General features: G+C 38.3%; 1 protein-coding gene across 1 annotated transcript; it reads left to right on the top strand.

Moving 5' to 3' along the window:
• The first annotated feature begins 28,619 nt into the window (after positions 1-28,619).
• insyn1 (inhibitory synaptic factor 1) lies at positions 28,620-104,817 on the top strand. Its single transcript, XM_017465249.3, has 4 exons — positions 28,620-29,172; positions 29,663-30,061; positions 30,760-31,240; positions 103,668-104,817. The coding sequence occupies exons 3-4, from the start codon at positions 31,097-31,099 to the stop codon at positions 104,466-104,468; spliced, it is 945 nt and encodes a 314-aa protein (XP_017320738.1). The 5' UTR covers positions 28,620-29,172; positions 29,663-30,061; positions 30,760-31,096; the 3' UTR covers positions 104,469-104,817.
• Positions 104,818-144,179: the final 39,362 nt, after the last annotated feature.

Raw genomic sequence — 144,179 nt, 5'->3', positions numbered from 1 at the left:
CATAAATAATCTTATTCAAAGAATCAGTCAACTTTACAGCTAAAGGGGAAAGTCACACTTACCACACAATTGTTTTTCTACTGATCACATGACATTTTTTATCCAATCATAATAAAGCAGGTAGAAACAAGCCCTGTGTCTAAAATGGTGCCCTTCTCACATTTCATAGTTATATACAAATCATGTAACATTATATATATATATATATATATATATATATATATATATATATATATATATATATATATATATATATATATATATATATATATATATATATATATATATTGTATGCTGCATTATTATATTTTGAGCTTTGTATTACATCTCCAGTTTTGTTAAGAGATGCCAAGTTTACAGAACCTGTGCCACTGATTGATTGGTAGACGTGCTGGCCATAAAATCCTGGCTCTGTTTATGAGACCTGTAGGTGAGAGGTGAAAACACACATACACTAGGGCAGAGTTTCATTGAGAGGGAAAGCGACGGCACTGCCAGCTTGATGCCATGAGGACTCAGTGACAACAGGAGGTGACAGGTTCAATCAACTGGATGATCGGCAACTCCTGGCCTAATGCTCTTTCACGTCGGACTGTGTTAGGTGCCACTGTATTGAGAGAGAGAGAGAGAGAGAGAGAGAGAGAGAGAGAAAGAGTGAGAGAGAGAGAGAGAGAGCGTGAGAGTCAGGAAAGGAGGGGGAGTAACCCTTTAATAGAGATCCAGAATGCTGTAAAATAGATATGTTCTCCTGTTCCCTCCAAAATAGCTCAACGATCCCATCTCATTGTCTTCCTCTCTACAAGCCACAGCCTGGCACAGTAGAACGGCAGAGAAATTGAAAGTAATTTTGCTTTTTGTGACAAAATAGCTGCAGCATTGACTTCACAGTCTTGCTCCATACTTCACCCAATAGAGCTTGGCGCATTTCACACTCGATAGTGGTGTACAGTAAAGGGAGAAACGCTTCTGCAAATTCCCTGTTTAAAACGGCCGAGCATGCCAGTTGGGCATGTAATGCAAAATAAATTACTTTTGCAGAAACGCTTATGGAAGTGAAAAAGAGGGATGAGGGAATGCTAAAGCCTCTGTTAACATGGTTACAAATGTTGAAAAAAAGAAATCCCTTGGGATACTAAAAATCTGTCACAGTCAAAATATAATTAACAGGGGGTAAATCCAATAAATATATTTAATTTCATCTTCAGTAACTGCTTTATCCTGCTCAGGGTCACGGTGGATCCGAAGCCTACCCTGGGAACTCTGGGCATGAGGGCATCGTAGGGCATTCAGATGCTAATTCACACCTACAGGCAAATTAGAATAGTCAGTCCACCTACCAGCGTGTTTTTGGGATGTGAGAGAAAATTGGAAAACCTAGAGGAAGCCCACATGAACAAAGGGAGAACATGAAAAACCCCACCAAAACATAAACCTTAGAGCAGCACTAGACCAGGGACTCTGTGAAGTGGCAATGCTACCCACCTACTATCACACTAAAAACACCAGGGTGGTAACAGACTAATTAACCAGAAGCCTGCCTTTACAGCACCAGCTGTAAATATTTAGGGTAACTGCTGACATGTGGAAAGACATACCTGAGGAAAGGTGCCCTAAAGGACTAGTGGTAACATCGGTGTTATTTGCAGATGATGTTGTTCTCTTAGTGCAACCCAAAGTGAACATCCGACATGCACTTGTACATTTGACCATGAACATGCAACTGGAAATCCTTGGACACGTCCAAGTCAAAGGCCATGTTTCTGTTATGGAAAAGACAGCGATGCTCCCCATAATGAAGGGAGAGACCTTGCCCCTACTGGAGGAGTTTAAGTATCTTGGGACCTTATTCACAAGCAGTGGAAAGAGACAGTGAAACCAAAACTGGACCAGGTCAGTGGAAGCCGTGTTACAGTGGTGACGTAGCAGCTCAGTTTGTGGAAAAAGCTCTTCCGGTCAATCTATGTTCCCGGTCAATCTACGGTCTCACCTATGGTCACAAGCTATGGGTAGTGACTTAAAGAATAAGGTTACGAGTACAGGTAGTGGGATTCCTCTGCAGTTCTGCTGGGCTTTCCTGTAAAAGGGTAAAAAGATTGGCAATTCAGGAGAGCCTTGGAGTAGAGCAAAGTTGAGGTGGTTTGGGCAACTTACAAGTATGCCCCATGGTCAGCTCATCCCTGGGAGATCCCAGGGCAGACCCAGGACCTGTAGGAGAGATTATACAGTATGTCACAGCTAGCTTGTGAACACATAGGGATTTCTCAGGAGGTGATATATTCTGTTGTTGGGGATAGAGAAGTCCAGATTGACCCTCTCAGTCTGTTGCCACCATAACCGCATCACGCAAAGCAAGAGACAAAAAACCCAAAAGATTTTATGATTAAGTGAAGGACCGCTATGGGGGTTTTCCTTTTTCTGCTTGTTTCCTTGACAAGTACTAATAGCGAAGCCGTCACCTTGGGATCATGACCAGATTTGGATAACCCATAAAATGGGATTTTGAATCTTGAATACTAAAACATTATATTTGTCCTCTTTTCCACTACTCCAGTGCTAATTCCATTTTACTTTGTTAAATTTGACACACACTTGGGTCAGACTAATTCTAGTTTTTGACAGTTTCATACATTTTTGAAGGTTGCTCAGTAATTTTCGACTAGCTCCAAAGGAAAAAGTTCTGGCTGTGTGGAACATAAGCAAGTAGAACTATTCACCATAACCATGCAAAGTACTGCACTAAAAACGGTTCATAAAAATACTAGCAGGATATAGTTTTGATTACAGTTTTTAATGATGAAAGGTTGAATGAGCTGGAAAGACATCACATTGGTTTCTGTGTGCGGACTACGGTGGGTAGTTAACATAAGTAGATCGTCACCTGACATCATATAATCCTAATAGGACGCCAAACTCAAGCTGGACAGAAGAACATGACAGAAAAATACATAATACTAAAGGTCACAATGGAAAACAGTGAATATTTCCTTTGCAGTTGGTAATAATTACTAATAATCCCCACAGAACCTATAGTTAATGGTAAGAAGCTAATCATGAAAATATGTGTATGGGAAAAGAACAGTCACAGAATAAAGAAGAGACATGAAAGAAAGTATAGATGTCAAAGGGTTTTTTTTTTCTCATCTATCCAGAATATACCCCCCACCCCTTCAATCTCGCCATCCCTCATTCGACACACACTCTCAGCACTACAGAACGGAACTCACACAGATGTGGCAGCCTCATTTAAATATCAGTGTCCAAGCGGGGTGCATTTCCATCCAAACCGAGAAAGTGGCTGTGTCTCTTGCTTGGCCGACCAGAATGGAACATCACGGTTCTGTCTGGCTCCAGAAAGAAAGGCTCTAAATATCCTAGTTTTGTTTCCAGAAAGGTGACTAGGAATCTGATCTGCATTCACGGCAGCACACCTGCTGCCTGATTAATGTCAGATGAGGATTAAAAACATGTTGAGGAAAAATGTAAGATAGTTACTGTCAGTCAAGCACTGGCATACAGTACAGATCATTCTTCTATAGCAATTCTTAGATCATAATGGCGGATAGGATTTGTGATTTAAAAAATGTGAAGCAGTCATTCATTCATTGTTACTGACTGCTTTATCCTGGTAATACTTTTCATAGTTATCATTTCTGCTACAGTATTTTTTCATGTACTCTAGACCTCGGTCTGACAGTCGCGACCCCCGGCATAGAAAGAATGGTCAGCTCTCCAATCGTTCAAATCTATATACTTTGTATATAAACTTCTGTTTCTGTGCGACTCCTTTTGTCCTCATATGTAATTCATACAGGATATGTCCTCTTCGCATGGCATACAGAGACCCCCTGCCTGCGTTAAACAGCTGAGCCTGAGCCATCCTTCTCCACAGTTGAGTTGGCCTTTTCATTCTCCTGTTTAAAAATTCATTTGTTTTAGCCTCCCCCTTTTGTTTCCTCATTTCACAATTTACTCTAATTGCCAGAAGGCACACGGTCGTCAGGTCATCTATTCTCATCAGCCTGGAGATCCCCGTCGCTCTGATCCTGACACTACTGCTGCCTTCCTATTTCAGCTGTCAGCAGTTAGCAGACAGCCAATTGACTTTCACCCATTCTGCAAGATGAGACTGTGGCTCTTAGCATTTCATGAAACGGTTTAAAACTTTAAAAGAGTTCACATTATATAACCAAATGTATCTGGACACCTAATCTTCACACCAATGTGTGCCCTTTCACAATCCATGAGCATTAACGCAGTTAGTCCCCGTTTTATTCTTACAGTAACCTCCGATCATCTAGGAAGGCTTTCCACTAGATATTGGAGCAGGTCTGCGGGGATTCATGCCCATTCAATCACAAGAGCATTAGTGAGGTCAAGCACTGATGGCAAGGTAGGAGTCCTGGTGTACTGTCAACATTCCAATTCTTCTCAAAGGTGTTCAGTGGGGTTGAGGTCAGGGCTCTGTGCAGGCCAGTCGAACTTTTACTCTAAACTATGTATTCATGAGATTAATATAATAGAATATATAGAATAGAATAAAATAATGTTTTTTGTTGTTGTTGTTGTTGTTGTTGTTGTTGTTTTTTTAAATCACCAGCGTCATCATCCACTGCATCTTTTCAAACCATGATGTCACAGTGCAATAAGAAGCAAATATGACAGTCAACGTCTCCGGAAGAACTGTGGCTGGTTCTCCAAGATGTGAAGTAAAACTTACAGCTCATTTCTTTATAAAAGTGCACAAATTGTACCTGTGACTACTATCTTTTATTTTTTACAAGCAAAGGGTCGTCATACCATGTATTGCCTTTCTTTCATTTATTACTGTTTAATGCTCTTTATAATATATATATATTTTTTTTAATGTAGGAACTTTTAGTTTCATTCTTTTTGAAGGCATCTTTACTTTGCAGTATTTCTTTGCATATGCTTTAGAATTTTGTAAAGAACGGTAGATGAGATCACAGCTGCCCACTATTAGCGAGTGTCGCTCTGATTGATGGGGAGAGAATAGTGAGGAACAGTGAGACACCGAGTGTCCTGCATTCACTCCATGAATAAAGCACTAGATGTTCAGATACTTACCTGTCAGTTTTTTTTTCTTTTTCCTGTTGTTAAATTTTTTAAAGTTTTTTTTTTGTGTGTGTGTATGTGTTACTCTGTTTGTAATGTTTAAATGCAGATATAAATGTATTATTTGTGTAATGTTTCATTTTAATAATGTTAAATCTATAACGTTTAATCGACCTGCACTATTCGCTTTGGCAACACTAGCTATGTTTCCATCCAAGGTTGGAAATTTAACTTATGTGCAAAACTGGAATATCGCATAAAACATTTGCGAATAAAGCACCGTTTTAATCCAGTGAGTTGAAGAGAACAAACGTGTCACTTCCTGATAAACTGGCGCCAAATATCAAAAAGAATAATGGATTTTGCTGCAGTAGGGGAAGCCACTGTGGGCCTTTTTTTTTTTATAATAAAATGGTGCACTTATATAGTGCTTTACACTGTGTCTCATTCAACCATTCACACACAACCATGCAAGGCGCTAACTTGCCATCGGAAGCAACTTGGGGTTCAGTGTTTTGCCCAAGGACACTTCAGCATGTGAAGTCATGTGGGCTGGGAATCGAACCGCCAACCCTACGATTAGTGGACAACCCGCTCTACCACCTGAGGCACAGCCGCCCAAAAGCAAAGTGAAATTAGTTAAATTATATTATTAATATAATAAATTACTTGCATCTCAGAGTACGCATACGAAATGCAATAATTGCAGTCATGACATCTTGCGTTTGGAGGCAGGAGCCTGCTCTTTGGGAATGCAGTCATGCAAGACAGTTCTGGGAGGTAATTATACCAAACCATATGGTCGGCTGTGGCTCAGGTGGTAGAGCGGGTTATCCGCTAATCATAGGGTTGGCGGTTCGATTCCCGGCCCACGTGACTCCATGTGCCAAAGTGTCCTTGGGCAAAACACTGAACCCAAAGTTCCTCCTGATGGCAAGCTAGCACCTTGCATGGCAGCTCTGCTACCGCTGTTGTGTGTGTGAATAAGATCCAGTGTAATGTGCATTGTAGAACTGCTAAGGTTAAAAAGAGCTATAAAAGTGCAGACAGTTCACTTTGACGACAGGCATTTTTGAATGACTGAAACAATATATCAGATCGGTCTGCTTGTTAGTCCAGTTATGCCATCCCATCGTGCCCCAGCTCCGATAGAAAAACACATTGCCAGACATTTGGTGTCAGCAAAACCACAGTTCACCGTTGTGTGTATTCTGTGTGTCGGGACATTCATGCACACATAATGAGCAACTGCATACAATTACCTGATCTGGCCGAGGCACGTGAGATAGCTGAACGCAACTACACCACCCACCATGTACCACAATTATATGGAGCTCTGGATGGAACCCATATCCGTATTTTAGCTCCCGCTGAGGGTTAAAGCAAAGTCAAATGTATTTTTTTATGCGCATCGAGAAATATATTTAGTAAATGTGTTTCCAGCATAATTTATGCGCACGTCTTCTTATCGGATAAAGAATTTATCTGACTCAATTGAGCGCATAAGTTTTTTATGCGCATTTTTAAAATTCATACGCATCTTGGCATTTCCATCCAGTGTTTTTTTTATGTGATATTCCAAAATGCGCATAAAAATAGGTGGATGGAAACATGGCTAATGTAACTTCTAACATTCATACCAATAAAGCACTGTTGAACAAAACTGAACTGAACTGAATAATGCCATCTCTTCCACCCAGACAGCATGACCAGTTATGCTGTCTTGGACTCCACAGATGACTGCAGAATCATCAGGATTCAGTAGGGTGAATGCTTTACTGTTTTCCCACTTTGGAGGCCCAGAATGCTTTTTTCATGTCCTTGTGAAACTAGCTGAATGGTTAAATGTGTAAACACACTACACCCATCATACAGGACGGCCATAACAGGAAATTAGATTAAATGAGTATAGGACAAACAGCTTGAAATTAGCTTAGGTATTCATATATATATATATATATATATATATTTTTTTTTTTTTTTTTAAACTACTAAATGTACAAATACTGCACATTCTTGGGGGTTGACACACAGCTGGATTACTCACACTCAACACAAATAATTCCACCTTTATAATTTGTAAGGTGAATTATTTGTCAGGGTTTCTTTCTTTTTTCTTTTTCCACATTTTTTTTTTCTCATGTAAAAAAAAAAAAAAAAAAAAAAAAACATGAAGCAAATGTGATACTGAATAGGCTAACTGTTGCCAGGATACACAGATTAATTACTGAAAGGAATTGCTTTCTATAATTGATACAGTCAAAATGACCACTATGACCTTAAACTACTTAGAATGTGTTTGGGTTTCAATATTGATCTCCTACCTCTCATACAGATATCAATAAAGCACTAATTTAATAAAAATAAAATCAAAAATAAAAAAGGGATTATTTTTTCATAACTGTTATATCTGTAAGTGAAAATTCTGTCCTAATTAAATTAGGGTAATTTTAGAGTAATTACAATCCTGAATAATTTGTCAGAGTTACAAAGAAATGAATTCATGATTATTTGATGTTCTTTCTCTGGATTTTAGCCTAGTTGTTAGAACAGTGAATGTAAATTAGTCAACACTTAACCTGAATGAATCATTGTTGAATCGGTAAACTGTGTGTTCGTGTTAACGAATGCATGACTTCATTTTAATCAAGATTTGATCAAATCCTCACTACTGTAAATTGAATTAAATTCAAATCAGCTTTATGTGTATAGTGCCTTTAACAATGGACACTGTCCATCCAATTTACCATTTACCATCCAAAATGAACAATCAGTTCATTTTAATAACAAAAGACTGAATTTCTGTCAGCATCCACTCAGGTTTAAAAAACACAAATCTCTTACCAGTAGATCCTTATAGTATCGAATAATCATTTTAACGTGATTTTAGACGGGAGGACTAAAATCATCAATGTCATAGTCTCATCAATGACGCAATAAGAATGATGTGAGGTATACTACGGTGAACACACACACACTTAAAAGCCGATCTTAATGCATCTTACTTTTTAAAAAATATTTTTAAGTGTTTCAAGTCCATAATGCACGACTGGTTTCCCATGGAAAGTGGAATGACACAACCATTATTGGTGGATTTACCGATAATACTGGAGTTTCATTACAACACCATTTGTATTTCACGTGCAGTCCAGTTTAGTCACTGTTCGAGCTCCACTTACGCATTTTTAAAAGTTCAGGTATTAGTCATAAGTCCATACGCCCAAGCTACGATCCTCTACCTGCCGAAAACACAAATCGTTTAGTCATACGGTCATAATGTCATTTAGTCATAAGCTTAAATTTTCAACTGTAATCAGCATCAATAGTGCCTGTATGACATGATGTCTTATATAATGTACAACTGCGAGGTCAGATGAACACAAAGCCAGTACCACATGAAATGTTATGATTTAAAGTACAGTAAATGTCCCAGACCTTAAACCGTGGAGGATGGAGAGGTTTTAATATTTGAGCAGTGTACACTATCCTTACCATTAGGTGTTTAATAATTCTCTCTCTTAATCTCTCTCTCTCTCTCTCTCTCTCTCTCTCTCTCTCTCTCTCTCGTTTCATTTCTTTTCTTTGCTCTCATTGGTCATTTGACATTTACACAGCACATGCTCAATGTTTCCCTCTCTATTTCAAAACCACTTCAATTATTCTCCTGCTCATTACAAGGCAGTCAGTTACTCCTTGATCTCTGCACTGTAATAAAAGTTGTTAAAGGTTGATTTGACTCATAAATCCGAGAACAAACAAGGCCAAAAGTATCGCCCTGAGATTGTACCTTCTATAACATTTTTTTTAAGCAGATGTTTATTTTTTCCTTCACATCTATAATAAGTACTGATTTCAATTGATCTAAAGTGTGGCATTTAAAATAATTTAAAAAAATCATTAATGAGTGACATTTATTTTTGAGTGAAAGTCTCTTCTTACTGCTATTGATGAGCTTGAACTCGGAATCAATATGACTTGCTGCATCGCTTTAAGACATCGTGGTGGTCAGTGCATGTTAATGTCACTGAATATACACTTTGGATATTACTGGTGGTAAAAAAATAAATAAATAAATAAATAAATAAAACTGATCGATCAGGATGAATCGATCGGGAAAAGATAATGAACATACTGTATGTGCATAAGAGCAGCGGTAGCACTGATATTACACTATAGCTGCTAAAATTAAACAATACAATATGACAAGGCATAACAATAGATTGCACATAGCATGCAAATAGCAAAATGTCTGTTTGACCAAAATCAAGTTTTTATGCTAATTACACATTTGTCATCTATACTAAAATTGAAATGTCTAAAAATGTCTAAAATAACTACTTTCTCAGACAGTAAATGTCAAGATTTTATCAAGTTCGTTGATAGCTACATGACATAGGGAAGTGGATTTAGTGTAATCCTAATCAATGCAGTTTGTACCATATGCCAACAAAATGATTTCAAGGAGGGATGTTAAAAAATAAATAAATAAAGAAAGAAACCAAGATCAATCATGTCAGATCATTTTTCACTTTTAATGTGAATGTGTTTAGCAAGCAATATAAATTCAAGTGAATAACAAATATTAACAACCATACATTTTCTGTACTGTTTATCCTACACAGGGTTCCAGGGAGCCTGGAGACTATTACAGGGGACTTCGGGCACAAGGTAAGGGACACCCTGGACAAGGTGCCAATCCATCACAGGGCCCAATCACACACGCATTCACACACGACAGACAATTTAGAGATGCCAAACAGCCTACAACACATGTCTTTGGACTGGGGGAGGAAACTGAAGTACCCGGAGGAAACCCCCGAAGCATGGGGAGAACGTGCAAGTTCCACACACATAGGGCGAGGCAGAAATTGAACCCCTGACCCTGGATACGTGAAGCAAATGTCCTAATCTCTAAAGCACCCCCACACACAGTTTTTTTTAATTGATTTATAGTTATATTTAATGGTATAGAACATCTGTGATGGTTAGTTCCTGTTATCGCTTACAGTATGTTGTAGCAGCTATTAATTAAAAAACAAAATCAATTTAAAAAAAAAATCATCAATACTTTCTGAGCAAACAGATTTGAGAATTCAACACTGCTGTGGTAAAATTGTAAATATTATATTACTTTATTTAATCTTGCTTGTTACAATGAATGTGTCAATCCAAGCAACTACCTCATAAGTCATCATAGGCTTTTTTTTGTTTGTTTTGTTTTTAACTTTTTCAATAAAACCAAAAGCCCTAGGTCTGGCTGTACCTCAAAGCACATTTTCTGAGACAGAATGATAACAAACTGATCTGTTTCTCATTCTGTTTCCGTTTCTCTGTCATACATGTCTCTTTGCCATTCATACCGCTGTGCTCCTGACTTCTGTCGAAGTCATCACGAAGGGCCTTCAGCCATGCCATGGTGCGTAATGGAAAACTACTGCGACTACTGTTCTAACTGAATTACTCTCTCCCCCACTGTCTATATTTACTTTACTTTCAATGAAAGACACCTTATTATCAGAATAGTGGCTATTCAGAGATCAGAGGTCAGTGGAAATAACAAGGTTGTGAGCTTGATTCGAACTGCTCATTCCTGTATGGCAGTGGGCATGCCTAAAATCATGCAGATACAGTACAGGTTAGTTATTGTTCACATCAAAATAGAGGGAAAAGGTAATCCGCTTGTTGGTTCCAGATCAGCTGGTTTGACTACTTCAGAAACTGGAGATTTCTCCTGGGATTTTCACACAACTGTCTCTAGAGTTTACAAAGAATGGTGCGAAAAACAATAATAAAAAAAACATCCAGTGAAAGGCAGTTCTGCAGGATGAAACAGCTTGCTGATGAGAGAGGCTGGTTGGACAAGCTGGTTGAGTTGACAGGAAGGCTATGGTAAATCATATAATCATTATTTCCAACTGTGCTGAGCAGAAAAGCATCTCAGAACACACAACCCAGCGAACCCATCCATTCATCCATCCATGTTCCATACCACTTATCCTACACAGAATCATGGGGGAGCCTGGAGCCTATCCCAGGGAACTCCGGGCACAAGGCAGGGGACACTCTGGATGGGTTGCCAACCCATCGCAGGGTACAACTGCACACACACTCACCCACCCATTCACAAACTACAGACCATTTGGAAACGCTAGTCAGCCTACAATGCATGTCTTTGGACTGGGGAGTGAAACCGGAGTACATAGAGGAAACCCCTGAAGCACGGGGACAACATCCAAACTCCTTGGGTGTAGTCGGGAATCGAATTCCCAATGCGGGAGGTGCAAGACAAACATGCTAACCACTAAGGCTATGTAATTTTGGTCATTTTTGCAATTTAAAGTAGATATGTCAAAGATGCATATTAATAATGACTGAAAAACCAACAAGATTTTGAGTCCATTTAAGCTGCAGCGAAATCAGACGGGTTTCCCAGGTCGGCACATCTGGTATATTTCAGATCATTTTATATTAGACATAAACTCATTAACTTGTTCTCATTGCTTTTCCCAGAAACAATATTAAATTAGAAAACTGTAAATATTAGACTAAATTTCAAATCACTGCTAGCTGTTTATAATTAAGGTTCTGTAGATTTTGTTCAAATTTGTTTATCCGGCTTATTTTCTCTTAACCTGGGAATAAAACTTGTTTTTTTTTAATGTCAGTTTCCTAGCTCCGGGTAATGACCTGTATAGCTTTGTAGCATTTTCCTTTAATCATAAACCAGCAAGAAGAAGCTAGCAAAAAGGCAATTGCACTATCTAGGTCTCTATCCCTTAATGCATAATAAATGGGAGTGAAAAGTTGATTTACCTGTAACGAGCAAACAGAATAAAGCACATGGCATTTGTGATGATAAAATGTTAAATATTTCAAACAATTCTGCAATTTCTAGTATACAGTGCCATCCAATAATAACAGCATCCTTGGTAAATATAAGCAAAGAAGGCTGTGAAAAATTGTCTTTATTGTTTAACAATTTGATCTTTTGTTCAACAAATTAAAAAAAAAAAAATACGCAAGAAAAAAGCCTCTACTCTCATGCAAAAACAAACTCGAGTGTCTTCAGTTTGCCAGACACTACTGGAACATCAAATGGGATCGAGTTCTACGGTCAGATGAAACCAAAATAGAGCTTTTTGGCGATAAACACCAGAGGTGGTTTTGGAGCACACAGAGAGGTAGCCATATGGAAAAGCACCTCGTGCCCGCGGTTAAATATGGAGGTGATTCTGTAACGTTTTGGGGCTGTTTTTCTGCCGGAGGACCTGGACATTTTGTTAGGATACACAGCATCATGGACTCTATGAAATATCAACAGATATTAAATGAAAACCTGACTGCCTCTGCCAGAAAGCTTAAAATGGGCCGTGGTTGGATCTTCCAGCAGGACAATGATCCAAAACATACATCACAATCATCACCTTGATTTTGTGGTTTACTGACCACAAAATCAAGGTCGTGCCATGGCCATCCCAGTCCCCTGACCTGAACCCCATAGGAAACCTGTGGGGTGAACTGAAGAGGAGAGTCCACCAGCGTGGACCTCGAAATGTGAAGGATCTGGAGAGATTCTGTATGGAGGAACGGTCTCAGATCCCTCGCCATGTATTCTCCGACCTCATCAGGCATTACAGGAGAAGACTCAGAGCTGTTATTTTTGCAAAGGGACGTAGCACAAAGTATTGACTAAAAGGGTGCCAATAACTGTTGCACACCTATATTTAACAAAGATTTTTTTTTTCTATAAACCTGTGTTGTGTTTGCAATTGTTTGCTATCCATGAGAGCAGAGTATTTTTGTGAATTGTTTTAACAAAATATCAAAAGGTTAAACAACAAAGACAATTTTTCACAGCCTTCTTTGCTCATATTTACCAAGGGTGCCAATAATAATGTAGGGCATTGTATATTTTCAGATAAAAATCCACTGAAACAGGACTGGTGTAACAATAAAATGTTAATAAAATCCTGAAAGTTGCAGTATGAACTGTGGCATAGATTAGTGAAATAGTTTTGTGCTCTTATATCCAGCTCCCTCCGTGGTACAGAAATAAGGTTAAATATGGAAGCCCTGCAGCTTTGAATATCCTTGCCCTTGTACTGCATACTGAATAAAGCAGAATCAAAAATGACAAATAGATAATATGAAAAAAAGATGATGTGACATATCCAACTCAGAGTTTGGCTTACTGCTTAGTTCAGTTCTTAAATCTGGGAACTCAGGTCTTTACTGAACTAATCCTAAATATACTACATGGCATCAGCTTCCATGCTATGAAGGAGCACTACTTGGAATGGTAGATTATAAGAGCTTATACCAGTGTTTATAGCACTCTTGATGAGTAGCACTTATTTCAGGTTTTATGATGGCTCTCCATTACTTCTCAGTTCATTTGGTCCATTGTTATCATTGTTGGCTCCTTTAAAGAGAAATGTTCGTAGTTGGTTATTATGCAGTAGTGGAATGTGTACTGTATTTACCTTCAATATTTCAGGAAACAGTGGGCACTGAAACGGGGCACTTGAAACATTGCCTGGTCTTTGTCCGATTTTGATGATGTCATAAGTAATACCATGTAGCATCTTGAATAAGATTGCTAAGTATATCTAATATATTTTAATGAAAGATGTCATGGTTTTAATCATAGATAACAAACTCTCTTAAAAGTCCTAGATGGTATTGGCAAACTAACTAGCCTAGCTTGCTCTTTAGATTAGATTTGTATAATCAGTAATAAAGATGAAATAAAGATTGGATAATCTCTGGCGATGAGGAGGTTGTTTATCTTCGCTGTAATTTTGGAGGTAGACCATCAAGAGAATTTGAGCAGCTTGAGTGACGTGACTGTATGCAGCCACAGTTAAACTGGGACGTCACAACATGTACCACAGATTGTGCCAAAATTATGCCAACATTGGAATATTGCCAATGAAATATTCATCAAATTGTAAATCTCTATATATTCACATACTAATGAAGTGAATTCTTTTCAAGCACTTTAGCCTCCACGTTTGTTTTTCTTACTTGCAACCCCAACTTGCTACCTGATTGGTCGGGAGGTAAAAAAAAAATAAAATAAAAAAAAAGCATTGGATGTCATGCTGCTGTGAGCGAATGGCGATGGCGATGCTTTTTATAATTTGCACTCTGCCAGTCTGTCAAATAAATGCATGTAAATATAAACGTAGTTCTTGCTAAATAGCTGGGGATCTACAGAACTTTGATTTGCCATTTGAGTCTAATTCCATCAAATACAATGTTTGTAAGAGCTCTTAGAGAAACAGCTTTAGAAATGGCAGAAGGATTTCACAAATTTGGTGTTCTCTTTACTCTAATCTCTCCTACACGCACAGCCTACATAGCAACAGTTATTAGTCATTCCAGGTGGTTTATCCATTGATCTGTTATTTCTCTCTGCGTTTGGGACTGCAGTATCTTGTGAGTGTGTTCTGTATATCTCTCCACACATACATCAGTGTGTACTCCATGTGCCGAGTGGAGAAGAGCAGTGACTAATGGGGGGATTGTATCAGTTTTCCCCCAGTGCTGAGCCTGAATCTATTCACTGCCATTTTTTTTTTCTTCTCCAGCTCTGCTAAACTCCGTGCTCCCAGAATGGAGTTCTCATCTTCTAGGGGAGCAGGGCATGGCATAATGTTTTTGTCTTGAGAATCAGTCCTCTCCCGCTGTGTGCCGGCTTGTAAGTATGTGTGTGTGTGTGTGTGTGTGTGTGTGTGTGTGTGTGTGTGTGTGTGTGTGTGTGTGTGTGTGTGTGTGTGTGTGTGTGTGTGTGTGAGCCCATGCTCGAGGCTAAGGACATGGCTGACTGGCTTTAGGCTAACAGATATGAACCTGCAGCAGGGATGACAGGCACTGAGAAGGCCTTGATGAGCCTATGACTATGACATCCTGCTGTGTGGGTGATGGGTGATGTGGCCAAATCCTCCAACACACACACACACACACACACACATACACACACAGAGCTCAGCCTCACTCCCAGCTCATACAGAAAGTGTTTTGATGACCCAACGCAGTCCCACATTTGCAAATGTGTCCAAGATTGATTAAATATAGAGAAAGGTATTAGGGGTTGCCAGGCATAGCTGTTCTACTCTTCTTGTTTTGATCATCGAAGTTTCAGATTTTTGGATCAACTAATATTGATTGATTTGATTTCTATTGTTTTTTTTTTTTTTTTTTTTTATTACCTTATTCACATGTACTCTCTTAGATACAATAAATACAATAACAGATTTTACAAAAAAAAAAAATTGCATTATAAAAAAATGATTGCATTATATTGCCAATATGGAATAAGAAAATAGCATACTGGTGTGCATACCTGCCTATAATTTGTGAAAATTGCAATCGCACAGTCCCTACTGTTAATGGTATTATAAATCCTCACATCCATTTTACATACTGCTTAACCTACAGTAAACAGGGTTGCAGAGGAGCCTGGAGGCTATGACAGGGAACTCAGGGTAGAAGGCAGGGGTTACCCTGGACAGTGTGCCAACCCATCATCCGCCCATGCCAACCACAATCACACACACATTTAAACACCATTCACACACTACGGACAATCTGGAAATGCCAATCAGCCTACAATGCATGTCTTTAGACTGAGGGAAGAAACTGGAGTACCCCGGAGGAAACCTCTGAAGAATGGGGAGAACGTGCAAACTCTGTGAACACAGGGTGGAAGAGGGATTCAAACCCCCACTCTGAAGGTACTAACCACTAAGCCACTGTGCAATGGGCATTGTCACAAATTTAAATGTATCCCTAATGAGCAAGCCAGAAGCAATGGTGGAAAGGCAACAAGAGGAAGACTTTATTATCTGACTCTTATCTGATTTCCTGTTTTTGATATACCATCTTTTCATACAGGCAGATGTTTACACTGAGATTTCAGGTTCACATAGCTACAGATCATTGAAGGAGAACTTTATTGCCGCCCAGACGATTGAAATCTACCTCCAGTGTACTCTTGGCGCTGGCCATTTTCTTGTTTCTTGTAGTCTGTGTGATATTTTCTTGCTGTATAATGTGATTAGGGAAGTACTGACATAATCTAATGTACTGTACATTTAGCTGTGAGGGAGAGCTCGAGAGAGCTCATAAAATGATGGCACCATCGGTCATTGGTAATTTCTGTATAGTTAATATAAAAATCAGGCTTTAAGGGTGTAAAATCCTCTAATGACTTGATTATGTTAGGAAAACCACATTAAGTTATATTTTGGCAAAGTGTAGGAGTTTATGTATTTTGGAATCTTATTCATGAAATGACAAAGGGATCGGGGCAACAGTTGCAGTGTTACAGTTATTGTTACAGCATCAGGAGCTCAGTTTGCAGACAAAGCTCTCTGTTTATTGGTCAGTCTATATCGCTATACTCATCTATCGCCATGAGCTGTGGGTAGGGTCCGTGAACGTGGTCATGAATACAGGTGGTGGAAATGAGGTTCCTCCACGGAGTTGTTGGGTTTACTCTCCGTGATAGGGCAAGGAGCTTGACAATCAAGGAGATCCTTGGAGTAGAGCCAGTGCAACTTCGCTTTGGTGGTTTGAGAACCTTGTAATAATACTCTCTGGTCAACTCCTGGTAGAACTGTATCAGGCACATCCTTCTGTCCAGAGACCCCAGGGAAAACCCATGACCTGCTAGAGAGATCTCACAGTTGGCTTAGGAACATATGTGGATGCTGTGGCTGGTGATAAAGAACTCTGGACTGACCTTTTCAACCTGTTGCCACCATGACCCTCATCAAGAAATGCACCAATACCAAACACACACTACTGTACTGGGTAGCATTGCTGCCTCACAGCTCCAGGGCCCTAGTTTCAATCATGAGCTTGGGTTAGTGTCAGTTCTATGTATTACATGTTCTTCCTGTGTCCATGTTAGTTTCCCCTTAGTGTGAATGAGTACAGTAAACAAATGTGTGTGTATGGTGCCCAGTAATTGATTCCTATACAAGGTGTCTTCCTTCCTTGCACCCAGTGTTCCCAGGATTGGCACAAGAACTTCTGAGACCCTGACCAAGATTAAATAATTACTGAAGATGAATGAATCTTCAGTAATTATTTAATTACTGACATTAAACAGACAACCATTCAAACCAATACAAGCTTTCCACAGGCAATATTCCTCTTGAACAAGAAACACATTCCATCTTGGTAACCTCACATTTAATTGCACTGACATTTAAAACTTACATTTAAGTTTTAAACAATTGAGCGTGATTGAAGACCTGACAGTATACTCTGGCTGCATCCCTGAAATTCTCACCTGTATTTCTCTGCTTCATTTTTTAGGATCTTCCACAATCGGACAGTCTCTTAAGTGATGTAAAATTCAAGAAATGCAGCATACTTTGGGCGTACTCCTGACACCACTATTGACCAATGACAAGGTCCAGGCGAGATCAGGTGACACTGAAAAGGCAGAGCTAGAGAAGGAAACAGGAACAAAACAAGAAAAGTTTATGTCAAGTCTTTGGACATGTGTTGGGGGTTCTATGGGGTGCTGCAGCTACCAAACGGTACCACCTGATATTCATCAACATTGTTCATCTATCCATTAATTTCCATGCTGCTTATCCTACACAGGGTCACAGGGAGCCTGAAGCCTATCCCAGGGAAATTAGGACACCCTGGATGGGAGTGCCAATCCATCACAGGGCACAATCGCACACACATTCACCCACTGAGGAAAATTTGGAAATGCCAATCAGCCTACAGCGCAGATCTTTGGACTGGTGAGGAAACCGGAGTACCCAGAGGAACCCCCGAAGCACAGGGAGAACATACAAACAACCGTTAAAGGCAAAAGTTCTAAGCACGGAGTCACGGTGCCCCACAACATTGTTCAATGATCGCATATTGCTAATGTGCAACTCTCTTTGGGCACAAATGATTTTTTAATGTAAACAATGAATAAGAACTGGAGATTCTCCAGACCCTTTTATTACCTGACATTTAATTGAACTGACATTTAAAACTTACGTTTAACAGCCCATTGCACTGTAATTATACCTAACAACAGCCGATCTACTGTGCATTACAGTATGTTGTGTAAATCATTGTAGGTATAGTGTGGGAATTGTCTTCTCTGTTTATACCTACAGCACCAAGACAAATTCTGTGAACCAGATGATGTTGGATGTAAGTCTTTTTTTAAAAAAACAACATTTTCTCCCAATTTGGTCATTTGTCAATTTCTACCCACCAGCTAGCTTTCCTTTATCACACAACAACTACCAACCAAGGAGGGTTAGGGCTAGCCTATGCTTCCCCTGAGACACATGAAGCCATCAACTTTTTTTAACTGTTGCTCATGCTACATTATTGTAGCTGAACATACTCAGAGCCCTAAATTCCTGCTTCTGATGCATGAGATCACACACTCCCACAGTTGGCTAGTGTCACTCTAATTGTCAGGGAAGAGAGTATGCCATCCCTCCCACCCAGAGAGAATAGCCAATTTTGCTCTCTTGAACTCCTGGTCATGGATAGCATTGTCAGGATTCAAACTTGCACTTTCCTGACAATACACTTCTTTAGCACTATGCTGTCTTTCTGTTGTGCATTTTCCGAAAGGAAAAACCAGTAGCAAAAAAAAAACATGCTCAAACATGCTTCATGAAAATGAATCATTTGAATATGAATCACATGAAAATGAATCACATGTAAATGAATCATATGCAAATGAATCACATGTAAATGAATCACATGTAAATGAATCACATGAATATGAATCACATGAAAATGAATCGCATGTAAATGAAAACATGTAAATGAATCATATGAAAATGAATAAATAAATTAAAGACAAAAAACATACTCAACATACATAAAGCAACCATACAAGGTCTAAAAACAGATGAAGGTCAAAACCAGAAGGGCTATCACATAAGAAGAGTACAAACAGGCAAGCTGTGAAACTAGACACATGCTAGATTTTTACAATACCAGATATGCCAAACCGTGTTGATTATCAACTGTACATGTACAGAACAGTGATTGTATTTCTTCACATATCCTGACTTGTTAGAAAGCTGGGGTCAGAGAATGGGGTCAGCCATGATATGGTCCCCCTGTATCAAAGAGAGTTAAGGCCTTGCTAAAAGGCTGCACAGTGGGGCTTCATGGTGCCAGGGCTTGAACTCATGACCTTCTGATCAGTACACTGAGCTATGTGTGTGCTCAGACGAAATCAGGAGGACAATGTTCAGGCTCATGTGTTTGCTACACTGGAGGATATTTTTGCATGACAGATTTACTGTTCTGAATGTTTCATATCTTCAAACTCAGTTCATCACTGGAGATTAATGTATACATGTATTATTATTTATTGCATTATTAAAGTAGTATGTCCTTTAAAACTTTTTTTTTTCTTTTTTTTTGCTAACATTGTGTACAACCTATATTTAATAACAATTCAGTTTGTATTCTTCCAATATTTCCACCTTTTTCCAATATTATTTTCAAAACTTTAGCTGCATACAAACCATTGAGGGTAATTGAAGGCCTAACAGTATACTCCGGCTGCATTCCTAAAATTCTCAGCTGTATTTCTCTGCTTCTGTTTTTGGGGGGATTTTTCACAATGGGACGGTCTTAAGTGATGCAAAATTCAAGAACCGCAGCATACTTTGGGCGTACTCTTGACACGGAAACACGACTATTGATATTCAGTCATCACATATTGCTAATGTGCAACTCTCTTTGAGCACAAATGATTTTTGAATGCAAACAATAAATAAGAACTAGAGATTCTCCAGACCATTGTTGATAGTTTGCCAATAAGTAGATTATCTTACAGTAGATAAGTTAGGTGGGAGCCATGCACTCTATTGTTCCCGGACTATTCAAACCCCTGACAGTTTTTGGCACTGCATCTTTATTAGGGGTGTAACTGAATATGTATACATTATTCGGATTGAACAGATACAACAGACGTGTTAAGGTAACAGTGAATGTTGTGGGACTAAAATGTCCATTTCGCATTATTTATAATGGATGCCTCTTAGGAAAAGGATGTTTCAATCATGTTGTGTGAAATTGATTTGCACATTAATACAAAAATAAAAAGATTTTGGAAGTTTTTTGATGATTATATTTCAAAGCAAAGGGCAGCAGTAGATGGTGTTATTATCTGAAACATGCATATAGGTTGTTCTAAAGGACACTTTTAATTTACATACTGTACACATTTATAAATGTATTAACAGTGGGACACAAATGGCGCCCCAGTCGTAGAATCATACAGAATGCTACAGTTCCCATATCGGCACCCATGAAAGATCTTCACCACCTCATAAATCACACTCTGTACTGATGGCTAGCCTACTTCTCCATGTCATGTGACTTAAAAATGATCCCCTGCCCTATATAGTTCAGCTATATATATATATATATATATATATATATATATATATATATATATATATATATATCATGTAGCAATGTAAGCTAATACCTCATTGATGAGCTTTAGGCTTTGTAAAACTGTAGCCTCATACGAGTTGATCAGCTGTGGTAAAAGACAGGAGGAGGCAGAAAGAGAGGAGTGAAGGATGAGAGCAGTGCTATGATGACCCACATTGGAGCAACTGCTACTGAATACACAATGAAGTATTTTGCCCTGTTAGCACCCCATTGGGGAAGCGAAGGGGACTGGGGATGTGCAGTTAGTCAGCTAACGTGGCTACTAATTCCACTGCAATTCTATTAAACTTGTTTATAGCTGCTGGCAAATGGTGCCACAACAATACTTTAGCACTTTAGCTCTGGGAAAAAGTATGTATGTGATAGAGGATGGCTGCTACTTAGCATAGTGCAGTGAGACACATAGGGAGCACGAAGTAAAGCGGATAGCGATTGCACTATTATAAGAGCTGGAAGGAAAACAGAAATAAAGAGAGAGAGTTGGCATGAGAGTTCAAAGAGCAGAAAAGAGAAAGGGCAGAAGAGGATATATAAGTACATGTTCTCCCTCTTTTCCTTTTGACCGCTCTCTTTTTTTTTTTTTAATCGCTCTCTCTCACACACACAAACACATGCCTGAGGCATACATTTGCATGTCACTGGTGTGAATAATAAAAACAAGTACATGACTTATGCTGTGGCTGTTTGTATAAACTGGAGCACTAAGCCCACTGTCTTTTAAAGATAAAAAATACATGAACATGAGGCTAGATTTTTTGGCCTCCACATCTGATTATTTGCTGTTAACAAATGTCTATGAAAAAGCAAGGCTGGGGCTCATTTCTTTCTAGCCCAGACTGTAGATTCATGCTGGGACATTTGTCTTAGATGATTACACAGCGACACCCCCCCCCCAGAGATCTGCTCTCCATTTGGGCTGATGTTTTTCAGCCTGCTTCGCTGACACATCCATAACACGTCCTCAGCAGTGATTGAGAAGATGTATGTGAAATACAGATATAGATACAATGAATACAAACAAGGTGGATTATTCACATTTGAAGGAGAAAATAAAAGTAGACAGAATAAATACACGTTGTACAAGTAAAGTACAAATTACACAAAAGGACAGAGGACAAAATGTAGGTTTTGTGGTTTTTGGTTTGAATGAAAAGGATACAACATATTTGTGTTGTATTTGAAGGAAACACAGGGCATCATCCACCATCCATCTATCCATACATACATAAAACGTTTTTTCTATACCACTTACCCAACACAGGGTCGAAGGGGGAGCCTGATGGCAAAATACCTGCAGCAAGACTTGGTGGCAACACGCACTGAGGTTTCAGTGAGCACAATAAGGCGCATACTAAATGCAGAAGGTTTCAATGGCAGAACTCCAAGACGTACGCCACTACTGACCCAAAAGCACAAGAAAAGTCAACTCAGTATCATATAAATAAGCCACAGAAGTTTTGGGATTCTGTTCTGTGAAGCGGTGAAACAAAACTGGAACTTTTCGGCACGATGGATAAGCGAATGAAGAAAGAACACTCTGTCCACAGTCACGCATGGTGGTGGCGCGGTGATGCTCTGCGGCTGCTTTGGCACTGGAAACCTGCAGCGTGTGGAAGGCAGGATAGATTCATTGATGTATTAGGAATTCCTAGGAGAAAACGTCATGTCATCTGTGAGGAAGCTGAAGCTTGGGTGTCATTGGACCTTGCAACAAGACAATGATCCCAAGCATACCTCAAATTCCACCAAGGCTTGGTTGCAGAAGAAGTCCTGGAAGATTCTACAGTGCCATCACAGTCACCCCATCGAAAATGTCTGGTGGGATTAGAAGAAGGCGGTTGCAGACCCAAGAATATTACTGAACTGAAGGCCATTGGTCATGAGGAATGGGATGAGATTCCTCAGGAACGCTGCCAGAAGCTATGCATCTCGTTTGCAGCAGGTCATAACAGCAAAACGGCGCTCTACAAAGTACTAAAGGTGCTGGCCATGAATTTTCAGTTGAATTTGGGGAAACCACTTGAAACATTTGTTGTGTTGAACTATTTCAACTGCTTTTGTTTTTTTTTTGTTGTTTTTTTGTTTGTTTTGTTTTTGTTTTATTTTTTTGCTTTTGTTTTTTTGTTGCAAACAGCTGAAAGTCTGTACATTTTAACAATAAACCTGATTTGCAATGGGGTTGAATAATTTTGATTGCAACTACATAGATCACCCTGCATCATTCTTATTATGCCATCAGTGAGACCACATGATATAATGCATTGCTCAAAACTAATAGGTTTCATTGGCAAGGTATTGATAGATATTAAATTTTAGCCCTCCCATCTAATATCATGACCAGCCATCATTGTGTGGCTGGTCACACAGATCTGGAGAGAGAGCTGGAAAAGAGAGAGAGAGAGAGAGAAAGAGAGAGAGAGAGAGGCACATACATTTCTGTATTTACAGCTACACTCACTCTGAATATGCAACATCTACAGCTACAGTTCCTTAATCTTTCTGAATTTTACAGCGTGATTAGACAGTCTGATGTATAATCCATATGCCATTCCAAACACACCATCAAATATGTGCGGTTTATTATTGGCACTTTTATTCCCGTTATCAAATGCCTCACATAATTTTCTCCACATTTAACCCTTTAAACTCCTAGCAGCCATCAGCAGACCTAATATCTAATACCTATCCTGCTTATTTTCATTACGGTTCCTGAGTCATTTATAGCAATTGAGGAATAATATGGTACAAGCTGAGACTTTAAGTGCGTTTAAGGGATTTACAGGGTATCACTGCATGTGTCAAATCTTACTGCACTCGTACTGAACACACACTGGTCTAACACACTAAATCAGTGTAGTATTTTGGATGAGAGGTGTTTTTACACCACAGTGCCACATGGTGTTGTGCAGCAGAACAGCAGTCTCAGTAAACCTAATTCATTTGAGGCAGATTATTTATTTACATGGAGACCTCTGGTTTGGTGGTGTGTATGTGTGATGTTTTAATTGTAGTTTGTAAATGCAGCCATTTTAGCAAATAAAAATATAAATATATAAAAAAAAATATGTGTGGCTCGGTCAGGAATGGTTGATAGTGGGTGCTTTTTGTGTAGCTGAACTAATGCACAAAAACAATATATATAAAAAAAAACGTGGTGTTGCAATCATTATTAAAAAAATGACAAATCAACAGTTTAAGACTAGACTTAGATTGTCTAGTTAAAGGTTCAGTCAATAATTTGGGCAGATGTTAACTAAAGATAGCTGTTTTGAACTTAGTGGCTTAGTGGTTAGCATGCTTGCCTCGCACCTCTGGGGTTGGGGGCTTGAAATGCCACCTCCTGGGGTTTCCGCCAGGTACTCCAGTTTACTCCCCGAGTCCAAAGACATGTCCTGTAGCCTGATTGGCATTTCCAAATTATCCGTAGTGTGTGAATGTGTGTGTGATTGTGCCCTGTGCTGGGTTGGCACTCAGTCCAGGGTGTCCAACCCCTTGTACCCTGAGTTCCCAGGGATAGGCTCCAGGCTCCCCACAACCCTGTGTAGGATAAGTGGTATGGAAAATAGATAGATAATTGGATGGATGGATGATTGACAGATAAGCAGAGGTTCCTCCTGGTCCAGACTTTTCTTGAAGCTGCTAAAATGTGAGAAGAAGTTCACATTGTCAGATTGCAGTGCAGTGAAGTGCAGTGTCTGATTTCACCTTTAAAGGTGAAAGTGCAGTAAGTCCCTCCTCTTGTCTGTTTTCAGTGGTGGTCACGCTTAACCAAGCATGATTGTTTGTGCCCCAAGGCTTAATTTAATTGGCTGCTGGCAGCTAGACTGGAAGAAAAAAAGAGACAGTCTCAAAGAGAGCTGAAGATTAGCAATGCAGCTGCAATGAAACCATCAACAGTATTGATTTTTTTTTTAAGAATTAAAATTGATGAAACACATTTCTGGGAATGCTTTGGGTGGGCTAAGCACATTACAGCGATTATTGACCCTCTAGTGTCTCCTTGACACTGCTAATGATGTCATATAGTGCAAATCTCTACACACTTCACCATATCTATCTGTAGCTGTATCTGTTTAGTGCTCCATGCTCAGAAGTGGAAAGTCTGAGCCTGTGGAAATTTGGAATGACATTATTTTCAACCTCTGTGCATTCAAGCTGCAAAGTGAACTATGATGTGATGTATATTTTCCTCCTCCAAACAGCGTACTGTTTGGTCAGTGATTTAAACAATCGGATATGTCTGTATGTTGAATGATCTAAAGCAAATACTCATATATACACATTAAATTAATGTAAGAACAGCTATTTTGTTTACTGCTGATACTGTGTGCTACCACATTGATTTGATGTCACTTGCTGAACTTGGAGGAACTCAGGGTCAAGGAGTCGACCCAGAGTTCCTGAGTAGGAATTCCGAGTTGAGGTGGTGTTTACTTTGGTTGGAAGTTGGGGAATTACGAGCTATGAAGTCTAGTCAAATGCAGCATTAACCCTGAAGAGGCCTAAAACAGAAGTGTTTTTTTTTTTTTTTTTTTTTTTTTTTAATATATATATATTATTTTTAACATTAAGCAACCACTAAGCCCTTGAAAATAATGGAGAAATAAGTCTCTACCCATCCCTCCATTTTCCATACCGCTTATCCTACACAGGGTAACAGGGAGCCTTGAGCCTGTCCCAGAGAGCTCAGGGCACAAGGTGAGGGACACCCTTGACAGGATGTCAATCCATCACAGGGCACAATCGCACACGCATTCACACACCCATTCACACACGACAGACAATTTGGAAATGCCTACAACGCATGTCTTTGGACTGGGGGAGGAAACTGGAGTACCCAGATCAAACCCTTGAAGCACGGGGAAAACATGCAACCTCCGCACACACAGGGGAAAGGCAGGATTCAAACCCCTAACCTCGGAGATGCGAGACAAATGTATTAAACAAAGTTAGTTACAGATACAGTTACATTTGTATAGCCCCCCCCCCCCCCCCCCCCCCCAGTTGGTTCTATTTCCCAAAATATAAATAAATGCGAAAGTAAAAACCTGCTCGTGCAAGTATTTTGTTGCATCTCACAGGATCCCAGTTCCAATGCACACCTCCAGTCTCTTCCCAGATGCCCTGTGAAGATTTTAGGCAAACATACAAACAAACATTCACACACGCACACTTAAAGCAGCAGTGTTGGCTTATGTAACGATGAGTTCCTTGATCACGAAGTAGCACATAACTGAAGTGTGACTGCTCAGAATCAAATAAACTGCATCAGTCAAATAAAGCAGTGGCTGGCTAGTGGCGCTCTCTCTCTCTCTCTCTCTCTCTCTCTCTCTCTGCTGTAGTACCACATTTCCTGGGTGATTTCCTCTAGAGGTACTGAAGGCATGTGCAGGAGACCTGCAAGGAACCTGCAAGGAAAATATTGTGTTCTATAAAACTTCGCCATAAACGGGCAGGTGCTATAAATCCACGGCAGAAATATTAAGCGGGGCCAATATTTCCTGGCACCTCTCCAGCTCAAATGACCTATATATATATATATATATATATATATATATATATATATAGAGAGAGAGAGAGAGAGAGAGAGAGAGAGAGAGAGAGAGAGAGAGAGAGAGAGAGAACTAGAGAGAGAGAATACCAAATGCATGCACCAAAATCTTTTTGCTATTCTCTTTTAATAAAGTTCAAACATCTGACATTTTCAATACATATTAACTAGCAAACTATGCCACTCAGGCTTGCAGAAGACAGTAAATGAATATGAGAGAGTGACAACAATTATTTTTGACGAAAAACAAAATAACAAAAAAAAAAAAAACCCAGAATGTACACAGGCAGCAAGTCAGAAACTCTCCCAAGGACATCAGAACTCGATTTATGTGTTTTGTTCCATAGCTTTGCCTGAAAGAACCACATCTGTTCAATGTAGCTTAGCACTAAGAGTGAATAGGACTGATTTTGCCTCTTCCTACACACGTGAGACTACAAGTGTGTGTGTGTGTGTGTGTGTGTGTGTGTGTGTGTGTGTGTGTGTGTGTGTGTGTGTGTGTGTGTGTGTGTGTGTGTGTGTGTGTGTTGATTTCTCTCTCTCAAATGCACACACACACACACGAACACACATACACATTCAGGCACCCTTGTATTGGCTTAGAAAAGCTGATAGGCTTATTTCACAGAGCACCAGAACACAGCCACTGGGACACATTTCCCTTTGGTAACGGAGAATGAACCCAAGAGATGTTTCCTAGTTACTGATCAATAAAGCTTTAATTAATACACATTAAAAAAAATAAATAAATAACAACAATGATACACTATGTGTAGGTTGCATATATTTAAAACAAGACTATCAAAAAACCTAAAATTATAGTAAAAGTACTTCAAACGAATGCACACTGTATACATTATGTAAGGATTAAAATGTCATGCTGTTGATTATTTTCATATTCATGCCAAAGTTGATTATTTTTCTATAACAGCACATCCTGAAGTGCCTAATACTGGGTACACCACAGTGATTTGCCAGAGATTTTTAATTTTTTTTATTAAATAAAAAACACTAAACTATTGTAACCTTTTTTAACGGATTGTCGTGGAACATCCGCGAAACAAGTTCGTTTCTCTTATCACTTATGTTACAGCAGCTGTAAAGAGCTCTAAACCGAAGAGTTCCGCTTACTGACAGTAATAAAGCCCTGACACTGGAGACTCCTTTCATAAATATTAAATAAATGTCTGCTCGCATAAAATATCACCATATGAGATGATTATCTTTGTTAAATAACAGCACTTTTTATCTGTTTATTATTTTGTCTTAGATTATGTGAAATGTCTGCCACACGAGTCTTTGGGAATCAGCTGTTAGTACGGAGAACGTATTAGAAGGATCTTTGGTTTGCCTTGCAGTCGGAACAACTTTCAAAGCTGCTGATACAGAAAATTAATTAATACCTTCTGACTAATCAGATTTGAGAATTCAACAGCACCTGTATAAACTGGCATAATATGCTTCTTTATGCTTGTTTTATTAATAAAAAAAAAAAGAATGAGTAAAGCATATTTGCATCGCACATCCAGGGTTGGAGGTTCGAATCCCACTTCCGCCGTGTGCTCAGTGTTTGCATGTTCTCCCCATGCTTCAGGGTTTCCTCGGGGTAGTCCGGTTCCACCCCCAGTCCAAAGATATGCGCTGTAGGCTGACTGGCATCTCTAAATTGTCTGTAGAGTGTGAATGGCTGTGTGAGTGTGTCTGCAAATGTGCTCTGAGATGGGTTGGCACCCCGTCCAGGGTGTCCCCCACAAGTCCCTTGGGATAGATGCCAGTCTCCCTGTGACCCTGTGTATGATAAGTTGTATAGAAAATGGATAGATGGACATCACTCTTGTCTTCCCTAGACAAATGGTATAAGGGTCAAAGAAGAGTTTCATTTTGCAGATGATTATTGATATGCTTAAATACAGTAGCGGCTCATCCAAGCCCTACCATTTAAATCAGGCTCTCAACAGATGTTAATCGTTATAGTCCTCGTAGTCCAAATCTTGACAACTATGCAACTACGCATAAACTCCACTGAAACACCAATTATCTCTTTTGAGTGATCAACAATTTAAATAGCCTTGACTTTATTTCGTTTGGGCTATGTCGATGATTTCAATTGATTTATGGATGGATGGGCAATAAGAGGACTGATCAAATGACAAATTGTCTAAAGTCAGTTATTGTATACCTACAAAGTGACCTATATGTACAGGAATACCTGAAATATTAGCCAATGATTGTAGAGTGTAAAAAGTGTGGGTATCTAGTAAAGTGGCATGTATACAGTATATACACTACTAGCTGGTTTGGAAATAGTTTTCCATTGCAGGATGCTCTTTTAATAGCATACATTACACTAAGATCTGGTGTGAGGCATGAAGGAGAACATGTCATTTGGGATACATAGAGATACAGAGAGTGAACTGTGAATTCAGAATAACGGGAGGCAGAAAGGGAGGCAGGGTGAGAGGCCCGAGAGATTGGGAAAGAGAAAAAGAGAGAGAGAGAGAGGCTGTGCTCTTAGCAGATACTGTTAGCTGTTGCTGTCTGTTTAAACTCTCTGGCTCCTCCCATCACGACTGGTGAGAGAGGGAGAGACAGAGGGAGAGAAAGAGAGCGAGAGTCGTTTCTGGCAGCCACCTGAGCCACTCGATAAACTCCTGCTCCTAGCAACCCACATCCGCCAGTGAGTGAGGGGGCGAGAGGAAGGGATGGAGAGAGAGTGTCGAGTGAGAGACAGATAGAAAGAGAGAGAGAGAGTGAGAGAGAGTGAGAGAGAGAGGATGATTGTGTGTGTATGTATGTGTGTGTGAGCTACAGGGCTCACACATTAAGGCAGAGGGTACATCTCTTCTTCAGACCCAGGCTGTCGTCACGGATAAGGGGAGGCGTCGCCGTAGAGACGGAGGCAGCAGCGGCAGCCTCAACACCCTGGATCAGCCTTCACCGCAGCAACGCAAGCTTCCTCGAGGACGGGATTCCCAGGGTTCTAATCTTGTTCATCTTCTTCATCTTCATGTGCCTTGTCTTCTTCTTCCTCTTCTCCTCTTGCTGATGGATGGAATTCTCCTGCTGGCTGGAAAGACAGAGAGGTATGGGAGGGTGTAGAAAAGATACAGAAACAGAGAGCATGAGTGTATGCATGTGCATGTGTATGAGTGTCAGACAGACCGAGGTAGTTTTCAACAGTGCTGGCAGGATGAGGGGTAAAGCACTCAGTTATCACCTCATTGGGAGAAAGAGATAGAATTAGGCTTCGCTCTGTTTCCGCTGCTAACCAGAGCAGAGATCAAGTCAGTTGCTCTTGTCTCCACCTGAGCTTGCTGTGTTAGGACACTTTCTACTTTCTGTCTGAGGCTGAGGCAGTGAAATCTTCTTTTTTCTTGTCTTTAAGCCCGTACTGCCTTCCGTTCACCACCCCAGTGCTGAAAAAGTTGAGTAGTTGCTTCTGAAAGAAATAGAGGAAGACAGCAAGATAAGTGAGATAGTGTAGGTAAAGGTATGGCAATGATAGATAGGTATATAGAGAGAAGGGGTAAAAGAAAGAAAGAGGATGAACCATTCTCCTTCGTGTCTCCTTAGGTGCCATGTGACGAGTGAATGGTCCTCTCCTCTTAATCACCCTCGGGGAGCAGATATGGGATTTACCTCCTCTGGCCACTTCTGAAAGAAAAAAAAAAAGGGAAAAAAAGAACAGAAAAAGAACAGCATTTCCCCCGAGGGAAACAGTTTCCACGTGGACTGGATGTCATTCACTTTTAGATGGAATTGAATTGACAACAACAATTTTAAGTGTTTTCTAAAGAATTTTGGAAATCCAGTTCCATCACCATGAGGAGAGGCTTTAGAAAAGATCAAGGATCAAGGATATGCTAACGATGCTCAAGGCTGGAGTGGGATTCACATGTCATTGTCCAAAAAGTCTTCATCATACTCAGAGGGCTCCCACTGTACATACATCAACCTCAGAGGGCTCCCATTGTAAGTATAATTATCCTTCTCTTTTGCTGATGATACGTAGATGAATTAGGTTTTGCAGAAAAGCACACCTACACAGACACAAGCATGCAATCTTTCCTTTCAATGAGGAAGGACACGTCTGAATCGTTTGTGTGGAATAGTTGCATGCTGCAACACCTGACTAGCTCCTATTTTTTTTTTATATATATATAAGCTAACCTTGAATCTGACTGCCAGTTGTCTCTGTTTGGTTTAGGTTTGTTAAATCCACACTCTGCTTAAAGAAGGCTTGTGCAGGACGCATTGGGAAATCTCCTCTACTAGAATCTGTTGTCTTTTCTTCCATTTATACAAAAAAGACATTAGTTTAACAAAGCAGAAATTTAGAAGCAAATCTTAGCCTCTCCAGCTCTATGGAAGCAAAAATAATTTCTGACGCAGAGCTTTTTCAAAAATAGGGTCTTTCCTTCTGGTCGGGATTTTCTGTGGGTGTTGAAAGTGGACCATTGGCAATCATAGTGCCTCTTTCTTTTCACAAGCCCTCTGTTCAGCTGAATATTATCTTTTGGAGCACCTACACATAGGGTAACTTCATTATATATAGACAGTGGCAACAGATTTTATTCTCTTAAGGCACACATGGTCAGGAATACATCATGTAACAAAACCTAGTTCTCTTTTTCACATTACTACAATTTTTTTTTTTTTTTTTGTCTTAGATTCCATGTACCTGGATCAAACCTTTCAGCACTTTCTCGGATTTAAGACATTTTAAATGACTCCTACGTTCTCCTCTCTACTGTCCTCTTCCTCCGGAGCTCTTGGACATCCCACAGTGCTGTGCAGGAGGAGGCTTGCGCACAGGCCCCACCAGCTTTCCTGGTTCTGCGGGTGTTTTTAAGATGTTGGAGCCTGCCTGCGTGGCCCGAGCCCGAGATCGGATCAGTGATCGGATCAGTAGCACTGCGGCTCCTGGTGGCCCCAGACATGGGCCGCGGCTCGGCCTGCCCCCGCGCTCAGCCCTCCGCCCACCCACCCCTGCTCCGTCTGTGAAGGATGTCCAAGAGTCGAGCTCCTGCCCAGGAACCCTCTGAGATCCCCAGCCAGAGAGAGCGCATCCGCAGCCACATGAAGATGGTGATAGAGCAGCTGGAAGGCATTCTCATAGAGCTCAAAGATGTGGCCAAAGAGCTGCGGGAGGTAAGACTGCTTGGAAATTGTATGGGTGCTTTGGGTTTTTATGAATAATTTAGGTTCTGATCTTGTATACAAGCTGAATAATGCACTTGTACACCCTTGCCCGAAGTGTATAATTAGTATAATCTCAGAATGGGGAAGCAGGATGCTTTAGGATTTTAGGACTTTGGTCTGGTTGCCAAGTTGACAAGCATCTAAAGGTGTCTCCAGGTAACCCAGAAAGCCAACCCAATCCTGTTCACCCTCTAAAATACAGCCCACTATACACTTTACAGAAAGGGTACAGAAAAGTGGGGACACTTGTGGAATCTGGTTTTGGGATACGGACAGGCTGGGTTGAGGTTCAGTAATTGAAGGTTTTCTAGCTTAGTGGTTCCTATACCTGTTACAGGAGTGCCCCTGCTTTGCATGTTTCACAATGGTCCCTGCCCTAACATGTCTGATCCAACTGGTGACTCCTCTTATGCTGCCCTTTGGACATACAAACTAACCCAAATATGGACCACATTAAACTTTTTCAGAGAAGGAATAGGAAAGTGGGAACCCTTCTGGATTTTGGCAACCTGGGTTGGGGTGCAGCATGTGAAAGTATTTTCTAAATCAGTGGTTTCCAACCCTGGTCCTGGACTACCCCTATCCTGCCTATTTAGTTGTTCTTCCTTTGTCTCTCCCTGTGTTTGAGCAGGGAAACACAAGAGGTACTTGAGGATGGAGATTGGAAACCACTTCTCCATTTTACACTGTCCTTTGGACAAACAAACGAACTCCAAAACTAATCCCCCTGAGCACCCTTGCAAATATGACCCACTTAGCCCTAATTCCCAGGTAAAGTAACCAAAGTTGTCCTACAGAGAGTAACATTTCTGCAATCAGTGAGACTGTTATATGTTGGATGGGGAGAAAACATCATCTCTGTGGTATTAATCCATCATTTCTTGATACTACACACCCAGATGGATTGAATAGAGAGCACAGCTTGCCTAGCTGTACTCATACACAAGCGTTTGTCCTTTTCTTTCTTTGTGACTTGCTGATCATTTCTGGGATGACTGAAGGGGTTTTGGAGAAGGTGTGGACTCATAGGGTGTGTGAAAAGTGAGCGTTTGATATAATGGTGAGATTAATATGTTACTTGACCACATGACAAGATTTGTGGATGAGGATTCACCGAAATGGCTTGGATGTTAGACTGGGCAGAATGTGAGGCAGGGAAATACTGTATGTGCACTAGGGAAAGGGAGCTAGAGAACCGAGGTGTGCTAGGTAGGATTTGGCACAGCAATCATTATGTAAGCACTTTGCTATCAGCTGGATTCCTACTGTATTCTACGAACTGCCATGGAAACAAGATCAAAAGATTCCAATGTGTGTGTTTGTATGTGTGGAGAAAAAAATACAAATATGTTGTGTGTCGTTATGTTCGAGCTGAAAAAGAGTGTGTGTGTGTGTGTGTGTGTGTGTGTGTGTGTGTGTGTGTGTGTGTACATTCACGCATGACAGAAAGTGATAAGTAGATGTGAGATTGTTTGTTTAGAGCTGTGATGGAGGTGTTAGAATAACAGTTAGAGATGAGGAAGTTCGTATGGCTTATGTGAGAAGGCATAATATGCATATTTAAGCCTCTCAAGGTATATAAGACAAAATGAAAGAGACCGATTCCTCTTTTTTTGTCTTTGTGCGTAGGTGTTTATCAGCTGCTTACTCTACATGAAAAAGAGACTGGATTTTGTGTGTGTGTGTGTGTGTGTGTGTGTGTGTGTGTGTGTGTGTGTGTGTGTGTGTGTAGAATAACAAAGCATGTCTGACCCTGAATGTCAGAATAAGATCTGCTTGTCCTAGACTCTGTCCTGTCCTTCGCTGCAAGCTGCTGTAAAGCTTAATAAAAAGAAATAAAGGTGAAGAGAGAGTGTGTATAGAGAAAAGAAAGAGAAAGAGACAGATAGAGATAGAGAGAGTGAGGCAGAGAGGACATTCTCAGGAGAAATATCTAATCTCTATCTGAAATTTCTGTATCACTCTATCCTTATATCTATGCGCCTCGCTCACTTCATCACCTACAACGCCTCTCACCATTCAGCAATAACACATAGCCTCATGTAGGACCCCCTGAGGCAGCCGGACCTCCACGTCCCCACTCTGTCATGCTGATCCCCTCTGCATCCCATCATCCCTTTCACCGGAGTGTGTCTCAGTCAAGAGAGGAAAAGGCCACGCTACAGCGCATTGTACAACACCGCCGTGACACGCTCACTCTCCAGACGTTAACATGATTGATGATCATCGGAGGCAAGCAGTGGAAATAATGCTAGCTCCAGCTATTTATAAACCCCAGAGCTAGCCACTGTCCTGCACACGCACTCACTTCACATATGCATGAGCACTATAAATAGACACAGCACAGGAACGTGTTCAATTTAAAAAAAAAAAAAAAAATGCAGCACCTTGTGAAATAGTTGACAAATACTGCCTGCTGTACTGGTGATGACATCGGAGCATCATCCTGACTGCAGTTACAGCCATGGGCTGCTTGTTCTGACTGCGATCGCTTGTACCGATTACTAATGTTCCACGAGATAAGGAGGAAGATGTATCGCATGTGTCAGCTAAATCAGTGATAAATGATTGCACGCATATAAGCAGGATGGTATTGCTTGTATATATTTAATGATATACAAGTGATGTGTATGTGGCGGGGGAAACTAGTGAACCTGACTTGGGCCTCTCGGTCCATATACAGTACTGTCCATTTTAAAGACTTTGCCGAACAAATATTGACCAAATGCCTGGCTGGATTGTTGTTGACCTATATGTCCCTTCAGACATGAAATAGGTATAAAATAAATAAATAAATAAAAAAAGTCTGTGTGTGTGTGTGTGTGTGTGTGTGTGTGTGTGTGTGTGTGTGTGTGTGTGTGTGTGTGTGCGCGTGTGCTAGTGTGTGTTTGTGTAGGAGAGAGTGAAAGTGAGAGAAAAGACTTATGCAACTCAGCCGGTAACTTACATAAAATAACACAAGCAGTTGGGAGTTAGTCATCAAGCCTGCCATTCTGGAAGAGTGTGCAATCTCACACATGGCAGAAATCTACTCATGTTGCTACATTGCTGCTGCAACACACACTACGAGAGCTTAATTTGGCCACTGCCTCTCAGCCACTTGCAACACAAATATCTAAAGGTCAAGACTGGATCTGCTATTATTATTCATTACTTAGGTGTGGGGGAAAACAATAGTTGCTGAAAGAGTTTGGTACATTTGCACAAGTGTTCTCGAATCTGTGGCTCACCCGAGTACTGTGGACTGGGATTCACTTTAAGTGGTATAGTATAAAAGTGATGACATCTTTGGGATTAATTGGAATCACTAATGCACAAATCCCCATTCCAAAATCTACTGGAAATCCTTCCCAGAAGATCGGAGGCTGTTATAGCTACAAAAGGGGTACTAACAGCATATTATTGGCCGTGTTTTTGGAATGGGATGTTCAATAAGCATACAGTATGTGTGTGTGATGGTCAGATGTCAGCACACTTTTGGGCCGTGTATATAAATAAAAAACACTGAAATCGACCAAGTGTTGTAGTTTTTTCTTTTCCTCTACAGTCGATTTCGGCCAGCTAGCTAGAGTTAGCCTCATATATGTCTTTTTCCTAAAGGAAAGCCTCTATATTTATCCTGCTGTACAAGGCATGCAGTGTGCTGTGAGATTACAACCAGAGCTTATATCAAGCAGGCTAACATTGGGTGACTAGTTTGTTCTGTAGGCTATGTGCTCTTTGTGACCTTGCAGAATGAGCATAGGTATCAGCAATGCACGGGCACTGCTTTTGGATCAGGCAGTCACAGTGAGAGCTAACCCGCTGACAGTAGCTAAATAACAAGTTCCCGCCGAGAGGGTTGGTTCTTTCATCTGGTATTCAATAACTTTGATGGTCACATTGATGTGCACAATGAAGGTCTTTTTTTTTTCATACTCAGGACACTTCAAATACTGAGCAGTCGCACGTTGGGAATACTCGAATCGTGTTCAATTGCGTTAAGTATTCTGGTTTGGGATGCAGTTTTGAATGTGAATTACTTGGCACAATGGGATATTTCTATCAGAGAGGGCAAAAATGCGCATCATTTGCAGGTGGTGGTTCTGCTTAAACACAAGCATCACAATTTGAATGTTGATGACAAGACCAGAGGGACATTCATAATCCGAGTAAAGTGATGCCGCCCATGTCCATTTTAAAGAAGGGTGGTGGGGGGAGGACTTAACTAAACAAAAATACATTAGTTAACGGCTTGATTGAAGACGTCTGTGTGGAAAAAAAAATAAATAAAAATCTTCCATTGATGACACTTTACCTCAAACAAGCCCAAAAGCATTCCTTTATCTAAGATTATTTTGTTTAAATGGACTCCAATACTGCCTCTTGTGTTTAAAGGATAAGTAATTGTTGTCATTGCTACAATGAACATGCTCTCAAATGTGGGGTGGTGGTTGCAGTAGTTACACAGAAATGGAATAATCAATACATTTCATTAACAAGTAAATAATGTGCCTCTTTTCTCAATACTATAACACCCCAGAGATGAACTCCAAGGGAGTAAGATGGAAAATGTTCTTGAAGCTACTACAAAGATTTCAGGTTTGAAACAGACAAGGTTGATTTAAAAAATCGTTTACATAATGATAGAATGACAGTCAGTAGAATCTTTCTCTGATCGAAAATTGTGATAAAAAAAAAAATAAGTAAGAGAGAACGGTGAAGACACTTCACAGGACAGACATACGGAATTTGACCTACTAATAATTATCCCTAGAACACTGCATTCTCAGCCACACCTACTACCAAACATATCCTGTAATAACACTTGTACAGACAACCTTAGATCGTTGCCGTCTCATGGTAGGAAAAGGTTAAAGATCTGAGATACAACTATTTTCTGAAAGGTCAAAAATATTCGTCGGGCGCATCAAGTATGAACAGTGCTCAGGCATAAAACATTTCAAAATGAGACTTTGTGATACGGACAGATATCTGCAGCCAGCTGTACTGGCTGAACGTGAGTTCAATTGAAAGTCAGGGTGTAGTTATGCTGTATTCGACTTAGCACGGAAGTTAGAACTTGGAATTACATCATTTTCAATCTTACTTGCATTCAATCTACAAAGTGGAGAAAAAAAAACAAAAAAAACATGGACGCCTCCATGGTAATCTTTTGTTAGCAATAATCTAGCCAGCGATGAGTGATGTATATTTATCTATTCCAAACAGCAAACTTTATAGCTGCTACTATAAATTTCCCAAGCTAATACATGTGTATGTGGATTGATCTTAAGCTAATAGTAGTATATACAGCATGACATTTCAAATTGAACAAGTGTTACTTTGTTTGCTCTCGATGCTGTGAGCAGCCATGTTGATTTGAAGGCGTGTTCTGTTTTTTTTTTTTTTTTGGAAATTCCAAGTTTCCAACTGGAATGCAGCACTTGTTCAAAACTAGCGTGGTGTAGAATTTCAGTTGCACCACAGACACTTACATTATGTCATGACTAGTACTGTGTGAAGTGATCATAGATCAAAACGTTTATCACACAGAGAAACGTTCAACATTTCACCACCACCAGGCAATCCGAAAGAACATCCAACCTAAACAGGTAATGCTACATCCATGATGTATGATCAAGATGTAGGGAAGTATTTAGCATCTGTCTTTCTCAGTGTAACATTTCCTTCAGTCAAGGTCTGTCTCTCATGATTGCAATAAAGCGATGACTCAAACGATCCATTTCTTGTTTTCGTACTTGTTCTGTTAGTGCTCTCATGCAACAAATGTAATGAACCATAGTAAGAAAAGATAATGAAGTGGATGCGAATCTGAATATGCTGAACAACAGAATCACATTATTGGTGAGTTTAAAAATGTTGTGCCCTGCTGATAATGTGCCCTGTGATAATCTCAAGTTGACCTGAGTAATATATATATATATATATATATATATATATATATATATATATATATATATATATATATATATATATACAGTATATATATATATATATATATAAAATAGCCGGATTGCACTTTATCTTATCCTTGTTTACATAATTTTTTAAAGCATAATAAACAGTGTAGTTTAGTGAAATGGCCTTATTTAGAGATCATAAACCACGATAATCCTTCCCACATTAAAACTACTCACAAAATATAAAGCAACGAATCTTCAGTAAACACACTTTACTTTAAAAAGAATTGCCGCTTAGTTTTGGTTAAGGCAGATATCGAACCTACGAGGGGGGTATGCATATCTTTTAAGTTATGATTTCAGGCTATGTTGAAACTACGTCACTTGGTGCAGTAGTCTGGAAAAAAAAAACGAACGCAGTGGCCAGCGTCATTCAAACTAGGCTACGCTAGAAGTTGGTGCAACTGGCTACTGGATCTGGATTCATACCCTTAAAGCAGATGGGAAAAGTCACAATTCATTTCTGCTTATTGCTCCTTCTCAATAATTTGTGCGAAACAATGGTTATTGGTTTAATTAGCAAACCCCAGTTTGTCAATGTGGTCCATTTCCTTCTGTCATCAAAGTACAGTGTATATTTGCAGAGAAAATTGATAGTTTGTCCTTCTGCTTGGTTCAGTGCTCAGTCTATTGGTTTCGTATATAGATGAGTTTTCATCAGTCATCTTTGTTGGTGATGTGTAGAATAAGAATTTAGACGCATTTTATTTGCTGTAGGTTGGTCAGGGTTGAAGGCTGTAGTTCACACTACAAGAGATGAAAAACATTAGATATTGAATGGTATGAATTGATTTTTGGCAGTATTCATTTGTATAACTGTACTTTGTCTGGTTGGTTCCATGAAGGTCTAGTCTGTCTGCAACTTGCACACAAGTTTCAAGGCCATAATTGGGGATGTAAGTACTTGTGTAGTGTAATTAAGTATTATATTCCCCGTCAGTGTTGTTCCTAGAGTCCATGTACACAATGTACACACTGTTTTTTTTTCCCACTTTATTTTACATTTATGGCATTTGGAAGAAGATTTTTTTTTTTTTTTTCTGCAAGAAGGGTTCATATGGCACGAGCGGGAGGTTTTTACTTTCATGCAGGCATGAGCGAGGTGTCAAGTATTAAGCTTGTGAGAGAAACAGAAATAAAACCACCAGTTTGTGTTTCAATTAGTCACTTTGGGTTTAATTCTGAATATTTGGAGCACTTAACAGACACAGATACACATATTAGGTACATGGATCATGGACTGTTTTTGGGCTGTTTTTATCCAGCTCTGAGTTAAAGCCCAGGCAGAACTGCACCACCACCATTGATGTGTTCCAGTTCACACTGCGTGCCTTCTGGTTCGATAACCACTCTGTGATCGGTGACACGCTTCAGATCTTAATCAAGCAAAACACTCCGGCAGAAACTGAACACAATGACCACCCTGTATGCCATACTGTATGCACGCAATGTCAAAACATGATGTTCTCTGGAGCGAGTAATACGGATGAGAAGAACAAAGGAAAGTCAGTAGAGAAATGGTGGCAGATGGAGAGAACAAGGGGAAAATGTTCCAGCTCAAGGAAGTTCATAAGCAGCATGTGGCATGTTCATGCAAACAAGAGACTGGGGGTGCATGCATCTGGAGTCGGATCACATACAACATGGACCAAATTCAGTCTGAGGAAGAGAGAAAGCAAGCAGCATCGAGGGGGTGTGAGGATACAGGCAGACAGAGAAAGAATGCCAAGTAGAAAATCTTTCACCCCTGTGTTTTTGCCCAGCAGAGGTGTTGCGCCCGAGGGAATCAGCTCAGGGCACACAGAGAGCCACAGGACGCCTTAAACTCTGAATCAAAGGCTGCTGCTTTCTGTGTTATAGGGTTTAGTCTGTTATATTTTGTTTCTTCCAGCACAAGGGGGAAGACAACCTGGTCCTGAGTGCAGGGACTGCATGCTCATTACTAAGGAAGCTAAAAAAAGGTCCAAGACCCATTACCGTGCATGTATCCTTGATTCCAAGCCTCTTGAGTTCCATAAAATGTCTGCCATGGTGGAATTGAGTGGAAAGTAATCTTGCACTGCAGTAGTATGCAAAAATACGCTTGACTGCCGCGATCGCTAAAATCACATCCCCATGTTAGCACCGCTAAAAATCTCATCTTCAGGCTCTAACAGAGCTGTGAGTTCAAGTGTTCTTTCCAGAAGAATATTTTGTTGCCGTTTGCGTTTCAGTGCTCAGCATAGTAATTCGGTTTAACTGAAAATATAGCAAATGTACTATATCACCTAGAAATGTATATTCCATGGATCCCCATCCAAATCAGAACTGAGCATTTCAGAGCCTAATATTTTATTTTTGAGCATTTTCATTTATTATACAGCAATCTTTAGTGGTAATCTTGCAGGCATGTTCACAACCTCAATATTGCGTGTATTAAAAAATGTTGAAAATGTGAAAAGGGCTGAACTGTGGCTGAGCAGGTAGCTTTACCTTCTCATTGCTCTCAGCCACCTGCCCCCCCTTTCCCTTGAGCTCAGGTTACATGTTTTTGTCTTTTTTTCTAACCATTTGGGTTTCCTCTGGGTATGGACTGGCAACACATCAAGGCAGTAACTGGTTGTGATATTAGATGCGATATCTATTAATGTATTGGTTCGAATTCCACCTCCGCCCTGTGCGCAGAGCTTGCATGTTCTCCCGGTGCTTCAGGGGTTTCCTCCGGGTACTCCGGTTTCCAACCCCAGTCTAAAGACATGCATTGTAGACTGATTGGCATTTTAAAATTGTCTGTAGTGCCTGAATGGGTGTGCGATTGTCCTCTGTGATGGGTTGGCATCTGGTCCAGGGTGTTCCCCTGCCTTGTGCCCTGAGTCCCCTGGGAAAGGCTCCAGGCTCCCTGCAACCCTGTGTAGGATGAGGAGTATAGAAAATGGATGGAGGGATGGATTTCTATGCTAAGTGTATCTACTTTTACTTTCTCATCTGAAGGCATTTTTAGCCTTCACCCAAATGGAAACTAAATCAACGGGGTGTTTCACTTTTTGTGTACTCAGCTGACATGACTGTCGCTGATTGGCTGATAGCTGTCGCTGATAGGCTGCATGAATTTGCAGTCTGGACTAGAAAGAAATCAACCCCAGCCTCACGTCTTCATACCATTTGTGTGTGTTTTTCATAGTCGCTTCGTTCCACAAAAATCCAAAACAATATACCAGAATGCATTTTTATTTAACTGCATGGAATCTGATGCAGATGCCAAAGATAAAACTGTATATTGATGTATCTTTATCTTTGAAAGTATAACGACCAAAAAGGTTCCAGATCGACTGTGCCCATGACCAGGATAAAGCAGCTGAATGAATGAATGAAAATGTGAAAAGGGAACCTGTTACACAACAGGTTTTGATTTGTATCTTCAGTCTGTTGCTGTGAATGGTTTGAAGCTAATAAACTCAGCGCCAGTCCTCTCTTCCTGCATCTTGAAGTTAGTAGCATGTGTTGTCTTAATTTTTTGGCTGACGAATTTGGATTGCATGGATATTGAAATTCCAATTGAAATAAGTATAAATGGTTACATTTGCTATTAAATTTGCTTTTACTGTATAAGTGGATGTAAACTCACCTAATGGAAAATTACTCAGATATATCCAGTCACTAAACCTTTATCGAATGAGCTGAGCGTACATAATGCAAGACTTTTTTTTTTAATGATCTTTCAGCAAGAACAAGCTACTGCACCTCAGATGGTGATTATCAACCAGCAAATCACTAACTGCCTTGACAGATGTAAGCCAGTTTCCCCTTTGTCCCATTCTCCATGTGCTATGGCTGTGTCCAAATCTTTGTTCCAAATCAGTGCTTCATGCTGTCCTGTCCTCAGCATTGTGTTACAGACTCAATTTGCTGGAGATTAGGCAAAGGATTTTTGGCTATACCAAAGCATCATATGGGGCATATGATGAAGTAAATAATTTTTTTTTTTTTTTTAATGTACACTTGATCTCGTTACCTAAACATAATTTCTGAATTGTATAATATTATAGAGCAATTTAATTCTCTTTGTAAATCCGTGTATGTTTTTTGCTATAGCTAACCTCAAGCCACCTCTGTGTCTTTATATATGTTACTTGTCCAGACCTATTTCTCTTTGTTCTTGTCCTCATTTCTTTGCTGAAATTAAATTCTAAAATTAATGAGTGCCACCTCAGAATTGAGTGCATCAGCTGAAGCAGAGGAGCGTTTGCAGTGTACAATACTTCTATTGACTCTGATTGACTATTGGTACTTTGGTTCATTTGAATCAAACCATGCTGTATTTTCCCTCTTGGCTGTGGGTGGCTTGGGCAGACGTGACCCAAACATGTTGTGTATCGTATTTGTGGAGAATTTATGATTATTTTTTGTAGATATTAAACTGATTAAACTGATCCGTGAGGTGAAAACTGATCCAAAGGACAGAGCTGTAGATCTGCAGAAATGCATTAAGTCCTGGATATTTGTGTTGATGAACAAAAAAAGAAAATATAAGCGTATTCTTATACTTTATACTTGCAGGTGAAAAGCAGAATCAATTATTTGCCTATATTATTTGATTTCTTCTCAATGAAGTTAAACAACTTCTTTGTTTCTAGTGTAACAGACATTACAGGACACAAACATACTCAATGTGTAGATCTCCCTTGCTTTGTCAGTATTTAACAAATACGTTTACATCATCGCCAATGCACATCCGTGGTTTTGATCTTGTTCTTCTCTCATATACCGATTGTCCAAAAGCGGATGTGTTAATTATGTTTTAAAACAATCCAGCCATCAGTAGCAGCCGTTGGTCGATATTGATGTTGACAGTGACATAACTCCATTAAAGGAGCAATTACACTGCATTTATTATGTGCTTTTATCCAAGTGAGGATGATTTGACAGTTAAGTAAGTCCAGTAGTGGATCTTTGAAAATTCTGGGATTGAACTCACAATCTTTTAATAATACATTCATAAGGATTGCATGAAAATTTTTTATAAACAATGGGTCTTATTTATCAACATTTTAGCAAAAATGTGTCTGCTAAACAAAAAAAACATTCCTCCAGATTTACAAATATTTTGGCTTTCCTCCAGATTCTCTGGTTTCCTCCTCCAGTCTAAAGACATGCGTTTTAGGCTGATTGGCATTTGTGTGTGTGAATGGGTGTGCAATGCATGCCCTGGTTTCAGGGTGTCGTCCGCCTTGTGCCCTGAGTTCCCTGGCATAGGCTCCAGGCTCCCCCATGACCCTGTGTAGGATAAGCAGTATGGAAAATGGTATGGAAAAAGGATGGATGGATGGATGGATGGATGGATGGATTAATGTGCTGCTACTAAAAAACAAAATAATAACTTCAAATATGAGGATGATATATTGACAACAGTCTTTTTGCTTTTCTGTTTAATGTAAAGATGAAATACTTATGTATGTTATGTCATTTCATGGCTTTTAACATAAAACTTAAGCATAATTTCTCCAGCATTACACTTTGCAGCATTGTATAAAGATTTATACATGGATTATGAATGTGTTATGAAGGTACAGAGATCCCTTTTGATTCTTGGATACTCATAGTTTACATGGAAGATCTTTACTGACACTTTAGTTATTTTACAGCAGTGCTTATAAGTCTACATGACATTTGCATAAGCGCTTCATAACAACTAAGCTGAATTATAAAAATAATTATAAAGCCTTATTACAAGAGACACTGGCTGACATGAAATAAGATATTTTTTGCTTTGGCAGTTTAGAAGTTTAGAAGACATGCTTCGCTATTGACATAAGTTTGTGTTATGACAACTGGCTTTGTGTCTCAGTGTATGTCAGAGTCATAGAAAAATAGAAATAATTCTGTCATTACATAATCAGCCTTTATCACAGCTAACACCTGTATTTAGCCTATATGAATGTTGTTGCGGTATGGAGATTTAACCCGATGCTTCTGCTTTTCTAATAAGTCTTATTTTAGGTTGAGTTTTTCATGTGATAATATCCTGTCAGCCGAGTGCTGGGAAGGAGATTTTATTAGACATTTATGTTAACTGTTAATTCTAAAATAAGCCCAAATATATAAATAAATAAATGCATAAAAATCATAATAACTGGATGTGCATGCTGTAACAGATGGCTTCTTTGTACAGACTCCACATTAAACTGCAGAACTGATGATGGCTTGGGTTCAATCGATTTTGAAGCCTGACCCAAGTGCTTCAAAAGGAATTGTGCTCTGTGCCCAGTGGCAATGTCAGGATGCATAAATGGTTTTAAATGGCACGACCGCTTGACTAAAGCTGCAGAGTTGAACATCAACTGAAACGCAAAATTCCAGGCTAATTACAGCAGGCTACAAAATTGAGGTGATTGGGTTCAGAGTACAGTATATGCTGAGGAAGCTGCAGGTATCACTCCACAATCGGTGAGCTTTGCAAATCAAAAAGGTCATAAAACAGGCATTCAAATGGTACACAAGGCATTGTTTGGCAATGTTTCCATAATTGCATACATCCCTTGAATCAGTAAAGGAAAACTCTACACAAAGTTAGCGGGTGTCTGCCGGGTTAATGAGACACTGCTAGTGCAGTTAGAGTGGTGTTTAATAGACGGGGGGGGAAAAATCTCAAACATAACGCTCAGGTTTGTCTGCACTGTAAAACCGGATAAGTTCATTTAACTTAAAAAAAACTGAGGAAACTAATTAGCTCAACATTTTTAAGTTGATAAATCAATTTCTTTACGCCAAATGCACTTAAACATAACAAAAAATTAACTCAAACTTGTTATAGTTAAGTGTATTTGGCTTAAAGAAATTGATTCATCAACTTAAAAATGTTGAGGTAATTAGTTTCCTCAGTTTTTTTTTTTTTGAGTTAAATGAACTTATCCGGTTTTACAGTGTAGGACACAGAGACTCTGGCGATCTAAGAGATGGTGAGCATGATAGTGTTAACTGCGATATTAGCATGAAAGTTGAAGCTTTGGAAGGTGAACTGTTTGAACATAGAGATGAGAAGGTAAGAGAGCTGGATAGACTATAAGACTAAAGGACAGCTGCATCGGTCTCTAAATAGAGATGAAGCAAGGGCTAAATTCTACTGGCAACACTTTCAGCATTGTGGGTAATGTAGGAACCCTCTGAATGTGACAGCAGTTGAGGGAATTGAATACAGAAGCCATTTATCTAGTTGAATTGTGCAGATGTGCATGCGGTCTGTTTTCTCATGATTTTCATAGCGAGTCAAACTAAAATAAGAAGGTTAAACACAGAACATTGCAGTGTTAGAAGCTGTAGAAATGGACACGCTGTGCTCTGACTGTAAAATCTTTCACTAGCAAAACAGAAAGCTTTTTCCTGTTTGTCTTCATGTCGGCGGCATCACAACGCATCAGTCATGGTGTGATGAACTTTCCCTCGATGGCATAAATAAGTTACTAACAGCAAAAACATGACTTTCTGGGGAAACACAGACATTCATTTGGAAATAAGGTCAAAATGACATTGTCATGTAAGTAAGTAAGTAAGCAATCTTTGAGGTTCATTTAAGAGGAATGTTTGAAGATTTGTTGTATGTTCCAGCGGAAGTGGTAAAAGTACCCATAATCTAAAAGCATAAGTGTAACGTCTCATCTAAATTAATTCTCTGGTGAAAGTTGAAGTACAGCTTCAAAATTTTTCCTCAAGTTAAATTGGAAAATTATATACTCTTAAATGGACTCAGAGTATGTAAGTACAAGAAAGAAAAAGACATTTACCTCAATCGCCTCAACTCTATTCAAATATTATTGTCTTAGTAAGAAGAAAAAAGCAACAAAAAAAAAAAACAAAAAAACAAGGCAACCAGGTCTCATACAATTTTTTTTTTACGCGTGAGAATGATTCTGATGGAGTGCCTACCATTAAGAAAATCTACAGCAACTAATCCCACTCCTCACCTTACCCATAACCATGTAACTCTACATGCAAGTTGGTTTGGTTGAATCCTTACAAATTCGCAATCCTAGCACCATGTTAAGAGTGATCATGAATTTCAGAAAATACAAGCGCTCCAAATTTCCTGCTTCATGGCAGGCAGGCTGTTATGCCCAGTTTCACACTGGGAAAAATCCACAGGATTAGCCCTCTGCTTCTGCTTATCTCCTTCTCCAAGACCCTGTAGATCCACTACACTGCAGTGTATTTGTCCCAACCCAAAGAGAATAATAGTACAACATGAACCGACTGGATGTTGCATTTTTTATTTATTTATTTATTTATTTTTTATCAAATTCAGATCCCCATGAAATGGCTTAACAGGCATGATTTGATTATGTATATTGAAAAATGTCCTTTTGAAACAGGAAGTCAGGAATATTGAAGTGCTTGAATGTTTTTCATCTAATAGTGTCTGAGATATGCCACACAGTAGCTTTGCAGACTAGCTAAATACAAACAAAGAACAGCAAAGAGTTTGAGAGCATTTTTGAAATACGGATTCCTCACCATCATCGTCACCCATTCCTGTTGACTTTAACATACATGTTATCCTAGACGATGACTTATGCTGTACATGTTTAAGCTGAGGTTGACCATCAGAGGCACTGATGGTGAGGGCAAGTCGTAGGGTCATCACTAGAAGGCATTGGATGTGCCCATGCAGCCCTGATGGTGTACAAAGACAAAACTATGTTTTTGATCATTCTGAGGTGCGAGACCTAATTTGGTAAATCACTCCTCCGAAATGCACCTGTTAGATACACATTTGCCTCACACATCCAGGATTGGGGGTTCGATTCCTGCTTCCACTCTGAGTGCGTGGAGTTTGCATGTTCTCCCCATTCTTCAGTGGTTTCCTCCGGGTACCTGAGTTTCTCTAGTTTCCTCCGTCAGTCTAAAGACATGAACTGTAGGCTGATTGGCATTTCCAAATTGCCTGTAGTGTGTGTGTATGTGTGTGTGTGTGTGTGTGTGTGTGTGTGTGTGTGCGCGATTGTGCCCTTTGATGGGTATGCACCCCATTCAAGGTGTCCCCCACCTTGTGCCCCGAGTCCCCTGGGATAGGTTCAAGGCTCGCCGTGACCCTGTCTTGGATAAGAGGTATAGAAACTTCAAACTCAACTTTGGGAAAGCACAAAAAAGAAAGCAGCTGACATGTTCCACTCTCCAGCATGGTCTCCTTTTCTTTAGGTTGAAAAGTATTGTAGTTGTGTGTCCAGTGACAATGCCAGTGGATTAAACAGCAGGGGGTTTGCAGATCCTTGCAGAATTTTCCCTCACTAAAGTGCTTGGACTCCTAATAATAATGAATAATAAATGGAAACCTTACAAACATCACATTCCAAAGACTACTGACTATACCGTAAATGAGAAGACCTTTTTACTGAGTATTACAGCAAACGCTTTTTCATTTATTAGTATGTGATAAAAACCGAGGGTCATGGTAGCTATAATTAACACGGTTATGTGTGTAGTTACACTCGGGACATAACTATAAGCTTAGCACCATGTTTATGTCATAACAAAAGGCCGCTACACTGTGTACAGCAACTTCTCAGAGGGGAGATCATGTTGGTACATCCAGGACTTGAGGAGATATCAGCTCGATCTTCTATCCTCCACCCGTTCTCTCATTCGAACGGAGCACTGGATACTGACAGCACGTGCACACCGGCTGTGATCAATTGCAGCAGTTGCACCGATGGGCGTGTTTGGGAATGGTTCTGCCTCATTTTTGCGCTATGAATTAAAGCACTGGACTGGACTTAATGGAGTGAAAAATGGCACTCTGACTTTTACACAAGTTAATTGTTTTTCAAGCATGCTTAACACAGAGTGGGGAAAGGATGCTTTTATCAGCGTTGAGTAGGATTGTGCTAGGGCTTGAATGCATGATGAGTTTTTGCAGCGCAAACATATTTTTCAGAAAATAAAAATTTTCAATAAATTATAATCACAGCAGCGCTATGTTCTGTCTACCGAACTATCAGTGCAGATTAAAAGTCCAGATTCAGAGCTGAACATTAAATAAGTGTAAAAAAAAATAAATAATAATAATTAGTCTTTGCAGGTGCTGAAAGAACTATACGCTGATATAGGCAGTGTTGTAATACTTGCAAGGTACATTCACAGAATACATAGCATGAGTGCAACAATCACGAAATTATTAGCTAGCCATTAGCTCAAGGGAAAGAAATCATGTGCTGCTCAGTATGTTTTGGCTACTGGAGGGTGATTAGTACAAAAGGTGGTAGCTGTCATAATGGCTTATGGCTTGCTAGTTAGATAAATGCGTTTAAAGTTAAATGCTAGTTAGTTAAATGCATTAACCCTTACAAACATACTTTGGGTCGTTAGCGACCCGGGATGTCCTCCAGTACCCTCCCCCTCGATATTTTTTTTCACATTAGACCTGTACCTTCTTAGTACTCCTCAATCTATTTATTATCAACAATATAACAAGAAAAATGATATAAAATTGGCAAATAATAGCTGTTTTATTATTCATTTATTGTAAAAAGTTTATAGGGTCGCCACTGATCAAAGGTATGTAATAGTGTAAGTACAGTTTTCTGCGCAACAATATTGAATCTCTCACGGCTCAATAAGTGCAGTTCACTTCTATTCCTCAAGGTGGTAATGGTGATGTAATGTATCAATCATAATGACCCCAGACGTAAAAGAAAGGTTACAAAACTTGACACGGCTCAGCGATTTACTGACTAGAACTTACTAGAACAAGTTTTTAATAAGGGCGTCTGCCAAATGCCATAAATGTAATCAAATATTAGTGTCGTTTGATGGTGGATCTGATGATGAAGCTGTCAGCAAACAAAATATTGATTTTGATCATTATGAACATGAAAGTACTCTATTGAGAGTAACGTATTGAAAGATCCAGATCTTGAATATGAGCCAGATGCTGAATTTACCGGGGGAAGCGCAGAAGTTATCATAATAAGATAAGATAAGATAAGATAATACTTTATTAATCCCCAGATGGAGAAATTAGGGAAATGAATACAACCCCTATTCAGAAAAGGTTGGGACAGTAGGTAAAATGCAAATAAAAACAAATAGGAGTGGTTTGTAAATGTACTTTGACTTGTATTTAAGCAAAAAAAAAAAAAAAACGTATAAAAACAATGTATTTGATGTTTTACCTAATTAACTGCATAGTTTTTTGAAGGTAAACGTTTATTTTGAAATTAATGCATGCAACACGTTCCAAAAAAGTTGGGCTAGGGCAATTTGGGACTAATAGCGATGTGACAAGTTGAAATAAGAAGCTGATGTGAAACAGGTGAGGCAATTATCTAATCATAGTATATAAGGAGCCTCCAAAAAAGGTCTAGTCCTTCAAGAGCAAGGATGGGTCGAGGCTCACCGATCTGCCAACAGATGCATGAGAGAATAATCCAACACTTTGAGAACAACATTCCCCAAAGACAAATCGGTAAGATTTTGGGCATTTCACCTTCTACAGTGCACAATATAATTAAAAGATTCAAGGAATCCGGTCAAATCTCGGTGCATAAAGGGTGAGGCCGAAAACCACTTCTGAATGTGCGTGATCTCCGATCCCTCAGACGTCACTGTCTTAAAAACCGTCATGAGTCTGTAATGGAGATCCTGACATGGGCTCGGGAATACTTTCAGTCAATACCATTCGCCACTTTATTATGCAAAGCAGAAGCTATACATTAACTCTGTCCAGAAGCGCCAATGACTTCTCTGGGCTCGGTCTCATCTGAGATGGACAGTAGCACAGTGGAATCGTGTTTTGTGGTCCGACGAGTCAACATTTCAAATAGTTTTTGGACAAACCAGCCGCCATGTTCTCTGGGCCAAAGAGGAAAAGGACCATCCAAGCTGTCATGGTATGGGGGTGTGTCAGTGCCCATGGCATGTGTAAATTGCACATCTGTGAGGGCAGCATTAATCCAGAAAGATATGTACACATTTTGGAGCAACATATGCTGCCATCCAGAGCAGGACAACGCCAAACTAAGTTCTGCCTTTATTACAAGAGTATGGTTGTGTAAGCAGAGAGTGTGGGTGCTAGAATGGCCTGCCTGCAGTCCTGACCTGTCTTCGATTGAGAATGTGTGGTGCATTATGAAGTGCAAAATAAAGCAACGAAGGCCCCATACAGTTGCGCAGCTAAAAAAAATGATACATGATGGATGAAGGGGGGAAATTCCGTTGGCTAAACTTAACCAACTAGTGTTTTCAGTGCTCAAACACTTAATAAGTGTTATTAAAAGAAAAGGTGATGTTACACAGTGGCAAACAGTCGACCGTCCCAACTTTTGTGGAGTGTGTTGCAGTCATCAGATTTCAATACTTTCGCTATTTTAGTGCGTCAATTATTAGTGCGTAATTTTAACTTCTGTTTAATGACAAATTAAATGTCAAAATACAACAAAATGTGCTGTTTCTTTTAATATTTTTTAATTGTTAATAAAATATTTGGACAGTTTTATGCTATTGGGGCAATTTAGAGATCCATCCACATTAGATATATACTCCGAGTCACTAACGACCTGAATATATAATAATGATTGCATGTATGCATTTAAGGGTTAATACAATGTTGATGATGGTTTCTCAACTTTATTTTGCTCATTTTCATAAGAATTTCCACCTGGGTGTTCCTAATTTGGAAAAGATAATTTGTCATCTGTGCCCACTAATTAATCCGCCTAGTAAAAACTGTTCTACCAACTGCCAGATTGCACCTCAGGGGATCCAGAATGAGTAGCTTGCTCAATAGTTATAGCATTGAGGTTTGTTCCATCACCATGTATTGGTAAGGTTTCAAATATAACCTAGAGTTCAATAAGAACTTATGCATTTGTGTGTGATTCCAAGACTCTACATCTACAGACATGGGCACCACTTTATTTGAAAAGATTAGGCATCTTTTTGGGCCACATTCATTAGCCTAAGTCTAAATTCTTAAAGCAATAATGGAGTGAAAGACTTATATCAAAACTCCTGAAGTGGCTTCTGGACCTGTGAAAGACAGAAAAGAGAATACTACTCCATTATCATATCCATGTTCATGTTTTTATTAAATGATGTTTTGAGACAATATATACGCTCTACCCATTCCACTGATATTAATTTCATTGACATATTGACATCTTATTCAATATATTATGATTGATACAAGGGATAATCATGTGACTAGATTTGTATTTTGTCATTTGGCTAATGATCCAAGGAAATGGAGCTTGTATTATCTTTTTTTTGTTGTTGTTACGCGATATCCTGAGAAAACTACCCAGATTTATATAGAAGTAAGGTTTATATACAGAAGCCTCTAAATCAGAATTTAAACCTTTTTATTCCACATAGGAACCTGAAACCTTAAAAGATATCCAAATCTGTTCTTGGTTTACTCCCTGGTATGTATTTTGGCTTTAGTTTATGAAGTTCTGGTGTGCTTAAGCAAACTCAGAGAACTATTCCATTGCAGCTACTCCAACAAATAGAGGGCAAACCTAGTCTAAGATAACCTTTTCGATAGCATTTATAACATATCTTTGGTGGGTTTCTCTAATCTTACAGGATTGCATCAACCTAATTGAATAATGAGAGTATACTGTAGTTTTGAGAGGTTTTAAGAGTTGATGAAGCTCACAAGCCGTGTTGGGAGTCTACTTCCTCTGAAGTCTTGGATTTCACATACAGCTTCACAAAAAGATTGACAAATCAGGCCCAATGTTCCTGTCACCTTGTGAGGCGTTTATATGCCAGCTGGCTGTGTATACACGGATGTCAATCCTGAGGTGGCCATCCTGCATCTCTGTCTCTGTCCATGTCACAAATCTGGTGCTCACATGTCTGCTTTGGGCAGGCTATGATGAAAAAGGTTGCAGAGCCTAGCATAGATTCATTATTCACGCTGCACCGTGGAAGGCAAAGGGACATGATGTGTCAGAGTCTCCTTTCGACTTGATGTATTTGCATCCTCCAGTGCTGAAGGGACCACGAGGGGACAGCTTGACAAGATACCGGTTTATAAGAGGGTGTCTGAGCTTGCTTTTCCTTCTCTTACTCTGTTATACCTTCTACTTAGATCAAGAGAACAACTTCTAAAATAGCTAACCAAATGCTCTGAGTATACCACTGACAACCATATAAATCTGATCCTAAGCTCCAGAGCTTGTATGTGTGCTAAGGTGGTATTTCAGAAAATGCCCCAGTCCTGTTGCCCTCTGCTCTCTCTGTTCTACCAGTACTGAATGTTCATTTCCAGGTGACAGGGCAGACAGTGCTGGTTTTCCTAAGGGATCAACAGCCGAGGCTTGGAGCAGTTTATGGAGCGTGCTGTGATTATTTACAGGCCACGCGCATGCTAGATCCATCTGAGTGACAGGAGAAACGCATTTTGTCCTCGGCTCAACTCTGACGCAATTTGTCTGTCACCTCCGATGCTATCACCTTGCTTTGCCTTTGGTCCCGTGATCGTGTTGAGCTACGCTGTGCCTCACAAGGTAGTCATGCTGATAATTTGCCAAGAGAAGGTGAGGAATATTTCCGGCTTTTGTGTGCAGCTTAAATACATCAGAAAGCAGTAAGATGGAAACTAGGAGTGGATAGCTAGCCACTGCCCTATTATCTCTCATAAACCCTTTTCTTCTGACCACACATTTTCACTCAAGCACTAATTCTGCATGCATGTCACACTCCCAAAAGTCAATTAAATGACTAATGGGCAAAGACATTAATTCCTGTGCTTATTGGAGTAAGAGCCCGGTCTGACATGGTTGTAAAAAGTGCCGTGTGTTAGCAATGGCCATAAAGACAATAGCCTTTAGGTGAAGACTGAAGGTCAGTGGTATTTATGGATGTTAAGGGGGCAAGTAAGGTGTTAAGGTTTAAGACACACACAATCTCAGACTGAATAGGATAAACAATACACAAGCAAAAGGATTGTCGAGAGCTCATACATTGGCTTTCACCCACCTTGAACCTTTCCACATATTGTACTGTGTGTTATAACCTTGATCTAAAAGGGACTTCATTGGGATTATACATTTTGTCACTTTTTTTTTTTTAAATCAACTGCGAGGAGGCTGTCCACCAAAAGCGAGCAACCAAATAAGGAGGTCAACAATCAGAGGTCAGCACCCAAGAGGCCAGTAGTAATTAAATTGCCATTCCCTCCTTATTTATTATCACTCACACTTCCTGTATTTCTAAGGCATAATACTACACGTGCTTATCAAGGATCAGTCCCCACTGCTGTTTGATCACTGTCATAATGATACAAAAGGCTGAACCTTTCCTTTGATAAGTACTCATACTCAAATAAGCTTGATGACTGCAATCAATCGTGATTTATTGGCTGTGGTGACATTTGCAGTGACAGCTTCACCGCATGCTCCGGCTTGTTTTGCACGTGAGCCTGGGCTGACATTTGCACTCTTATGGAAAATCACACATTGTGTTATGTTGTTGCATATGCTAATTAATTAAAGTGTTCCTTAACAAGCCCTGATGTGAACCACAACATTATCTCGTAACCAATTGCTATGTAAATTACAACCACATCTTTTTCCTACTACTTAATATCACACCACAAAGATCAATAAGACCTCTGCGCGCCGTGCTTTAATGAAACAGTCTAAACTGTTTAAGTTCGAGGTTAAGTGTCATCAATATAAGTCTCCCCACCCCTGCATATATACTGTATTTTTGGCATATCCAATGCTTACATGAGTGTTGGCTCACAGGCAGGCCAAAGTAGATTCAATTTTTATATATATAAAACATTATATTCTTTATATAAAACTTTATATTATTTAATCCATTTTATTCATAATTTATTTTAAAAGTATCACATACATTTACATAAAATAAAATAGCATTCATTTTATACATATGATAACCAGATACATTTTCAAAGACTTCTTGTTGTATGGAAAATTATTAATATAAAATTATAAATAATAAAAAAAAAAACCTTTGGTCTCATAAACATCGTTACAGAAAATAGTGTGCGTGTGTGTGTGAGTGTGTGTGTGTGTGTTATTTCAAATATAACATTTGAAAATTCAAAATTAATTCAGAAAATCACACAATTTTCACACAATGTAACAAAAAGGTCATAATAAAAGTACAAATTTAACTCATTCACATTTTTATTTTATGAACATTACATGTAACATTTATAACACATACACATATTAGCATAAACAGTATAAGATCTATTTTCTATTAATGTTTTGCTATGTTTTTATCATTTAGATGAAGTTACGACCCAAAAATATGGCTAACTAATGGTGGGTGGAAACAGCATCTGTCAACATGGGCAGCGAATTGTACTTTGAGCAAATAGAAACTACAAAAAATAACAAACAAACAAAAAAAAAAGGTCAGAAATGCATTTTGAAAGTCAAATTTGGCGTTTCATCCCATTGTGTGCCTGTGGCCCTGTCTCATCTTTTCTGGAAAGAAGTCTAGGAGATAGAAATACACACACTTCCAGAAGCACTAAAGGCATGTTCTTCCAGGATCTCACTGACCTCATGTGCACTCACTGAACTAAGGAGAACTCTCAGAGGACTTTCCTAAGTATATCTACTATGCGTTACACTGTTGTACTTGCTGGTATACTATACATACACAGCCAAACCTTCTACTAGAGATGGTGCTCTGATAAATCCTCGCTGTTGTTAATGGAATATCAGCAAGCTAAGCTTGTGTATAATCATCACTTTACACATTCCACTCAACATGTACGTATATACAGAGTAAAAGCGCAGTGGAACGGAAGATAAAATACCTACTCATAAATTCGGATAAACCGCCTGATTAAACATAAACAAAAAATGCTAGCCAGTAAGAAAACCAGGGTTTTAGCATTCTTTGGTATGCTATTTAAATCCATTTTACTTGTATAGCATATTTACACTGCCTTGCACAAATATTCACCCCCTTGGACTTTGTATTCAAGAATTTTGTAGTAAACTGAAAATGACTTAATTGGGATTGCTTCTCTGAATAATCCCTTCTTTACCCAGTCTCTGACTTTTGTTGGATGGCAGAATTGTTGTTGTGCCATATTCATTCGGTTTTTTAATAACAGATTTAATGACAGGGGCATTGTGGCTTAGTGGTTAGCACATTTGGCTCACACCTCTGGGGTTGCGGGGCTTGAATCCCACCTCTGCCCTGTGTGCATGGAGTTTGCATGTTCTCCCCATGCTTTGGGGGTTTCCTCCAGGTACTCTGATTTCCTTCTGTAGTCTGAAGACATGCGCTGTAGGCTGATTGGCATTTCCAAGTTGTTCGTGGAGTGTGAATGCGTGTGTGATTGTGCCCTGTGGTGGTTTGGCACCACATCCAGGGTGTCCCCCACTTCGTGCCCTGAGTTCCCTGGGATAGGCTTCAGGTTCCCCATGACCCTATGTAGGATAAGTGGTTCAGAAAATAGATGGATGGATGGATTTGATGGCACTCTGTGGGATGTTCAAAGTTCCTGATATTTTTTTTTATAACCAAACCCTGATTGATACTTCTACATTTAGTTCTTCAGGATGCCATTCAGGTACGTTTAGGTATGTTCTCTAACAAACTCTGGAATCTTCCAGTAGCAGTGTTTATACTGAGGTCACGTGACACTTTAATTACACCCACTTGAACTCCATTCAACGATGTGACTAATTTATGGGTATCAAAGAAATGAGGGTGAATACTTGTGCACTCAAATATTTTATGGTTTTTATTCGTGAATAATTTTGCAAATGATATTGATCATTCCCTCAAACTTTAATATTAGGGGCTATTTTGTGTATGTCCATGGCATAGACTCCCAATTAAGTTTATTTTAGTTCCAGGGGGTAACAATACAAATTGTGAAAAAGTCCAAGGGTGTGAGCAACGACAGGATGACAGTCATGCGACATGAGGAAGCTTGAGAAAACTTGAAAGGAAGCAAACTCAAGAGACTCACGCATATGAGCAAATCATACTATGCTATTATTCTATTGATCAATTATTATCTTATAACATAGTAAGACATCTTGAGGAGTCACTGTATTTGCAGGAGGCCATGATGACCTAGATGGCTAAAGTGGATTTCTAAAAAAGGACTCTAATTTGTCAAACTGAGTTACTGCAGAACCCAGTGCATGTAAGTTTGTAGTGCCATCCAGATGGAGCTGTGCCTTTAAATAAAGCATCTCTCCTCTCCACACACATCCATGTTGAGAATGCATCTCTACAGGCTTTTTTTTTTTTTTTTTTTTTTTTTTTTTTTTTTAACATCACCACTAATTAATGCCTCGGGCTGAGAAAAACAAAATGTGTCTCAGTGTGACACTCCGGCGTGCGGTCTCGAGTTGTTAAAGGTGCACCTGCAGGAAATTTCACACTATGAGATGATTTAGTCAAACTGGGCATGCAGGGGACAGCCAGACACCTGGGGGAGAGTGAAGCCAGGAGAAAAAAAAAAACACTGTAGGAAGTGAACTAAGGCACAGAGTTGATATTGTGACTAAATGAATTCTGTTAAAATGGGGCAAAAGTAGAGGGTAATACATTTTGGCAACATAATTGCAAAATAGAAGCTAATTATGAGAAGTTATGATTACGGTAGATATGTTTAGTTAATTCTCTCTCTCTCTCTCTCTCTCTCTCTCTCTCTCTCTCTCTCTCTCTCTCTCTCTCTCTCTCTCTCTCTTTCACTCTCTTGTACTATAGCAAATTTGTGATGTTTACTTTACTCCATGGAACCAAAAAAGCTAATTTACTGCCTTAAACTTGGCACCTGTATTGTGTCTTTTTTTTTAATCTTGAATTTCTCATTCATCCCTACAATATTAGATCCCCACTTTAACACCACCCATATAGAAGACTGACCAATGACAGCATTTCTGACTGCGACGCTTTATGCAGTGCAACTCTCGGACTAAGTGAATGATCACATCTCAGCCTCTGCTATACTGAAACATGTCTCTATTATCATGTGAATGCAACACTACGTAATATAAGGTATCATGGTTTATGTAAATTTCTACATTTATTTTTTTTTCCAAAAAAATAAAAAATAAAAAATCCATGCCACTGATTATACTGCACATGCCACTATAGTGTAACTAACATGCATGCCTGCACTATGCAAATGATTATCTTATGCAAATCACTCATGTGTCAACTTCAATTGTGGCTCATTTAATCACACAAGTGTACTTGACTCTGTAACTCTCAGGTAAATACATGAGGATAAATACATTCATATGTCTGCTTGTGTAACCCTATAACCCAACAAAGAAACAAAAAGATCAGGCTTTAAACAGTATCTACACATTCTTTTAGTATATACAGCATGTGTGAATTGCATTTATGTAAACTATGTACGATGCATTTCTGAGCTCAAATATTGAAATATTTTATTTCAGGCAGAAATCTCAACCACAAGTGACATTTTAAAATGCAGTTACTCTAGTTGGAGTTGTAGAAAAAGGGAGAAAACTTTATTTAAAGATGATTGTCTACAATCAACTACAGTTTATTGATCCATCCATCCATCCAACTTCTATACCGCTTATCCTTCTCAGGGTCACGGGGAACCTGGAGCCTATCCCAAGGGAGCATCGGACACAAGGCGGGGTACACCCTGGACAGGGTGCCAATCCATCGCAGGGAACAGTTTATTGATTTAGTTTGCATAATCATATAAAAAAAACAATAATAAACATAGGCAATAATGCAAAAGTATTATTTTCCTATGTTACTAGAAAGGGGGGCTTTAACTGTGAAATAACAAAAAGAAAATGCCATGTCAATTGACCAGGAAGTGCTGTTTATTCTGTAATCACAATGCATGGTGAAGGGCATCCTCGGAGGGCTCTCAAAATGTGATTAATGTTTCAATATTTAGGCAAAACTACATAAAGTAAAAAAAAAAAAATGTAAACACTATCCGAGATAAGTTAATATGTATTTTTTGTCATTCAAACAACCAGATATATTGTGAGTATTTTGTTAAATGGTAAAATGAAACTGTTGCCATATGACAACAGCATGCGATAATGGAACTGTGGTATGTGCATTCATGAATTGAAAAGACACTAGGCTTCCCTGATTGGATATTTATGGTTTTCACATTCAAAGAAAGGAAAACTGTTGTAATTTCAGACATTTTGCAATTGCAACGGTTGTTCTAAATGTTGTTTGTTTCAAGAGAAAGAACTAGAAAGATGCTTCACTTAAAACATGTTTGGATCTAGTTTGTGTACGTATTTTGAGTGAGTAAATCCATCTACATTCTTTTTACAACTGTAATTCCTTTCTAGAAGATGTAAATTATACATATTTACTATGTGTCAAAAAAAAACATTGCAACCCATAGTCTGGAAAATGCAACTGGAATTGAAATCTCATACATTTTTAGGGTAATTTTGACTATATGATACTTTCCACCATTGCACCTTGTTGCCATATGGCACCAATTGACCAGCTACCCCCCCCAAAAAATAAATAAATAAATAAATAAATAAATAAATAAATAAATAAAATAAATAAAATAAAATAAATGTAAAAAATAAATAAAAATAAAATAAAATAAATAAGACCCTTATAGTTAATATGTAGAGAGACCAAAATCCAATCATACTGGTGTCATATCATCTCACTAGACTTCCCTCACGGTTTGAGTGACGGGTGGATGTGATGGCCTGAAGGATCCCTAAGGTAGCATCTCCGTCAGGGTGTTCTGGGCTGTTGGCATTCTGAGGTAGCGGGAGGGGGGAAGGATCGAGGTAAAACTCCAGTGAGGTGTGGCAGTATGAGGCAATAGCAGCTGCTAGTCATGCAATCTCCAAGCTGCTGTTTTGTAACATCTAATCCATCACGTAAAATAATGCTGTGCTAAAAGGACTCAGCTTTTTGCATAATTCATACAGGAGGGAAGAATTTAACAACTAGTGAATGAGTCTCAGTGTTGCAAAATGTGCCAGTGCTAAACACTTGTGTTTAGCTGTAATCACCTTTAACACAAATACAAGCTAATCAGAATCAAAACTGCATGTTGGTTAGCAGAAATGATCCAGGATGCATAAACATTTAAAATAGTGTAAAATGAAATAAAATGCAAGGAAGTTAAATATAAAATAAAATGCACTAATATCAGTAACTATTTTATCACTAGATATTGATTAGGTAGGTGTGTTGTATAAACCGCAAAGTTCTGGTCAATTATGGGGGTGCATTAGTGCCTATGGAATGGGCAGCTTGCACATCTGGAAAGGCACCATCAATGCTGAAAGGTATATACAGGTTTTAGAGCAACATATTCTTCCATACAGATTCCATCCCATCTTTACTTCTGAGAGACTCCTTTTAAACCCAATCATGTTACTGACTTGTTGCCAATTAACCTAATTAGTTTCAAAATGTTCCTCCAGCTGATTCTTTTTAGTAACACTTACTTTTCCAGCCTTTTGTTGCCCCTGGCTAAGCTTTTTTGAGACCTGTTGCAGCCATCAAATTAAAAATTACCTTTTTTTTTTTTTCTTAAAATGGTGCATTTCCTTAGTTTAAACATTTGATGTGTTTTCTATGTTCTATTGTGAATAACATATGGGTTTATGAGATTCGCAAATCACTGCGTTCTGTTTTTATTTCCATTTAACTCAGTGTCCCAACTTTTTTGGTATCGGGGTTGTATAATATGGTATGTACCAGGAATTTATTAAGTAAAGTACACTGTAATGCTGAGTAATTTTTACATTTATTTATTTATTTTATTTTTTTTGCCATTTAATAAGTAAGTGTAAGTTTTGTCTTGTGGGGGGGGGGGGGTCGTATGTGGCTTCTGAGGCACAGGACTACAGTAAACGAAAAAAAGAAAAAAAAAACAACGTTTAAACAAATTAACAATTGGCACCGATCATCCTGTTCAAAAGTTTACACCCCCCTAGCTCTTAATGTATCGTGTTGCCTTTTTGAGCATCAGTGAATATTTGCACCTTTTGTAATAGTCGTGTACGAGTCCCTCAGTCGTCCTCAGCGTGAAAAGATGGATCTCAGCATCATATAGTCGCTGTTGGAAAGGGGTCAAATATGCAGAAGATGCTGGAAATGTAAAGAATGTGCAGGACCTGGAGGATTTTTATGAAGAACAGTGGACAGTTTAACTGCTCAGGACAGACAAGGGACTCGTGAACAACTCTCACAAAACATAAAAACAGTCCCTGATCATCCAGGTAACGACACACAGGATTAAGAATCAAGAACATGTAAATTTTTGAACTGGTTCATTTGTGTAAATTTTGTTATTATTGTATCTTGTGGACAAATCTGCCTTCTTCCACATACACGCGCTCACAGATGCATACAACTGGCTAATGTCGCTGTGATTAACAGGGGAGAGCTGCATCAACCTTCTCACCCAGATAGCACTGGCAATTTCTGTCTTTTGCATAATTCTCTTGTAAACCCCCCGGCAGATGGCTGTGGCATCATCACAAATCTTGAGCTTCAAATCTCCTGACGATGGGGTGAACTCATAATACCTCTCGTAATACTTCTTAATACCGGGAACCTGTAAGACATTTCAGTAAAATGTATATAGTAGAAAAATACAGCTTGTTGCTTTACTTGATGGTTAAATTGATAAAACATCATACATCACATATTTACCTGCTTAATGTCTTACATCTCAGGGCATTTTCAAACCTGTAGGTATGTGCTTTATCCTGAAACAGGGATGTAAATTGTTACAATGTTGCGTTTTCCCCTTGACTCAGTTCACTTTCGCAAGGCAACATTTTGAAGTGTACCAAAATGTCTTTACGCAAGTCAAGTATTGGTATTAATGAGGCCAGCAGGGGGGAGCTCACCCTGTAGTCTCAGTGGGGCATAAATACCCAGTATAGTGACAGTATATTTTAAAAGCAGTACTGTGTGATGAAATGTAAAACACAGAGAGGTCCTGACACTCTGTGGTTATTAAAAATCCCAGGGCAGTTATGGTAAAAGAGTAGGGGTATAACCCCGGTGTCCTGGTGAAATTCCCCCATTTCCCCTTCTCTATCATGTCCTCCTAATAATCCCCACCTCTGAATTGGCTACATCACTCACTCCTCTCCACTAATAGCTGGTGTGTGATGGGCATTCTGGCACACCATGGCTGCTGTTGCATCATCCAGGTGAATGCTACACACTAGTCACACTAGTGGTGGTTGAGGAGATCCTCCCATACTATGTAAAGCGCTATATAAATGTAGCTGTAAAATAAAATAATAATAAAAAAGGATTCAACTCATAGGGGTCATCCATCAAGAGTGATAGACAGCAGCTCTACAAGCTTATTGTGGCTTTCTTTTTAGTTGAAGTTATTACAATTACTGTATAATGTATATGCTTCACAGAGCGATTAAAAGCCCATCTCCTTGAAACGCTCCCTAACACCTGTGTGTTTTTATGCGTTTTTGAAATGTGAAATATGTTCATCAGACCAAATGTCAATGAGGCATTTTACCTTGTCTTTAGTCCAAGTTCAACCACGATTTATGTTGCTAGCCATTAGCCAAGCCAACACGCTTTTTTTTCCGTAATTCACTTCCCATCATGCATTGCTATACTGGTTGGTTCGTTGGTCCAGTGGCTCGGATTAGTTTCTCATCACAAGCAAACCGCTTCAGAGTTCCTTAGCAATTGGGCTGAGACGACCTCGTTCAGGCCGTGTTCATATATGTCTAAACAATCCGAACCAATGGAGAAAATGCACCAGGTTCTGAAACAACGCCGTTTTCATGTGAAACCGCCATCAGTGTACTTTTCTTAATGTGTCTTAGTTCTTAGCATCTTTTTACCCGGAGTAATTACTCAGTAGTTTTTTCCCCACACAGTTACCCAGTTAAATCCTAGTACCTAGACACCTGAAGCGTTTCCCAGAAAACTTTTATTTTTAGAAAAGCACCAATGCTAAACTGAAACTCTGAGTAGTGAGAAATTACAAAGTCAATGTTGCACAAGTCATAATAAGTATTATAGTAAATGGGGGATGTGCATAGTGGTGCGAACCCCTCGGCAGCCAACTGTAAAATGCTCAAGGCCAGCTCGAATAATATTTGAGAAGCGGCATCCTTTGGAGAGTGGCCACTACCTCAGAGCCACTTTAATACATTTAGTGTGGGCCTTTCTTTTGGTAAAGATTCCAGCTCATAGGCCTCCAGGCTTAATTTGTACAGATAAAAAAGAAAAAAAAAACAACAGAAAAACACGCATGCAGAGACAGAGGAAAAATAGTTGAGAATTGTAGACAAAGCATGATTATGCTCATGGCATCATCTGTGTACATGAAGCTATTAAAAGAGCTTTAGAGGAATGGAAACAGTGGATATTTTTTTTTCTTTTTTTTTTCTTTTCTTACAAGGAAGAGCCAAATAAAAAGGACAAACTGGCAGTACTTTATGAGAAATCTGTCAGGAGTGTTTCCTGCCTTGGGATGACTGGCAGATGCTTGAAGTGGATGGAAGCTGATTTCAGAACAGTTCCCACTCGAAAGGTAGAGATGATTCATGATAACTGACAGAAGAGCGTCGTGGGTAATGGCTAACTGATTTCTGAATAGTCAAAAACAAAACGACAGGCACATCACGACAGCTCGATCACGCCACATATCAACACGTCAGCACATTGAAAGCTGCTTCATGACACTGATGGGTAAATAAGTGAGTAAATCATTGGGGGGGGGGGGGGGGGTGAGCCACATTGAACAGACAGTCGCATTCACAGGCAAGAATTTGAGCTTATTGCCTACCTGTCTGTCTACTGTGGCTGAAATAAATAAATTAAAATCTGTAAATTGGTTACAAAGGTAGTGATTATCTTTTAGATCTCACACAGGTGATTCACGCTGCCTTTCCAGAGAGTAATCGCTGTGCTCTGATTTAACAGCACGTCGCTGCTATCATTTAAATAGACTGACTGTGTCCCAGTTTGTAATGTGTGTGTATGTGTGTGTGTGTGTGTGTGTGTGTGTGTGAGCGCACTGGCTGACGAAAGCTGTATGAAGGTGTTGATTAATTTACTACAGCAGCTCTGACAGTAATTCCAGCTGCAAAGCAATTCTCATGTTAGGTTTATATTAATGCACTTGTTCTAATACATTATCATTTCTATAGTAACGCCTTACACACGGAACCATATGGTATAAGATAATGTTTATTTAAAAATCTTTGGAAGGAGCCTCCAGTGTCAAATCTCAGTATGTGCTTCTGTTAAGCACATTCTCAATCAAGCTATTATTATTATTATTATTATTATTATTATTATTATTATTATTATTATTATTATTATTATTATTATTATTATTATTATTATTATTTCAATTAAAAATGGATTAAGATCTCATATCTTAGCATTATCCATGCTGACGAAGCACCTGAAACTAGAAGACATGGAACATCTTGATTTGTCAAACGTTCTACTCAATCTGATACATCCATGCAGATCATTTGATGAATGCTTTATTACAACACAGTCATGTAATGTCCCTACACTTGACACACAAGATCACAGTTTACGCAAGTGTGTCATCTCTGTGAAGACCATCCATTGACATAATTATTAATGCAGCTAATTAATGCTATGCTACACCTAAAGGTATGTTGACACATGCAGTGATTTTATCACTGCAAATTGCCAGTCACCGTACTATGAAATCGCCAGTAGGTATTTCTAGTACCGTTTGCCATAGTAACATTTATCAGCGGGTGGTGCAACTAGCCTTCCACTTTTGACAACAAATCAGTTTTCTTGCCGCTAAAATAGAAACATTCTCGTTTGTATATAAAATTCACCAGTGTATATATGTGATGAAGGAGATGCACTGTGTGTTGTTTGCCATTGCAGCCATCTATCTGCAGCAAAAGCGCACAGATTATCTGGGTCCACGAAATAATTCGGACTTGCAGGCAGCATGATGGATCACGGATCCCGTGCGCTCTACTGTCTTTACTCCCATTGGTAGTCGCTGCACCAAGTCGCTCCAAATTTGCATAAAGTTAAGCTTTTCTCAACTTTGTCGCATTGCTGGACACGCCCACATCTAGTCGTTGGTGTCACTCACGTCACTGGAAATCACCAGCTCTCACTGAAAATGAACGGTCTCACTGCGACTCGCTGTATGTGTGAACGTATCTTAAGTATAATTTATCCTTAACCGCAGTAACCAAAATGAACCACTGAACCATTTTAGTTTAAAAAAAATGAGCCCACAAGGTCAAAACTGTCATACAGTCTTATCTATGTAGGGACGTTTAGTCCCCATCAAGATCATACACACACACACACACACGCACACACACACACACACACACACACACACACACACACACACACACACCAGTTCATAGTCCATCCATAATGCCCACACTTATTGAATGGGCAGGCAATTTACGGCTAAACAAACTAAGTGCTTTTACTTGATAGATTTTTTTTCCATACTTCTTATCTGTTGCCGTAATGTCATTCCCTCACCCCCCTCTCTTTTTTTTTCTCTCGTGAAGTTAATAAACCATAAATAAAACGCAGCTTGTCGTGTTCTTTAACCGTGACTGTTACAACTCTCTAACATCTCTTAAGAGAATTCCTAAGACTTAAGACTTCACCGTAACAACAATTACAAAATGACCTGAGTATAAACTCTGAAATACACATATCTCTGAAGCACTTGCAATGATGTGTGCTCTGTAAGGTGATGATTTATTGCATGATGGATTGTGCAGTTGGATTTATTAATTAGTATTGGCTGTAAATCATCATTGTGATCGATTGGCCTTGATATTGCTTGGTAGCTCGTGAGGGTTAATGCCATTTGCACTGTGCAATAATAAATAATAAATAAATACTCATTTTTGTTACTGAAAAAATGCATGATTCTAAAATTATTATATAAATCATATTTTTCATTTTGTGAATGAATTATTTTCTTTTTTTTAATTAATCCAGACAACATTAAGCTTGGCCTGTTGTAAGCATTGTTCCAACATTGCATATTGTTGTTGTTGTTGTTGTTGTTGTTTTCATGACATAATGTATTAGTAACTTTAATATACAGATACGTATCTCCTTAATGATTGGATTATTTATTTAAGGGCATTATCATAAATATCCTTCAATCCTTTTAATCTGTCCGCTTTTACGCAACACCCTTTTGTGTTTTGCTTCCTGCCCCACTAGAACACTTAAGGGTTCTTTGGTTGTCCCTCTAAGGAACCCTAAAAGGTTCTATGACGCTAATGTTATAGGCTTTCAGACAACTAAGATCCCTTAACTATCCAAAGAACTCTTGAAGGGTTCTTTTGGGGTTCTTTTTGTTTTTTTTTCTAAGAATGCAGGTTCACTATGTTTAGGTGCTAAATTTCAGAAGCTCATTTATAAACATCTAAAACTTTCAGGGGTAAAACCAAGGCTTAAATTTTAACCCCATTTTATTTATAGAAAACAAAGAGGGCTCAATCTAGAAAATGTAAAGGGTCTGTGCAGAGTGTTCCACACAAAACCTCTTTAGAATATTGAGAGAGAGAGAGAGAGAGAGAGAGAGAGAGAGAGAGAGAGAGAGAGAGAGCTAAATCAACATGAAAAATATGAATCCATGTCATTGCATTATGATGACCTCTTTCTTCTCTTCCAAGCTTTTTTGGCCCAGATTTTGCTTACCTATTACACAAATCACTGTATAATGTTTTATAATATCTACTCTGTCATGGACAATGGAGGACAATCCTGAAATCAATATTGAAATGTACAGATTTTTTGGACGGCTCCACACTCTTAGCCGGTCAAGCATTCTGCTACACACAGCATCGTGCCGCTGGACTTGTTTTCATTGGCTATATTTAGAGTGGCCTGCTCCTATGCAGATAGAATACTAATGAGTGCTGTGCGAAGCCAGAGCCAGAGTGGATAGCAAGTGGCAGACTCATCTTTCTGCACCGTTAAGCTCATGCATACATACACACACACACACACACACACACACACACACACACACACACACACACACACTATACAGTGTGCTACAATCTCCCAGCCCAATAATGTTCACTTCACATGCTAAATTCACCAATATGGCCGGGAGAATGAAACAGAGGCTCTGGTGGGGTTTCTATCCACCTGTTTCGTTGTGCGTTTTTCCACTGATATACTGTACAAAAAGAGTGAAAGGGAATGCCGGAGAAATGAGAACATAAAAAGGAAAAACTATCATTAGAAAAATTATCATAGAAAAATTATGGTAGAACATATGTACACTATATGGCCAAAGGTTTCTCTTTCTCTTTCCAGTTTTGATTCCCCTTTACTGTTATAATAACCTCCACTCATCTGAGAAGGTTTTATACTAGATTTTGGTGTGTGGCTGTGAAGATTTGTGCTCATTCAGCTACAAGAGAATTATTGAGGTCAGGCACTGATGTTGGGTGAGGAGGTCTGGGGTGCAGTCGGCATTCCAGTTCATCCCAAAGGTGTTTAGTGGGGTTGGGGTCAGGGTTCTGTGCAACTAAGACTCCAGTTCTTCCACTCCAAACTTGGCAAACCAAGGAGCTCGCTTTGTGCACAGGGGCATCGTCATGCTGGATCAGGTTCGCAGTCCATAGTTCCAGTGAAGGGAAATTGTACTATTACAGCATACAAAAACATTTGTCACAATTGTGTGCTTCCAGCTTTCTGGCAACAGTTGGGCGTAGGCCTGCATTTGGGTGTGATGGTCAGGTGTCCACAAACTTATGGCCTTTTTTATATTTGGATATAGAGCTGTGTGCCATATGGATGGCTGGTTAAGTGTGTTTATATTGTTATATTGTTCAGATAACACAACTTTTTACAAGGTTTACAGTTCCAGCCTACCTCAGCTATTTATTTCCTGAGTCTGGTTTATCTCTCGTCTCCCCACTTCTCTCCCCACTTCTCTCCCCACCACTCTCTCTCTCTCTCTCTCTCTCTCTCTCTCTCTCTCTCTCTCTCTCTCTCTCTCTCTCTCTCTCTCTCTCTCAGACAATGGAAAGCAGCAAACACCAAAAGGCAACATTAGGCAGAGGTGTAGATATCAATGCACATGCATGACTAATGTGTCATCATGGAGATGTTGAATCGGGAAATTCAGAGGAGAGAGTGTGTTATGTTGAAGCTGAATAAATATTATTCAATAACAATTGATGCCTTCAACTCAAAAACCAACATTTGAATTCTTGATTCTGATTGGACAGGTATTGCTTAATTTTTACCGTTGTTGGAGCTTCCACACGGACAGTGATCCAAAACATACATCAATATCAACATAGAACTGGTTTAATGACCACAAAATCAAGGTCCTGCCATGGCCATCCCAGTCCCCTGACCTGAACCCCATAGGAAACCTGTGGGGTGAACTGAAGAGGAGAGTCCACCAGCGTGGACCTCGAAATGTGAAGGATCTGGAGAGATTCTGTATGGAGGAACGCTCTCAGATCCCTCGCCATGTATTCTCCAACCTCATCAGGCATTACAGGAGAAGACTCAGAGCTGTTATTTTTGCAAAGGGACGTAGCACAAAGTATTGACTAAATGGGTGCCAATAACTGTTGCACACTTATATTTAAGAAAGATTTTTTTTTCTATAAACTTGTGTTGTGTTTGCAATTGTTTGCTATCCATGAAACCAGAGTATTTTTGTGATTTTTTTTTTAACAAAATATCAAAAGGTTAAACAACAAAGACAATTTTTCACAGCCTTCTTTGCTCATATTTACCAAGGGTGGCAATATTAGTGGAGGGCACTGTACATTATAATACTCTATAGTAACTTACACATGATGGACACTGCATATAAACCATGGATCCATATAAAAATGCAAAATCATTGATATGGTAAAGTTTTATGTGAGGAGAAGACGTAGCATTTTTTGGAATGAGTCTCCAGTGTCTGCACTTTATAACAATCAAAAGTAAAGCACTGGCACTGGAGACTCCTGACAGGGGACTTTGTGCACTGCAGTTTCTCAGTAATGTGAGGTCTTTTTTTATTGTTTAAACTTCAGCTTCTTCTTCTTCTCTCTCTCTCTCTCTCTCTCTCTCTCTCTCTCTCTCTCTCTCTCTCTCTCTCTCTCTCTCTGTCTCTCTCTCTCTGTCTCTCTCTATGTTTTTCCGTCTCTCTCATGATGAGGGAATGACTGTTTATAGCTGCTTTAACATGATACCAGGAACTTGTTTCAAAGACATTCCCCATATCAAATGTCTGATATGGTTTTATACATCCTTATATTATTTAATACATTAAAAAGTAAAAAAAAAAATGTTACTGGCACTAACAGTGTGTTGGTTTTGGCGGTAATAAGAAATAATACCCATTTCCACAGGTTTCATCAGTTGATCTTTGCTTTCAATAGACAATCAAGTGTGGCTTCTGCTTGGGTGGAATGAATACCTTCACCCACAATTTCCACATAAGACTGGACGCAACTGTTTTACGTAATGTATTTAGACTATTATAATTTCACCTGAAACTCACTTTAATTGTGATGTCAAAATCTATAGCATAACATGAATTATATATCATGTTATGCTATAGATTTAATATATCATTAAATTATAGTACAACTCTATGGCAATATTATCACAACCTGTTCTAGAATGTTATTCATTGGGTTATTGTGTGTAGGAAGGCCTTCAGGCTTCAAAAGTTTGGTTTACTATGCAATCTGCGTAAAACCATCCGAGCAGATGATGTTAGAGGTTTGCTAGAATTATGGCGTACAAGAGTGGTACACACACCACGAAATAGACATTTCTGCCTTGTGGCTTTGAAAATGATTTGTAGAAAATCAGAAAGAGAAAGGGCTGAAAAAAAATGTATATAGTGAAGGTGTTTTCACTTAAGATATCATGTTCCCTTGTGCAGTTCCCTAGAGCTTTTATGGATATTTGACAATGTTGTGCAATGCATTTCACTTTGAAATTATTTTTTAAACTTATCGAAAGCTGACGGGCGTCTTTATGTCCTTCGGGTATTTTACAACCCTCTGAAGTTTAGCGATAATTAGGCCAAAACAGTGGAAAGCCCAGATGGATTTTCTCCTCTATTAAAGTTGAAACTCTACACCAGAAATATACATACAGTTCTCCATGTGGTGTAAGAATTCACACAGGCCAATGCGTATGGAAAGTTACAGATGATCACGATTAGCCTTGGGATGAAGTTAGTGCCGTAGTTACGACTCTGTGTGGGTAAAAATCCAGTAAAATCACATGCATGCATAATCTAAAGCATCATTTGGGTAGCACTGCTTTGAGTTTCAGAGACACTGTTCAGCAGCTCGAGTGCTACAGGATACAGATCAAAAGGTTTGCACAAAAACACCTGAAGAGAAATGAAGTAAAAAAAAAACGGGGGCTGGTCAAAGACAAATCGAAATCAAAGAGTGCGAAAAGAGAAAAGGGGGGGAAAAAAAAAAGATACAGAGGTGGTGAAGGAGAATCAAAGGCGAAGCAAGGAAAGTTGAAGGATATTGAAGGATGACCAGCATAAAGAGAAATCCAGATCTAACCCTGGCATGAGGGCCAACAGAAATGACAATGCATTACAAAAGCGAGTGAAGAAAGAGCCAGATTCAGATGGGAGAGTGAGTCAGGGAATGAGAACGAGAGAAAGGGAGTGTCCTGGTGCTTCATCATCTCGACTGTCAAGCACAGCGGTCATGCAATGAGCGTGTGTGTGTGTGTGTGTGTGTGTGGACATTGGAGTAACATCGCCAGCGGTCAACTTGCTGTCTGGCCAAGACCCATTCATTCTCCAACATCTGGCCTTCATCCAGATTTCAGCTCCCTGTCCCTGCTTCCTCCACTACATTTTCCTGTGTTGTGTTATGATCATGTGGATGGTGATTAAGAAAAGGTCACTGAAATTCCTCTCATACCTCCAGCTGAACACATGCCAGCTTTCACGGCAGCCTGCCTGGCCATATGGATGTTAGTTGGCGGGGATTTACTTACCTCAGATTGAAGCTGCCTTGTTCTCAACATCTGGCTTTAATTGTATCGTAAGGGTCCGATTGTGACCTTTTCCATAAGCTACAAGGTCCTGTTAGTGCACATTTGTAAGAATTTACACAAACCAACTTGCATCAAGAGTTATGATGTGAAGGATAAAGCAAGGGTATCGGTAATGATACGGGTATCAGGTACTGGTCCTCATTTACTCATACATGTAAAAATTGCTCCAGTACCGACATCCAATACACCGACTACATCTAGTACTACCATGTACCTTATGCTGTTGTGCAAACAAACAGCTGACATGAATGGCAGCAATCTGGACGTATTACACTATTACTGATGTAAGTAATGTATGTAATCAATGTAATCAAAGCACACTGCAACCTGTTACAAGTTTATCTTCCTAGCATACAAGTAACATGATAAAACATCATCTGCTGTCTTTAATAGGAAGCATGAGAAACATATTGTTGAGTATGATCATTCAAAAATGAGCGTAAGGTGCCATGAACGCTGCTAGATTTAGTAGAATACCCAGAGGCAATGAAAATTAATTTCTTCATTTTACTCTTTATGTCACGATCCAAAATCAGAGCCTGTTAGCCCCTCCCTTTGTCCACTACGTAAGCATAAGCTGCGACCATCGAGTGCATGAAGTGCCCAACATTCCACACTTCATTTTTTTTTCGGTTGAATAAGTGCATCATCTGGGTAGTTGAAGTTCAAGTTCTTCTTGTTGGAATTTTCAGTGTGAACACACTGCTCCCACTGTTTATACCACACAAAAGTGTATAATAGTGCATAAATATGTTATTTGGGATGCAATTTAAGGGAAAGAGTTGTAAAGGTGCACCTAAGGTGCATTTAACAGCTTTACTTCTGACTGTTAGAAAGCACTGGGCGGGTAGCTGTGGTTCAGGTGGTAGAGCGGGTTGTCCACTAATCGTAGGGTTAGCGGTTCGATTCCCAGCCCTCATGACTCCACATGCCGAAGTCTCTTTGGGCAAGACACTGAACCCCAAGTTGCTCCCAATGGCAAGTTAGCGTCTTGCATGGCAGCTCTACTACCATTGGTGTGTGAATGGGAGAATGAGAACCAGTGTAAAGTGCTTTACAACCAGTAAGGTTAAAAAAGCTCTATATAAGTGCAGACCATTTACCCTTGAGACTGGAGATTACTTTTTTTTTTTTTTTAAATCTAAATAAAGATGTGAAGGAAAATGTCAATAATACCAAAAATGTACAAGCGTTTGAACAAGCGCATTCATATAAAGCTATTATTTGCTTGTAGAGCTGTTATTATAGAAAGTTAATCAAAAGCCTCTGACCAATCAGAATCAAGAATTCAACACCGCGGTTGTGTAAATTGAAATAATCATTCACAGACTCATTGAATATATCTGTAATACTTTCAGAGGCAAAATACTACAAAGCTGTGATGGTTATCAAAATATGAATGTGCTAATGAAGTCAAAATGGTTTAGCAGTTTTCTGTCTCCTACAGCATTTACAAAATATAAGTTAACAGAGCAGAAAAGCACCTTTTAAAGCATTTACTGCACTGCAGTGTGGAAAATCGTAGACACACTCAAAGCTGCTGGGCAATCTTTCAGTTGTTAAGGTAAGAACAGAAGTGTGCTCCAGGTGAATAAAAGAAAGGCTCTCCATGTCACACACTATTAATGGAAGGGGAAAAAAGGGAAAGTGTTCCAATCTACGACATTAGAGACAAAAAGGGGTTCCTATTAAAGTGATGAAGCAGCGAACGAAAAACACGAACACGAAGTGCCTGTTGGTGTGCATCATCAAGCCGGTGTGCTATGAATTATGTCTTTTTTAATCTAATATCTGCTCCTTCTGTACGCCTTCCTCCTCCACCGTTCCTCTCCTCTGGAACCTGCCGAACGCAACAACCTTTGCATAATACAACAAAAACAATTTCTTCGTGTGGAAGCAGATTGGAATATCCGCCGCTCCTCTCTCCTGAACACCAAATGATCATCAGGGGATTTATGTTGGGGGCTTGTATTAAATTAATTGCACATACTGGCAACAGGGCAAGGAGAATAACTTACAGAAATGGATTTCACCTTGCTCTCGTGTTAGCGCTCGAAAATATGCACTACGCTCAAGACACTTCCATCATCTATCCTTGTGTGTAATATATTCCGAATTAACATGCTAAAAGATGGCGCGGCGATGCACACAATGTCGGTGGATGCGCACATACGGGAGTGTTTAAATATTACTGGCTTTCCTCGAGGGCAGGGAAATCATTCACTGGGTTTGAGGAATTGCATGACTCAAAGGGACAAAGATAATGGAAAAGCCCAGGTTGCAAATGTGTGTGTGTGTGTGTGTGTGTGTGTGTGTGTGCATGTCCTGTTGTTGTACATGTTATTTAGTGAGATTACAGACTGAGCTTCAAGGGATTTTACAGCCTAACACTCCTCTGAGGGTTGACGGAAGGTCGGGTTATACGTGTGCCATCTTTCACACTCGTATGACTGATGAAAGACATGCTCATATTTTCTTTTTATATGTTCACCCCACACCATGGACACAACGTCATATAGACAGAAAATCCATATACACACGGGAAATCTTGCACATGTTTGATTCTATGACTAATGCTCAAATTGCGTTCAGAAGTAAGTAAAATTCGGACATTTTTTAAAAAAAAAAAAAAAAAAAAAAAAAGGAGAAAACTGCATTTAAAGATTGCATTCCCGTTCCACTGCACCACAAGCTCGACGTTTATAACCTAATCTACTCGAGGAAAAACAACAAGAATTATATGTTTACCACGGGAAAGGATTTCTTCCTTTGATTATACAGTAAGCATGATCTACATCAGTCTCTGTCTGATCACCTGAGGTAAACGTCACTCAATGCATTTCAATATAATTTTCATGGTCATCTTTTCACTTGATCGATCTCACACTGTCTTTGGTGGGGAAATACTCGTTGATTGGTTAAGGTTTACATGGGGAGATCGGGTAATGTCCAGTAGAAATAGCTTTAACTGTACTATATCATGTCCATAATTAGCATATTGGTTAAAGATTCCATTTTATCTTGTGGGATCTTGAGGTTTTGTGCTTTTTCTTTAGTATAAAGACACGCCAGGAAGTGCTCGCTCTTTTCATCGAGTTTAAGATGCAGAACGGCAAAATATAGAGAAGCGACTCATCCAGAGGCTTTAAGTAAATAATTGAGTTCCAAGCACAGGTAAAGTCTAGGAACATGTGGTCATGTGACCTATTAATGATTAAGCACAATCCACACAATTGCTTATAATAAAGGTCAAAATAATGTTTGTGTTAATATATAAAATATAATGTGTATGTATAGTGGTACTCATGGAATTTTGGGGGTGACAATCCATCTATCCATCCATCCATCCATTTTCCATACCACTTATCCTACACAGGGTCATGGGGGAGCCTGGAGCCTATCCCAGGGAACACATTGGACGGGGTGCCTACCCATCACAGTGCACAATCGCACACACATTCACACACTATGGACAATTTGGAAATGCCATGCAGCCTATAACACGACTTTGGACTGGAGGAGGAAACCGGAGTACCCGGAGGGAACCCGCGAAACATTCAAACTCCAAACACACAGGGTGGACCCCCAACCCCGGAAGCAAACGTGCTAACCACTGACTTTTGTAGTCCAGGAGGGGTAGTGCAATTTGTCGTAATGCATATGCACTGACCGCCTGTGTGCGCATACATGTCAAATGGAGTATATTTTGAAAGGCTATGCGTACAACTGTGCGCATACGCTAGCCTACGCTTAAAAAATCTAAGTATACCAGAGGCTTTAGCCACCATGGGGTGTGACAATGTAGTATGTGAATAGAGAAGACACTCATATCTCTGGGATTCATAAAGAGATCGCTTGTCCTGTGCAAACCGATCACAACTACAACAGTACTTAAGAAACATACAGTATGTCCGCAAACCTTCTCCTGTCAAAATAGTATTTCAGATATCTTCTTAGTAATTGTTTTTATTAGAAAATAAAAAAAAAAAACTTTGTCCACTATACAGAAGTTAGAAAGCATCCTTAATAAAAATAAATAAATAAATAAATAAATAAATAAATAAAACCATTTCCATGTCATTTTGGCAATTTCAGCTCATTTAAAAATATGAATATGTATTTTTATAGCGTGAGTATTTCAGTGTAAGTTTCTATTACAAAATATCAGTGCAGAAACATGTGCTACCACAAGCGAGAAATATATTTACACTTTCTCAGAGTAGAGATTTCAAAGTATATTATTGGCAAATAAATAAATAAATAAATAAATAATTCCAAAAAACCTTAATTTCAGTCAACAACTGATTGTTCGTCGTAAGCTACAGATTTAACATACTGTATTTCAATTACAGGAGAGTCGTCACATGCATCTGATGATGGATTGAGATTTCCTCTCCTCTATAAACACCTTTGGAGCGATAAGCACACAGGCATTTCAGTGGAACGATCCTTAGAAACTCCCCAGCCTCCCTGCTTCTGTATCGCTTGCTATTTGTTGTTGTGATGAAGGGCTTCCTCTCTGGATGAGACATTTATCCCTGTGTAAACGCTGGATGTGTAGTTAATACGGGCTAAATTAGACCTGTGTGAGTCACACGCTGCTGGCGAAGAGCTGCTTTCTTCCTGGCTCAGCTTTCGCGAGCGTCGAGCACCTGTATGAGCGTGTTTCATAAGCCTTGTGATTACCGCTGCAACCGGAGGAAAGACTCATTGTGGAAGAATGAGTTTCTTCGAATGCGGAAAGATGTACAGCATGTACAAACACGTCCCTGAATTCTTATTGTTGAAGTAATGCTTAAGTAATAAATGGTTCAGAGTTCAGATGGAACCAAATAAACAAACGGTCTTATTTTCGAATCCTCAATTCTGATTGGTCAGAATTGGTCAGAATGATTTTTTTTCTCTAACTGCACCTCAGACAGTAGTTCCAACTAGTACCAACTTACACAGAGACTTTTATAGTGAACGCTCCACTTAAAAGCTAAACAAAAAGTGTGATTGTTGATATGATGAGGTTTTCGGTGAAAAAGGTAGGTAGAGGTAAAGCTGTTCCTTTAAATCTTCCAACAGGGGAAAGTTTTCAGTTTGTGCTTTGCGATTACTTTTTTTTAGTAACACGACAAGCTGCAGATCGTCTTATTATCTTCGAGTGAGAGAATAAATAGTGAGACTGGTCTGGGGACTGTGTGCAGTCATATGAATTCAAAAGAACATATAAACAAAGTTATAAGTAAATGTACAAGAGCAAACTGCACCCCAGCCCTAATTAAACCCTCGTAACCTTTCATGCAGTTTAAGTCGTCATTCGTTCCGAATTCAAAAGTCTGAGACTGTATTGGTGTAACACGAGTGCTAAGCGGAGCTGCGTTTTTGTGTCATTAATTCATTGTGCACTGGAGCGAAATGATTGACAACTTGATATGTTTTGTGCTTACGATTTCCCACCAACACTGAGAATATTGTGTGTGTGTAAAAAAAAAAAAAAAAAAAGTACAGTATGTCAGTTAGCTCGTATCAGTCTGAAGAGAAAACCAGGCTCTTACAGATTTGTCTGCTACAAGCCTTCAATCAGTTTATAATTTCATTTCTACAGGCGGCCCTGCTACCTGTTCCACCATGTTATGTAAGTGTGAGGGTTCATTATATAGTAGACTGCCAGTCAAAAGATTTTGAATGTCCAGATCTGTATAAAAAAAATTTGGTTCAAGATAAATATTCTAGAATTAGACAATTTAGGTACTGACCTGAGAACACTGCAGAAATAAATATTGAAATAAATAAATAAATAAATAAATGGAGTCCTATTTAATATATAAGTATTTAGCTTTTTTTTTTTATCATTTATTTCTAGAAAGAAGCAAAACAGTCCGTCAGTAGAATAATCTGGAATTAAATGTTTCTATAATGCATTACATAAATTCAAATTTTATATAAAAAAATAGGTTTTTATGTCATTAAATTTGACATTATATTTGTGTTGTTTTTTGTTGTTGTTCTTCTTCTTCTTCTTCTTTAGTGTTTAGTGTTTGTAAATGAAATGTTTATAATTTTATTTATTTGTTTATTACAGTACATACGGAACATTATTAGAGATTTATGAGTCATAATTATTGTTGTTTTTTTTATTATTATTACTTACTTATGAAGAATGCTAAAAAAAAAAAAAAAAAAAAAAAAAAAAAACAGTTTAAATGTTTCATGTACATCATAGAACGCGTCATTAACATTTGACGAGCAGTGTAGAGTATATATTAGTATCTGTAATGAGACTTGCTTCAAGGGTATTAGCGCCATTTGTGGCTTGATTGCCAAGATATTTTACTACTATGGACATTTTCCTGCAGTTTTGATTACTGTTTAAAATTTTTTTCTATATTTCCGTCTGCATCTTGGTTTGGTGTTTTCCTTAAAGGAAGCAGTGTTTTATTTATTTTTACTAAGATTTTACGTCCGTTGTTTGGTCAGGAGAGAGAATTTGGGTGACATATTTTGTCACATGGTGTCAGATCTGATGTCTCACCTTGCAGAATTGATGTCATTGGAGATGAGTATCAAGCACCTGGCCTGTTGCACATTGTAAATAAGTCCGTATTGCATATACAGCTGTGCTCATAAATTTACATAGCCCTTGCACAATCTGCAACATGTAAATAATTGAAAAAAAGGTAAACCAAGAGGAATCATTAAAATTGCATTTTATTTTTTTTATTGAGTCCTGCCCTGAATAAGCTATTGCACATAACAGATGTTTACGTATGCTCCACAAGACACAATAATAACTGAATTTACACAAATGAACCAGCTCAAAAGTTTACACACGCTTGATTCTTAATACCGTGTGTTGTTACCTGGATGATTAACAACTGTTTTAATGTTTTGTGAGAGTTCTTCACGAGTCCCTTGTTTGTCCTGAGAGGTTAAACTGTCCACTGCTCTTCAGAAAAATCCTCCAGGTCCTGCACATTCTTTGCTTTTCCAGCATCGTCTGATACTATATGATGTTGAGATCCATCTTTTCACACTGGACAACTGGGGGACTCGTACACAACTATTACCAGGATTGATCAGCGTGGTGCGTATGTGTCATTTTCCCCAGCAGATGAGAGGTAAAAACAATTTTTTGGCTTGCCAGTTGACATGATCTTTTCAAATTTATTTGTGGTCCTCCTTGAGAGCTGCTTTTGGCAATCAGACTTTCTGCCATAGGAACAGTTCACAGTTGTTTGTCCTTAGCCCAAGCGGGGCTTGAGCTGAACCACACTGCAGTGAAAGAGCTGACAGTAGTTTCACTGAAGTGCCTGTAGAAATGGAACAGGAACAGAGCTTGATTCAGAGCCATGATATCCTTTTAATAACTGATAAAAAAAAAAAAAAACAGCCTCCACTAAATACAAATGAGTGATGTAACACAACGCCGCGATATGCATGTGTATCTGTTCAGTGCTCCAAATATATTGATCTGTATTTGAATTTAAACCTGAAGTAGGTGTGGCCTAAACCTTTTTTTTTTTTTTTTTTTTTTTTTTTTTATAAATATGAACCTTACCACATTGCTCACACTGGAAAAAATCCCAGAGGTTGAAATTTGTCAAATCTGTGAATTCTGACTCTGACAGTTTCTCAACCTCAGCTACATCGCATGAGTCCATAATTGGACTCATGACGAGATGTGCACTGGACTACTTTTTGTTAATCCTGCTTGCAGATTATATATTTGTCTGTGCCGCAATACAGTATTTTCCAACAAATGTATTGCTTGTGTTTACCAAAATGCAAATAAACTTGTTGAACGCAATATCTGTTCATTCTGATTAATAAAGTCTTCGTATTTGGTTACATCCCTAGTAAAAAATTATACCAGTCTGTTATTAATATTTCAGTTCCATATATTAAAATTAAACACCTCTGGAAGGCCTATGCCTTTGACACTGTTATTACTGGGATGTTTAACAGTGCAGTGTACTGTAGCTTCAGTCTCTAGAAGGCAAAGCAGAAAGATCTACAGAATTTCATACAAAATCATTTTAAAAAGATAAAAGCATTAACAAGAGGACAATAATACGTTTATTAAAACAATAAATTTCACTTTATAATACTGAGAGATTGTATTTTCAGTGTGCTGTACTATTAGAAGGGTGGTGTGGTGGTGCAGTGTGTAGCGTTGTCTCCTCACATCTCTCAGGCCCCTGGTTATGTGGACATTTTCACATGTTCCATGTGTCCATGTGGTTTTCCTCTGGGTTCTGTGGTTTCTTTCGACTTCCCAATAGCATGCCAGGTGAATTGGTGATTCTAAATTGCTCCTAGGTGTGTGTGTGTGTGTGTGTGTGTGTGTGTGTGTGTGTGTGTGTGTGTGTGTGTGTGTGTATGCATGCACATGATGCTGTGCTATAGACTGGCATCTCATCCAGGGTGCTTTTGGATAAACCATTGATCCACTGCTTAAGAGCTTACTGAAGAATCCTGAATGAATATAAGGTTGATGAAAGCTTCTTTGGATAATTAAGGGTTCTTGGCTTCCTTAAATTGGTTTTAGTTATAGCATATCATTCTAGAAATCCTTAACCTAAAGCACTGTTTTTTCATAGCCTGGTGCGGATCCTGGCATGGGTATTCAGGGCTTCAGCCCCAAAGATTTTTTCTTTAACCCCGAATAATTCTCCCCTTGGAGCGGTTTGTCACTACGAAACTGAACGTCAGTCAAAGAAGACGGCTGGGTTGTGATTTTGTATCTTCAGTGAACGAAGTGTTGTATTTTATCTTCAGTGAACGAGACCAATCAGAATGGCTTTACAGGAAAATACATGGAAATACTCGTGTCTTATTGGGTGACAGCTCTCAATTCTGCCAAACGCTAGCTCACACAGCGAGTAAAGGGGAAAACGTTCTTTGCATGGCACTGTACCAGATAAATAGTGATGTGTCGTTTGCGAACGAGTCGGCTCTATGAGCCGGCTCCTTTAAGTGAACGATGGAGGCACCAATTTAGTTGTTGTTTTTTTTTTTTGTTTTGTTTTTTTGTAAATTAATACAAGACAGAATAATAGGACGATCTTTTCACCACACTGAAGGTTGTGTTGACGTATATACAAATCACATGCGATAACGTTCTCCATTTTAATACATTTAATACATGCATTTTCATAACAAACACAACATAAAGGCAGAGTGTAGAACTTGTAAGGTAAAAATATCATATGGAGCAGGGTCTACTGACAACCTTCACAGCTATATTAGAACTGTACATCCAACAATGCAGTGGGTATGATTTGTTTGGAATGGTTTGTGTTTTTGGGGAGTTCAATAAAAATAAAAACACTCAATACACATGTGTAATAGTGTTTGATGTTTTTACATCATGTAAGGTTTTTATGCTAAACATAATTCAAAAGTATGTACAATTCAAGGCTTAGTATAATTACATTGAATAATTTAAGTGATACATGTGCACACATGCTAATCATAGGTCAAATATTGTTAAATTTGGCTGAATTAAAAAAAAAGTCAGAAATGGTACTAAATGAAGACCCATTTGGGAGCCAAAAGAGCCGGCATTTATTGCTGAGCTGAGCCAAATGATCTGGATCAATAAAAAGAGCTGGACTTCCCATCACTACAGCTAAACCCATACATTGATAGCTCAGTTGTGTTTCCCCTTGGCTAGCGGCACCAAACTAGCCTAGTCTCCTGTTAGATAGCCAAAAACTTTTATATTTTATCGGTCTGGTAGTCCTGCAAACTCCTGTGATAACACCTGAGGCAAGTTTTATGATAAATAGAACGTTTTGTCCAATTTTCACATTTCAAAAGCAATTAACCCTCACGTGCAAGAAAATCAATGCATGCAAACAGTCTATTTAGAAGCATGTTTTTAAAAGTATTTTCATGGACAAGAATCTGGGCTCAGCCCCGGATGATTAACAGTCCAGCTAAGGCCCCTGGTCATAGCCAGAGGTAGGGCTGGGTGAGCTGATGATTTTAGATTAAAATCGATTGAAATGTCTTCATGATCCGTTTTTACAGAGAGAATCGCGATACTAAACACATTTTGTCAGTTGCGCTCAGATATGCCTGAGTAGTCTTTACTCTATCCACTAGCTCAGTGTGTGTTCTCCCTGACAGACACACAAAAAAAACAATAATAGCCAAAAGTAGGCAGTTTCTTAGCTTATGTTTCCTCTTTATTTTGCTTGGCAACATAGTAACCTGGCTGACAACATGGAGGAGCTGGTCCTTAAAAATTCAACATCAGTTACATGGACTGCTGAATTGTACACAAGATATACAAACAACAATTGTCTGCAACACATACAAAGCTGAGATTTTCTTGGTTTATCCACCAAAAAAGCACACCAAAGAGTCACTGAAAGCCAGATAACATGAAGAGGTGCAAGTGCCCCATCCAGAAACAGTGGAAAAACAAACAATAATGACAAATGTATGAGAAAACAAGCAAGAACCTAAAAGACCATCACTGATGATGTGAGAAATGCAATAAAAGCCAAAGTAATGAAACTCAAACCCATTTTAAATGTTAAATAAAAAATGTAAAAAACCAACTCAGGTAATATTAAATCTAAATATTTAAATTACTTATGTAAATCACCTTTCTATTTAACGCATGTTTAAATATTGAAGACATTAGTAGAGGTGTAGTAGTGTATTAATTAGTAGGGGTACTTTTTTTTATTATTATAGCTCTCCATGCTTGATTGTTTTCATTTTAGATATAATTAGTTGCATTTTTTTGGGAAGTGCAATTTTTTTGCGGATCATGGTCCAGCCTGAAAAAAATGTGATGTGATTATATTTTTGTCAGATTGCCCACCCCTAGCCAACGGGTCTGTGATTTAAAAAAAATTTTTTTGGTTCTTAAAATGATGGAAATCACAATGCACCATTATGAATGCCTGTGGAAATTATTTTACAGTTGCAAATCTATGAGAATTAAAGTCTTCTTCTAAAGGGTCAACCAGAGGATCTACTCTATGAACCGAATGTTGTCTGTTGCATTACTCCAGCTAAGTGTTGTCGTTGTTGTTGTGGCGGTGGTGGCGGTGGTGGTGGTGGCGGGTTTTTTTTTTTTCTCTGTGCGGCTATATTTTTCAATATATTGACTTGGATTGACTTGGCCAGTCTAAAACCTTCCATTATTTGGCAGAGAGTTTGTTTCTGTAGACTTCTGACTTCATTCTGCTGCGACCATCATGAGTGACATCATCAATAAAGATTAGTGAGCCTGTTTCAGAAGCAGCCATGCAAGCCCACGCCATGACACTTCCTCCACTACGCTTGACTGATAAGCTTATATGTTTTGGATCATGAGCACATCCTTCTTTTGTCCAAACCTTGGCCTTTCCATCAGTATGGTAGAGGTTTTATCTTGGTTCCAGAACTATTGCGGCTCATTTCTGTATTTCTTTGAGAATTCCAATCTGGCTTTCCAATGGTTTCTACTGATGAGTGGTTTGCATCTTCTATTATGGCTTCTATATTTCTGCTTTCAAATTCTTCTTCAAACAGTGGCTTGTAAGACCTTCACTTTTGCCCTGTGGAGGTTGTTTGTGATGTCACTGACTGTTGTTTTGTTTTTGTTTTTGTTTTTCTTCACAAATCTCACAATGATTCTGTCATCAAATGCTGTTGTTTTCTTTGGCTTGATGTTTTGTTGTTAGTACATTAGTGGTTTCGTTCTTTTTCAGAACATTCCAAATTGTTGTATTGGCTATGCCCAATGCTTGTGCAATGGCTCTGATTGAATTTCCCTCTTTTCTGAGCTTCAAAATGCCTCGCTTTTCTCCCATAGACAGCTCTCTGGTCTTCATGTTGGTTTATCCTTTTTAACAACAAACGCAGACCAGGACAAACAACAAACCCAGGGCTCCCACCAGAATTAGACATTCAGCGCTATTAATTATTTAAGCAATTAATCAATATCTACATGTAAATATCAGGAAATGAAAGCTGAAATTCTGATCTCTCGTCTCATATACATCTTTTGAGATCAATCCCAAATGTCTTCATTGTATAGCTAAAAGCAGAAGAATTGCCTTTGCCGTTCCAATACTTTAGGGGATGGTAGATCATAAATCCTCAACTGTCAACTCTCATTTTGAATGTTTTCTCTTGGTGATCTCAAATTTGTTTTGTGTGCACCATGTAACCAAGTGAGAACTTTGTAGAGTTATCAATATGTCTGATGCATCCTGCATGGATAGTCTCACCTACAGACTTGACAGGAGCATCAGGTGGAGGTGAATTTATTGGTGTACAGCAAGTTCTCCAGTTTTTTGTTTTTTTTTTATAATTATTAAAACACCAGACAGAAAAAGAGACAAGGGGGAAGAATCGCAGACCTATTCACAGATACAGACATAGACATACACACAGACATATGAAGACACATAAACAACCAGACACAGACACACACACCGAGACATGCGAGACACATCCAAGTGATAGTGGCACTTTCTCCAGTGAGCTAGACATCAGTGGCGCAGAGACCATAATGAGAATAAGGACAGTGTCAACAGACTGAGAAGATGGCGTGAAAAATGTAATCGCATGTGGCGGAGAAGAAGAGAGTGAGAGCAAGAAAGCAGGAAGCATGTGGAGAGACAGAGAGAGAAAGAGAGAGAGAGAGAGAGAGAGAGAGAGAGAGAGAGAGAAGACAGTAAGCCTGTAAATCCAGTGGGTCTTTTTTTCAGACAGAGAAGCAGAATAGAAGTGACAACGGTTTCAGGGGCTGGAGCACTATGGGCTGAATACAGGAGCTGCGAAAGAGAGAGAAAGAGAGATAGACAAAGAAAAGAGAGAGAGAGAGAGAGAGAGAGAGAGAGAGAGAGAGAGAGAGAGAGAGACGCAAAAAAGAGCGAGAACTGGAGAAATAAATAAAGAATGTGTCATGCAGTGGGAGGAGGAGGCATGCAGGCTGAAACTGTCAGGAGTGTGCTGCTGTCTGCAGATTAGAATCAGGAGCTATTTAAAGAGGACCAGCACGCACACACACACACACACACACACACACACACACACACACACACACACACACACACACACAGAACAATACATGGTCACACATAGACACATACAGACGTATACAGTGCAGCTCAGATAAATTTATGGTTTACATACTACAGGTACAGTCTAGTAGTCTCAGAAATTCAGTGTCCACTTTAATAGGGAACATGTGCATGTGTTTATTCATGCAATTATCTAATCATCCATTCATGTGCAACAGTGCAATACATACATACATAATACTGTGCATATACAGGTCGAGAGCTTCAGAATGGTGTGAGAAAAAAGCTCTGGAGAATGCCCAGACTGGTTCCATCTGACAGGAAAGCGTCTGTAACTCAAATACCCCCTTTTTACAACAGTGTTGATCCTAAAAGCAAGAATCTGGCTCTACAGCGGGTGCAAGAATCTCTACAGTCGATCAGGTGACCACAACTGGACATATGAAGATTGGAAAATCTTTACCTTGTTTATTTCCAATCTTCAACTGTCCAGTTTCAGTGAGCCTGCTCCCTCTGTAGCCTCAGTGACAGGAGTGGAAACTGATGTGCTTCTGGTGTTGCAGCCCATCTGCCTCATGGTTCATGGTGTTGTGCTTTGTGAGATGCTTTTCAGCACACTACGGTTGTAAAGAGTTGACCATTCTTCTATACTTCTACATGTTATAGCAGCGACATATAAATAGTCATTCCATCACCAGCTAAAAAACAAACGCAGACCACCAGCATAAATCCAGAGAAATAGCATTATCAGTACCACAGCTATCAAACAGTACTGTTTCATGATGCACACACATTTCATGTTAGATTCGAGGTATGTGTGTGTGTGAGAGAGAGAGAGAGAGAGAGAGAGAGAGAGAGAGTGTCTGAGTTCTTTTAGAGGGTTGATAAGATGGAGTGCAGCGAGTCTGCCTGTCTCTGTGACTCTGAACTGTTTTTACCTCCCCTCTTGGCTCTGACTGAGCTTTCAGTGATCCCTCGTGATGTCATCATTTTCCTCACACAGAGAGGGGCAAGATGGAGGTAGTGGTGCATAACCGGAACCCCGCTGCGAGACTCTCAACCATCATGCTTCAATCCCTCCTTTCTCTTCCTCGTTCATCCTTTCTTTTTCTTATATTTACCATCTTCGTGGCCGAGCTGATCTCCTAATCTCCTTGTGCTCACGTAGCTTTCTCGCCTTCTTATCCCTCTGTCTCTCTCTCTGTCTCCCATCACTCATCCTTTATCTCCTTCTCTCTTCTCCTTGGCCCCTCTATCTTTCTCTCTCTCTCTCTTTCTCTCTCTTACCTTACTTCACTATCTTGCTTCTCTACACTCGTTCTCTCTGCCTCACATCACCTCCCTCCTTCGTTTGAAGGGCTACAAGCCCATCCCACTCATTGACTCATCCGGAATGCGTCACTTATCATGCTCCCTCCATGCCTTTCCCGGAAGGATAGATCTCTTCTCTCTCGCTTTTGTCGCCAGCCGTCTGCCGTGTAGAAACGTCCCATGAGGCTCAGTGAGAAACCTCGCTCTCCTACGCTGTTCCCAAGCTCAGGAGGGACACACGCTAACTCCAGAGACTGTGGGAATGTGTTTATCAGCACAGAAAGCTTGTGAAACTTTCAGGAGCTAATTTGATGCTGCGACTGAGGCTCTGTCCACATATATATGGATATTTTGAAAATATTGTTTAGTTTTTTTTTTACTTTGCTCCACTTTTACAGTTTTCGGAAAAAAAAAAAAAAAGGCTGTTTGTGGTTTGTAATTTCTTATCTGGTGATGTGCTTGCAATTTAAATTCATTTTGTTTCATTATTACACCTTCATACATACCTTGAAGCAAGATTTGGTTGAAATCTTTCAGTTTAAAATGTTGGTGTTTTTCCACATATTGCTCCCTACTGCTCAGTATAAATACTCTTTTTCTTGAGGCTTTTGACATAACGGTTTATGACGTACAGTACTGTTACCACCTACTGGGCTTGCATGCTCATATGAATGATTTTCAAATCACCTTTGCATTTTGGTGTGGACGTGTGAGATATTTATTAGTGCTTAAATGGGTGTCTTTGCTTGTTTTATACATTTATTGACTTTTTACTGTTGCATAACTAGGCATTCATTCATGACTCCAATAATAAGGCATACACTTATTTGTCAGATATGCTGAGAAGCAAAAAAAAAAAAAAATGTTGTCCCAAAGCAGATTTCTGATAATGACCTGTGAGAAACCTGGAAACATGTGCACAGTGTTCTTGCTATCTAAATATCTAAATCCATATACAGCTGCTGTTAATCAGTATACTTCCTGACGTAGATCCAGACAACCTGCTTACTTGCAAGAAAGTAGTCTGAAATATTCAGCTTGTAATGCAAAGATGTTGGGAGTGGCACAGGCCATAGACTCATGACACTAATGGCCAGTTTATGGGCTGTAAAGCAGTGAGCAGGCTGTCAGCAGGAAGGAAAATCCCCTGACGACAATGTGTTTTTCTCTATATTTTAAAGCTAGTTAACTGAGGATCTGCTTGACAAGTAATCAACGTTCTGTCTTCTGTCCAAACTGTAAACCAGAAAAAAATGATGACAACATGGTAACTGCGCTTCTTGGGGTAATTTATTGGCCGATGATGGATGGGGTTTATGCGATGCAAAATCTGTACTGAATTTACATACTATTTAAAATGTCAAACAAGTCAAACCTGAGGTCAGCTCATCTCTTTAAAAAACAGGAATAAATTCATCCCAATGCTTGAATCTGTTTGGTGAGAAAGTGTTGATTAATTTTCTATAACAGCAGTTCGCACAGTAGTTCGGCCACCATGCAAATCACAGCTGTATAATAACGTGCCGATTCTAATATGGTATCATTTCTATAGTAACTTATACAGCGACTTATATGGCTTAACATAACAAGCTATGTTTTTTTTTTTTTTTCCGTCTTATAAATAGTCAAGAGAGGAAAAAAAAAGACGGTGTGATAAGTGAGTGACTATTTGAAGCTGCCGCAATGTAATACAGTGGAAGCAACAACATTAAATTTAACTATAAATGTATAAAACATTTTGTTCTTTAATCCAAAACACTTAAATGTTTGGAAATTGCTGAGGTATAAGAGGAATAAAACACTCCAGGACCCAAATGTATTCTTGTCCTTCTACGCTCGTGTAGATTTCAAAATCTTAGGACATATTATCCAGTAAGACAATACAGAATTATTAAACTAATAATTACGTTACATGTGTGAATCCTTTGAGTTTCAGATGGTTAAGACTTCAAACAGTGTTTGGAATCAAAAAGTACAATAATGATTAATGATTTGAAAGGAAGAACAATGCTTTGAAGATTATGTTTAATTATATATATATATATATATATATATATATATATATATATATATATATATATATATATATATATATATACATATATACACAAGACACTAAGAGCTCCATCGACACATTCGCTTTCATTTAGTAACAAAACAAAAAAAACACTAGTTCATTTCAAGTATAAATTGGAATGGTTGTTCCCTTTGTTTTTAAAGCAGAGGGATGTCATACCAAATATATACTTATACAAGCAATTTACCCATTTACACATGGTAAAACAACAATGAGATTTTTTTTCCTAAATGGATTATACACAATAAAATCCCTAGTGTTGAATTAACACCCAGAGTGTTCATTTGAGTCCAATGGACTTATATAAACTGTCACGGTTCAAAGATGGATACGGAAACAATCGCAGATTTCAAACATTTAATAAACAAACAGACAAAAACAACAAAGACACAATAACACGAGGCAAAATACTGTGGCAAAACCAAACATCGACGCGTAGACAAAAGCATGGAAAGACAATTCCGTGAGACAAAGAAGCAGTGCAAACAGTGGCGATATATATGGGTGCTCGTTAAACAAAAACGAGATACAGGTGCAGGTGGTCATGTGACAGTAATATGGTGCAGTGGCTGCTGGGAAATGAAGTCCAGAGATACCTCCTTCATATATGACATAAGCACTGTAGGGTGTAAATTCAACACAGTATGCTGATCGATCGGGTTGTAGCTCATTGAAAAATGCAGCAATGCCAGTAAAAAAAAAAAATGCACTATTATAAATCTAGAACCAAAATCATTTTACTCAGTCCCCAGATGAGAAGAAAAAAACTGAAAGAAAAAGAAGAATCACTGATTAATTCAATGCCAAGCGTGTGACAGTAATCTGAGCTGCACTGAAACAATCTCACAGGGGCTCCGTCTTTGAAACCCGTTAATTTCACCACAGTTAAAGCAGCATTAGTGAAGTTTTTCAAGCCTGTGATCTTTTTCTATCTCATGCCATCTGATCACTGGGTTTCCAGTGACATTTTATATCAGACTGCCATACAAGTAAGTGTCTGACAGATATCCGACCTGTGTAACAATTATTAACACTTTTGAAGATAGTTTAATTCTATAATGTATGAGTAATTTAAAGTTGAATGATGACTATCGCTAGAGCTACTCTATCAATGATATTATTCCAATAAGAACCTCAAGTTTTCAATAATACAGTATTCTATCACAGTATGGCTGAATTCTCAAACCTGATTGGTCAGCTGGAATGCATGTCACAGACAGTAGTTCTGGCTGTAACATGAACTAGAGGTGTATATTAGTGCTCTAATTTTTCCATAGTAATAGTTTATACACAGGGACTCATATGGCAAATGCTCCACATAATGTAAGACTAATCTAAAAATGTGTTGTTTAACAAAGAAAAATGCACGATTGTTGATGTTGTGACTTTTTTGTTTTAGGAGACATTTATTTAACATTTATGGAAGGCGTCTCAAGTGTCAGTGCTCCATAACAGTCATGATGCTTTGTAAAGTTTCCTAACAGAGAGAGATTAGTGATGGAATCTCTGTTTACTGTGGCTATAAAGTAAATAATAACAGGAACTAACTTGTCTCGCTGACATTCCACGACATTAAGCCTAACTATAAACTATTAGCGTGATGTGTCATTCATTAATAAATGAAACGTTGGAATTATTGGCAATCTCCGTGGTGTAAGCAGAATAACCATGTGAATATTATATACACTCAGGTGGTGTGATACCACCCCAAAGTGCATTACGCTTGTATAACAGCACGTCGGTTACACATTGAATTGCCAATACATCTAAGAAACAATCACGAAATCAACCAAACTAAAGCTGGAATGTTCTGCATGGCAGAGTGGACCATCATCCCTCTATGTATCTTCAACCTTGATAAGTTTGGAAGGGTGCCAATAGTTGCTGATAGTTGTATTGTGTTAAAATAAAATGAAATCGCACACTAAACGGTTTAATATGAAAATATTACTTATTGAGTCTGTATGTGTTACTATTTGTTATTTTTGCTTATTTGAATGAAAGTTACAACTAATTCTGGAGGTGAAGATAGATAGATAGATAGATAGATAGATAGATAGATAGATAGATAGATAGATAGATAGATAGATAGATAGATAGATAGATAGACAAACATATACAATATGTTATATTATATAGTTATATAAGTTTTATAGAGAAACAAGTTATAGCAGCTAAAAAAAAAAAGATCAGTTAATAAAGTTAATAACGTATACAAATGCAGCTTATTGAGAAACCACAAAGCAGAAAAGTCCTCTGTCCCAAAGTCATTCAAATGGAGGAAAATTGACTTCCTGTAACACAACGCTGACTCTGGAGACCCCATCCATGAATGTTACATAAACATCTGCTTAGAGAAAGCTTCATCATAACAATGATACACATTTTTGTTTGTTAAATAATAGCATTTATCTTTTGGCATAATTTATGATTCTGTGAATGAGTTGTTACTATAGAAACAATAACATATTACAACATGTATTAATATAAACCTGAATCACACGTGTTATAGAAAATAAATGAACACCTTCTGACCAATCAGATTGAAGAATTCAACAACGCTGTAGTATAAATACTAAACAAGCCTATATTATTATTACTCTCATGACGATATACAGTATAACAAAATTCTATGAAGAACATATTCGTATTCATATGTTTCCACTGACTGTTAGTAAATGTTTTGCTGACTCCTTCTGTTTTACAATCTGACCTTCCACATAATAATCATCATTGATTGTGAATTTTTGTTTTAAGGTATGCAGCTTATAAAGCTTGCGGAGGCCTTGACTTCAAAAGAGGCAAATAAAAAAAAAAAATAATAATAAAATGAGAAATAATAAATAATAATAAAAAAAAAAATGTATCAGCCATGCCTCCCAAAACAACTGAGCAGCTCTGTGAATATAAAAATAAATTGCATAAATTGTTTCTCCCTGGGCTTCGGTATTTCCACTTTGCCATGGTTGAGCTGGCTTCGTTTGTTGGGTAATGATATATGAAACTTAAAACGGCACAATAAAACTGAATGGGAAAGGGGTGCCATTAAAACGGCACTGCAGGCCAAGGGAAGAGAAGAAAATGCAGAGAAATGCCAGAGTCCAATTGATCCACTGCCCTATACTGGACAGAGAGAGAATAAGTGACTGAAAAAAGAAAGCGAGAATAAGAGAGAAGAAGTGCTGCAATGTCGCTGTAGTGATTATTCTATTTTAAGGGCATGCTTTGCCCTTTGAAGAACTGTGGCTCGAATATGAATATGTTGTGCTGTAAGAAAAGGTTGTTAAACTTTGTGAAACTAACATCAAATGATAACAAATGAAATTTTAATGTTTTGAATTAGCGAGTGTCTTATATTACCTGGTGCTCGGCTGACCAGTGTAGAGCTAACTTTTTTGTACTTTCGGCAAAAGAGCTTTTACCATACTCCATAAACATTGCATAATACGCTCTTCATTTGTTCTTTAATGTTCAGCGATTCGGGTTTTCTGAGTACCTGAGCACAAAAAAAAAAAATTACTTTTGCTGTACTGCAAGCATTATTCTTCTTTCCAGGCCGTGGCCTCGGGCTGCTTAGCCACAGCGTTTGCATATTTATGGCCAAACACAACCTTTCCTCAACATATTGTAAGGTCTAAACCTGATTAATTAGTTTCTATTTCAGCCTCTGCAAGTTTTACAGTGGTCCCTAGACACGTAATGCAAATCCTGGCTTTCTTTCTCATGAGAGATTTACTAGAATTAGAGGGATGATATATGATATATCACTACAACTTGTATCATGATCAGAAAATATGGATAGTATTTTACATCATGGTTCATCATTAATGTGAAAATTCTAATATAGTTTCTATAGTAACAACTCATTCACAGGAATTTATATCCACGGTGGACGCTGAACAAAATCTGAGTAGAAAAATAAATGTACAATTGTTGGCAACTGTGACATTATTACCAGAGATGCTCATTATTTATTTCACAAACCAATAAAAACAATGTGTCACTTTGTTAATATTACTGTATATATGGTGAATTAACGGAGACGTTTAATATGTATTGATGTTAACTATTGAACATATTAGTGATGGTGACCTCAAAAGATATGTGTCATTGATATGTCGTTTAAAACATTTTTCCAATCATTTTTAATAAACTAATGAAGGCAAATAGCAAACGTCTTAACTTAGCTGAAAAAAAAATATTTTAGCTATTGTCTTTTGGCTATTGTCTGAACCAAATAATCGACTATTGCAATTGAATAATTATATACAGTATCTGAATAACCGATCGATTGACACCAACATGACATAGTTATACATATATGACATAGTTATTAACTATATATACGTAAATAGTTACTATATATGAAATAGATACATGGCATAGTTACAGTATATAACTATACAGTATATAGACATATAGTTATATGAATGACTAACCTCCACCTGCCTGAGGCCATTATGCTTCCTTCGAGTCTTCTCCATAGCTCGACTTGACCCAGGATCTCCCAGGATCCCTCAGGACTCTTCTTTGTATTAGCACCCAAGTGGTAACTGAACTTCCCTTGAATACTCAAACTGCTGAGTCACTGATTATGTTCAAAAGAAGACTGAAAAGCAAGCAACTTTTTACTAGCTCGTCGTTCTAACTCCTGTTAGGATGTGTTTTGTTCATGTAACCAAAACTTAACCTCCTACACTACAATGAACTGCTCATAGTTCCACATTTTCTCACTTTTAGAACATCAGCTTATTCATTTTGCATTGCTTATTGTATAGTCACTGCATGATAAGCCTTAGGTTCTGTAAATATAAAGAAACGTAAGAGGTTAATGTGATTTTTATTTCTCTGTTTATTTCTTTTTTTTTTCACTTGGTTTGCTTTTGTGTCAAGCTCTTAGCAGGCAATGTGACATATTCTAAATAAAACAAATATATATATTTTTTTTTTCAATCTTAAAACAAAACAAAACAAACAAAAAAAAACAGTACTGAGTTATATCGTTGGAGTGCAGAGAATTTTATGCCATTCCATAAAATACTTTATACCACAGCAATTCTTGAATCTGATTGGTCAGAAGATGTTGGTTCATTTTCTATAACAGCAGCTCTGACACTAGTGATGTAAATGGTGGTTTATATTATTCCAATATGTTATCATTTCTAGAGTAACAGCTGATACTGATGAGTAACACTGGGATTTGTATGGCAGACACGCCATAATCTAAGCCTAATAATAAATGGATGTTGTTATTTATCTAAGAAAAATAATGTTAAACATTTGTTTATATGGTGAAGCTTTCTGTAAGGAGATTTTTACTTAACACTGGAAGGAGTCTTCAGTGTCCGCGCTTTGTAACAACCTGTAAGTCTTCAGGAAGGGTTTATTTTGTGTATTTCACTTTTTTGGTAACATGACAAGTCGGAAGGGAAGGGGTACCTCAGTGGTTAAGATGTTGGACTACTGATCAGAAAGTCATGAATTCAAATCACAGCACTACCAAGCTGCCACTAGTTGGCCCTTGAGCAAGGACTTAACCCTCAAATGTTCAGATGTATAAATGAAATAAATGTAAGTCGCTCTGGATAAGGGCATCTGCCAAATGCCATCCATGTACATGACAAACTGAGAGAGAGAGAGTACTGTAGGAATGAATGTTTATAGCTGCTATAACCTATATAATTGCTATAAGTGGTAACAAGAACTAACTTTTTTTGAGAAATATAAGAGGAATAAAACATGTCAGAATGTACTGTTATTCGAAAATAATCAACTACAAGGTGATAACAGGAACTCTGCTTCAAGTCAGGCTGCATCACATGATTGATTGTCATTGATTATTTTCCTAGGCAAGCATGCCCCATACTGTTCTATTTCTTAATCAGTACTGTACTGTATATGAGGCCACATCCATCTGCACCTAAAGGAATGGTTTGTCCCACATTGGCTTCTGTTGCATGAAGCAAATATTAATTTGCATCTGTGCTCTGTTGGTGCTTTTTCCCCTAGAGTAGCAGATGATTTGACATAAACTCTAACAATCAATGTGTAACTCATTTCTTGTACACGTGATGTGATTTGAAATCTGACCTCAATGCTCAGCTAACGTAACTGCAAATTGGAAACGATTCAAGTCATGTGATAAGTTACAGAGGTTAATGTTCAGGTTAAGAACGGAGTTAGCATTCATACGTTTCTGCCAAAATTTTGCTAGGTTGTTCTTGTTTGTTCAGATGTTATGTGTGCTTCAACAACTATATAAAGCCACAGCAGTTATTCTACTGTTCGTTTAAAAATCAGTTAGTAAACCAATTCATATTGACCTACCACCCTCTCTCCCTCTCTCTCTCTCTCTCTCTCTCTCTCTCTCTCTCTCTCAACTCACCCATGCCAATCTCTCTTACTGGGAAATATGCGGAAGGTTTTAAAAGCTGATGAATGTGTCAGGGGAAAGGAAATGCATGCGAATTCATTAGTGACAATGAGGTCTTATTAAGTCTTTCCTTACACACTCCCACATCTTGCTTCCAATTTTCTTCACTACACACTGTGAATCTGAGAGAAGTGCAGTAAAAGCTCTGGACCACAGAGACAGGGCAGTCGATTTCCCTGTAATGTATAATTCACTCTTTTTTTAAAGCCATCATTCAATGCATATATTAACCCTACTGTTTCTTCAAACATGAAAAAATCCAAAATCAGTAGCTAAGGGTAAACACATTGCAAGAAAAAAAACAAACAAACAAACAAAACGGTACGGGATATCGTCCGATCATTCCCGTTAACCACTGCTGTTTGACGATAGTATTACTGAGGGAGTGGTCAAGCATACATAATGCATGTTGTGTACATGTGATGTCATTACAGTGGAAAGGTTACAAGTTGGCTGTAGCTGCTAGTCACTAGCATTAGCATTTTTTTTTTTTTTCAAATTAACTACCATTTAACAAGTGGTTCAAGTAAAACCTTGAACTCAGGACAGTAAATAAACCTAACAACTGAGTAGCTGTACCTAAGGGGATTATAGAATGAACCCTTTACTGCATGGTGTTGCAGCAGTTATCTCCAATATTTGATAGGCAATAATACAACACTGCTATTTCCCCATGTAACTGTGCATTCATGAGTTCATGAAAAGGCACCAAGCTTCTCCAACAGTATATTTAAATTGTTTCACATTTTCCCCCAAGAAGAACTGTTGTAATTTCAGACATTTTGAAATTGTACCTTATTTTCAAAATATTATGTTTCAAGAGAAAGAAATTAATAATTCAAGAAAAAGAATGAAAAAGATCCATCCATCCATCCATCTTCTATACCGCTTATCCTTCCTTCAGGGTCGCAGGGAGACCTGGAGACTATCTAAGGGAGCATCGGGCACAAGGCGGGGTACACCCTGGAAAGGGTGCCAATCCATCGCAGGGCACAATCACATACACACTCACACACCCATTCATACACTACAGACACTTTGGACATGCCAGTCAACCTACCACGCATGTCTTTGGACTGGGGGAGGAAACCGGAGTACCCGGAGAAAACCCCCACAGCACGGGGAGAACATGCAAACTCCGCACACACAGGGCCACGGTGGGAATCGAACCCCCGTCCCTGGAGGTGTGTGGCGAACGTGTGCTAACCACTAAGCCACCATGCACCGAATGAAAAAGATTTTCTTATGTATTTTGAGTGAGTACATCCATCCACGTACCTTTTACAACTGTAATCACTTTCTAGAAGATACAACTTTTACTTGCTTACTAAGTGGCAAAGAAACTCTGCAACTTAAAGTCTGGAAAATATAATAATTGGACTTGCAATTTCATACATTTTCTGTTATTTTAGACTATATGATACTTTCCATCATTTCACATTTGTTGCCAGACATCAACAACGTACCAACTTGAACTAATTCAAGTAATAAAAATCAATTTAAAAAAAACATTTTTTTTTTTATAAGTAAATGGAATAATTCATGCAGTAGAGGGTTAAATAACACACACACACACACACACATTCTCTGTGTTGAACAGCAACAGACATACTTTAAATTCTTGTATAGTGAAGTCGACCTGATAAAGTTAAACCCATGCTCATGTTTTGGAAGGGACAAGGGAAGCTAAAGATGCATCAGAGAAAGATGTTCAGTTGCTCTGCTCTGAATTCAGCTAACATAAGCTGTTAAAATATATAAGAAAAGGAAACACATAACAGATAGAGATACAGCAGAATTTATTTTTGCCATGCTTAAAGCTGCAGACACACTACATTTTCCAACAGACATTTCAATTATCCGCCATCGAAGTAGTTGATGAATTCCGATACTACTTTCAATCATCCCAAGTCTAGCGAGGTCATTCTCAAAATACGGTGACTTTCTGACCAAAAATGTTGAAATTTATAACAGTGGTTTGATGTTAATATTTCACAATTGGGACTGTATTGAAATCATGTTTGAACGAATAACCAATATGATTGCTCTTTAATGTGGTGCCATTACATAAGTCACTGGAGTTATACATGCCATAAGCACAGGCTGTTATGACAGTGGCAGTAAAACCACTGACAAATTTCCATTAAGGATATATTTTCCAAGATGGCGTCAACAGGATCAAAGTACACATCATTAATTACACCAGCATCAATAAATAGTTATATTTTTAGGAAGAACATTGTACAGGAAGATGGAAAAGTAGCTCCGATGACGCATCTAAATTATCCACAAGAAAAAAAAAAGAAAAAAAAAGTTTAGAAGTAAATTATTTACTTGTACAGTGTGAAGGAAAACAGCGGTGCTCGTTAAAATGGCCGCTCATTCTTCTCAATTTTTGACCCTAGAAGCACTTCTGCACCTTTTTGTGATTTCAAAATATGAGTTGTTAAAATAGCCAAGACCAATCCAATGAAATGCAAACACAACGCATATGGTTTCAATTATTTGTATAATTGTAAAAGTATTCTATTCTGATAATTTACATATTTAATCTACAGCAGTAAGACTTGCCGTACTGTGGGACAAGCTATTTTTCCAGCACTTGGCACTTATATATACACCATAATAAAGAACTGAACCATTTTTATAGCTTAGGAACCTTTAACGTTATACAATGACATCTGTTATCTGGAGCTTCTGGAAAATTCTTCAGCTATGTCAACGATGTCTGTAAAGATAAGAGTCAGATTTATCATCATATTTTGAGGATAACTATAGGATAATCAGCCGGAAGAGGATTCATTCAGTTCTCATGTAACTAACCATCTAGTTGTAAATCATTTTAGCAAAATGAATTATTTTCTAGCTTTTTGCTTTTATGCTTCAGAAATACAAAAATACAGATCGTAAGCCTTTTATTTCTCACTCCTCCTGAACCCATGACTCAGGGGTCAGGACTCTCCTCCTACTACACACACACACACACACACACACACACACACACACACACACACACACACACACACACACACACACACACACACACACACACACACACACACACACACACACACACATAAACCCACAGTGTTCGCATACTGAGAGTAGGAGAGAAACTCACAGAGCCTGAGTCATTTGCATAGTGTTGGTGTGAATGTAATGTGAACCTCTGTACTGATTAGGATAAAAATGGACAAATTTTCTAATTCTTTGCTTCTTTGGCATGTTTCTAAAATTAACAAATGTAATACAATATACAACTGTACAAATACTATTATTATTATTATTATTATTATTATTATTATTGCTGTTGTTGTCATTTTATAATAAAAATTATCATTATTATTATACAACAACAACAACAACAACAAAGGCTAAAATAATGATCATCATCATCATAATTTTTAGTCAGTTAACAAAATGTATGTATTTTTATTTTTTTTTAATTATCCCTGTAAAATATTTTAATGGACAGATATCTTGTTTTCACATCATTTCCTTTTTTAAAAATGTTATTTATTCATTTATTCAGTAACTAATGCAAATTTGTCAGCATTACAATAAAAGCATTACACAATATGTAAAGTAAGAACTGTCTCATTCTTAACAACTAACAACTTGTCCTGGTAGCGTGGAACAACACTACCCATTAGCCCTTGCAGATCACATGAGCTTGTGACATGCCTCACTAATCACCCTTACCTGTGTCTGGTTATGCCTTTTTAAGCAACCTATTTAAGTTCTGTTGGCTATGGGTGTGTCTCACTCAGCTCCATAGTTCAGTAATCAGGGCACTGATCAGGGAGTCGGCCATTTTAAGGGCTGTCTCAATAGCAAAATCCTTCCAGTACACTGGAATGTTTGCGCCCTAAAAAAAATCCCACAATGCACCACAAAAACCAGGGAACATCAATGCTCACTGTGTTCCCTTTTTTTTTATTTAAAATCTCCAATAGCTAGCTTACAATCCTGCTTGGAGTACCATGACAGAAATGTGTGAGATTAAGCTAACAAATTTATATGACATATAATGTCAAAAAGATATCAGTCCTGCCTGTTGATGATGAATGCCAGTGGTGATGTTGCGAGTACCAGGTTACGTTGCTGGAAATTGAATCATCAGTGTCCCCATGTGTAGTGAGCCAGGGTCCTTAACAGTGCCCAATCTTGTGCACACCATATACTGATTCACGACCTAGGAAGCTTATTGAGACAGATCTTATGTGTTTATTGGTCTAGCTTTTGTCATGTTTCACCCATGTTGTGGTTTGTTTCTCATCTAGAGTCCCAGATGTTCCTGCTTACAGTCTTGTTTTGGTTATTTAAATAAAAAGCCTGCACTTGCATCCATCCCCAACTATCATTCCTGACACAACTTACACAGAATTACTATTCCTTATGTGATGGAAGCTTGTTCATTGTTAGTGGAATGGTGCTGGTTTTTCATCATGAATGAAATCATTCTCAATCATTAAGAACATGCAAGAAACTATATTTTGCCATGACCTTCTTAGGCTTTGAGCATTGACTTAATGCGTAGCCTACTTTAAACCTCCTGCAGGTTCAGAGTAATGTAAAAGGATTTCAACACTCACTACCATCTGCATACTTCCATTAATAACCAGCAAACCCACATCCTGAAATAGCCAAACCCATATTTAAAGATAGCCTTACCCATATCTATAGCAGTGGCCCACATATAATAACTGGGAGCTGTACTGTGCAAGTTCTCAAACGCTACCAGGATCCAGGGAAATACAGGCAAAAATAATGGCCTGTTTTGACAAGCAATTAGGAGTAGTGCAATCTGTATACAGCGGATCAGACACTCTGTGGCAAATCCACGCTGCTCAAGCCGGCTGATACCCGATGCCCATTACCCACTAACGTTCTGACTCTGCCTTTGATTAGCAGGCTGTCGAGAGGCCTGTTAACGCACTCGTCACAATGGTGTTTTCTTTTTTCTCCTTTTTTTAAGAATCCTCACATCCACGCTAAGGTCTTGGCTGAAGTGCAATTTTGGAGGTGAGATGAAAAAGAAGGAGTTGTGTTCTTAATGAACGCGCTGGCCGGTACTCCGATGTACGACATGATAATTAGCCGCTAATGGTCAGAAGGACCACTTCAAAGACCCAATTTATTTATACCAAAGCCAAGTGCGAGTGATGTGTCTAACCAGGCCTCGATAAGGCTCCTTCCTATACATGCTCTATGAGCAGCATCTGTTTCTCTATCTCGCTCTCTTCTCTCATTCCCACATACACACTTATAGAGAGTACCCCCTCTAAAACTCATCAGAAAATAATTGAAAAACGCACAGAAGTACACACTTTCTACAAGGAGACTCCATAATCAACTAAAGACCTTCTCCACATTTTGAACCGGCAGTAATGGAGTATCCTTGCAGCTCAGAAAAATATGGAGGATGATGAATTCCCCTCAGCGGGATATAATAAACAGTACAGAGGAAGAGTCAACAGAGTCCGCTCTGCTTGGGCACGGGGGAAAAATAGAGTGAAATTGAGCAGAGAAAGCCACGGAAAGCTCTAAGAAGACAACAGGGATACAGTAGGAGTGAAAGTTGCTTAAATGCTGTTTGCAGGGATGTTATTTCGGAGTCAGCATGCAAAAAAAAAGTGACCATAATCATGTTCAGTTTCTAATTATCGTGGATAGGATGTTCAGTTTTTAGTTAGGTTCTGAGAAAAATCACACCAGAGGCTGGATATTATATAAAGAATCATAAAATAAATAAATAAATAAAACTTTGCTTGAAAACTTTCTTTTAATGTCTACTGGGACGTGGTGATGTCTCTCCGAGGAAGGCGAAATGCACTCCACCTACAGAATTCCTTCAGTTCAAGAAGAAATGTGATTAAGAGTGACAAAAGACGTTCAAATCATGACATCAGCACAAAGATGATGCGCAAAACAAATCCCGAAGTACTACTTATCTTTTTTTTTCCCCATCGAAATTTAATAAGTCATGATCATCAACAAATTTCCCATATTTAAATCCTGTTCAAATAAATGCAGTCTCCTTGATCGGGATGATCTTTAAATAATATCTAGCGTGGCTTGATTAGCTTGTCGCACCTGCATCTTCAGCGGCGCATGGTGGCTTAGTTATTAGCACGTTCACCTCACACCTCCAGGGTCGAGGGTTCGATTTCCACCGTGGCCCTGTGTTTGCGGAGTTTGCATGTTCTCCCCGTGCTGCGGGGGTTTTCTCCGGGTACTCCGGTTTCCTCCCCAGTCCAAAGACATGCATGGTAGGTTGATTGGTATGTCTAAGGTGTCCATAGTGTATGAATGGGTGAGTGAGTGTGTATGTGATTGGCACCCTGTCCAGGGTGTACCCCGCCTTGTGCCCGATCATCCCTGGGATAGGCTCCAGGTTCCCCATGACCCTGAAAAGGATAAGCGGTATAGAAGATGGATGAACGGACCTGTATCTTCACACATGCACACTTCATCACATTTCTGGCTTCGAATTATAAGATTTCGCATACAGGAAGGAATCCCACGGTTCCAGCAGACCTCAGGTCATAAAGTCAGTGAAGAGATCAGCATTAAGCAGATCATGGTGAATAAATACTCTTTCTCTATCTCGCTGTCATATACAATAGAAAGGTTAAAGGATACAGCATATTAAGCATACACATTAACGTTCTTTTAAACATTATATTTTAAGGCATGCATTAAATGTGTTTAAAATGTGGAAAATCAACAGGGTTGTGAGTTTATTTTGTTGGTTACAATGTAGATCTATTTGAAAGAAAAAAAAAACTGTAAAAATCATAATTAGGAAATCGTAGCACGTGTGTGGCATCTTAGGAGAAATTTCAAGAAAAAAAAAAAAAAAAAAAAACATCCAGAGAAGTGGTGCATCTTATTTTTGTGTCTGAACTAAAAAATGAGACTGAAGGGGAAAAGATTCACCACTGTGGAAGAAATCCAGAAAAAAAAAAAACACAGGAGGCTCTAAACATCATGATGGAAGATGACTACCGCAAGAGATGTTTCCAGGAATGGCAGAAATGCTGGGACAAGTGTATCCCATCACAAGGAGAGTACTTTGAATGGGATTAAAGGAGAAATACCGTAAATTTTATAACACTAGTTTTTGTTGTTTTTTTTTAAAAAAACTCCTCGTAAATCATGAACCCTCTCTGCTATGCTTCCCAGACTCCTAGGGATCCCACAACTCATAAGAAGTGCATGAAGAGCATGACGTATATAGTGTCGTAGCTATTGTTTCAGGGGCACCAGTGGGTTACGTTCACAGATCACTGCTGCCAATGCCATTTTGCAGCCGTCTTAGTCAGAGTGTCAACTGCCACTCTCAGTTACAGCAGCCTGCACTTGCCCCAAATGGTGGAAAGAGGCCGCCTCCACTCTGACCCGCAATTACCCGACCCAATCTTTGCAGATGGAGCTCAGCTGGAGTCACACTCAGACAACTACACACACATACACATACACACAGCACAGCAAGGACATGAAGCTGCACATTTCACTGCACAAAGAGGTCCCGGAAACCTCACACGTCGTGTACTTTACTATCAGGATGTAAGATCGGTTAAAAAAAAAATGTTGAATTTCTTTATTTCTAAAGGTGTTAATCTTAGCTAATGCTCGTCTGTTTTTAGAATAACTAACATTCTGCTACAATTTCATCCTATTAGGTTACTTAACCATTAGTATTCCTTGGCTCGTTGTATTTATATCTCTTTCCAAGCTTCACATGTGGCCTGAAAGCTCTTCTCATGCAGCCTGGTGCCATATAATTTACCTCACACTGTACAGTATTTACGTATTTCTCAGAGCCAGAGGATGAGAAGGATGAGGATTTTTTTTTTTTTTTCCACCACCATCAATAATCCAGCTGCAATCTCCACCATTTTAGGGGATGGGGGCCGACAAAAGGTTGTGATTTTTAGTCTATAGAATGCAATTACGGTTGCAGGTCCTCATGGTGTTCCTTCCATTTGAGTCACTCTGTGTCCCTTTGCTAATGACTTGTTCCTGATGTGTTCAGTCATCCTTTTTGCACTTGGGCAATCTGTTTACCCAATAATTTACTCCATAGCCTTCCCGCGCAGTGTGCCTCTTGAAGGGGAAAAAAAGCTCAGGAATTTCTTCTCATTGTAGCTCTGATAAGCCCATCTGTGACCTAGAAAGCTTTAGCATCCCCTTTAAGCTTTTGGCACTGTTATCTAGCTGAATTGCTGGTGGAGCTGCAGGCTATGTTATAGTACGGGTGCAAGGGCAAAGCTGAATGCATGCTCATTTGTGTGATTTGGTTTTATCCCGGGAAAACACTGCATGCCGACGTAATTTCTATGCTGAGTTGGGTTTCTAGAGAAAGAATAAATGCACTTGCATGGCTCGCCAGAGAAATTTGGTACATTCTACAGTACTTTAGAAAAAAAAAAAAATGTGACGCTGGTGGTGCTTGGTCCTTATTTGTTTTTGTGCTGTTTGAGTAGATTATGATAATGTTATTAAATGGAGCTTTATCGTGACTGACAGTTCACTTAGTCCAGGCAAAATGTGTTATTGTGTTACTGTAGTAATTAATAATAGAAATAGTGTGAGTCAGGATGGACCAGACGAGTAGAAAATTAGGTCACTGTTTTGATTGACAGAGGATTGGGAAATCATTCTGAAACTGTAAGCTTTTGGACCTTGTGAAAATTCACTGATTAAATTAAATCCTTTTTGGGGGGAGATTAGTATTTTGCAAACAAACCTGCCATATACTGTAACATCGGTTCTTAAAACAATTACTTGTCTGAAATGGAAGAGAATTAGAACCATCCTCTAGGCCAGGGATAATCAACTGGCCAACCATGTTCTGCAAGTGGACCCAGAAAGTATTTCAGCAGACCAGACTGAGTACTTGAAAAATTACTGTAGCACAGCAGGTCACCATATCAAGTTAAAAAAAAAAAAAAAAAACTGTCCATAATTCAGTGATGGTTCTGTCCTTGGTTCGAGTTCTTAACCAGCTCGGCTATTGTAGAAGATCATCTGTTCCAGAGTCTAGGGTTCCATCCTAATCTCAGGTTACTGTCTGTGTGGAGTTTTGGTTGTTCTTTCCATGTTTATGTGGGTTTCTTCTAGGTTCTCCAGTTTCCTCCCACTTTAAATTGCCACTATGTTTGAATGTGTGCCCATAGTGCCATGTAATGGACTGGCACCCTGACTATGATAAAAGTACTTTCTGAAGATGAATGAATGACTGAATGAGCACATCAGACTCAAGACTAGCTACCAGGTTAGAGACAATAGGAAAGGAAGGGGTGAGCTTTCAGATATTTTCAAAGATTTTTAATTATATTTACCCCTCTCTGGTCATCTAAAACAGGTTAAGATGAATGTACAAAGAAGTAGAACTCTTAAAAAGTAAGAAGTAGAGAGACAGAGTTAAAGAGAGCGCTCGCTAGTGGTTGGGAAATGAACAAATTTGGAAGAAAATTTGGAAAAATCTACACAGCTTTTACAATTTTTTACCGAAGCACTTCATGTGATTTAAAAAAAAAAAGAGATCATGTTTAAATATGAATAGATTACGACGTATGGGTTTATTCTCCGTGTGTCAAATTCACAACTCATTTGTCTCATCAGTTCATAGTACATGGTGCTAGGTAAAAGTCATAGCGTGAAGTGCGAGTACAAAACAAAACATACCTACATTAAATTGACTTATTTATAGCCACAACCGAATCAGCCTCCTTTTCCACATGACTCTCATTTAAACATGGCCAGACCAATGTTCTATACACTGCCAAACAAATACTATCAATAGCAGTCCTCATCAAACAATGAAGCGACTGTCTCCACAAGCTACAGAGATTTTCTCTGGCAGCCAAATGATGAACAAGTAATTCCCTGTTGATGTTCTTTGTTTGTCTTTTGACTGTTATACAGTGTCTATGTGCATAAACCGTATTAAAAGCACATTGAGTGATTATAGACTCAGAGGAGACAAACGCACGGCAGCCATTCATCTGTTAAATCAGTCAGAAAATCACTGATTTAACACATCACTGAAAAGTCAGTGATCAGTGATACATTGTGCGTTTTCTAATCTGTACTGTGGCATAGGCAGAGAGATTGTAATTGCTCTTTTAAAGGCACTTTTCTTGGGGAACAAATTGGGACTTTCCTTCCTAGAGCCAGATTGTTTGAGATTCAAATCATTTCTGTCATTAATAGGCAAAAGCCTTCCATAAGTAGCAAGAATATTAACCAGACTGAAAATTTACAATCATGCATACGTAAACCTCTGTTTAACATGTTTCCTGCATTCCCAGATAGAATCGGGATGTGGGCCACATCAGGCAGTGATGCGCCACTGCTGGCCTTCTTTTGGCCCAGACAAAATGGATATGAGCCTGACGTGGCCCACATGTAAAATAGCAGATATGGCCCAAATATCCCAAATCACATGTGGGCCTTTTTAGGCAAAGATGCGGTGCTCACTGCAATGTGCAATCTGGATGTAACTCTAAAGTGTCCCATGTGGTAAGTAGGGAATATGACCCAAATATCACAAATCAAATGTGGCCCACCTTTGGGGGGAAATGTGGCACATTCGGCATTGCTATAGCTTGCATGTGGCCCAAATCTGGCAAACAGCAGCAGACCGCCCAAGTGCCATCATTCCATGCAGCATGTGGGTGGGGAGTGTCAGGTGTGGGCCAGAGCAGTTTTGCTGTCTGGGTTATTTCTATTTACTATAACACCTTCATATTGAAAGAATACTGGAAGTAATGACATGCTTTGAGCCCTTAACTATCTAAAAACCCTTGATGAACTAAGAGTTCTAAGAGAGTGTAAGTCTTTCTACCTTCATACCAAACTGGCCACAGGTGACTACATGGGTCTTTGGATGGGGTGATTTCTTATAATGTTTGATACACAAACATAAAGGGTTCTCCTCTGTTGCCAATCCAAAGAACCCTTCTGTGTACTGGATGAAACCTGTCTAAGAGCGTGGGTCACAGGACTTTGAAAACTCGGGAAGAAGGAAGCAGGAAGTCAATAAAAGTAAGAAATTATGTTAGGATCACCAAGCACCTTGTAGCTTTTCGCCAAAGTGGACATACATGAGAACAGACTGTATTTATAGTCCCAGCCTTTAATTCCTTTCTTTCTATTTGGGATTGACACTGTCCCATTGATGATGACTAGTTTGTGGTGTTTGCTATTCACCCTTTTTGCACTTAGGCCTTACATTTGACCAATAATACCAAAGCACAAATGACTAGAATATAGAAATAGGACAAGAACGAAAGGAGTTGAAACTAGGACAAAAAAATTGGGATTATAAGACCTTAGTAAATTTCTACCAAAATGGATGCTGGTGTGAACAGTAATCAATAATTAAAGTGCTTGGTAATGCAAGGTTGAAGCCAAGGCATGTTTTCAAGATATTATTCTACTGAGAATGAAATGTGTAAATAACAATTGCCTAGGATATATTGCCCAACTCTGATCATTGATCCGTCTTTTTTTTTTGTGCCAGGTGGTGGGTCAGATTGACAAGCTCACAGCGGACTTTGACTTCGACCCAGAGCCAGATGAATGGACAGTGGCAACAGCGAGCAGCACATCGAGTAGTGAACGTGGCCTCACTGAGGCCTTCAGGCTCGACTTCCTCAGCCACGATGTGCTTTCCGACGCCTGGGATTTCTGCGGCTATCGTAAAATGGCTCGGGAAGAAGATGAGTTGCTGGAAGAGGAAGAGCCGGGGAGCTCTGCCTCGGCCACACCTACACCCATGGTCAACACATATTCGCAGATGAACGGTGGTCTCCCAATCCCCAACGGACCTCTGATGGTCACTCCGGACTCTTCCAGCGAGGAGGCATCAAGTTCCACGCACAGTCAGAAAACATCACGCACCTCCGGGACGAGAGAACGGGTTCGCTTCAGCGACAAGGTCCTCTACCATGCACTTTGCTGTGATGATGACGATGAAGATGAACCAGAGGAGGAGGAAGGAGGAGAGGATGAAGATAAAGTGGACTGCGGGATGCCAGACACAGACAGCGAGCCAAGCCCTCTGGCTTCTTCGCCTATCCCTCCTCTCTCATCCTCCAAGTGCTCAACCACTCTTCACAAATGGCGGGAAACCTCTTCGGCGGGACCATCGCCCGTTAAGATGGCCATGCTCGGGCCACACACGCTGCCTAGGAAGGGTCCATTAAAAGCAGGCAGCAGGAAAAAACTGCTGCGCAACAGCAGCACTCAGACAGTATCAGACAAAAGCACGCAAACAGTATTGCCATACATCCCAGCGAAACAGAAAAGCAAAGAGCCCTAAGGAGAACTTAAACAGAAAAAGCAAAGCAAACTGAAAGAATACTAGAGTGACCCTATACTATTTAATATCAAATACATAGATACTAGATTAAGACACAAATTAATAAATGAATTACTAAATAAATAAATAATATATGGGAAAACAGTCTGACTTTGAAGTCATTCTACAGCTCAGGAAGTAAGCAATGGTCCAATTTTAAAACATAGTGCACACTTTTGTGGAAAGAATCTCATGTTTTGATTCAATAATCTTCATATACCTATAAAGGTCCTCTACTACTATGCCTGCTATGCATCATGAATAATTGCGAGTCATGCTTAAACGCCATATTCAGAGTTGGGTTCTGCATGTCTAGTGAGGAATTAATACTGAATTTGTGCACGTTGCTATTCAGATCTCAGAGATAACTACTACGAAACACTACTCACAACAATTAAGCCATTTTGTTATTCCAAATTTGCAGTTATTAATATGATTATTATAACTAGGACTACTCAAGCAGCATACTACTCATGGCAGTGTACTAGACTCTATCAAATGTTTATTTCAATGCTTGTCATTTTCTCATGCATATATCATCATATTTCTATTTGGGTTTTTTTTTGTTTGTTTGTTTTTCATTTTTATTCATCTACTGTTTTTATGTTGTATTTTAATGTATTACATTTTACAGTGGAGAAAAACATCATATTCTCCATTCCACATTTCCTAGAAACGATTTTTTGGGTTTAAAGGCAACCCCAATGGATAACTCCATTTCAAATGGTTCTACTCAAGAAAAGTCTGGTAACCTTTCAGATGCCAATTGAACGCAAGTAGTTTTAATTATTTCAGTGGTCCACCTAGAAAATCACCTTAAGTACCAAAGTAACCTGATTCTAAACACGAGTAACTTTTCCTACATAAATATTGGCATACTGTTATCATTTAACCTTCTCTGAATACAACCCATACTGCACAACTCAGTATAATACACTTTTTTATTTTTAAATTTTAAGTGGTCATACTTAGCTGTCATCTAACAAGTACGTATATCATTGGTATTATGCGCACTGAGCATATTGCAGTATATTATCCTGAGCACTGACTTATGAAAAGTAAGCTGACCTTAGACCATTGCTTTTGCCCTTGTTTTTTTTATAAACCATCCCAGTAATGAATCCCTTCATCTACAGCTGAGTTTCAAAGTGGTTAGAGGGGTGAATAACTGTATTTTTGAGTGCGTCCTCTCCTCTGTGACATTTAGCCACCATCACCCCCCCACACACACACACACAAACACACACACACACACACACACACACACACACACACACACACCCGTCCTCTCCATGAAGTAGTAGGCCAAGGTTGTTGGGGGTGATGACTTAAAACCCAGAGCACAAAGCTGAGATGCAAAAGGTTATGTCTGTCCATTTGGTGGCCCAGTGGGGAGTTGCGACTCAATAGTACTGTGTTTTATTCACAGGGATGATGCCAATAGCGTCCAATCGATAGCGTTGGTTCAAGGCCCAGCGAGTGGGCTTCTACTCTGTGTGCACAGAGGTTCTTTAACAAAACCCACCTCTCTGTCAGAGAGCTTGGTATTTAATCTATGGAAGGAAAACGATCTGGAAGTGAGAAATAGTGAGACAGTGAGAAAAAGTGAGAAACAGAGAGAGAGAGGCTGGAGAATACTATAAATGAAGGGCAAAGTAGCACTTTAAAGGAAGATTTGAAGACAGATTGGTCTTAATTTCCCCGCCCAAACATGGTCATTTGTTACCCAATCACCTAGTGCTGAATCATCTCCCAGGGGCATGGGAAAGGCACTTGGTTCTCCTCAGTGATCTATAAGAATGAGCTCCGTCTTAAAGGGTTTTATGGAGGCAGGTTTCACCACTCAGCAGAGGTAGAGGAGTGTCCTAACTTTTGAGCCAACCCAAAATAACAGTTATGGAAAAAATATGAATTTCCACTGCCATGGATTGAATTGAAACTCTAGGTAAACTCATTGAAGCTCCATGGCTCCTATGTGATCATGTAGGAAAATCTATGCTACACCCACTTATGAAAGACTATGAAAGACCTAGAGTGTGTTTGGGATTCACATGAAGAACAATTGGCAATCCCATAATTCTCACAAGCCCATAAGATGCCATATGACTTCCATGAAATTTTCAGACTGACCATTAAAGCTTAAAATTATAAAGTCCATATGAGGTTCGCATTGCTATAGTATGATGTAGTATGATGTTGATCTAGTAGAAACCCACTACGAACAACACATAAATCAAACTCCAATATACAACCCATAAGATTGTATATCACATCACATTTGATTGTGAATTAATTATTATAAAGTAGTATGAATACCCATTAAAATGTCATACTCAGTGTGTGCCAATTGAACACACGTTTCTAACTGACTATTCATTGGCAATTTCCATAGAAATCCTAAGAAAGTTCAAAAAAGACAATTATCCAGAAGGTTTTACTTATTATTCTAGCAACACTAAAGTATGTGGTACATTCAGCAATACTCAAATGTGTTCAAAAGTGATGATATTACTTTTTTTATGGTAAAACTCATTTAGTTATTCCTCTTATGGATGTAACCAAATACAAATACATTATTATACAGATTATACAATATTTCTATTATACAGAATGTGAATAATGCAATGCATGCTCATTATTTATTCATCCTTAGTAACTGCCTGGTCAGGGTCATTTATATTTTGAGGAATAGAACCAACTAAATTTGTTTTGTTTTTGTTTTGTTTTGTTTTGTTTTTGTTTTTGTTTAAAAAAAAATGGGGAGAATTAAGAATAATAAATAAATAACTGCATGAGCAGGATTTTAATAAATAAATAAATAAATAAACAAGTCATGTGTGCAAAAAAAAAGTCCTGCGCACATCTCTAAATGGAACAAATTATCAACTGTCAGAGCTGATAGTCCAGACATTACTACTTCTGTTATTTATTTATGTATTATTTTCCTAGCATTTTCTAGTGTCTCTGGCACCATAGTATGGTTCATAAATAATAATATATATATAAATAATTTTTTTTAAAAATGAGATACAGGTACAGATATTGGCATTGTGTCACACCCCAAATTCCTCTATATATTATGCATTATTGTCTTTCCTGATTTCAAGAAATAAGGGGATGAGGAAATATTAAGTTTAATATGAAAAAAATTGCTTTTTATAACTGATTAAATAAAAATAGCTTCTTGGCAGGCTTATCTGGACCCTTCTCTATGCCTTTAAGAACCTCTTTTGAGATTCATATAAAACATATACAATGAATTTCCACCTCCAATGATGGGTTGAATGTTGCAGGTTATTTATAAAGGAAGTAAAAAACAAAGAAAGAAACAAACAACAACAAAAAAAAAAACCCAGTGTGCTTACCATGAAGACATACAAAGGAAAATGATTAGTTTGATGTACAATATAACATGGTCTACAGCCTGCAAGTTTCTTGATAAAATACAGGTTTTCGAAAGTGTCCAGATGGAAGAGCCAAGTGAATGACTGCACACTTACCATCATGATGAAATACCAAATACTTTTTTATACAGTCACGGTGACAAGAAATCTTGATAATCTTTTAGCTAAAATTGCACATGGGGCTTCAGCAGACACAAGCAGAGCTGCCACAGAGGTAGACATTTTGCTTACATTTCCATTTGTCTTGCGCGTTTAATGTCAGAGACGCTTCGGGAGAAGGGTGCATCGAATAACAATCAAAAAAATTCACACCCAGCTGTTCTGCCTGTCAATTCTTCAGTTAGATTGAGGACCAACAGGTCAGCAGATGCATTAACATGAACAAACAAAGCACCAGCACTGGCGCGCAGAAAGCGCATCAATCACCATGAATGGAAACAAGGCGAGACTCTAAAAGCCATGCTTTGGCTACTCGTTATGCCTATCCATGATTTATTTATTGATTATTATTTATTTATTTTCAACCTGCTATTTTAAAAAGCACAAGGAAGAATATATGTTGATAGGTAATTACAGATACAGGCTTAGTATTGGAACGAAGCTGGGGAAAAACAAAAACAAAAAAAAGAAGGTATGTTTTATTGATAAATGATAAAGATGTCAGTTTGTTTTTACAATTTGGGTTATCATGAGTGATCAGAGTATCACATAAGTCGACATTTAAATGATGATTTTCTGCTGTTCAATGTGATGAACTTGACATCTCCCTAGAAGCAACTACTTATGAGATCTGACTCAATACCCACTTTGCTCGTGTCTAGTGAAAACACAGGCGGGAAAACTTAGAGAGGTTATTTAGCCAATTAAAGCATATAATGAAGTGCAGGTTGGTGGTGCAAATGTATTGGAAAGTGCAATCGAAGAGACAGGAAGTAATAAGCCTTCCAGCTCTGAGAGATGGGCAGAAGGTTGAAAAATATTATTAACTAGCTGGAGACAGATGAGATGAAACAGCATTTCATACTTTAAGATTCCAGTGCTTCAAGGCCAACATTAACTTCTATCATTATTGGTGTAATATGTATGCTGTTTGGGTAGGAGAGAGGTGTCTGCTTTTTATTCTTGCTCTTTTGTGGAATGAAAAAATATGATCTTGGGCAAAAATCAGACATAATTTCAAAATGCAACCCTTCTTTTACATCATCCTTGGCCTTAATCAGCAGCACAAAACTACACAGTGAAGCGTATTCTACGGTAACCTGAGTAAATTTTGACTTCGCTCAAACTGGAAGTGGAAGAAAACATACTGAGAATGTATTTCAAAACAAAATACAAAGTTTGAGTGACTGAACCGATCAATAAGTGCAATGAGCACACCGAATGTTCCCTGAAAATCAAAACTTACTTCTTTTTTTTTTTTTTTTTTTTTTTTTTTTCTGATGAAATGTATTTTAATCGAACCTTATTAACCTTGTTCAGTATGGAAGCTCTGAACCACAAATTGAGAAAAAAAATATTCAGTCATATGTCATTACTTTGGCTTAATATGTTGTTATTTGAACACAGTATGTTTTTATTTGACCTTAATATCTCATTGTTATCTTGCTATTTGAGATTAGCTCATTATTTCAATTTAATATTCAACACTCCACAGTATATCAAGTATGTTTGATGTTTATATGCTTTTACCAATTTTAGTGTAGCGAAGTTCAATTTATGGTCCAATGGTGCTGACACTTTATTGGTCTGTGTACATAGACATATTTATTTGAGTTTTTATTTTAAAATGAACATGGGAAAACAGGGAAATAGCCTTTTGTTTATTTATTTATTCATTTATTTGGGGGAGCAGACACTTTTTTATATAAAAAGGTTTTTATACAAAAAGCTTTTTTTTTTTTTTTTTTTTTTTTTTATTGACTTAGTTTTTCATTGTTTCTACTTGTTCCACCACACAAAGTCTAGAAACCAAAAACTCCCATGGTAGTATATTTCAGTGTGAACAGACTTAACCTTGAAGTACAAGTAGGCTATTCTATAGACTATTCTCTGGTTTCATAAAAGATATGATAGAAATAGCATCAACATATGGAGAAATAAATTGTCGGTGACTAAAATGTTCTTAAATGAGAGCACCTGATAAATCTTGCTGATTTTTTTTTTTTAGCTGACATATCGTCTTCCTTTACTGTCAACCTCTTGCTATTTTTAAAAAGCACATAGTAATCTACATTAGCAGAATTAGTGCATCTGGCACTAAGGGCAATCTTTAATCTATCCATTGCTGATACACATCCGGGTCATTATAGAGCGTTCATTGATTAGAATTTTTTCAGCTGAAATGATGAAACACAAGCAATGGAGAAATACGAGAGCTTTTTAAAGCTTGAACAACATTTTCATATTTTTTATTCATTTATAAAAGAAAAAAATTAATGCAATGAACATGAAGACATATTAGTAAAATGAACAGTAGGTTATTGTGTTATTATGCACTGTAAAACCGGATAAGTTCATTTAACTCTAAAAATTTGTCAAAACTGTTAAGTTGATAAATCAATCAACCAATATACACTTAAATATAACAAAAATTGAACTCAAACGTGTTATATTTAAGCGTATTTGGCTTAAAGAAATTGATTTATAAACTTAAAATTTTTGAGGTAATTGTTCCCTCAATTTTTTTGAGTTAAATGAACTTATCCGGTTTTACAGTGCATAGTAAGTAGATCAATTTCAAACGGTCAAAACGACTACGATTATAGACTAAATGATAAAACTCCACCTATCAAAACCTTGACTGATGACATTAAATGAATTATCAGTCATAAGACATATTGTATGTGTCAAAAGAATTCCAGAAATATGGAAAACAGCATACGGAATAAGCATTATAAGCGCAATAAATTAGTCTTATTGATAGAATGTGGGGTTAGATATTAAATGAGATAATATGTCGACATTTTGAGATGAACAGATCAAAACAATTGAGCTATTTAGTCAAAATAATGACATAACACGCAAACATTTTATTCACAGCTTATGGTTTAGAGCTTCTGTAGTCCAGCATTGGTACAGACCAATAAATAATGAGACCAATGCATAATTTATAAAGGATAAATATACAGATCCAGGGTGCAATACAAACCCAGAAAGTGTGGCGTAATGAAGCTATGTTAAATTGAAAACAAAACAACAGCTCAGCATCTGGATATGATAACTGTTCCTGTTCATGTTTTACACAACTAGCCCAATTCATTCATTTTTGTTAACCCTTTATCCTAGCCAGGGTTGCTGTGGATCTGGCGCATATCTCTGTAACACTGGGTACAAGGTGTGAGAATTCACCTTGGGTGGGAAGTCAGTCCAGTATGAATGTACACTTTCATACCTAGGAACAATTTAGCATAGTCGATCCGCCTAGCTGCATGGATTTGGACAGTGGAATGAAACCAGACAACCTGCAGGAAACCCACATGACCACAGGAAGAACACGCAGAACAACTCCACACAGAGAGTAACCTGAGCTACGGATCGAACCATGGACCTTGGAGCTGTGAGCTTGCACAACTACCCTCTATCCCAATTTTATAATTCATTTCAGGTTGTTTTTTTTGTTTGTTTGTTTGTTTTTTCTTCTCAGATTTGCATACAGCTTTACAGACATCCAGATGCACATTTAGATACCTAATGAGCAAGCCAGAGGTGACAGTGGTGAGGAAAAACTCCTTGGGACAACACCTTGATGAGGAAACCTGTGTTTTTCTAGGTGCCTTATTAAAGAATTACAGTATACAGCTTTAAAAGTGTAAACACAAACAGCACTAACTGTGTTAATATTATGTTTTCTATGAGCATAGTGTGTGGGAGAACTATTTCCAGTCAAACAAACAAGTACAGTTTGGCTGAAATGCCGGCATTGGTAAAAAAATTTAACGGTGTAAAATTAGGAGCCTTAGCAGTTACATACAAGCACATAAGCCATTTGGATTATAATTGACTCATTTGGATGTAAATATGAAAGTGAGACATCTAACATATGCTTTATAGTACGCAATGTTCTTAGATTAGCATTGAACATATGCTTATGAGGGGAAAAACCAAGGAAAAGATTACGCTGTAAATGGCCCACTGATTGATTTCACATCACTGTGAAAACAAAGCACTGTTTATGTGACCGTAGTGAAAGAAATGACAAGAATCTTTAGCGCAAATGGAAGTGGCACTTTTCCACTTTGCCATGTATCCTGTCCCTATAACACTATAACACTAAAAGCAACGGCGATCACATTTCCGACACACATTTCAGTTTGGACGTAATTGGACACTGACAGAATTATATGTTCTTTTTGGCTCTGTTCTCCAGCACATTGGATTTGAAATGAAACAATACCTGTGTGGTTAAAGTGCTGAATGTCAGCTTTAATGTCAGCATTGTTTCATTTCAAATTCAGTGCACCGGAGCACCAAGCCAAAAGAACAAAAATTCTGTCACTGTCCAATTACATACCGAGTGTGCCGTGTGTGTTATCACTGTCTGAAATGGCTCTCTGGAGTCAGCGCGGCCTCCATCAGACACTCGCAGAATGATGGAGGCACATGTCACGCAGACATTAGAGGTCACTCCTCTACTGAATTGTGGAAAATGGATGACAGGTGTGTGTTTTGCTTGGCGAATGGGACTCTGTGAAGCAGAGAGCTCAATACAGTCACACTGATTACTATGGATTGGCTGGCTTGCCATCCCTACTCAGGCTTGATTTGTTTCATCTCTGTCATTTATGTCCTGCTGCAACCAGAGCAAACTATTTCTCTTCTTTTTGCTCTCTCTTTCTCATTTTTTCACGCCATTGGACGGACCATGGAAATGTCTCAGGTAAAACACTTTGATGTTATATTCAGGTAGAACAGACAATTGGACCTCTGGGTTGATTTGTTGAAAGTGTCATTTAGAAATTACTCAATGTTTTTTTGTGACATGTGAAATGTGACATGTTTTAGAAGGGCAAAAAAGCTCCAATAAGTATCTTACATGCCTATGGAAAGAAAATGTGCTAAATATCGTCTCATTTGGGTTTTTACTTTGTTATTTTATTTTAGTTGGCTATCTAATGTTAGAATGTTGCAACTTCCTGGTCTTCTCGTTGTTGGCCTTTTGAACATACATTAAATAATATTAAGGTACGTGGTCCAAGAAAAAAAAAATAGATGAAAGACTTCATCATAAATAAATAAAACAGCCCCAATAACAAAAATAGCAACATGTAGTATTTTATCTTTATCTGAAACACAATGTTGGCTATTTAATTACAGAAATACTAAATTTGCAACTTATTTTTGCATGAACAAACAAACAAACAAACAAACAAACAAATAATACAACCAAATGCACTAAAAACAAGAAAGGTACACTGTTTTCAAAGAAAGAAAGAAAGAAAGAAAGAAAGAAAGAAAGAAAGAAAGAAAGAAAGAAAGAAAGAAAGAAAGAAAGAAAGAAAGAAAAGAAAATACAAAAATACAACAGTTTTATTTTTTAAATAAGATATATATAAAAGTTCAAGCAATGTCTAGAAGGGTTGCATGGGTAAAAAATCATACATATATGTAGTCTATTTATACAGTCTACAGTAGAGATATAGAGATACAGTACTGTATCTATGAGTTAGGCAACTAATGTGATAGTTAATAAAATTAGGAGATTTTAAAATGAGAATTTTAAAATCATCTTATATAAAAAACAAATATATTGAGTCTGACTGTCATAAAAATCTTACTTATGATTATCACATTAATTAGAAATATTATGGAGGACTTGTGAACAATTTGTGCACTGAAGTTAGACTATTGTGACCATGGGACTAATTCAAGGTTTATGAAATTGAGGTAATGTGTGCAGGATGTACTTCTTTTGTTTATGTATATTTTTTTCTAAATAATTTAATTGATTTGTACTCTTCTCAAAAGAAAACGTGGAATTTTCCTCTACAGTAAAATATTATTTTAATAGTACGTATACAAGGTATATATTATATCAAATTATATTATAGTATAATATATTATATTAATAATAATCTTTTTTTTTCGATTTTATTATTTATTTTAACCACGGGGGTGGCTGGCATATCTCCTCCATTCTTCCACAAAATTTATAAACGTCTGCATATCTATTTATCCTTTCTTATTATTTCCATTGTCCTGCCTGTTAATAACCATGAGTCATGTGATTAGAAAGAGCTTGGCTGCATATCTCACTACTCACTACAGTAGCAATAAATAGATAAGATTGGTCAGTTCTCTCAGAATTTATAATATTAAATATTATACTAAAAAGATATCAAAATGTGCTTCGACTGACTGGCTGATTGTCATTTCATGGATGAATCGATTAAGTTGGTTAGCTTGATGTCACGTAACGGAGACTGAGGTAGAAGCAAATGCAGGTATGGCAGTTTATTGAGAACACACATCCAAAGGTTCAGGCAGAAATCGATAAACAAAGACAGGCAGTGGTCAGGTGATCAGGTAAACAGTAAGGAAGAATTCGAGGTCAAGGGCAAAGCTGAATCATAACCAGAATAAACAACACTATAGCAAGGCTTGGTAAATGACGGAGACAATGGCAACTGAGCAGATTACTTCACAAAGACATACTGACTGAATAATTTCTTATATAGTGTGGTGTGATTGGAAACAGGTGTGTGTGATTAGCCTGCAGGAGAAGGTGAATGTGTCTGTGTGATTGTATGGGAGCTGTAGTTGTCGTCGGCCATGTTTGTAACTTGCGGTACATTCTGGGAAATGGAGTCTCCATTGACTCAGCAGGCTGAACTTGGTTGGCTGTGTAAGCAGAGCTTGGTTGGTTGTGACGTCAGCCTCAGGTGGGAGTAGAGCTTGGTTGGCTCTGCAGGTGGGACCACCTCGTTGGTCTCAAGCTGTGGCTCTGGAGATGAGGACACCATGTAGGCCTCTGGCTGAAGCTTAACAGGTGAGAGCACTTCGTGGGTCTCAAGCTGGAGCTGTGCTCTAGCTCTCTTGTGGAGCAATTTGTGGGTACGCCAGCTGCTTTAGAAACATTCCTGGGAGCACACATATGATGCGTGGATCCCGGGTTTCCTGCATGAGGGACACTGCAGGTTGGCTTCTTTATTGCAGTCCTCAGTCTTTCCTATATATATATATATATATATATATATATATATATATATATATATATATATATATATATATATATATATATAAAAAACAATGTTAAGTATTTCTCTGATTGAAAATGTGTTTGCTAGATTGAAAATGTGGTTTAAGAGTACATGGAATAGTATCAATTCTATAGGTAGGGTTTTTGCTTGGAAATATTTGACAATATTTCAAATGTAATAAAGTTTGAAGATTATTCATAGACTCTAAGAGACTAACAGTTCTTCTGAGCGCTTCTTGAAAGCAGCTAAATCAATGGAGGGTGTTTGAAAGGCCTAGCAAATTGGGTTAGACACAGGTCAGTGCAATGACAAGTATGAATCAGTGATGGCCTTTAATCACATTTTGTTTCAAGAAATCCCCTGTGTGAGTTTCTGTTTTTTGATCTGACATGAGTCCTTTTTTTTTTTTTTTTTTGTAAATGAAGTTTGCTGTTAGAAAATGGTATTAAGTGGCTGTCTTGTTAATAGGGTTATTGTGGGTTTCTGTCCTGATGTGAGTTGAGGATTTAATCAGCATGCATGTTATAAGTCTGTAATCTCTGGACTTGTCACATAGAACAACAGTCTGTTTATGTTAATCCTCAGCCATACAAGTTAATTAATGTCAAATGGTAAATGGTCTGCACTTATACAGCACTTTTTTTAACCTTCGCAGTTCTACAACACACTTTACACTGTTTCTCATTCACCCATTTACACACACTCACACACTAATGGTGGCAGAACTGCCATGCAAGGCGCTAGCTTGCCATCAGGAGCAACTTGGGGTTCAGTGTCATGCATGTGGAGTAATGTGGGCTGGGAATCGAACCGCCAACTCTACAATCAGTGGACAATTAATAAGTTGTTGCTATAGAAATGATAACGAATTGGAATGAGTGCATTAATATAAATGTGTGATTTGCCTTACAGCTGGAATTACTTTCTGAGCTGTGGTTATCCATCAATCCATCTTCAACCACTCACTCCTTTTCAGGGTCACGGGGAACCTGGAGCCTATCCCAGGAAGCATCGGGCACAAGGCGGGGTACACCCTGGGCAGGGTGCCAGTCCATCACAGGGCACAATCACATACACACTCACACACCCATTCATACACTACGGACACTTTAGACATGCCAATCAGCCTACCATGCATGTCTTTAGACTGGGGGAGGTAACCGGAGTACCCGGAGGAAACCCCCGCAGCACGGGGAGAACATTCAAACTCCGAACACACATGGCCCTGGCGAGACTCGAACCCCGGACCCTGGAGGTGTGAGGCGGACCTTCCAAAACTGTGGTTATGTAGGGAATAAAACATGATAGACCCTGCCTTTATACAAAAATAATCCACGACACGGCGTTTTGCCAACAATTACATGTAATTCATTGGAAAGAATATTAACACCCCCATCCGACATCAGAATCGAGAATTCATTAAGCGCTGTGGTATAAATCACAGTAGAGGTGTACATCTGAACCACAGGTAAGCGTGAAAGGAAAGGAAGTGCTATGTTGTTATTTGCAGAGGGAGTTCTGCACAAGGCTATATTCAACATCACTCACATTTTCAATGGGCTTTGTGAGTGATTCATGAACAGCTGCAGTCCAGTTACTGATAAGACCTTCAGAGGAATGACGAGGAGACAAGGCAAGAGCTGTGGTCGCATCACTAATGCTGGACTGAAGACTCTTTTCAAGGTTTGAATGTCAGGGTCTGTATTAACAAAAGTACTTAACCCACACTTATTCCATTCGAAATATATATATATATATATATATATATATATATATATATATATATATATATATATATATATATATATATATATATATATATGTTTTATGTTTATTATTTTTAAAGCTTTGATTTGAATGAAAATGCAGGAAACCCAAAGGCGGCTGTATTGTAATGCACTGCATATATTGCATACACTGCACATATGAAATACTTTGCTTGCACAGTTAATGAAGGACATTTGTCTGAAAAGTCCTGTTTCTCTGGAAACTGTGTACTATGCTTAATTTTCGCTACAAGCGTAAAGTCAACTATATGTGAAAGGAATGGTGCCGGAAAACATAATATATGAATATGAACCTGAAATGAAATATTCATGCAAATTCAAGTAAGCCAGCAAGATGTGGTTGAATCTTCACTAATACAAATAAGTTTGTAAAAAAAAAAAAAAAAAAGTAGGGATGCTAACTCCATCCAATAACCATGTAGCATAACCGATCCTAATTTTCATTAAAACTGAGAGCATTCAGGTGAATACTTTAGCATCATATATTATGGAATAGAATGAATGCACAGAATTATAACAATAAAACCAGATTTCACAGGTATATGTTTTAATTTTATTTTAGTGCCATAAAATTAAAACTACCTGCCTAATATTGTGTAGGTCCCCCTTGTGCCACCAAAACAGCTCAGACTCATCAAGGCATGGACTCCACAAGACCTCTGACCGCTGTGGTGTCTGGCACCAAGGTTTTAGCAGCAGATCCTTTAAGTCCTGTAAGTTACGAGGTGAGGTCCCCAATGATCGCACTTGTTTGTCCAGCATGTCCCACAGATGTTCAATCAGATGGAGATCTGAAGAATTTGGAGGCCAAGTCAACTCCTTTGGCATGTTCACTCAAACCATTCCTGAACAATTTTTGCAGCGTGGCAGGGTGCATTACCCTGCTGAAAGAGGCCACTGCCAGTAGGGAATACCGTTGCCATGAAGGGAAGTACTTGCTGTTCAATAGTGTTTAGCTAGGTGGTACATGTTAAAGTAACATCTACAAGAATGCCAGGACCTAAGGTTTCCCAGCAGAACATTGTCCAGAGCATCACACTGCCCCGCCGTCTTGCCTTCGACCCATAGTGCATGCCATCTCTTCCCCAGGTAAACGGCACACATGTGCCTGGCCATCCACATGTAAAAGAAAACGTAATTCAACAGACCAGGCCACCTTCTTCCATTGTAGGTGCTGTTGGCAGTGGACAGGGGTCAGTATGGGCATTCTGACCAGGCTCCGGTTATGTAGCCCCATATGCAGCAAGTTGCGATGTCATAGCCAACATTAACATTACCTTTGTCAGCAATTTGTGTTACATTAGCTCTTCTGTTCAATCAGACCAGACAGGCTAGCCTTCGCTCCCCATAGGTATTAATGAGCCTTGGGTACCCATGACCCTGCTGCCAGTTTACCAGTTGTCCTTTCTTGGACTATTTTTGGTAGGTATTAACCACTGCATACTAGAAACACCCCACAAACCTGCTGTTTTCAGGATGCAATTTGGCCCTTGTCAAAGTCGCTCAGCTCCTTAGCCTTACCCATTTTGTCTGCTTCCAAGACATCAACTTTGAGAACTGACAGTTCACTTGCTGCCTAATATATTGGAGAATTTCTGGAGAATATAAACAATCAGATTCAGAACTGCGGTGGTGTAAATTAGGCTACCAGATAGTTTTGATTTTGATAAATGCATTTATATAAATTTGTTATTAAACATTGTGGGCAGGTACAAACAAAAACTATAACTGCACATGCAGGATTGAAAAACAGTACCGTGTACATCCCTAGAACTGGAGTAATGTAGCTGAGGTTGAGGAACTGAGAGCCGGAATTTGCAGATCATGCTGGCAATACTGGGATTTCTACATCTGAATATTTCCTAACACTGTTTTCTCAGAGCAGAGTTTTTAATTATGCTGAAAAAAAAATTATCATATTTAATTATGCTGAAAAAGAAAAGAAAAGGCCATGCCCACCTCGGGTTGAAATCTGAATACAGATACATATACTACCAGTCAGAAGTTTGGAGACAGTTGACTGAAATGTTTCTCATGATCTTAAAAGCTTTTTGATCTGAAGGTGTACGATTAAATGTTTTATTTATATATATATATATAAAAAGAATGAGTGTGTCAAAACTTTTGATCTGTGGTGTATATTGGGAGCACTACACAGATACGCATACAGATAGCGTCATTGTGTACATCCCTAATCTATACTATTACGCAAAATATAACACACACCTTATCATACAGATACACCATACCACCTTGTAAGAAAACCTTTTTAAGGTCAGTACAAAAAGTGTAGGAAAACCTGAAAGCTTTGTTTGTGACGATTCCTGCAGCATTGTTTACTGTTTTGTATTTTTTTCCTTTTCTGTTTTTATGACTTTCCTTTAGCTATAAAATGCTATGAAAAGATGGGGGTTTTGATGCAGAGAAAAAAAAAAGAGGAACTGTACACTCTACTACACACCTCGTCAAGCAATAACAAGAATTAAGTGGTTAAATCATTCTGACTTGAGAATAGATGTGCACTCTGTGCAAACAGGCTTGATTTCCCTTGAATTTTTCTCAGCCTTGATTAAAATGAAAACTGAGCAGATACACAGTAATGTATGGGGATAAAAACAAAACATCCATTATGGCATGACTAATGTAATGGTCATTTTAGAGTAGGAACTGTGAGGCTTTTATGATTTATGGTTCCTAATGCCAATTATGTTTTTGCTATTTTTTAGGCTTTAAGGACAGCAAAATACTAGACTTTTTTTTTTTTCTTTTTCCCTTTTTTACCTTCATTGTTTATTTATTTATTTTTTAAATAATGTTACATGTTACTTAGGCCTTAAAACAAAAATACACATAACAGAAAAAATATATAATAAATGACAGAGAGAAAATATGGAATAGAAATGTATCTTTATATAATCGATTGCATTGGAAAGATAGACACCAGGGTTGCAGTTTTTAGACCAAATTGCCATAGTATTGGAACAAATCACTAAGATTTTGCATATAATCAGAATTAAATCTCATGCACTTCTGCAAATGAAGGGAAAGTGAAGTGTATCTAGGACATTGTATCTAAGATGTGCAGAACCCTTTCTTTCTTTCTGACCATCTCACCCTTATGCAGTCTTTTCCTAAACTGTTGACACAAAGTTGTAAACAAACAATTGTATAAAATGTCTTTGCATGTTGTAGCATTATAATTTCCCTTTACTGGAACTAAGAGGCCCAAACCCGTTCCAGCATGACAATACCCCTGTACACAATGCAAACTCCATGAAGACATGCATTGCCAGGGCTGGAGTGGAAGAACTTGAGTGTCCTGCACAGAACCCTGACCTCAACCCCACTGCACACCTTTGGGATGAACTGGACCACTGACTGCACCGCAGACCTCCTTGAAAAACATCAGTGTCTGATCTAACTAATGCTCTTGTGGCTGGAAGGGCATAAATCCCCACAGTCACTCTCTGAAATCTAGTGGAAAGCCTTCCCAGAAGAGTGGAGGTTATTATAACAGCAAAGGGGGCTGAATCTGGAATAGGATGTTCAACAAACACATATGGTATGGTGTCCACAAACATTTGGTCATATCATGTACTATATATTGCAAAGGCTGGGAGAAGGAAAGTGGGATTAATGGCTGTACCAAAAGGCGTATTACAAATACTGTTAGATAAATCAGAAATGTGTGCACATCACTTGAACTTTTTTCCAATGCAAGGACTGAAAAGAAAAAGAAAAAAAAGAAAACGTGTCACCCTTTTCCAGTGTTCAAACGTTTTGGGCTAGTTTCAAGTTTTCTTTGTTTGTTTGGGGTTTTTTTTGTTTTTGTTTTTTTGTTTTGTTTTGTTTTTTAAAGTAGCCAGGCTGGAAATTTTTACTGAGACCTGGCAACCCTGGTGGCCACAACTTAAAAAAAATAACCCCCTCATTGTTACCTCATTAGGTAACACTTTTATTTATTTTTTTTTACGATTACCTTCATAAAGTAGGTATTCTTCTTCTGGCTATTACATGTAGAAAGAATTGAACATCACTGAACAACTTTTTGTAACAACATTAAAAATGAAGGCGAGAAAACAGTTTGGTATTTACAAATGAGACAATTGGCCATCTCCTCCATTCACCATGAGTTCTAACACAGCCATTTTCTCAAATAAGCTTTTCACTCTGACAACTTGTTGAAGCCAGTGACCACAAATGCACTGAGACTATTTAGATGCCGTATATCGACGGCGCACTCCAGCAGGCTGTCAGCGGAAGCAAGGCGATACCTTTTGACAGTTAAATATGTAGCTGTCTTCAGAACATATAAATTAATTTCTTTGGGAGCTTTGTTTACCTAAGACATTAAGTGTATCTGATCACTTCTTACCATTTATATTATGTGAATATGACAGACATTACTGTAGTTTCCTTCCTGCCAGATGAATGTTCAAAAACACAGTCACACAGCTTTATAATGATATGCGATCAACAGATTAAGAAATACATCGTGATACTTTTTTTTTTTCTTTGCGCAAATCACAGGTATGGGTAGTACTTATAAATCAGTGGTGGTATGCAGTGAGGATTTGTTTACGGTAATCAGTGGTGATGTACTGCAAATTACAGCAGTCCAAGCTGTCTAAGGTGTCAGACTCAACATTTCCTTCGTTACTGTGTGGCACAGTGGCACAGCAGGTAGCGGTGCCACCTCACAGCTCCATGTCTCGGGGCTCCATCCTGAGCTTGTGTTACTGTCTGTGTAGTGTTTCACATGTTCTCCGCATGTCTGTGTGGGTTTTGTTTCAGGTTTCGTCCTATCTTCAAAAAAGGTGGACTAGGTACGCTAAAGTTCTCCTAGGTGTGTATGATTGTGTGAGTATTTGTGTGTATCCCATCCAGGGTGTATGCCCACCTCACACAAAGTGTTCCCAGAATAGGCTCTGAATCCACCGTGACAGGCAAGGATAAAGAAATTAACGTGGATGAATGAATAAAACATTGAGTTAGCTAGCAATCTCAGTGGTAACATTAAATTCATTTAACATTATTGCAGGGCAAAAAAAACAACAACAACAACAACAATGAGATATAATGTTTTAACTTACGCAACATGTTGAAATACTTTGCAACAACAGTAACGATTCAACGCTAATTCACACGATTGTGCAAATCTACAGGATGACAAAAGTCAGGGAGCTGAAAGATCTTGAATTGTAGAATTGTAGAATAGGAATATAGACTGATGTGTGAGTGTAACTATTTGCTCTCTAGAGTTTGTCTGTCAGCATAATGTATTACATCAAATAGTTATATGGATTTTATTAAGACTGTTCCAATGGGGAATGCCATTTGTATCTCATAAAAATTCCACCTATTTGTATTATTGAATCCAAGAAGAATGCATTTAACCATTCGCAACATGGGGTAAAAAAGCTCTCTCTTTTTTCCAAGTTTTCCTTAATGGCAATGGTTTAAATTTTGTTCATAATTGAGTAACAGGATTGAGATTTTTAGCATAGAGATTTTTAGCATAGAACTAGCTAACTACCGTAGCACCATTCTAATAGCACACTGGCATTAAGGACATTCTAATGATGTGATTCAAATTATTTTTTTAATTAAAACAATTCCTTTCACTTTATAATTTGGGTAATAGATTTCTATTTTCAACGTTGTTTCTTCTTCTTCTTTTTTCTTCTTCTACTTCTTCTTCTTCTTCTTCTTCTTCTTGCAACGTCCTGCTGAACGTGTGACATGGACTGGAATATTCCAAATATTTCTTGAGGGAGAATGCGTTCTGTTAACACTGTTGAGTGAATTTTGTGGGACTGAAAGCATGAGATGTGAGCTGGGGACTACATATTTTGGAGATTATTGTTGGAGATAATATTGGAGAGGTCAAAACACCTACGGAACTGTCAGTCATGCCAGATTCATATGTCAACTGGGTCATCTGCCATATTTATTTGGGGGGGGCATTGCTCTTTTTAAATATTTTGAAGGGGGCACAGTGACTTAGTGGTTAGCACATGTACCTCGCACCTCTGGAATTTGGGGTTCAACTCCGCCCTGTGTGTGCGACACTTGTATGTTCTCCCAGTGCTTTGGGGGTTTCCTCTGGTTGCTTCCGTTTCCTCACCAGTCCAAAGACACATGGTGTAGGCTGATTGGCATTTCCAAAATTGTCCGTAGTGTGTGAATGGGTGTGTGATTGTGCGCTGCAATGGGTTGGCACCCCATCCTGGGTGTCCTCCATCTTGTGCCCCGAGTTCCCGGAAATATGTTCCAGGCTCCAGACCCTGCATATGATAAGCAGTATGGAAAATGCATGGATGGAGTATTTTTGAGTGCTAACTTGCATCAGTGATGTTAAAATTTGGTTGAATTTTTAAATGTAACAGCAGTGGGACACAAAACCCCAACCGCAGAGCCACCCTGATAGTTGATCCAAAGTTTCCGAACATTAGTTTTAAAAAATGTGCATTTAGTCTTTCATACTGTACTATACTATTATTTTGTTTTAAGAGTTAGTAGCTTAAAATGAGGGTCTTCATGGCAGTCAATAAGACACAACTATAGGTGCAATTTTTTTTGTGTTCATGCTCCACATTGTGTTGACAGCGTCTTACGAAACTTATTGTTTTAGAGGCCCTGACCTCCCATGCTACAGCCACCACCATCCAGGGGGCCTAACGAAGAAATTTCACCAGCTTTAATTTTACATTTGCTCCCCTGAAGTTTAATTAATTCATGCAATTATGGCTTTAATTGGACATATTTACTAGTTTCATAGATTCCCAGCAGCACAGAGGGTCATACGCCTGTCAGGGGTTCTCCTGTGTAGTTTTTGCTCTGTGCCGTGTCACAAATACATTGGAGCATTGATCGTTCTCAAATGAGAGTAATTAGTCAAATGTCATGTCCCATTCCCACCTCTCTCCATGGCTTACTGGCATAGTAGCTCAGAGGTAAAGCTAAAAGATTAATAGCTGTGGAATTTCATTAAGTCATTTGCTTGGGGAGTGAAAAAAAATACAGAGAGAAAGTAATTAAACTTCAGCCATTTGCCTTAAGAGACCTTAACATGATCTGTAGCAGCAGGTTTTATTTTTTAACCTTTTTGTATTGGCCCTGATTGACAAAGAATTCCAATACTTATGAAATACAAATTAGTTAGCTGGGCTACTAATGAGTGAAAGTAATGTGATAATACCCAGCTCACTTTCCACAATGAAAATTATACTGAGGCTGTGGGGCGTGAATAAGAGAACGGCAATAATTTGGTGGTACTACTAATTTGCACTCACAGTTGCAAGCAAACAAACTTAGAAACTGGGTGAGAAAACACACTTAAAGAGCCAAGAAGACTGGCAGTTAACGTGAATTGAGAAACAAAAAAAAGAAAGAAAAGAATTTCTCATTGCATCTACCTTACATCATTCCTAAAAATTCTTCAAATCATTTCTAAAAATAAAAGTAATTTCTTCTTTTTATATGCCAAAAAATCTATTATTATTATTATTATTATTATTATTATTATTATTATTATTATTATTATTATTATTAACATTTTGCTCTTAATATTTTTCCACACTAGATTTTTGTACAGTTATTTATTAGTATAGTTTTGTATCAAGCTATGATGTTTTCTTTGATGTGATATTAAATTAATATTCGTTGCATGTTGAAAGGTAATTGAATATACAAAACCGCTAAATATATGAGTTGGGGAAAAAATATATATTTTTTAAAAATATGTTTGTTTGTTTGCTTATTTATTTATTTACTTACTTACTTACTTGCAATCAAACTCAGTGTTTCATATTCATGTTTTATGACTATATGTTTGTGGTATAAGACTTCCAGTTCAATTCGAACAATCTGTCTAACTATTAGAACAAGTATTATTGAATTACATGTTCTGTTTGAATGAAGATTGCTGGCATACTGACTTGGCTTCCTTTTTATGCTATGTGTACGCAAATATGCTGATCCCAAGAGCCCTTGCAAGAGTTTTTGTTAACCAGTTGGGTGAAAACACACACACACACACACACACACACACACACGTGCGCTCAAGAGCCATGTCCATACATCTCAAACCATTGTGCTGTTAAGCTAGTAAGAGCGTTAGCTATAGCTAGACAGATTTGACAAACATAAATTTGCGTGATGAACTGATAAACATTTTGAACTCTCTACTACAGAGTATAGTTCTGAAAACTACTTCCCTGAACTGAATTTCGAGTTTTTGTTAAATTTAATTCACTGTTATGGATTGTTTTGTTTTGTTTCACACCACTGTTTGATGTGAAGATAAACAGAAGTTCCAGATCTGTATCTGCATGTTTTTATGCACTGCTCTACTGTCACATGATTGGCTGATCAGTTATTTGCATAAATGAGAGTATTACTGAGAGATAGGCCATAGGAAAAGGTACTATTTTTGAATGCAGGCAAGCTTATGCATAAATCCAATACTATAAAAGCTTATTCACACATCTACTGCCTAATTTTATGTGGCACATTTTAAAGATGTTATACTGTAGGAATAAATCAAACACCCACCCTTTCAACCCCTCCCTAACCCCAACCTAATGAAACAGAATCAGTGCAATCATATATGCGATTCATTCGTTCATCTCTGTAAACTGAATCAAACTTCCCATTCCCTTGCCACAACAATATAACCCAATAATTGCGATCAGCATTTTACAGAAAAATCTATTTGAGGTAATAAAGCAATAAAAGAAGTAAGAAATGTCTCATGCCTCAGGAAAATCCACATCCCGTCCCTGCTCACATCGACAATCTCAATTAACCGCTACACACTGCACGTCACACAGCAATGATTTGCAAAATGTCCTCTCGTAACTCTAGTCACTTAAAAAGCTCACTTTAGAGTGTACCTTCACAGGTGTCTGGCATTGCCACTATATATTTTTTACACTCACACCATGCTTGAGATGATGGTTTATTGGCCAATTCAAAACTACTTCACCTCTGTTCATAAAAGGACGTGCCAAAAGTCTGTCATCGTGAGGAACTGGAAAGCTTAAAATGAACTTTAGAGCTGAGCTGCAAGCAGTCCTTTAGAAAAACCAGAGACCACAAATCTTTAGGACTATAATAAAGAGGACAGGGCACTTTATTCTAATTTTATTCTACTGTGGTAGATTTATATATGATAATAGCGCTCGAAAATGTATAATGCTCGCTTAGTAGTTCTACTCGATGTTTTGACATATGAATAGTTTTTGTAATTGTTAAAAATGGATCCCTTGAGGTTTTTTTTTTTTTTTTTTCTCTCCAAGTCTTTTCTTTTTCTCCAAAGCTATAGGTTTATTATACAGCACACCACAGTGCTGTTGAATTCTCAAACCCGATTGGTCAGAATGTGTCGATTCATTTTTTATAACTGTGACAGTCGTTCAAGCTCTAATTTATGTGACAGGATTACATTAATGCATTCGTTCTAACGCATTATCCTTCTTTAGTAACAGCTTACACATGGACTTTTATGGAGGAGGCTACACTTTAGAGGATTGAAAGGTGTGTGTGATTGTTAATAGGGTGAAGTTTTCTGTAAAGAGGATTTTTATTGAACAATCCGGTGAACACTGGATCAGACTGTAGCGTTAAGTTTTCCAACACGGGAACGTCATCAGGATGGACAGCTTTGCACTTTGCGGTTTCTCGGTAACGTAATAATTTTGTATTAATAGGTTAAAGAGAGAGAGAAAAAAATATGAAGCCGGCAAGGGAATGACAGTTTATAGCTGCTATAATGTAAGTGATAAGGAACTAGCTTGTTTCACAGACGATCCACAACATTAAATGTATCTATAAATGGATGGGGAAAAAAATGTCATTCTTTGAGAAATTTAAAACAAAAAAATTGCCTTCATTTTTAAAAGTGCTGTTAAAATAATCAGCTTTCTGATTAGTAAGAGTAACTCCACACCAATCAGTCATGGATTATTTTCCTGTAACAGCACACCCCGTTGTTTTATTCCTTTCATATGCATTTCACTGAAGCTCTCACACCACTAGACTACTGTTTGGCAGCATTTGGAGTGAGTACCACTTGGCAGGATGGAAGAATACATTTCTGCTTAATTAATCCCATTCCTTACTTTAGGTATTAAAAAGCAATGGTCTGTTTAACAACTTTCTGCGATGATAAACGGGCAATTAGTCACAGCCTAATCATTTTTCATACATTTTATGGATGTGTTTAAGTCACGGCTAGCCTCTCTGGTGGAACTTTCAGCAGTCGCCTTTGTCTCCTCTCCTCATCTCGTCCCCCTTCGGTTAGTATCGAGTCATTCCTTGTGCAGCTTTATCACTACGCACATCACGGTGTGTGAATGCTTCACATGCTTAGCTTCTGATAGCTCTGATAGTAACGCAGCACTAGACGTTCATTACTGGCTGTGATTGATAGAAAATCTGATGCTTCCCAACTTCCATTCGCAACAAAGCAGCATGATATCTAGACAGGAGGTCTGACTATTACAGTAACCTAATTAAAGAGGAGACAAAATAAAAGCTGTGGCTAATGCTAAATGGAGGTAATATGTGCAAATGATTGCTTTAGGATGTTTGGCATAGCTAGGAAAGCAGTTAGATGCTGGAGAGCAAGGTGAGTGAGGACAACAGGAAATGTTAGAAAGGTTTTTTTTCTTTTTTCTTTTTTTAAAAAAAACTCTGTATTTATTTTCACTATTATTGCGTCTCTTACTCATTCCCTCACTCACTTAAGGAGGATCACAAAAACAGAACCATCCTTAGCTCGAGGTAATGAGGATATGTCTTTCTTCATTAACATGTTTCATGAGATTTTAAGAAAAATAAAAAAAATAAAAACTTGACACTGACCAGTAACTTTTATCTTTGCTCTCAATGGCACTAAATTAGTAACACAGGCAATTAGTGACAAGTGAATTGGTGACACATTATGCACTCCAAGATCGCCAATTTCAACTCACAACCAAAGAATTACTTTTACAATTTTCCCCTGGAAATTTAGATACAGTGTAGCTTAATTTAAAAATAAATAAATAAATAAATAAGATTTAAGGTACCTTATTGCATCACAAAAGGCACCAACTTTCTTCTGTAGTTGTAGGAGCACTATAAGAAAAATAAATAAATAAATAAATGAGAGAAGGATTGTCTGGCACTGATATATTTCAACAGCTACAACAAGCCCAGGCTATAAATAAAAGCAATTAAACCCAATTGAATGTCTTTTAGTGCCAATTGATATATCCATCTGCAAAATTAGAATATCCTACACTGCGCTCCACCATGCAAAGCAGCAGTAATAGGCTCCTCTGCCCTAATGTGTTTTCGCATCCGTTTTCTAATCTAATACACTGATCATTTGCCAAGTCTTTTACACATGACTCTTTTGTCCTTCACAATGTTGCAATTAGTTTCAAGAAACAGGACATATTTACTGTGCCTTAATGTCTCCCCTGCTCTATTCCTCTTGAGCCAGATGTATAAGTGCAAAATAAACACAAAACCCATAGGCTTCAAAAACGTGTATGCATTTCTCATGAGGATATCTAAAAAATATTAATAATAATAAAGTTATGTACGAATAAAGTCAATCCATGGAACATACAGTAATATATTCTAGACTTTAATGGTGTGTGTGATTTGTCGATGCCAGTTGCAAAGTAATTAACTAATCTGATTACTCCAAAAGCTCACTTTTCATCAAGTTCAACACAGCCGTGATTAAAGTAGAAAGGTAAGTGCTGTAATCAGAGTTTAATTGACACCCAGGTGGAATTCCTGATCAATGTCAGATGCTCTTTCCAATAAAGTCATGAGTGTACTTTGGGCTATCAAAAGTTATGTATGTGTGTTGTGGAACACCCAAAAATAGACACGTTGGCCCTTTTAGAGGTCACATTACAAATTACAGGCTAAAGAAGCAGTGCTTTTAAAGGATGGGTTTTTTTTTTGTTTTTTTTAGGAGGGTTTTTTTGTCCTTTTTGGCTGGTCATGATGATTGGCGTATGAGCCGTTTTCAATTCCCAAAAGCCGTCCTCTTGGAAACGTGTCCTGAATTGAAGCCAGATTTGGAGATATCGCTGTTTGGATTGTATCCTGCCTCAATTGTAAGTCTCTGGATAAAAGAGTCAGCCAAATTAATAAATATAATATAAAATGTAAGTCCCTTTCATTTTACATGGACTGACAACTTTTGGGTTATTTGGCAAGTGGAACATGACTAACCCAATTTTGCTCCTCTCAGTCAGTCAGATACATGAAGTTTTCTTACAGTAAACAGGCCAACAACAAATAGATGAATTGCAGAAATTGGCGAATTTCCAATTGCATTTGGTGCAATCGATTGCTGCCATGCAGTATTAAAGGCACAACGAAAGAATTTAGTTTTCTTTTTCTTTTTACAGAAAGTGCTACAAGTCCAATATCAACTATGATCTTGAATGCACAGTTGGCTCTGACTAGCGTAGTTCTGACATGACTTTGGCCAATATTAGTACATATCTTTTGAAAAAAAAGTTCCTTTCTTTTTTTTAATCCTCGAGTTCAATTTCTTTGTTATTATTTTTTTTAATATACTAATTGCCCGAGTTTTCTTTAATGTGGGCTCACCACCTACAAAATGAAGGGCGGTGATGATTGCATGTGATGATGTGATGGACAATCTTAGACAGACTACAGTACATCCATGTGATGGAAATCTGCTTGGTGGGAAAAGATCCAGAAATATACAGGCTCATGTACTGGTACCAATCGAGAGAAGCCAGTTGAGGTGGTTTGGGCACATTACAAAGATTCCCCCTTGTCAGCTCTTGCTAGAGGTGTATGAGGAACATCCCACTGTACAGAGACCCCAGGTTATTCAAGTCAATTGAATAAGAAGTAAATTCAATTTTATTTACATAGTGCTTTTCAAAATGGACATTGTCATGAAGCAGCTTTGACGAAATCGGGATATGAATTTAACTTATCCCTATTGAGAAAGCCAGAGGCAAAGGTGGCAAGGTGAAACTCACTGAGATGATATGAGGAAGAAATCTTGAGAGGAACTAGACTCAAAAAAGGAACCCATCCTCTTCTGGGTGATACAAGTGCAATAATGAGTCATTACCCTTCCACAACTGTATACTATAGAGTCAAGCAGTGCTAAGTGTGTTTGTTATAAGGATCTTCAGTAAGAGCATCAGGGTTAGTCTAGGCATCCCCTAGGAGGAGTTAGAATATGGGCTGACCTTCTTAGACTGTTGCCACCATGAACCCCTACCAAGAAAAGTGGAAGGAAAATGAATGAAAACTGGATAAATAAAATAAATACAACATATAAGTACATAACAATATGGAGAAAACAATGCAGCTTAAACCATTTCATTTGGTAAAAACCATTAGAATATCTTGGATATTCTGGATAGTATAACATACTGTATTTGGATATTATCACTTATATTTGAGGTAAATGGACATACGTTTAGTAAATGATGGTAGCTTTGCACTCTCAGAAAAAAAGATTGGAAACATACATTCAAGGCACTAAAGCTGGGTACACCCAAAGTTTTGTACTTTTAGTAGTTCTTTGTTGTTGTTGTTGTTGTTCTTTTACATGGGAAAGTGAAAGTAGTATAGAAAGTAGTATCTAAAACTCATTTAAGGTATATAAAAGGACCGTAATGGCGACTATATATGGTAGATGTACAATTGACCTACAGTATACATTATTTTTCTTCTGTCTATGCAGAAAGTGTGGCGTAAATCCCATTCTTACACTGGCAGGGATTTGTCACAGGAATAGTTCGTAGCATATACACGCTATATGCAACATTTACAAGATATTTTAGGGTGTATTGAGATGCTGTAGATGCTATTGAAAGATTCCCATCTCACCTCTACCTCATAGGCATGAGCTGCACACAGGTGATTTTAATAATCTCAGTGAACCGCTCAGAAAGTCATCTTAAGCACGTGTATAACCCTGCTGCTGAACACGCCATATTTTCCCCACGAAGATATAGCCATACATTTACAACTCAATCCCTGCCTCTCTGTGTACGTAGATTCCGCACATATGACTTTTTTTTTTAATATATATATACAATACACCATGTCCAGCTCTTCACCTGCTGCCGTTGGATTCGGCTTTCCTCCCTTGTGTCTGTCACTACTCATTTTCTTCATGGCTCACTAAGTACTCCTTATCCACTTAGGATTTTCTTGAATCATTTCCCGATAATCAAGAGGGACAGTAACATTCAATCAGTGACAGTAAAGCTGTCTGCATCTATCGGTTTAAAAATACAAAATCAATATATAAAAAAGTGCATCATTTAGCTGAAGCCAGTGATGTTTGTAGCTTGGTTTTCACACACATTACTGTTAATACATTACGGTTGAATGTAAATATTTTAATACTTTGAATAAGAAATACAAAAAAAAAAAAAAAAAAAACATTTAGGGTTAGGTTTTACAGAGCGTAATTACCACAAGTAACAAAAATGGTTAATGGTGGGAAAAAACAGAATGATATCCGATCAAATGACTGAATAGTTCTTTCTGAATGTAATTCTATTCTGTAATAACACGTAAGGTCACGCTTTTCCTATACAACCCGTATTTTTCCTGGAAAAACTGCTAGATTTTTCACATTTTTAAGTTTCCATTTTCAATTCAATCATTATAGGAGATAGCTTCTCTTGGAAGAAATGGAGGTGTGATGCATTTGTAGGTCTTGCATCATTTGTTCATCTTCATTAACAGCTTATTCCTATTCAGGGTCTACTAATACATTAGCTGGAATACACCGTGGATGGGACTGTGGTCGTTCACAGGGCACCATGCCCATTCATTCACACACTCATTCAGACTTTATAGCGTAGTCATTACATCTACCGGTATGTTTTTCAGAGATCGGCGGAAACCAGAGATCCTGGAGGAAACCCACATGGACACGGGAAATACGAGTGAAATTCAAACAGTAAGTAGAGCTCAGGATGAAACCAGAACCCTGAAGCTGTGCATCACCGCTGCTCACTGCACATGTGAGGTTAAATCTTTTATAAATTTGTCACTTTGGTTGAACAGTTGTGTGCTGTGGATTGGGTCCAAATGCAGATCCAAGTGCAGCTTGCTAATTAAGTGGACTTTCTAAAGTGCTCCCTCACCACACACTCTGGTCATGTGGCCATTCCGTACGTCATCGACACAGGCCGGCCATCTGGATACTGCCAGGAGGGAACAAGAGAACTGATGAAGTAGAGAGGTAGAGAGCCATTTCAAGACAGACAGAAAGAGAATGCAAGCAGCGTCTGGGTAAGAAACACTGTACATGACAAAACCTTGGAGATTTAGTTCCTTTTAATGACCTGAGCAATTCCTTTGCAGCAACTGAGGTTTCTGTGAAAAATCTGACAAGATAAACTAAACAAAGTGCCTTCTATCCATTGGGGAAATAATAAGGCTTTAACTATTTCACTATTGTGATTATTATATTATTATTAATAATATGTGTCCTAGTGGAATCATTCAGGGTCGATTGCTGCTGGTGAAACCCCCATATGCAAGTCCATCTCAGATCATATAGAATATATATTTTGCATGTTGGCAAAATTAGGGATTGTCACTCCAGGGATTGCACTTAATGTAAAAATTATTCGGCAGCTCTATTTTCCATCACAAGGAGTGACATTATAGCCAGGCCACTGTCATGGAGAAGCATTATAAGCCTCACTACTTTCTGCTTTCCAACAGCCAAGCGTGCACTCCCTCACACACGCTTCATGCACTGGATTACCATTATGAAACATGACACTAGGGATGTAACCGTATATGAATAAGTTATTCAGAATGAACAGATAATGTGTTGTAAACAGATACAACTACAGGCACAAATACTGTATGAGGCGTGCTGTTACGTTTTTGATCTACTTATTCTTTTAGAAGACAGATTGACAGGGCAGCTGGTTGAGATTAGAGGACCCCGGGCAGGACAGGGTACCTTCCTGGTGTTTTTCCCTCTTTCTTGAAATTATGTTTGCCAGATGCCTTTCTTAGAATTATTATAGAAGCATGTATTTTAATTTATAGTATCTCTAGGCAGGGATTATACAAGGAACAACACCAAGCCATCTGCTTTCAGTTAAAAGATAATTTCCCTAATCCAAACTATAGGCATATAGGTTTATATTGTGCTTCTATATGATGAGCCAACTATAGGATAACTTTTCATGAATACCAAAGTTATTGTGTGAACGCTCGTACGAACAATTTACACGTCGATTCATTTGTATCCAGATGGATAAATGAGGCCCAATGTAGTGCTTTTCACACTTGAAATAGTTAACACTGGGTCATTTTAAACCTCGGGTAAAGGGAATCCTGGGTTATCTTTTGTTAATTCACATATCACACCGCTCATACTTTACCCAGGATTTACAACAAATCCTGGGTATTCATAATCTGACATTTCACGCTTTCCTAAATCCTGGGTTCATGTTCTTATTTGCATATTTGCAGTGTCAACAACCATGATTGGATAAATACAGTGCACAACCAGTTTAAATAACGGCTTGTCTCGCACTTTCGCATCAGTGAGATGAAATGTCACCACGTAAATCCTCCTTGGCTCTTTTAAGCCTCCTGAGATGCACAAAGGCAAGAAAACAAAGGCATTATTTTTTTTATTTTTTTCCCTCAAGCAACTACTGTTTACACAACATACAGGGTTTCTGTGACTGTAAAAAGCATGTGATTTGAGGTAACCGGCTGTTCAGTTTCTCATTGGGTGTCTGTTGCTAAGCATCGTTTTACACTGTACATGTTTGGCAAACGTTTAGCACTGCAAAAGCAGTGCTAACTCTGCTTCCGAGAAGGGTTTCATAACCCCGGGTAAAACGCGGTACTAAACCCGCTTCTACATTACAAGTGGGAAATGTTCCTCTACCCGGAGTTAAAAGCAGGGTTTAGAATGACGATAACCCAGGGTTAAGTGCAGTGTGAAAAGCCCTTATGAGTAACATGATGAATTCTACCAAGAAAGCTAGCTAAATAATTAACATTACATGTTCCAAACCAAGTGCCAACTTCTAGCCAGCTGCATTACTTTATGGCTTAGCCTACAATTATTTTGTTATTCCTTAATTATTGTCTTATTCGATTTTCTTCACCACTTATCATAGTTTTGCTTCCGCTTTTCCTTATCTTCTTGTTTTCTCTTTCTTTTCTGCCTTTCAGACAAGTAAGTTCGCTTCATTTCAAAAAAGTTTAAAAATAAACTGGCACAAATCCCATATGCAATCGAGGTGGGGCTGCTTTAGGGGTGTTCCTGACATTGTACATTACCCATTGGGGGTTTCAGGGAGTTCTGCACTTTGAGATTTGACATTTTTATGAAATTATTGTTGGCCTTCAGGGGGCCTGCTTAAATCTCAGAGAAGAAATTGCTTGCCTTGCCTGTTCTGTAGCTATGTAGCTGTGCACTGGGAATGGGATCGAACAGGATGCAACAACTACAAGAAACACCCCAAAAAAATCGCATGAGCAGGAGGTTTTTAATTTTACTTTATGTGTTATGTAACCAAATTCCTTTAATGTATATAATTTTAATGTATATCCTTTAATGTATATATATATATGTGTGTATATATATATATATATATATATATATATATATATATATATATATATATATATATATATATATATATATATATATATATATATATATATATAAACTTTATTTATTTATTCATAACCTATTTCGTTTCTATTTTTTATTTTTATTTTTTTTAGAATTCTTTTCCCCAGGGACAGCAGATGAAAATATGTATTAAAAGTATCATATTTAGCCAAATGTATTTTACGTATTCTCCAGAGTGTATTTGCACTCTGAAATAAATAAATAAAGACAAGAAATAAAGGAAATCATGTGTTGTTTAAAAATGTCACATTTTCGTGTTATGATGATAATAATCACAGATATTAAACCCCTGTTTGACTCAAGCTTTCAGAACATTGTCAGTACACATGCCTATTTTTTATTATTATTTATTTATTTTCTGTTGCTTAATCCTCTTGCTTTTAATTAACTTAGCAAAAAATCCTTAATGGTTCTTTTTATCTCTATTATCATGACGCAAATCCCTTTAGCAGCTGAGAAGCATGTATAATTTTAAGGAAATGGGTCGTGATGCTTGGTGTCATCCACCTTTTGTTTCTTCATAAGCCGCAACTAAATAAGCGAATAATTAAAGATGCCAGGAGTATGGTGGCCCATCGGTGCATTACACAACAAGCTCCAAATGATGAGCATAGGTAAGAACTGTGTAAACGAGTTAGGAAAACAAAAACTTAAGGCATGGGTAAACAATTCTCAGAGCAAAGAAACAGGGCAATAACTAATGCAGGCTTGCAAAAAGAGGAGTTGAGTAAGAATATTCAAAGGCAAAGACAAATGACTAAAAGAAACATGTTTTAGCTCAGATTGCATTCTGCTGCAGACTAGATTTAGATGTTTTGTATGTGCCCATCTGTTAGGATGACTGTTTTTAGTAATATATAGCAAGACGTAAAATGGCTCCAATACTTATTTGTTTTCCAGCATGGTCTCTATTCCAATAAATTTTATATGAGATTGGATTTTCAGTACCAGACAGTAGATGAAATCCCATTTCTTCACAAAACTTGCCATGCTGGACCTGTGCTGCTTCCATATCCAGGGCTATATGGTGTGCCATTTGTGTCTCACTGATATTACATTTACAAATATTTATATAAAGTAAAAGTAAAAGATTGGAAAATGATTTTTCCAAACATACAGTGCACTCCACTTATATTGGCACCCTCGGTAAATATGAGCAAAGAAGGCTGTGAAAAGTTGCCTTTAATGTTTAACGTTTTGATCTCTTGTTTAAAAAAAAAAAGTCACAAACACATACTCTGCTCTTATGGATATTAAACAATTTCAAACACCAAAAGGTTTATCCAACAAAAAAATCTTTGTTAAATGTAGGTGTACAACAACTATTGGCACCCCTACGAATTCATATGAGAAAAATATATTTGAAGTATATATACCTAGGTAAATTTTAAGCATTTTCTTCAGTCTTTAGTAGTACAATGCTGTGAAAAAGTATTAGCCCCATCCTGATTTCTTCTGTTTTTGTGTGTATCTCGTACTAAATTGTTTCAGAAATGAAAACAAAATCTAAGATCAATCAAAAACAACCTGAGTAAACACAAAATAAAATTTTTAAATAATAATGTTGTTTATTGAAGGAGAAAAGTTATCCAATACCAACTGGGACCGTGTGAAAATGTATTCACCCCCGTAGTAGCTAAGAAACTGCATTCATAATGGGGTTCAACTTGATTAGACGCAACCAGGCCTGATTACTGCAAGCCCTGTTCAATCAAATCAACACTTAAATAGAACTTCTTCAACAGCATGAAGTTGTTAAAAGGTCTTACCCAGTAACGCATGATGCCAAAGTTGAAAGAAATTCCAGAAATGATGAGGAAGAAGGTGATTGAAATACATCAGTCTGGGAAGGGTTACAAAGCTATTTCAAAGGTTCTGGGACGCCAAAGAACCACAGTGAGAGCCATTATCTCCAAATGGAAAAACACTGCACAGTACTGAACTTTCCCAGAAGTTGCCGACCTTCCAAAATTCCTCCAACAGCAAAGCAACTACTCAACCAGGAAGTCATAAAAGACCTAAGGACAACATCAAAGGAACTACAGGCCTCTCTTGCACCAATAAAGTTCATACTGTTCATGACTCCACTATCAGAAAGACACTGGGCAAAAATGGCATCCATGGAAGAGTGGCGAGGTGAAAACCACTGATAACACAGAAGAACATTAAGGCTCGTCTGAATTTTGCCAAAGCACACCTTGATGAACCTCAAACCTTTTGGGAGAATGTTCTGTGGACTGATGATTGAAAGTGAAACTGTTTGGAAGACAGGGCTCCCGTTACATCTGGCGTAAACCAAACAAAGAATTCCACAAAAAGAACATCATACCTGTGATCAAGCATGGTGGTGGAGGTGTGATGGTGTGGGGATGTTTTGCTCCTTCATGACGTAGGCAACTTGTAATAATTGAAGGAAACTTGAATTCTGCTCTCTACCAGAAAATCCTAAAGGAGAATGTTAGGTCTTCAGTCCATAAGTTGAAACACAAGTGCAACTGTATTATGCATCAAGACAATGATCCAAAGCATAAGAGTAAATCTGAGTGCTAGAAGTAACTGAAAGACTGATCTCCAGTTATCTGAAGCGTTTGGTTGCAGTGATTTAAAGTTTAAGGGGGCAATTAATTTTTCACATTGGTGATAGGTATTGGATAACTTTTTTTTTGCTTCAATAAAAACATTTAAATAAAAACTGTACTGTGTGTTTACTCAGGTTGCCTTCCTTTTGTGTTGTATTTAATTGGAAGATCTGAAACTATTTAGCATGAGATATACACAAAAACAGAAGAAATCAAATACTTTTTTCACAGCACTGTACTAGTTTGGTTTTGTGATACAGGTCTACAAAACTAGATTTGTCTTATGTTTGTTCTTTAATAGCTAGCCACTTACAAAATGTGAAAATAATAAGCAACATGCTTACTGGCTAATGCTTAGTTCACAGAATAGATTTACATGTCTCATTATTAGATTGAATAGAAAGACACATTTTCAACATAAATACAATAGAAATGTACAGTAAAATGACATGTACAGTATAGTATACAACACATTCTTGTATAAGAGCTGAAAATGAAAACAAACAGAAGAATTACAGTAATCGAGAAAATGTCTGTAACATGAATGATAGTAAGCTTATTGTAGTGGACTGGTTACAGGAAATTTCTGGCAACAGTATATTACCATAATAATAATAATAATAATAATAATAATAATAATAATAATAATAATAATAAAGGTATTTACAAGTGTGTTTAGTTTTAAAGCTGAATTGCAGTCATTTATGTAATTTATGAAATATTCTCACTGTTGTGCTGATCAAGATCCCTGAGCAGAGTCACGTAAAATGCAAAGAAGGCTAAGATAGAAATTAAATTCAAGGTTGCTGTCAGTGCTTGTAATCATAACAAATGAAGATGAAGTGGTATTTCTTCTACAATATAGAATCAGGGTGAGAAGCCTTGAGAGAAAAGAACATAAAACAAAGTCCGCAAGAGTGAGTCATATCTTGGACAAGAATGCTCTCCGCCTCGAGAGTCAAAGAAAGTTATCACTAATGTTACCATCATGACTTACCTTGAGTGGTTATAGGATTTCACATGCTGAGGTTTATGTCTAAAACTGAAAGATATTTCTGTGAGATGTATTTGTGGTGCCAGAAAGTAGGGGAGAAGTTATCTGTCAACAATCCAACAAGAAAGGGATATCTCTTTTCAAGCAGGACAACTTCCATATCTTGTAAGAACTGTAACTTTTCTAGCACTAGCACTAACTGTTCCCAACGTTAACATACAGCCCTACATACTGTAAGCAGTATGAGTTTCAATTTAAACCTGTGTCAAAATCATGTATCTTACAGAATCTGAACCTATCCCCAAAGAACTGGCTGCAAGGAGGAAGACAACTTGATGAATGTCAATCGATTGCAGGGCACCATATCATTTAATTCTAAGATCTTGTGCCATTTCCAGCACGTTGTGGCACCTCTGAGACCAGTCACCATCCAGACAAATGGTGTTCTATCTGAACTTTAAACTGGACTGGACCTAAAAAAGACCACTGCAGATCCTTCTTCAGTCAGAGGCTCAGGTATTTCACTGTTCCTGGGGAATATTTCTATAAGTCTGTAGTGTACATTTATCAGTTAAGGGACTCTGATCTCACTGGAGATGCTGATACGGAGGAGAGTAGTGACATATTTGGGGAACAATTTGAGCACATTTTGTAGAAACTTTAGCAATCAGCTTATTATGTTGATTTTTTGCCTTGCCATTAATTATTTGGAGGCCCCAGCTTCTCGGAATATATATATAGTAGAATCTTTGTAAGTACTATAACTACACATCAATAATCAAAGTATAGGTACACCACCGTATACAGTGTATACAATATACAGTGCCCTCTACTAATATTGGTACCCTTGGTAAACATGAGCAAAGAAGGATGTAAAAATTGTCTTTATTGTTTAACCTTTTGATCTTTTGTTTGAAAAAAAACACACAACACCGGTGTGTATGTATATATATATATATATATATATAAGTTTTAAGTATATTCCAACTGACATTTAAAAAAAAAAAAATAGTATACATGTGTGACTAGGAACAGGAAATTGTTCAACCATGACTTCCTGTTTCACAGGGGTATAAATATGAGGCAACACATAGGTCAAATTCCCTTTCATTCATAACAATGGGTAAGGCCAAGGAATATATATGTGATGTGCGGCAAAAGGTTGTTGAGCTTCACAAAATGGGAAGTGTATATAGGAAAATAGCAAAAGCACTGAAAATGCCCATTTCCACCACCAGGACAATAATTCAGAAGTTCCAGTCAACTGGAAATGTTATGAATCACCCTGGAATTGGACGTGTATCTATACACTACTGGAACTTCAAATGTTATTGGGTTCTGTTATCAGTGAAAACAAAATAGAGCTTTTTGGTAATAAACACCAGAGGTGGTTTTGGCGCACACAGAGAGGTAGCCATATGGAAAAGTACCTCATGCCCACGGTTAAATATGGTGGTGATTCTTTAATGTTTTGGGGCTGTTTTTCTGCCAGAGGACCTGGATATTCTGTTAGGATACATGGTGTCACGGACACTGTCAAATATCAACAGATATTAAATTAAACCTGACTGCCTCTGCCAGAAAGCATCAAATGGGCTGTGGTTGAATCTTCTAAGTGTGAATGTGTGTGTGGTTCCCAGTGATTGACTGGTGTACCATCCAGAGTGTAGTTTTACTTCATGCCCAGTGTTTCCAAGATCTGGATGCACCACCACCACGACCAAGGTAAAGTAGTTACTTAAGATGAAAGAATGGACATTGTAGTTTCATGTTATTTTCCATTGATGTTTTATACATAAACTAATTCGTACGTACTAGTTTTTGTTTTGTGGTTTGTGCTGTTAAGCCCTTGGGCACTGTGTAAACTTTTGCACTGGCATCCATGATGTATATGCATATCTGTGTGTATGTATGTACTATATGTATGTACAAAATGGAAATATGACTTTTTGTTATGTGTGCATCTGTGATTAATGTTTGCTGATGTTGCCCAAATTTCTCCTCAGGGATCATATGTCTATTTATCATTAGCATCCATGTTGTATCATATCTCATTGCTCGACCTTGCAGGGTGAAAAAAATGCATGCAAACCATACTGCAAGCTCACATATGATATGAGACAGCAAGCAAGGTATGTAAAAAGGAATATTTGAAATCAGGAGATCACTGCGCATGATAAGCATTCTTTGTGTGTAGTGAGAAATATAGCTTGGTGGTGTAGTTGTTCGTGTTGATATGTTGATTAAACTGCATTAGGCGACAGTATCCAGTTTTGTCTATGTGAATATGTGCCTCAAGGCTTTATATGATGTTAATAACCATCCAACGCCCTTGAACCCAGACACACATATACAAAGACCAGAGATTAAGAAGCAATCACGAGCGATTAAACACCGCCATTTTGTTTTATTTTTTTGTTTACTCTAATTGAATCACTTTATTAAGGACATACTCACCGCCATTCTAAATACGCCTTTTGAGTCCCCTTTTTAGCACTTAATACCATCATGTTCACACTTAGACTGGTAATGAATGGGACAGTGACACCTTATTAACTACTGTGGTCTTAGACCATGTGGTGAAGGCAGCTGTTGAGTTGCTCAGTATGCAAATGGGTTTGAAAATGTGTAGGGAAATGAAAACCTGTAATAGAATATTCTCAATAGGAGAACCATTCGTATAGAATCACTAAGGAGTAGAGAAATAATCAACGACGGGATGCTGTGATGAGGTCTGAAGTCAAGCAGAGTCACTGTTACAGAGTACACTGTTCACTGTACCCTGAAGTTGATTATTTTCTATCCTGAAATGTTTTATTTTTCGCATACTACAGCAAATTGACCATGATTACAATTTTGAATGTATTATTTGATGAAACCACAAATTTACCTACTATTTATAGTAGATATGTTTAATGTTGTGGAATGTCTGAGAGACATTCTGTTATTACTGTATGTTATAATAGCTATGAACCGTTGTTTCTCTTCACCAGACTCTCTTATTTCCTGTATCTTGATGTCAATAAGATTTTTTTTTTTTTCAAGCAAACCCAAAGTCATTATTGTTCCAAAGCACTCATTCTGGAGACTTCTTCAATAATTAGTAAATACACATGCCCTTACTATATCCAGCCTCACTGTAGCATTTTTTTTCTTTGCTCAATAAATTTATTTATTTATTTATTTATTTATTTATTTATTTATTTATTTATTTATGTGCTTTTTTATTCACCTTAGTTTACTTGGAGCACCTGCCATACAATACCCTGTGAATGAGATACTGATAAGGAAATGATAATGTGCTGTATGTAAAATGCTTGAATGAACGCAATGGACGCATATACACTATATATTGTTTATTATGGCTGAACCAGTAATTGTTGTCAGAAATCCAAGCAGGGGTCAGAGCGCAAGCAAGCAAAAACAAGCAAGTATAAAAACAAGCTACGGGTCAAACCAAGAAGAAAAATACAAACACATATCAAATTCAGGAACATGATTTGGGCATAGCAAGACTAGTGCATGATAAGACTTTGCAATGACAAGACAGAAACAGCAGGGTTTAAACAGACAAACAGATTACAGGCTTAACACTGAAGTCTGAACACAATCAGAAAACACACCGATGACAGGACAGGGGTGAAAATAAGACTAGAACCTTCTGACCAATTAAAATTGAGATATAAAATCCTATATACAATTATAATTCCAATTTCCTCACTTCTCTTAAAATAACACCATTGTACTTTTCTGCACTGCTTAGAATTTCTACAGCAGGAACAGGAACTGCCAGAAGATTGGATTCAGACCCTTGTTACCTCTTCTCAAAGCTCACGTCCTCTTGCTCAAATGCCAGGCTGTGTAACATCATACCTGAAAATGAACAGTGTCATTTTTGAAATGTCAGGAAATGTAAAAGCCTCTCCCGTCCAGCCTTTTGCGACAATCAGTCTTCTTGTAAGACGCCGCACCAATTTCTAGTCCATTCTCCAGTATTCTCTGTGTCTTTTGAGATACCAAATATAACCAGGCCAATCCCAAACGTGTGGCTGTGTGCAAAAACATGGAACGAGAACATTGATGATTTACAACCAGCCTTCTCTACAAACACATTGACCCCAAAAAAATGACATTGGATCAGACCACTGTTTGCATTGGGCCATTAGCCGGGCCTTCCTTTCTACTCTGCATCTCTTGTGCTCGAAGTGAGGATATTACTGAGTGTGTTCGCTCTAGACTGGTGTGAGCCGTGCTCACACTAAATGGATTCTTTGTGATAAATACTGAATTGCTAGCCTACAAAAAAATAAACACAAATGTCAATCTGAGCTTGCCTACATTGGCAGCAAGCAACGTAAGCCTATTCTTCCCTGAGTGATCAAACACTGAGAACAACCTTGAGAGTGGATTTGGCTGAGGTCATACCAACAGCTAACATTTCAATGTGAAGTAATAATATCTTTCATGTCATGGAAATGTTTAATGCGTGTAATTAACTTAAGAGGCTATGCGTGTCAGACAAATTTGGCCCACTACCCATTTAAAAATCAATACCATTTAAAACATGCTAGATGGTTCAGTCAAGTCTGTACACATGACTTGTAGTGATTAAATTGGGTAATATAGGAAAATCAATGACCACCATCATATGTCATTCATGATAATTCAGTAGAAAATACTAGAATCTTTAATTTATTTCGATAGTGCTTATGCAGCTTTATAAACTATAGGATTTTAACATCAATAACCAAGCCAAGTGTGATGGTGAGAAGTAAAATGTCTCTAGGATGGAAGTAGAAGGAAGAAGTAACCCTGGGAGGAACCAAGATTTAGCAAAAATCCATCCTCCTCTGGCTTGCACTGGGAAACATTTTTCCCTCGCAGCTTCAGGGTTGGGGGTTTGTATCCCACCTCTACCCTGTGTATGCAGAGTTTGCATGTTCTCCCCATGCTTCAGAGGTTTCCTCCGGGTACTACAGTTTCCTCTCTCAGTCCAAAGACTTGTACTGTTGGCACGATGGGTTGGAACCCATTTCCAGAGCGTCCAGAGATAGGATAAGCAGTACAGAAAATGGATAGATGGATTATATCAATATTATATTTTTACTGGGCAGTGGAAAGTAAGTTAGCAATAGAAAATATGGAAAGTAAGTTAGCAATGGGAATACAAAGATAATACTTATCACTGTAATCAGTATAATAAAGAAAGGGGTTGCCAGATTCGTTTTCAGTTTTTATGTAGCTAATTTTGACCCACTCCTGTTGAGCATGGAGTTTTGTTTCACAGGTTGGGTGTTTCATTAATTACACTTACTCTTCATCAGATCAGATTTTGAGTTTTGGAATTGAACTGATCATTATGCTAATTTTCTCTAGAAGACCTGGTTCCTAGACAGTCTGAGTGGGTTTCCTTCATGTGCTCGAGTTACCTCGCAAAAAAACATACCAGCAGTAATGGCAATGCTGAATTGCCCTAGTTTTGAATGTTCATAGTGCCCTGTGATGGATTGACGTCTCCTCCTGGGTGTATTCCTGCCTTGTGCACAGTGTTCCCAGGATAGGCTCTGGATCTTCTACAACCCTTATAAGAATAAAGCAGTTACTGAAGATGAATGAATGAATGATCTCAATGAAACCTTCTCACTCTAAATACAGATGATAATTCCACCTTAAATCTTAGCCTATAAATAGTATCAAGACTAAATGACTTCAGGTATCTTTGATAGTACTTCAGACTGTGTCACCAAGAACAATTGCATCAAATAAATTGAACCCATACTCTGATTTCTGGATAATACCTAATCTGGTATGATACACTGCTGCAACACCTCCATCGTGTCTCTTCAGGCAAGGGTTGTGTTTATAACTACCTCCAGACGAAGTTGACTCATATCCTCCAGCATACTCATCCACTTTGAGTCATGTTTCTGTCCGACAAACCATGATCTGTGATAATTTAATTTACAGTGCTCGCTTTGGGCATAATAGATCCAATATTCTGAAGCCCCTGC

This window comes from Ictalurus punctatus, chromosome 4 (assembly GCF_001660625.3).
Source record: "Ictalurus punctatus breed USDA103 chromosome 4, Coco_2.0, whole genome shotgun sequence".
Taxonomy (NCBI): Eukaryota; Metazoa; Chordata; class Actinopteri; order Siluriformes; family Ictaluridae; genus Ictalurus; species Ictalurus punctatus.
Note: the sequence above shows the minus strand (reverse complement) of the source record. Positions and strands in the feature narration are given on the sequence as shown.

What these genes read in the sequence shown, in the direction of transcription:
- insyn1 (XM_017465249.3), top strand. Translation starts at nt 31,097, where the DNA reads ATGTCCAAGAGTCGAGCTCCTGCCCAGGAACCCTCTGAGATCCCCAGC. An exon ending in TGGCCAAAGAGCTGCGGGAG is followed by an intron (nt 31,241 to 103,667) that starts GTAAGACTGCTT and finishes TTTTTGTGCCAG; the next exon opens with GTGGTGGGTCAGATTGACAA.